This window comes from Stomoxys calcitrans, chromosome 3 (assembly GCF_963082655.1).
Source record: "Stomoxys calcitrans chromosome 3, idStoCalc2.1, whole genome shotgun sequence".
NCBI lineage: Eukaryota > Metazoa > Arthropoda > Insecta > Diptera > Muscidae > Stomoxys > Stomoxys calcitrans.
The window spans coordinates 104,144,696-104,288,874 of NC_081554.1; the positions used below are offsets into that span (position 1 = coordinate 104,144,696).

The following is a 144,179-nucleotide window of genomic DNA, read 5'->3' on the forward strand; positions in this document are numbered from 1 at the left end:
ACGAAGCAGACGGAGGTGAGAACGAAGTGACTACCAATAAAAGTGCAGTGCCATTTATCAGGTGACAACAACAACAAAACGCGTAAAAAAAAGTTAAGAAAAATAATCTTACCCTTTGGTCAACATTTTTTTTATTGTTGATGCTTCCCGTTTACTAAATAGCAACACAGTATTCCAATCTGTGGAATTGCAAATTATTCGACAGCAATGTGAGTTATTGCTAGGGCAGGAAAGTAAACGAAAGAAGTGAAATTAACTGAACTGAACTTAATTTCCTGCCCTGGACATATAAGGAAGAAAGAAAACTTGAGTGGAAAGAATTGAACTTTATTGAATGTTGAAGAAAAAGTATATATAATACCTAGTAGATATAACAAAAAAAATCAAAAATCAAAACCCATAAACACTTACAACAATAAATGAACAAAATTGAGCAAAGAAAATTGAACAAACAAAATTGGACCAACTATCCCGGCACTGTCACTGTAGCTCATATCCTCTGCTCCAGCGTAGGATTCTTCAAAAGACACTTGCAACCCGCAGTATCCCAGGTGATTGCTTACGACCCAATACGTTACACAGGACACAAACCTTGGACGGACTAATATATATGAAAAAATATAGAAGAGAAAGACATTATATATATATTTTTTTCAATTTGGTAAAGGTAGGCATTTGCTTTGTTGTATCAGACTTATGGTTGGGTTGAAAAGAGGGCGCAGATATTGATATGCCCCATGCCACTATGGACACACACCTAAGCCAGTAAACGGCTTGTTGTGCGCTCTAAACACTAAAAAGTAACCTCGAAAAAAAAGTTAGGAATTTCGTGCTACTTACAAAATCCTTATTTGTTTTCCATAAGTTGGTTCATGTCTGATATTGTGTCTCCACCTAAATACCGGTATCTGGTGGACGCGAAAGCCCGGCAATGACAATGGAAATGCTCTCATGTCTCATCATCTTCCCCGCATGCCCTACACATGCTATCAATTGCCGCACCGATTTTACATAAGTAAGCTCGTAGTCTTTTGTGTCCAGTTAATGACCTCCTTCTTGCTTGCTTTCAGTAAAGCCTCGTCCTCTCACGATCTGGAACCCCATAGGATTTTCGCCGTCCTACGGACTTCAAGGTTCGACTTCAAGGTTCATCTCAGGTATCCGATCAGAAACCTCTCCCCTTCCTTTCAGGTTTCCTATCGTCGCCTCGATTATACCGCGATGATATGAGCTGCTCCCATCCTCAATCCATTCTCCCAACGCCTTAAGTCTCATAGCCGCAGTGGCTACCTCACACTTAATCTGTATGTCAATGGGTCGGATATCTAGAATAGACTCCAGTGCCCTAGTGGGCGTTGTCCTCATCGCTCCGCCTATGGTATTGTCCTTATGTTGCACCTTTTCTCCATAGCAGTCCACCTAACTACTGAGGCGTAAGTAAGTATTGGTCTTATCACGCTCCTGTAGAGCCAGTAGACTATCCTACGATCCAGGCCCTATTTCGATCCTACGGCCCGTCTACATAGTGCCCAACATCTGTGAGCCTTCTCAGTACGCTCCTGAATGTGACACTTCCAATTCAGTTTCCTGTTCAAGATCACACCTAAGTATTTGACCTTGTCAGATATCGAAATCGTCTTATTGAGGAAACGTGGTGCGTTAAATTCGTCCACCTTCGTCTTCCTCGTGAACAGGCATATTTCAGTCTTCTCTGGGTTAACATTGAGACCTCTGGGTATAGCCCAGTCATATGCCATATGCAAGATCCTTTCGGTCATTTTGCATAGCTCGTTCGGATCCTTACCCCTTAGAAGTATTATAACATCGTCTGCGTAGCAGACGGGTTCACATCCCTCCTCAATCAGCATCCGTAATAAGTCATTTATGGTGGTCACCCATAGGAGTGGCGATTAAATGCCCCCCTGTGGCGTGCCCTGTGCCACTTTTTCCCTTATATTTATGCCATGGGAAACACAATTTATCCACCGGTTCCTTAGCATATGGTTTATTCAGTCTCTAAGAACCGGGTCCATCCGGTACTGGTATAAGGATTGGATCAGTGTGTCGCTCCGCACATTGCTAAAAGCCTCCTCGATGTCAATGCATACCGCCCGTGTGTACGTTTTGGCATCAAAGAATTTTTCTATTTTATGCACAACCTCGTGCAGGGCAGTCTCCACCGACCTTCCCTTGACATAGGCATCCTGTTTGTATTTGAGCAGTTCGCTGGATATCATACTCTTTATCATGGTGTCCACAATGGTTTTGAGTAGAAAGACGTCAGGCTTATGGGTCTATAGGCTTTTGGTGTCGCATAACTTGCCATGCCGTGCTTGGGTATTAACACCACCCGTGCCTCCAGCCAGGTTTTCGGAGTATATGCAAGTCCTAGGCTGGCTGTGAAAATATTGGCCAGATGGGGCGCCAGATAGTCTGCCTCTTTCTGTAGTAACGCCGGAAATATTCCAACAGGTTCGGGTGACTTAAATGGTTTGAAGCTTCTTAAGGGTCCCTTCACTAACAATTCCGTTCCGTGAGTCCCGTCGTATCGTGTGGAAAATGGGTTTTCATCAAAAGGCTCAACATGTCCTCCGTTGTCTCTGCTCTCACTCCCATATCGTCTTAAAAAGTTTCAGTTTGAACATGGGTTTTTGAGAGAAACTTTTATATCTTGGTGGCGTCATTAACGCTATCAACCTGTTCGCAGAAAGGATTCCAGGAGGCACGTTTTGCCGCTCTGGAAATCTTATTGTATTCCTTGAGCCGTGTGGAATACACATCCCAATAAACTTCCGCTTTTTTACGATGTGCTCTGTTAAAAAGTCTGCGGACCTCTTTCCCAATATTGCGAATCTCCCCGGTCATCCAGGGTTTTTCTTGGGCTGATTTCCTTTCCCGAAGAGGACAACTGACAAGATATGGTCCGGTTTGGACCGCAATTAAATTACATATATGTTGGAGACCTGTGTAAAATGTCAGCCAATTCGAATAAGAATTGCACCCTTTGGGGGCTCAAGAAGTAAAATAGAGAGATCAATTTATATGGGAGCTGTATCGGGTTATAGACCGATTCAGACCATAATAAACACGTATGTTGATGGTCATAAGAGAATCCGTCGTACAAAATATCAGGCAAATCGGATAATAATTGCGACCTCTAGAAGCTCAAGAAGTCAAGATCCCAGATCGGTTTCTATGGCAGCTATATCAGGTTATGAACCGATTTGAACCTTATTTGACACAGTTGTTAAAAGTAAGAATAAAATACGTCTTGCAAAATTTTCGGCCAAATCGGATAAGAATTGAGCCCTCTAGACTCTCAAGAAGTCAAGTCCCCAGATCTGTTTATATGGCAGCTATATCAGGTTATGGACCGATTTGAATCATACTTGGCAAAGTTGTTGGATATCACAACAAAACACGTAGTGCAAAATTTTCATCCCAATAGGATAAGAATTGCGCACTCTAGAGGGTCAAGAAGTCAAGACCCAAGATCGGTTTATATGGCAGCTATATCAGGTTATGAACCGATTTGAACCATACTTGGCACAGTTGTTGGATATCATAACAAAACACGTCGTGCAAAATTTTCATCCCAATAAGATAAGAATTGCGCACTCTAGAGGCTCAAGAAGTGAAGACCCAAGATCGGTTTATATGGCAGCTATATCAAAACATGGACCGATATGGCCCATTTACAATACCAACCGACCTACACTAATAAGAAGTATTTGTGCAAAATTTCAAGCGGCTAGCTTTACTCCTTCGGAAATTAGCGTGCTTTCGACAGACAGACGGACGGACATGGCTAGATCGACATAAAATGTCGCGACGATCAAGAATATATATACCTTATGGGGTCTCAGACGAATATTTCGAGTAGTTACAAACAGAATGACGAAATTAGTATACCCCCCATCCTATGGTGGAGGGTATAACAAGATTAGAAAAAGAAAACGCGTTTATTATTTTTTTTTAACGTGTACATACTTGTAACATTACGATCTTTGGACGGACATAGACGGACAGACAGAGAGTAAGCGTCCAAGTGGGACAAGATACCATTGGCGGTAAATTCCTTGGCAGAAGAGAAGCCCGGGTGCAATCGGCTTTACCCTACAGATGTTCAAGTTGTTAAATGCCTTTCGTTTTGTAATATTTTATTAAATTTTCTAGGATTTAAAATTTTTATTAGTAGTCAATGAATTTGTTTTTTTATTAGGGAAGAAGATTTAGGTTAGAAGAATTTGTTTTATTATTAGAAGGGATTTAGAAATAACTCTGAGAAATTCATTTTGTTTAACTGAATTTTTTGATTTGTTTCACATATTCCTTAAGAATGAGTCCATCGTATAGGAAATAAATGAAAACGGTCTTGTTTATAACGTTTAATGAAGATGATGTCTTTGATTAAGATCATGTGGATCTTACAATAGAAGGGGATAAGATGAAGAGGTAGGTACGGGGCAACAGATTGGAAAGTTGCTATGGTGGAGCTCTTGCTGCAGAGGGAGGGCTATTCCTCGCCATAAGACCATATTCCTTAAGAATGAGTCCATCGTATAGGAAATAAATAAAAACGGTCTTGTTTATAACGTTTAATGAAGATGATGTCTTTGATTAAGATCATGTGGATCTTACAATAGAAGGGGATAAGATGAAAAGGAAGGTACGGGGCAACAGATTGGAAAGTTGCTATGGTGGAGCTCTTGCTGCAGAGGGAGGGCTATTCCTCGCCATAAGACCAGGCGATAAGGCATTCCAACAAGTAGGTGTGGTGCTTCCTCTTTTTCAGTTAGACATTAGATATTTTGCTTCTTTTTCGGGCCAAACATACCTTTTTTTCAGATAAGCCTGGCAGGTAAAACTTGCCAGCACAGTGGCAAGTGGTCAGAAAATACATGGAAATCATTGGACCAGGACAGGACAGATTCTTCAGAGAATGGAACATCAAACGCGTAAAAGATGTGGAGTAACTTGTCAAAGGCATCCAAAACTGTTAGACAATTATAATTGGTGTTTTCAAAATATATAGAAATTTATTTAACCTTATTTTTTTGTTGTGGAGGCAGTAGGTGGGGAATGTATCATAAAATTAAAAAAAATGCTGGGGTCTAAAAAATTAAACATACATTTTAGTTTTTTCTGACATTGCTATTAAATTAAAACATACCTGAATCACAAAAAGACAGAATCGATAATTTATTGAACACCAAAGAATCATAAATTAGCAGGAGGGCGCTTCATGGCAAAATAAATGGTGGCTTGAAAAAGATTAAAAACGAAAACACATTATTGATTAAAAAAATTTAGCAAAAATTATTACTAAAAATTTCTACTCCCACTGGGAGTACATGGGTTTTTAAATTAATAAAATAGTCCGCTACTTTACAAAAACTCAAATAAAAAAACAATTGAAATTCATAGGTTTGCTATTCACGTTTTTACACTTTTTAAAATTTTAAATATTAATTTAACACTTTGAACGTGCGCCCCTGACAAACTCAGAATTTGTTATGATCAACAGTCGAAACAATTTTTTTGTTCTTGCGAAGAAGCGAAGCTATCCCAGGAAAAGGGGCAAAAAACAAATAAAAGCATGATAAGTTCGGCCGTGCCGAATCTTGGGAACCCACCACCATGGATTCTGATAAAAATTTATACAAAATATATCTAGTTGAAGGGCATTATTTTAATCCACATGCCAAACCAGCAAAAATTAAAGCTACTAGGAACCGAATAAGGATGATCCGGAGACCGGTTTACATGGGAGCTATATCAGATTAAAGACCGATTTAAACCGCTCTTTGCATAGTTCTTGGAAATCATAACAGAACACAACATGCAAAATTTCAGCCAAATCGGATAAAAATTGCGGCTTCCAGGGGCTCAAGAAGTCAAATCGGGAGATCGGTTTATATGGGAGCTATATCGACTGGGGGCCAGATTAGATCGGCTCAGAACGACGAGAGGATCAAGAGTATATATAATTTATGGGACTTAGACGAATATTTCGAAGTGTTACAAACGGAATGACTAGATTAGTATACCCCCATCCTATGGTGGTGGGTAAAAAAATAGTATACACATTATATTAGGGAGGGTTACAATTTTAAAATTAAATTCGTCGCCAGAAATAATGGCATTTAAAGAATCATATATGACGTTGCTATTATAGAGACGAGAAAATAATTATGGTAGACCTACTCTATTGTTCAGATAGAATGCTTAAGCAGAGTTGTGGAATGTAACGGCCAATCCAGTTATATTTTGCTTTAGCAGCTGTGTTTGTAAATATTATAATTGTGGTAATTGAATTTACAAAAGCACACAATTTTGTTTCATTACCGGTGTTTGAAGAATCGTGTTCGTGCATTTAATGACTGCCATAATTGCGTTTAAAATAAAATATTTTTTATTTCACTTATCCTGTTGTAAATATAATTACTACAGTATTTATATAAATGAACACATGCTTTTAATATTTTAATTATCGCTTTTTTAAATATAATAACCACGATAATATCATTTACATCCGCGCTTATAATAGGGTTATTAGAAATATTTATTAGAATTTTTTCCACAAAATTGTAGAAAGCGACGACGACTATACTTGTGACCCACTGCTGTCTATATTCGCACAGCACCTTGCAACATATTCAGTGTGACTATACTCCCATAGTGATGTAAGACGAGAACAAGATTGGAAATGTACCCACTCCATGCACCGGTTACACCTCACCGACACCGACCGATGATGGAGGCGGTTCTGGCAAACCAAACAGAACCAAGGTCCGGGGTTCTTTTCAATCCCGGCACGGACCAGAAGGCGGAGGCATTTCGGTGTGTGCCTCTCCCATTACGAAAAAGGACGAACACACACTGAGGTGGCAGCCCTTCCCGATGAAGGATTCCATCGGGTCAATCCGGTGCGTACAACCGGCTGCCATGGGATTAGTGATGTGCATTAGCATCACTTCCTATAATGAGGCTCTTTTTCCCTTCAGAAAAACTTTCAACCAGCAACTTAAGGCTTGCAGGCGGCATCTTTGAATCGTGTGATATATATAGGGAAGCCAGAAACTAATGAGACTTATTTATTTTCATACTGGCTAGTACTGAATCTTCAGTGCTTATCGCCGGAAGAAGAAAAACCTTTAGACTACACTTTGTCGGAATACAGGCTCTGTGTCTCTCATTTCCCGTAACGTGGAGTAGGTTAGTTGTAGTTTCCGAGAATTCTTAATCCACGAACCATTCCTCGACATACCCATGGCTCCTGAATAAGAACCACATCCAATTCCCCTGCCATCAGGAGAACCTTTAGTGCCGCCGAAGCGTCCTTACAATGGTGGAGATTTATCTGCAGAAACCGGACCATAGTCAGGATTCAGAATTTTCACCACTGTTGTGTTAGCTTCGTCTTCTGATTCCGCTAGGGGTTTATTCTCACAAGATTCGTTAGATCTTGTCATAACGGGCTTACGTACGCATCCAGGAGCAAGTGAGAAAGCAGCGGAACCACTCTTCCTCAGGTCACTGGACACTTGCAGAGTGTATAGGATTCCTCCTTAGATGCTTCACTTGCTGCTACTGTGGAAGTACTTTTTAAGTCCCGTCCTTCCCCACTGGAGCACACCTTCCTATGTATGCATTCCAATTCTTCTCCCTTGTGGACAACTGCTATCACCGAACTGCCCATAGCGACATCATCAAAAGTTCTTGGAACCATCTCACTTTTGTTCGCTCTAGTTCTTTTAGGCATAGGATACCCTCCGGGTAACCGCAGGTTTTTGGCTGACTGCGTTGCAGTTTCCAAATTTAGACGTGTAGTCTTTAGGGTAGCCTGTGCAGCAAATCCCCGATCATAATTTTGAGAGTCTCGCTCCCTATTATTGGGAGTCTTAGAATTAGATGCGAACGATGAGCCTTCTATTATTCCATTCTCTTAAAGAGCATGTTGGTTTGCCGGGGAAGGCCTAGGCAAATTATAGGCATGCGAAGAAAGAATAGGTTAGGCCTTGTCCTTAAGACTCGATCCAGGTGTCTTCGTCAAAAGCCCCTGCTGACCTGTCTGTCGACTAATGGAGCCTGGAGCTAGAGCTCCACCAGTCGAGATTTCAGTAGGAGACAACATTCTATGGCCTCTTACCACCATCGCAGCTGTTGGGTCTTTGGAGTCTATTCTGAGCCTACTCCCGGGCGCTAGATCTGTCTTTCCACTGGAAAGAGACGCAGCTTATTAACCGCCTAATGGATACCACTATCGTAGCTATCCTTGAATGACTTAAATGTTCTTTCAAAAGTAATGACCTATTACGAGTTACAGAAAAATTATTGCAGAGTGAAATAACAAAACGTCCGCTATATTTAACGGTTCAAACAAGAATCTTGGAATAATTATGTTAATCGAAGGCTTATCTTTACATTATTTATGATGAAGGAATCCTTGAGGAGCTTCAAATCAATTTAGTCAACCGGACCTGATGGAATATTTCCGGCGTAACTGCAGAAGGTGGCAGATTATCTCGCGCCCCACATGGTCAATATTTTCACAGAGTGCCTGAGACTTGTATATATTCCGAAAACCCGGGAGGAACCAAAGGCAAATCCAGCAAGGATTGTTATGAACCCGTCTGCTATTCATACGATATTATTACACTTCTAAGGGGCAAAGAGCCAACCCAGCTATGCAGAAGGGCCGAAAGGATCTTGTAGACAGTACATGAATGGGCTAGACCAGGGGTCTGAATGTTAACCCAGAGAAAACTGAAATCTGCCTGTTCACAAGGAAGACGGAGCTGGGCCAATGTGATGCATCACATTTCCTCAATAGAACAATTTCGATATCTGACAAGGTCAAATACTTAGGTGTGATCTTGGACAGAAAACTGAATTGGTAGTATGACCTTCAGGGGCGTACCGAGAAGGCTCATAGATGTTGGGCACTAGTAGTCGAGCCGTAAGTTCGAAATGGGGCCTGGGAGAGTTCACTGGCTCTACAGGAGCGTGATTAGGCCAATATTTACTTACGCTTCAGTAGTTTGGTGGACTCCGGTGGAGAAAAAGTGCAACATAAGGATAATACAACAGGTTCAGAGAACATGTTGTCTTGGCATAGGCGGAGCGATGAGGACAACGCTCACTAGGGCACTGGAGACTATTCTAGATAACTGACCCATAGACATACAGATTAAGTGCGAGGCAGCCACTTCGTCTACCACTTCGGTTCCACTTGTACGGAACGTGTTCGCATTATATTCGTCAACATTTTTTTATAGTGCATTTTGACAGTTTTGGCATAGGCATTTTCACATCGCAAATGCCTATTAAATTATTGCGAAATCCGACGGACTCTTTTCTTTCCCAGAACACTAACAAAAGTCAAACAACATTACACAACAAAGGCAATATTATGGAAGCAGATTTTATTCGGCCCATTTCGTGAGCATTTAATTACTTTTGCAATTGAAATTGTGCGAAATTTATCCTGTTGCAGCGGCATGTCGCTACTATTTTGCTCATAGAACTCAGTACCACTTGTACGGAATGTGTTCGCATTATCTTTACCATTTTTTTGTAGTGCGTATTGATAGTTGTTCGCATGACATAATTACCAGGTAGTGTAACGTAAACAACTAAGTAAAATTTGTTCTCACGAAGTGCACTATCTGTCAACGAGTTTTGGTTGTGTGTGTGTGTTTATTATAGTTAAGCACCATACCACACAAACAATGAAAAATGGTGCGAACTAGTCACATACACAAAATCGGAGTTGCCGTAATTACTGATTTTGACAGACAGTGCAACTGCCACTACCTGTTAATGAATATTGACAGATAGCGCACTTCTTGAGAAAATTTGTACTCAGCCGTTTACGGTACACTACATGGTAATTATGTAATGCTAGGCTTTAGCGGGCACTAAATCGAAACGCTTAAACATTTTTAATTACCCTGCAAACATTTTCTATTCCAGGAGTCACTCAAACATGTAGGCGTTAAGTTTCAACGCCGGGATAACTGTCTTTTCGTTGCAAAAGTTACTTCAGTCGGGAGAAACTGTTCCCCGCCTCGTTAGTTAAGAGACACTTCATAAAGTATCTTTGTAGTGACTCAAGGAAGGAACCACAATCGATCCTACCAAGAGTTCCGTAAAAGAGACGCCAAGTATTAAAAAAAGACGATTCAAAAAATTAACTTCTTCTTTTTATTTATTTTTTTCAATGATTAGGAATATAAACAAATGAATAATATATTTTTTTATTTTCTTCCTTCTGGTAAATCTTGTTGTGCAAGGAACGCAACTCTTTCAATATTTCAATATTTGTGCAATCAGCTGGCTCTGAAAATTAATTGAAAATATGTTACAAGGTCAAATTAAGAAGTTGTCAAAAATGTTACCTTGTTCTACATTTTCAAATTGTATATATTCAATTGGTTCATTCTCTTCTTGCAACCCAAAGACATTATTTAAAGAAAATAATATTTAGTTAGAGACAGATTTTGTAAAATTCACAATACAAATTAATAAAAAATTACCACTACTGCTCTCTATTATGTTATAAATGGAAAAAGCAACAACAGCGTTTCCTTTTAACTATTATTGCTTTAAACGACATTGTATAATTTCTGCTTAGGTTTAAATTAACTGTTTCTTTTGTTTTACTTAAATTAATTATTAAAAAGCTTTAACACTTATCTCAACACAAATTTTTGAACCAATTACTTTGACTATTCTTTGGACAATGCGACGTGCGCTGCAAGCAAAACAAACGACCACATAAGTAAGAAAAAATTATGCGAAAAACAGTTAGAAATAAAAAAAAAACCATCTCCTGAATGCCTGTTGAGAAGATAAAATGCGATTGTTCGTGTATTTGGTTTTTGTAAAACACAAACAATCGTTTTTTATCAGATCGGATGAGTCTAAGTCGACACTACATGGCGATTGCCGATGAATGGCACTTCAAAATGTTGGCAGAGTACATTGTTGATCTAAATATTGACCGACTAGTTCTTCAAATTTCCCTTAATAGTTCTTTCGGCGGTCTGACACATTTGTTTTTTTTTTTTATTCATTGTCAATTAATTAATAAGCGTGGTATCGTGTAAAAAAATGTCCGCTTTTTTACGAATAAATTAGTATTGATACATTTTATTTAGATTTCCGATGTTTTTAAATTAATAAAAGAAGAATTTCAGGCTATGAGAAGAATTATTTATTATTTTTGTAGATCCCTCTTTGTGTTTTTCGTTTTTTTTTTTGTTGGCAGAGTTGCCTTAGTTTAGATACGATTTCTGTTAAAGCCTAGTACTAACATTGACTTTTCGCACGAACAACTATCAACACGCACTTTAAACAAAATGGTGACGAAGATAATTCGAACACATTCCGTACGAGTGGTACCGAGTTCTATGAGCAAAATAGTAGCGACATGTCGCTTTATCAGGATAAAATTCGCACAATTTTAATTGCAAATGTAATTAAATGCTCATGAAATGCACCGAATTAAGGGTGGTACAATGTTCGTTTTTAACGAAATTTTTTTATGATTACTTTTTTTAGACAATAGATGTTGAAGCAAAAGAACTTGCTATTTTCATTCAAGAGGATATTCCCTCATTACTTACGAAGAAATTTTCACAAAAGTGTTATGCTATCATTGAGATTTGTTTAGTGTTTGCAAAAAGTAACCGCGAAAAACACCGTTTTTACCGGTGAAAAACGAACATAGTACCAGCCAATAGAGAATAACATAATCGTTAGTGCATAAATTACAGTATTGCGGTATTGGTCAGCTTAAGGGGAGATCAAGAGAGGACTTATCGCGAAGTTACCAGATTGGGTATTTTCAAAACACATGCACGTAAGCAGCTGATAAATTGTTTAATGCCGTATTATTTTTTATATGTAAATGGCAACATTTTGGCTAAAGAAACCCAACAAAATCAAATGTAGTAGCCTTGTCAAACCACCAAAAGAACGATTTTCGGAAATTTTTCCACAAAAAAGAACAAAGTACCAGCCTTAAAACGTAACAACTGGTGTCAGAAGTGAAATTACGAAATAAACTTCTAAAATTAAATTCGACGATGTAGGTGTGGAAGACCTGAAGCAGGAACTGAGTAAAATGGAGTTAGCAACCACCGGTAACAAGGCTTAATTACAAAAACGAAGAAGAAGAAATTGAGCGCCATAAAATTGACATCAACGAATATGAAGATGATCTCGATATATCGATAAGAGGTGATTCTAGCGGCGAGGAAGTTTCAAAAGGAGCTGTAATGGTGTGATTTATGCAGCAATGCTAGCCGACATTAGCAAAATGAGCAAAACAAAAAAAATAATGCAAGACAATTCTAGAATGATAGAAGACAATTCTAAGAAAATGACGAAAAAAATTCCAGAATTCTAGCTGAATAATTGGACGCAGAATTCTTAGAAGACTCCATAATTCTGAAGGGGAAACTCCAAGAAATCTCTCAATTTATGGACAGAAGAGTGGAAAACGTCCGGACAGAAGAGTGGAAAAGCAAAGGCCAAATGAAGGAAATGGATAAGAAAATCTTTAATCATGACGAGAAGCTTATGGATATCGTTCAGAAACTTTTGATACTAGAAATCAGCCGGTTACTTCAATGGCGACAGGCGTAACTTGACGTTGGATACGGGCGTAACAAAATCTCTCATTAGGGCAAATTTGGTTAAATTGAGTCAGATTGCGTAAGGCAACGGGCGAGCCCGCAACTGCCATAGGCCAGGTTGTTTTGAAGCTGGCAATCACCGGTATATCCATAAACTTTCAGTTTATATTGACCGATATTGTAGACGAAGTTATAATTGGTGTTGGTTTTATTATTGCCTTTGGTCTTATCCTATATATGAATCATCGTGTGATGTGTGTTATCACGAGAATATACATATTGTATAAGGCGTCTAACTGTGAACCAAATAGAGATAATACCTCCAACTGGCAGGTAGAGATAGCAGAGAAAGACAAAGAGAACGTTATGCCATTCGGTCCCCGCTACGACCCGGCTAACTTTGAGAAACTAATGGATCGTGTATTGAAGGGACTTCACTGGAAGTCGTGCTTGATATACTTGGATAGTCATGAGAAAAACCTTCGACGAGCATCTTAAGAACTAGAAGTATGTTCTCCAGCAACTATCAGCTGCAGGCGTGAGACTTATTTCGAAAAAATACAACTTTTTCCAGCGTGAAGAAAAATATCTTGGGCATTGTATTACGGCGGAGGGTATATCACGGATGACGACAAAGTCCAAACTTTCTTGGTCTCTATACAGACGATACGTTTCAAATTTCGACATCAAAGCTTCCAGCTTATATAAACTGACACAGAAAGGCAAAAAGTTTCAATGGAGCGATGCTCAAGAAGAATCATTTCAGAAACTGAAAGAACTACTATGTACAGCCAATCTTTTGGAATATCCTGTTCCTGGCGAGAAATTTGTTCTGGACACGGACGTTAGTTCATATGGTATTGGGGATGTGTTGTCACAAGAAGTGAACTGTAACTAAAAGGTCATCGGATACTACAGCCGCACGTTGCCTAAACCTGAAAGGAATTATTGCGTAAAGAGAAGAGAGTTGCTGGCAATTGTAGAAGCCATAAAATACTACCACAAGTATCTATAATGCCAGCACTTTCTGCTAAGGACTGACCATTCAGCTCAATGGTTGCTCCAGTTCAAGAATCCGGAAGCTCAACTGGCTCGTTCGATAAAGCGTGTTCAAAGCTACGATTTCAGCATTGAGCATCGTGGATGTTCGACTACTGAAGATAGAGTCTGGGTAGTAATTGGCAGTAGAACAGCGAAAAGATCCCATCCTAAAACCAACCAACCTGAAAGGAATTGCACCGAAAAGGCCTCTCCTGAAATAATATTGGGCTCAATGGGACAGTCTGTTTTTCATGAATGGGTGCCTGTACCGGAAATGGGAAAGCGAAGATGGAAAGTCCAGCCGAAATCTAATTATTGTACCAGATTCCAAAATCAAGGATGTAGAAGCAGAGTTCCACGATGGCCCAAGTGGAGGATAGCTTGGAATAACAAAGGGAGCCAAAAAGGTGAAACAACGATGCTACTGGGTAGGATTCTAAAAATCCATTACTGAATGGGTAGCTAGTTGCGAAAGGAAAAGTCCAGGTCACATGCAACAATAGAATGGCTGGTACTATGTTCGTTTTTCACCGTTGAAAACCCATTTTTTTCGTGATTACTTTTTTGAAAAACTGCAAAATTAGCAATGATAAAATAACAATTTTATTAAAATTTTCCATAAGTAATGGGGGAAAGTCCTACTGAATGAAATCAGTAAGTTGTTTTGCTTTAAAATCTACTATATAAAAAAAAGTAATCGGCGAAAAAATAATATAGTGCCAACCTTAACTCGGGGGCTCTGTTTGAAAGGATAGCAATGTATGTGGCTGGACCATTCCCAATTAGCAATTATCAGGAAACCGTTGTCCTCGTGGTCATTAACTATTTTAGAAAAGGCCAGAGGCTTATGCCATTCCGAATCAAGAAGCAAAGACAATTGCCAATGTTTTCAGCAAAAATTGGATATGTCGCATTGTGCTCAGGGCAGAAATGTTTGACTCATATGGAATCAAGAAAACCAAAACAACGCCTCTACATCCTACAATCCGACGGCATGATGGAAAGGTTCAATCGCACCCTGAAAGAACATATGCGGAAAGTGCTCAATAAGAGCCAGAAAGACTGGGATATGCACATACCGAAGTTTTTGCTGTAATATAGAACTGCAGTACACGATTTATTTGGAAGCGAATTAATATTGACTGGAGATTAGATTTTCGGTGGCAAGTAAGACAGTTTTAAAGCGAGAAGATGTTCAGGCCACCCTTCGTGAAGTTCACGATTCAGTTCGCCATCGAATAAAAATGGTCAGCAATCGGATGAAGGCAAGATACGACTGTGCGGCCAATACTAAGGCTGCCAAGAAGCCCAGCTGTTACTACTGTTTAACCCGCTGCGAAAGAAGGGATTATGTCCGAAATTGCAAACAAATTGGGAAGGCCCATATAAAGTTAAAAAAATATATAACGTCGTATATCGATTTCGGAAGGACGGATGTCCAAATTCTAAAATGAAAGTGGTGCATCTAGAGCGGTTGGCCTCATATGAAACACGAACTGTGCCTATTCGGGATGAACCGGCTTCAGCGGGAGATAGTGTTACAATTGCGATGAATATTCAAAATTCTTATTTTTAGAAAAATAATTATTTTTAGGGTTTTCTGAATTTTTTTATGCTACATTTTAATCAAGGGGCACAATGTCGTATTCATCCGAATGCACGCTAACTTGCATTCATCATTCTCCTCGTCTGATATTGCAAAATCACTCGTAACTATTGCATGGATATTCGCCCATTTCGCTCTTCAAATCAAAATTCATTATTAGTTTATCTCACTGCCTTCTTTCGCATTAAGCTCTATCCAATTTTCGTACCCTGGTAATAACCGTCTTTTCAGGAGGCCGCAATGGAATATGCTTGCCAACCTGAACTCAATTTCTATAACTGTTGTATGATGTGTTACCATCATTACGAGTGGTAAATCACCGTTGAAATTCTACTTCATGCCAAAGTTTCTACGCACGTACAATTTTTAAGGTCTGTCATTTCGCATTTGGAGCAAGAACAAATAAAAAAATAATTGGATATACATAAACGAAATATGTAATCTATGTGGAAAACATAAAAGCATTAAAATATTTGATATGGTTTCTAAAACATGCTTTTTTTGGGTCATCTGCTTGTAAGGCTACATCCATTTGAATTGTATGTACATATATTTATATATGTCCATTAAAAAGTGTATATCTACAGAAATTTGCAGGTGGAATGAGAAACTAAGGAAATATGGTTAATTTCGCTGAAATGATTCGATTAAGGCGATTGAAGAACGGCGAACAATCAGCATTATCCTCAATTCTGTGCACTTGGGAAAATTACTATTCGCCATAAGAAATTAAAGGCAGTAACATGTATGTATAAGATATTCGAACAGAAAATTTACTTTAAGACAGAACCCTTGCAGCTGAATAATCAAATACATCTAAATGTATTCAACAAATAGAAAATTAAGCTTTTATCACCACTTGTTTTGGAAGGCAATAATAAATGGGATCTAGGCTTATTTTCCAATAGTCGAATCCATTTATTATTAATACCAATGTATTTAGTGATTTTTGAATATTTTTCCAATTTAAATAGAAATTGTAGCAATTTGAAACATTTTGTTGTGAAAAGAAAGTAAGCCAAATAGTTGTACTATCAGAAGGAAAAATTAAATTATACCTGACTTTTCCTAAACCACATTTCGTATGATTGTGCGACCTTAATATCATGTTATGGTCAAAGCAAAACGATTTTAATTTGGTCAGACCTATGCTGTAAATATGAAATAAACTCTTCGCCTTAGTTTTTAAGTGACCAATAACCATAATGTCCCGCCGCGATCGGTTCTATAGACTGGAACGGGCTTATATCCACATCCAATTGTGGTAAATGCACCATTATAAACCTACAGCAGCTATATCGACATTTTCTCCGATATGGACCCAATTCGCCACAAATCACTTCAAGTTTCAACCCAATATCTTAGTTTTTAAAGACTAGCGTAATTTCAGCAGCCGTACGGAAGGACATGGGTACACGATCTTAGATATTTACGACGACCAAGAATATTCATTAGACTGGCTCACGTACTTTGTTTTTGATCCCAATAAGCATAAAACCCGCAATATTTGCTGTGTTTTATTTTAGTACTGGAGAGATAATCCGTGAAGCCCAAAAATAAAACGCAAAATGTTTCCAGTGCATGTCTGTTAGTTTGCCATGAAGTGGTAACGCCATTTGCCAACCTGCCAAACCAAAAAAAAAGAAAAAATTGCAAATATTTGTAAAATTAATGACTAAAATCAAATAAAATTATTAAGTACGCGCAACTGTATAAATATTGGTTTTAATTTTTTTCCCATTCACAATAGACGGAAAGCATATCATGGCAATCCAGACAACAGATGTTCTGAACTGGTAATTTATCCAGAACTTTTATGTCCTGGATAGATGTCATTTTCATACAAATTGCACTGCAATAAACCGTACTAAAATAAAACCCAGTTATTATCGCGATCGGTTACCGATAGCCCGTTGACATGACGTCCAAATTGGACGTAGTGATTTCTAGGAAATATTGAATAGATGAAGAATTGAATATTTTCGGTCCTAGCTCAAAATTGGCAAATAAAGGAAACTTTTATGCATTATTTATGAAATAACCACATATTGTACCCTACACCAATACTGTGACTGTGAAAGTAAAAATATAGAGGACTGTTCCGATAACCGCAGTCGAGAGAATTTAGCGAATTCAACTTTAACATAATGTTTCTGTGATCGGAAATCCCAAAACTTTTCCGGATTCAAATCGGTCAGCCTCTGCGAAGTGAGAATAAGTGCACTAATCTAATTATACTTATGAAATCTTTTTTAAAATTGTTACATTCAATGCGTTGTTGCACATCTAAGGTGTTAGGTTAGGTTAGGGTTAGATTAAAAAGAAGGTGCAGATATTAAACCACCCCATGCCGCTATGGACATACACCTAAATCAGTAATCGGCTTGTTGTGCGCTTGTAAAACTATAAAGTAACCTCTAAAAAGAAAATTTTAAGTTAGGAATTCCTTGCTACTTACAAAATCCTTAATTCTATTCAATACCACTCCCCTAAGTTGGTTCATGTCTGGTATTGTGTCCCCACCTAAATGCCGGTATCTATTAGACACGAGAGCCGGGCAATGACAAAATAAATTCTACAACGTCTCATCATCTTCCCCGCATACCCTACACATGCTATCACTTGTCGCACCGATTTTACATAAGTGAGCTCGTAGTCCTATGTGTACCTTTATGATAGCAATACTGACTGACCTCCTTCTTACTTCCTTTCAGTAATAGCCTCGTCTTCTCACGATCTCGATCCCTCCGTAGTATTTTCGCTATCCTACCGATCGTTTCGCTGTTCCACAATGTTGCATGCGCATTCGTCGCCCACTCCCTTAACACGGATTGCGTCGACCCGAAAGGCTTCGCGTTAACCAAGTTTATTGACGGCAGTCCTCCGGCCTTCACCGACAAATCGTCTGCCCTTTCATGCCCCTAACTCTGTTATGGCCCGGCACCCAAACGATGTGGATTTTGCAATCCTCACAGAAGGCGATAATCTCCTTCTTACACTGCAAGACTATTCATGACCTTACCGTCCTGGTAATTATTGCCCTTATGACAATTTTACTGTCGGTAAAAATGTTCACACTCGACGTCCTCGCGTTAGCACCAAACCTCTTCACGCATTCAGTGATCACCCGGATCTCCGCCTGCAGGACCGTTGTTGTTGTAGCAGTTTATTGTGTTCTATCTTTCGTCTGCTTGATTCTGTTGAGTGTCAAGACCCAGGAACTCCGCGACTAAGATGGGGTGCGTCCACAGGGATCTGGGTCTGAGTCGAGTGGGTCTGACCGAGCAGTTAAACAGGTGACGTGTATCGTGCGGTCCCTGGTTACAATCAGTACATACATCTTGAACGTCGGCATCAATCCTAGTTCTGTGGGAATTGAGGCGGCTGCATCTGCCGGAACGTAATTGAGCCAGAACTACTCTGGTTTACCGGGGGAGGTCGATTTCTTTGGGTGCAATGGGTGGCGGTCGTTCTCCAAGGACTACATTCACCCTGTAGCCAATTAACGCGTCTGCTACCGTGTCTGCATGAATGTTGTTCAGACCCGCTTGATATGCCGCTTGATCTAGAGGTTCTCTCTTGTAGCGCTGAACCTCGCGCTCTAGATCATGTAGATCTACCTTAAGACTTCTGGGCGGTGGGTATCTATCCACAAGACGATGATTTGGATGATTTCTGCGATAATAGCCCAAAAGGTATTGCTTAGACAGCATGTAGTTATGTCTTCGCACTGGTAGGATCTTTGTCTCCTGATGGAGGTGGTCCACATGAGAACTGAGTAGACAGGCCGTCGCAGTTTGGAGGACGGCATTCTGACAGATCTGAATATTATTCCACTGCGTGTCACAAAGTTGACGTGACCACACTGGCGCTGCATAACTTACCACAGACCGGCCAATTGCTTTGTACGTGGTCAACAAGGTTTCTTTGTCTGCACCCCAAGTGCTGCCAGCAAGTGACTTGAGGATCTTGTTTCTACTTTTGACTTTATAGCAAATTGCTGTGGCATGTGGGGAGAATATGTAAGAGCTTTCAAATATGACGCCAAGTATTTTGGGACATTTGATGGTCGGAATCATTTCTCCATCGACCATCACAGTCAGGTCAGTATTCACCTCACGCGTATTTGTAGTGAACAATGTATTGTAGCTGAAGATTTGGTGGCAGATATCTTCAGATTTCTTGCAGCGAAAATGAGGCAAGTTCGTTGAGGAAGACGTTCAATCTATCGCAGATGTCAACAACGGGTGGGGGGCCGGATGCCATGATCGTACAATGGTACGATCTCTATGCTGTCTGGAGGAGTATAGGTAGAGGTTCAACAGTGCCGAAGATATCACCCCACCTTGGGGAATTGCCTGTTTCACTCTACGGTGCTTCGACTTCTTATCACTAAATTCCACAAATGACTGGCGACCACACAGATAATTCACGTCAGGCCTGGCTGGAGGGACTTGTTGGCGATGTCCTCAAATAATTTGGCATGGCTGACCGTGTCGAATGCCTTCGATAGGTCCAGTGCCACGAGGACCGTCCTATCACATGGCATGGGTTGATTGAAGCCACGGCAAATGTGTGCGGTGATGGCATGCAAAGCTGTTGTTGTGCTGTGCAGTCTCCGAAATGCATGTTGATGCTCGGCGAATGGAAATTCTCCTACGAGGCTCGGGAGGAGTAATGCCTCAAGCGTCTTTGCCACTGGTAAGAGAAGGGAGATCGGTCTGTACGACTCCCCCAAACTCGGGTCTTTTCCAGGCTTCAGTAGCGGGATCACTCTGCCCATTTTCCAGACATCGGGAACTATAAGAGTGTTCAATGACAGGTTAAGGACAGTGGTAAGGTACTCAACTCCAGGTGCATCCAGATTCTTCAGCAGCACTGTAGAGATTCCGTCGGGGCCCAACGCCTTGGAAGATTTGGCGCCACGGATGACATTCGTAACTTTGCCCACGGTAAATTGTAATGGCTGTTCATCGGCTCGGAGACCAAGAATACGGCGAATAGCTCTCCTCCTTGCCCTGGAAGTTGATTGAAGCGGCGATTGGTATACTCTCTGAAGCCAGTCCAAACGGCCTTCTTATAATTGATGAACGTCCGGCGCTCAGAGGTTATGAAGTCGGGTGGTCGGTCGATGGTGAGAATTATGGGGAGGTGGTCGGACCCCAAAGAGATGACGGCTTGTCAGAATACGTCACTCAGGAGATCAGGGGATGCAATTGAGATGTCTGGCGAGCTGCTGCACCTCCTCGTAATCCTAGTGGGGGCATCCTCATTCACCGTGCAAAACGTGGAGCTATCTATCTGCTCTGCCAAAGCTATGCCACGCTGGTCGTTACCTAGGGGAGAATGCCATGACGTGTGATGTGCATTAAAATCCCCCAGAACCAGACGACTATGGCCAGATAGCAACCCACATATGTCGGGTTTGTAAGCCTGGCCATTAATCGGGACACAGCTACCAACCAGCGGTATATACACGTTGTATATCTCTATCTCGGCAGTACCAGACCTGACTGCTACCCCCATACATTCCATGTATGGGTCATTAGCGTCAAGCGCAGGCGAGATAGGTCTATACTGCACGGAATGGTGTATAACGAAGGCCAATCCCCCACCTCCATTCCTTGAGCGATCCTTACGTAGCACATTGTAACCGTGACAACTGTGCAAGCTGCAGGTGTTGGTCAGCTTTGTCTCCTGGATCGCTGCGACCGATATGCTCTTCCGACTCATAAAATCTACGATCTCATCAATCTTGCCACGCAGTCCGTTGCAGTTTAACTGCAAGAACGATACACTTCCCGGCACTGGCCTGGCAATAGTAGGGCTAGGGTGCTGTCGTTGCATAAATTGCCGTACGGGAGAGGTCGGGGGGGGTCACATAGTCCGACGACGAGGACGCCGAAGGCGACGACAGCGACGCTTGTGACCCACTGCTGGCTATGTTTGCACAGCACCTAGCTATTGAACTAAACTTTGTTATCATTCACTTGTTAAATTTCATTACTATACTTTTGAATTTGTATTTTATGTAATAGAAAATTACATTTTGTTTTATGTCATTACGTTAATAAATTTTGAATCGAACAAACGATTTGTCGGCCACATATAATTTTCTCAAAGGTTATGGGCCTTTGTGAAAATAAAAAAAAGGATTGCAATAAAGAAACAATAAGGACTAAATAAAGGAATTCAATAAGGATACGCTAAAGAATTCGCTAAGGAAAGAAAAAAAAAAAAAAAAAAAATAAAATCTAAAATGTCGGATGCAAAACCTAAATTTGCGAAGCTAAGCAATGAAAATTATGCTAACTGGAAATTCAAGATGGAATTGCTATTGCGTAAGAATAATTTGTGGAAGCGTGTCATTGAAGGATCTCGTCCTCCGCCGAAAATTGGACAGAACAATGAAATTACCAATAAGTCGGAAATCGAAGAATGGGACATAAAGGATGATGAAGCCCGAGGAACGATTGGATTGCTTGTAATGGACGACCAGTTGGGACACATCCGAAATGCAAAGACCGCTAAAGACACCTGGAACGCACTCAAAGAATATCATGAGAAAAACACACTTACAAATAAGGTATACTTGATGAGGTCCATATGTAGTTTAAAACTTCAAGAAGGAGGTGATGCAGTTGCTCACATAAATGCAATGAACGATTTATTTACGAAACTACGGGATGTTGGCGAAGAAAGTTTGTCAGATAAGTGGAGTGCTGCTATGCTTTTAAGTAGCTTACCCGAAGGATATGACACTCTTATTACATCCCTTGAATCCCGCAAGGAAGAAGAGATAACATTCGCTTTAGTGCAACAAAGAGTTATTGCAGAATACGAAAGACGGCATCACGCAACCAATGAGGGAAGTGATTCAGTTTTGAAAGCAGTGACCGGTAATAGTAGTGTATGCTATTTCTGTAAAAAGTCAGGACATCAAAAGAAGACCTGCATCAAGTATAAAAACTGGAAAAGTAAGCAAAATCCCGGAAAGAATGCTAATAAAGTCAATTCGGTTGAAGGAAAGGTAAACAAGTCATCAAAGAGCGAAGATTTTTTGTTCAATTTTTGCAAGAATAAGAAGTTTTCTTGGCTTGTCGATTCCGGTGCTACACGACATACAGTAAGTGAAAGAAATTTTTTCAAGAAATTTAATGAAAGCTACAAAAGCTCGATTGAACTGGCAAATGGACAGACTGTGGCTATTGAAGGCATTGGTTCAGGTGAGATTGTTGTATGCAATGAATTTGGTGACCAACATACATTGAAGTTGAATGAAGTATTGTATGCTCCGTGTTTGGTTGGTAACATTCTCTCAGTCAGACAGCTAACAAAATCAGGATATAACGTATCATTTAAAGACAGCAATTGTTACATAAACTTTGGTAACAAAAATATCGGAATGGCAGATATTGACAGTGGAATGTATATTTTACGGCAACCAGTTTTTGTTAATGCGGTATTGCAACATAATGAAAATTGCATTCACCAATGGCATCGGAAGCTAGGACATCGTGATCCTGAAGCGATTCGGAAAATGTGCAAAGAAAACATGGTTCAAAATTTGAAAATAGTTGACTGCGGAATAAAGGAAATTTGCGAATCTTGCGTTAAGGGTAAAATGACTCGAATGTCATTTCCAAAGCAGTCAATGACAAAATCTACAGCTCCTTTAGAATTAATCCATAGTGACGTATGTGGGCCAATGCAAACAACTACACCGTCTGGAAAAAGGTTCATGGTAACATTTATAGACGATTTCTCAGGTTTTACCATAATAAGATTGTTATCGCAAAAATCTGAGGTGTTACAGACATTTAAGGATTTTGTTACATTGTGCCGCACTAAATTCGGACACATTCCAAAGAAAATTCGATCCGATAGGGGTGGAGAGTACACGGGAAAAGCATTTGAGGATTTTCTAAAGTTTGAAGGCATTGAAAGCCAATTGACTGCTCCGCATTCTCCACAACAAAATGGAAAAGCGGAAAGAAAGAACAGAACTTTGATTGAAATGGCAAGATGTATGTTAATAGATGCAAATTTACCGCACATGTTTTGGGGAGAAGCAGTTTCAACCGCCAATTTCATACAGAATAGAGTTTTAACCAGAACGACCAATTCTACTCCATACGAGTTGTGGTTTGGAGTCAAACCAAGTCTAGAGAAATTTCACATTTTTGGTTCAAGATGTTTGGTACACATTCCATCTGAAAAAAGACGTAAGCTAGATGACAAAGCACATGAAATGTTGTTTCTGGGTTATGATGAGAAGTCTAAGGCTTTTCGCTGCTACAATCAGGATACTAAGAAAGTCTGTATTAGTCGTGATGTGATATTCACAGATGTTATAAAGAATAAAGATGATGATGTCTCAATTTCATTAAATCCGAGAGATAATGGATTATTGATTGAGGAGGAGATACCAGAAGAAAACGTAACAGAAGAAATTGATGCACAAGAAAATGATACAGATGAAAATGCAATCAATATTCCAACTGAGGACAGCAGCTCAATACAAGATGTAAATATTTCTGACCAGCAAAATGAGATTAGAACTTCAAACAGATCTACTAAAGGCATTGCGGCAAGGAGACTCATTGATGAAATATGGACAGCAAATGAGATTAAAGAGCCGAAATCATATGAAGAAGCTATTAGCAGTGCAGAAAGTGTACAGTGGATGGAAGCTATGCAAGACGAGTTAGAATCTCTTCAATCAAATCAGACTTGGAACCTCGTTTCACTTCCAGAAGGAAGAACAGCAATTGGAAGTAAATGGGTATTTAAAGTGAAACGCGATGCTAATGGTCAAATAAATAGATTCAAGGCACGACTAGTCGCTCAAGGGTTTTCACAGAAATTCGGTGTCGATTATGACGAAGTTTTTGCACCTGTTGCGACACATACCTCGTTTCGAATCCTGCTGTCAATTGCTGGTAAGGAAAAAATGACTGTTAATCATTTTGATGTGAAGACTGCATTTTTAAATGGAAAGCTCTCTGAAACCATTTATATGAAACAACCTCCAGGGTTTCAAGAGGACAATGAGCAGGTTTGTTTGCTAAAGAAAAGTATTTATGGACTGAAACAGGCTGCTAGGTCTTGGAATATGGTTCTACATGAAGCTCTTGAAAAATTGGGATTTAAACAATGCGTAAATGATGTATGTTTCTACCGGGGAAATATATGTGGAACGTTGAGCTATATTCTTGTATATGTCGACGATATCATTGTGGCATGTCGCACATCAAAACAAATTATGTATGTCGAAAATGCGTTGTCTAAGAATTTCACTATCACAAACTTGGGTGAAATTAAACATTATCTGGGAATTGAAATTTCTAAAGATGTTAAAGGAAACTTTCAGCTATGTCAGTCATCGTACATAGAAAGAATTGTAAATGAATATGGTATGCAGAATTCAAAGCCTGTAAGAACGCCAATGGATGTTAGTTACGGGAAAGCAGAAGGATCAAAATTTCTTGAGTCAAATACAAAGTATCGGAAAATCATTGGACACTTTTTATACATATCAACAAATACAAGACCGGATATTTCAGCTTCTGTAAGTATCTTGGCTCAAAAGGTTTCTAAACCAACAATGGAAGATTGGTCTCAGTGTAAAAGAGTTTTGAAGTATCTTAAGTCTACATCAGAAATAAAGTTAAAATTAAGCAACGAAGAAAATGAACAAAGTCTCGTTGGATATGCTGATGCAAATTGGGCAGAAGAAAGAACTGAAAGAAAATCCAATAGCGGAAGAATTTTTCTTTATAATGGAGGTACAATTGGATGGTCTTGTCAGAAACAAACACTTGTAGCATCTTCAACATGCGAGGCTGAGTACATTTCTTTATCAGAAGCGGCTAAAGAAGCAAAGTGGTTAAGGCAATTGTTGGAAGAAATACATCATCCTACCAACGAACCAACTGTAATTTACAATGACAATCAAAGCTGTTTACGTCTGGTAAATGACGACAAGTTTTCTTTTCGTACTAAGCATATGGATACAAAATATAAATTAACAAAAGACTTAGTAAAGAAAGGAATAATAACATGCATATATTGTCCAACGGAGGAGATGGTAGCTGATATATTAACCAAACCACTAACAGCATCTAAACATATTGCTCTCTGCGAAAAATGTAATTTAAAGTGAATGAGGAGGAGTATTGAACTAAACTTTGTTATCATTCACTTGTTAAATTTCATTACTATACTTTTGAATTTGTATTTTATGTAATAGAAAATTACATTTTGTTTTATGTCATTACGTTAATAAATTTTGAATCGAACAAACGATTTGTCGGCCACATATAATTTTTCAATACTAGCGACATAACCAGTATGACTATACTCCCGTAGCGAAGTTAGGCCAGAGCAAGAACGCAAATGTACCCACTCCAAGCACCGGTTACACCTCACCGACGCCGACCGATGATGAAGGCGGTTCTGGCAAACCGAACAGAACCAGGGTCCGGGGTTCTTTTCAATCCCGGCACGGACCAGAAGCGTACGGAGAAGGCACTCCGGGATGTGCCTCTCCCATGACGAAAAAAGACGAACACGTACACTGAGGCGGCATCCCTTGCCGATGTGGATTCCATCGGGTCAATCCGGTGCGTACAACCGGCTACCATGGGATTGGCCTGCAGGACCGTATTATGGTCAGGTAGTCTTAAACAGATCTCAGTCTCTGAGTTCTCAATGTAGAATCCAGGCCCACTCTGTCCTCTAGCTTTGATCCATCTTGGTATAATTACGCTCCTATTGAACCAGTGGACTATCCTCGGATTCAGGCCCCATTTCAAGCCCGTCTACATAGTACCCAACATCTTTGAGCCTTCTCAGTACGCTCCTGAATGTGACACTTCCAATTAAGTTTCCTGTCCAAGATCACACGTAAGTATTTGACCTTGTCAGATATCGAAATCGTTCTATTGAAGAAACGTGGTGGGTAAATTGGTCCACCTTCGTATTCCTCGTTAACAGGTATATTTCAGTCTTCTCTGAGTTGACATTGAGACCTCTGGGTCTAGCCCAGTCATATGCAATAGGCAAGATCCTTTCAGCCATTCTGCATAGCTCGTTCGTATTCTTACCCCTTAGAAGTGTTATAACATCGTCTGCGTAGCAGACGTGTTCAAATCCCCTTCTCAGTCAGCATCCGTAATGGGTAATTTATGGTGGTCACCCATAGGAGTGGCGATTAAATGCCCTGTGGCGTGCCTTGTGCCACTCTCTCCCTTATATTTATGCCATGGGACACACAATTTATTCACCTGTTCCTTAGCATATGGTTTATCCAGTCTCTAAGGTACTGGTCTAAGGATTGGATCAGTGTGTCGGTCCGCACATTGTTAAAAGCCCCCATGCATACCGCTAAGGTGTACGTTTTGGCATCGAAGGATTCTTCTATTTAATGTCGTGCAGGGCAGTCTCCATTGACCTTCCCTTGACATAGGCATCCTGTTTGTATTTGAGCAGTTCGTTGTATGGCTTACTCTTTATAACAATACGTTCCATGGTTTTGAGTAGAAAGGACGTAAGGTTTGTGGGTCTGTAGGCCTTTGATGTCGCATAACTTGCCTTGCCGGGCTTGGGTATAAACACCACTCTTGCCTCCTGCCAGGTTTTCGGAGTATATGCAATTCCTAGGCAGGCTGTGAAAATATTGGCCTGGTGGGACGCCAGATAGTCTGCCTCTTTCTGTAGTATCGCCGGAAATATTCCATCAAGTCCGAGTGACCTGAAGCACGTCAAGGGTTCCTTCACCATAAATTCCGTAATTATAAACCTTCGTTCAACGTCATTATTCCAAGATTCCCGTGTCTCCGTGAGTTCTGTCGTATCCTGTGGAAAATGGGTTTTCATCAAAAGCCTCCGTTGTCCCTGCTCTCACTCCCATGTCGTCTACTAAAGTTTCAGTTTGGACATGGGTTTTTGAGAGAAACTTTTTTATCTTGTTGGCGTCATTAACGCTATCGACCTGTTCGAAGAAAAGATTCCAGGAGGCACGTTTTGCCGCTCTGGCAATCTTATTGTATTCCTTGAGCCGTGTGTAATTCACATTCGAATATAGCTCAGCCTTTTAACGACGTGCTCTTTTAAAAAATCTGCGGACCTCTTTCCTAATATGGTGAAAAACCACGGTCATCCAGGGTTTTTCTTGGGCGGATTTCCTTTCCCGAAGAGGACAACTATCTCCGAAGGACCCCACCAGTGCAGTCGTTGTCCATTTCGTCAATGTCTTCTATGCTTGGACAATCTAAATTATCTTGCCCAAGTCTTCTTCTGAGTAGCCTTCCGAATTTTGTCCAGTTGGCTTTCAACTTATTCCGGAAGCTTATCGGATTCGGCGCTGGCCGTATTCTATTCTAATCCTAATGTAGCGATGGTCAGAGAAAGAGTGTTCCATGATTTCCGAACATATCGTCACATCTTATACCTCCTAATCATTTTAACAAATGTAGCGGGTTTACCAATATAAAGTGTTATAAGGTTGTTAGTATTCAAGAACTCTGCCAGGGCTTGGCCCCGCTAATAAGTGTTGGTACTACCCCACGGAATTTGGTGAGAGTTCGCATGGAACCCTATCAGAATCTCGTTTCCTGTCTGCCGGATAGTCGAGGTGGAAGTTCTGAATCCTGACTATGATCCAGTTTCTACAAATAAATCTCCATTATTGTAAGGCCGCTTCGGCGGCACTAAAGGTCCTCCTGATGGCAGGGGGATTTGACGTGGTTCAAATACAGGAACCATGGGTGTGTGGAGGAATGGTTCGTGGACTTACAATTCCGGGATTTAAACTTCTCAAGGAACGGGAAATGGGAGACACAGAGTCTGTATTCTCGCAAAAGAGTAGCTGTTTTGAGCCTGTAATCTTTTTTACAGGCTATTGTTGCAAAAAAATAAAAAAGCGACTATTTAAAGTTTTAATGTGCAAAAGCTCCGATATGAACTTCACTTTATTCGACTGCTTCTTTTCTACGAATGATTTAAAAATTCAATGTATGCAAAAATGATCTCGAAAGTAACAGAATGCATTTACCAAAAAAAAAGGTTTATGTACAAAAAGATTTATTTTAAACATACATACAATAGAATTGACCAGTCTATGTAACTACAAATAGACTGGCAAGTGCTTAGATGTATGAGGGAGTATGTATGTTTATTAGTTGTGTGTATAATTGCACTGCTTGCAGGTACCAAAATATGCACTCGCTTTAAACAACAAAAAACCTGAGTGCAGCGCAAGTGCAAGTGCATTTGTGCAATACAGGGCCGGACTTGCGGTTAACATCCTCCCCCCGTTGAAGTACTTGGGGCTTCAACAGAAAAATCAATAGGAAGCAAGGCTAGGTTTGTTACTGCTCGCTTAAAGATGCCACAGCTAGTTCGTATGTTCACCACTCGAGCGACTTCATCTTGACCTTTAATAATTTCAATAACTCGTCCCAATTGCCATTTAAGTGGAGGTAAATTGTCGTCTTTAATGAGCACCAAACTTCCTAAGGAAATGTCTACGCCTTTTGCTTGCCATTTTGTTCGCTCTTGCAAGAGAGAAAGGTAGGAGCTGCTCCATTTTCGCCAGAAAATTTGTTGCAATTCAGAGACCCTTTGCCAGCTATTGAGACGACCGAAGTTGACCCATGTCATATTTGGTTCTGGGATAGAGATTAATGGACCGCCTACTAAAAAATGTCCAGGTGTTAATACATCCAAGTCATCCGGATCTTCTGAAAGAGGACACAATGGGCGAGAATTTAAGACTGCTGATATTTGGCACACTAAAGTCCTCAGTTCATCAAATGTTAATGTGTTGAGTCCAACAACTCTGTAAAAATGAAATTTTGCTGACTTTACAGCTGCTTCCCAGAGCCCTCCGAAGTGAGGCGATCTGGGTGGAATAAATTTCCATTCAATACCATCATCGAGGCACTGTTCATGGACTGCGTTTAAATGTGACTGCCTCAAAAACATTTCTTTCAGTTCATTGAGTTCATTTTTGGCACCGACAAAATTTGTTGCATTATCCGACCATATTGTTCTTGGCTTGCCTCTGATGGAAACAAATCGTCGAAGAGCACATAAAAATGAAGGCGTTGATAGGTCTTGTGCGACCTCAAGATGTGTTGCCTTCGTCGAAAAACAGGTGAAGATGCAAACGTAGCATTTTACTGGCGGGCGACTCTTGACTTCTGATTTGTAGTAGAATGGTCCACAAAAATCCACACCAGTTGTGTGAAAAGCTCTATTCGGTCTAACTCTATCAGAGGGTAAATTGCCCATAACGTGTTGCATTAGCTTTGGCCTCATTCTAAAGCATCTAACACATTTGGATATTATAGAGCTCACCAGTTTCCGTCCACCGATGGGCCAAAATTGCTGCCGAATGGCTGCCAATAAACATTGCGCGCCAGCATGCAGCAATTTGAAATGAAAATGCATCACTATAGATCTTGTAATTGGATGGTTTTTAGGTAATATAATGGGGTGACGTGCATCAAACTCCAAATTTGAGTTTTGAAGGCGCCCTCCAACTCGAATCAACCCATTATCGTCAACCATAGGCATCAAAGATGATAATTTGCTGTATGAAGGAATGGCTTTGTTTGCTTTCAATGTTCTATACTCCTCCGAGAAGCAAACTTGTTGAATATTTTTGATTAAAAGGGTTGTCCCAGTTTTGATGTCATCTGGGGTTAACGCTTCAGAAGAACCTCTCAATTTAAAAAATAGAAATTTAGCAATGTACGCAAATATTCGTTGCATTTTTGGAAATGAGTTGTGATACTTACACTGTATCGACAAATCGGTTAATGTAGTTGTAAGTAATACATTCCTTCTCCGCTCTGGCAAGTCCTTCAAGTATTCTGTACTACCAGGCCAGGCTGCAGATTCGCTCAAAAGGAAATCCGGTCCACTATTCCACAACGGTGATTTGAGCAGCTCTTCAGGGGTTGCGCCTCTTGATAAAATGTCAGCTGGATTGAGCTTCGTTGGAACATAGCGCCAATACATTGTTGTTTCGAGTGACTGAATTCGAGAAACTCTATTCGAGACAAAAATATTGAAGTTTGATGGTAGTTCTCGAAGCCAGGATAATACTACCATTGAATCGGACCAACAAAATACATTGCAGCGAAAAGAAAAAGTTTTAACAACATTATCCACGAGTTCGGATAAAAGACATGCCGCTGAGAGTTCAAGTTTTGGAATTGTCAACGTTTTTATAGGTGAAACTCTAGATTTGGAGCATAATAAAGAAGATCTTACAATGCCATCTATTTCCGACCGTACATACACGCATGCGCCGTAAGCAGCTAAACTGGCATCACAAAAGCCATGAATCTGGGTAGAGGCGGAGATTACCGAAACGTAGCGTGGAAATGTAAATCGATGAACTGAATCGAATTTGCTAATATAATCGATCCACGATGAGTGTAACATTTGAGGCAAACTTTCATCCCAATCCAAATTTTGCTTCCAAAGATGCTGCATGAAGATTTTTGCCTTGGTGATAACTGGTCCAATCAAGCCTAAAGGATCATAAAGCCGGGCAATAGATGACAATATGGTGCGCTTGGTTACCACCTTCCAATCATTGATGGGGTTGAACGAAAAAATAAAATTATCACTTTTGGGATCCCAAATCAGCCCAAGAGTTTTTGTGATGTCTGTACCATCATGAAATTTCAGAAACTGTTCACAATCTGAAACTGGAACACCTTCAAGAACAGCTGGCTCATTTGAACACCATTTACGAATCAAAAAATTGCCTCGTTTGAGTAACGCCGACACTTGTTGTCTTATGGCCAAAGCTTCTTCAACAGAATTGCCCCCAGAAATCATATCGTCAACATAAAAATCTCGCCGAACAATCTTAGCGCCAATAGGAAAACAATTCTCTTCATCGATGGAGAGTTGGTGCATTGCGCGTATGGCTAAGAACGCTGCTGGTTTTGTACCATACGTAACAGTGTTTAATTTGTAGACCTTTACTTCCTTCATTTCACTTTCTCGCCAGAGGATACACTGAAGATAGTCATCAGGATGGGATACACGTACGCACCTGTACATCTTACAAATATCCCCACTCAGCGCCACCTTGAAAAATCTGTATCTGACTAGTGTATTAAACAATTTCGGTTGTATGCTAGGCCCAGCGTATAGAATATCGTTTAATGACATTCCTGATGTGGTTTTGGCCGAACCATCGAAGACAACTCTTAGCTTCGTCGAAGTACTGTCCAACTTATGGACACAATGATGAGGCAAGAAATATTTGGCTTCAGGTACCTGGGGCGATATTAACGACATATGATTTAAATCAGCATACTCACGAATAAAGGCAGTGTATTGGGCTTTTATTTCCGGATGGCGCCTGAATTTCCTTTCTAAACCATACAGACGCTGTAGTGCTTGTTGGTAAGAGCCTCCTAGGGATGAAACATCTTTGCCTTCGACTTTAGGCAATCGAACTGAATATTCACCTGTAGGTAGCCGGACGAAATTGTTGACGAAATGGGTTTCACAATACGTGTCCTCTTCAATAATGGGCTTAAAGTTGGTTTCAATTTCCCAAAATCCTTTAATAATTGTTGAAAGTTGTGCTTCTTCTTCCTTCAAATCGGTATAAATAACGGCAAGCGAACAAGATTGCCGTGAGCGAAAACTTCCTCCAGCAACTACCCATCCTAGTAAGGTTTTTTGCAAGACTGGTAAGTTGGCGGCAATCTTAATTTGCCCAACTGACATCAAATCGAAGAATAGTTCAGCACCAATCAAGATATCTATGCGATCAGGCTTATCAAATGATGGATCTGCAAGCTGAATATTTTTGGGAATATTCCAATTCGAAGTTTCCAAATTTATGCCGGGTTGATAGTCTGTGATTGTGGGTACAACCATGGCAGCGAATGTTGTAGAAAACTCGCCAATTCTAGATTTTACTACCAGATCAACAGATTTGTTTACATCAACACTTCCATCCCCAATGCCAGAAATGGTGGCTGAAACCCGATTGCAGTCTAAGCTAAGACGCTTGACAAGGCGATTGGCAATCAAGTTAAGTTGCGACGCAGAGTCCAAAATCGCTCGGCATGGAATGAATTCACCAAACCTATTTTTGGCAAGGATGATGGCAGTCGCAAGCAAAACGCTACCACTTGAAGATGAGGACGGCCCAGATGAGATGCCGGTGGATGACGTCAGCACCGCTTGAGTGCTCGATGGTTCCACAGGTTGCGATGATGTTGAAGGATGTGGCGTAGATGGTTGCTCCATATGCAACATAGTATGGTGTTTTGATGAACATTGCCGACAGCAGCCTGAGAAACATGTTTTCAAGGAATGCCCCTTACGGAGACAATTCAGACATAATTTGAGCCTTTTTGCTTCTTTGAACCGAAGAGAGGGAGAGAGGTTAGAAAACTGTGGACAATTTACAATAAAATGGTCCACTGAGTCACAAAAAACACAGGATGGCGATTTGGCTCCTGCAGCCACATGCACATGACGATTCTTGGGGTTTTGTTTCTTGGTGTTCTGGTGTGTTGAATCCATGTTTGTGACAGAGTGCTCCAAATTTTCGAGCATACGACACCTTTGGTCTAAAAATGATGACATGGAACTCCAACTGGGCAATTCATTTGCCACCAAGCTCTCTTCCCACTTAATCTGTGCGGCCATGTCCATTTTTGATGTTGCCAAATATATTAAAAGACCATCCGCTATTTGGCCTTTGGAGGTAATGGTCATCATAGCACGTAAATGCGAATTCATTTTGTCACTAAGATGTCTAAGGCCTACAGCAGAACCATTTTCGACAGGTTTCAGGGAAAATAATTCTTTAATGTGACTCTGAAAATGTAATAATTTATTATCGAATCTATTTTTCAATAATTTTACCGCTTCCGCATAGTTTTTCTCGGTCAGCTCCAATGAAGAAACAGTGTCTAGAGCGATACCAGTAAGGCTAGAACGAAGATGATGAAACTTCTCTAAAACACTGAGATCCGTGCTGCTGTCGACAACCGTGGTAAACAAGGAGAAAAAGTTCGGCCAATCTGCATAACCTCCACTGAATTTGGGCAACTGAATTTCTGGAAGCCTAGTTTTTCGCATGGCCGATGAATTTTCACCAAGCGAACCACCATCAATAGAAAATTGACGCATCGTTGAAGACCTAAGGTTTGATTCTGACCTTTGAATAACATTCAATCGCCTGGTCAATTTAGCCTTCGCATCCAAGTATAGAGTTGTGAACCTCAGGCGCCCATTATATTCTTGTTCGACGGTTAATATTTCCTCCAATGCTGATTGAGCGTCTTCAAATGATGCGTTTATTTGGTCCACAAAGTCGAGACGGACGGACAAATCGGCCAAATCATATTGGGCCAGCTGCTCGCTTGTTAGGCTTTTGATTAATGTCTCCAACTGCTTCTCCATCGCTGATATTTTAGTTCGGAACGGCAAAACATTTTCAGCAACTTCCCCATTAATGGTATCGGTACCTTGATCAGTTACAGGCATTTTTCACTGTTCCACTTTCCAAACGATATATTTTTAAACGATAAAGTACTATCCGAATTGATATTTTTTTTTTATATTAAATTTTTGTGATTACAACACTTAATCACGTCGGGGTCACCAATGTTTTGAGCCTGTAATCTTTTTTACAGGCTATTGTTGCAAAAAAATAAAAAAGCGACTATTTAAAGTTTTAATGTGCAAAAGCTCCGATATGAACTTCACTTTATTCGACTGCTTCTTTTCTACGAATGATTTAAAAATTCAATGTATGCAAAAATGATCTCGAAAGTAACAGAATGCATTTACCAAAAAAAAAAGGTTTATGTACAAAAAGATTTATTTTAAACATACATACAATAGAATTGACCAGTCTATGTAACTACAAATAGACTGGCAAGTGCTTAGATGTATGAGGGAGTATGTATGTTTATTAGTTGTGTGTATAATTGCACTGCTTGCAGGTACCAAAATATGCACTCGCTTTAAACAACAAAAAACCTGAGTGCAGCGCAAGTGCAAGTGCATTTATGCAATACAGGGCCGGACTTGCGGTTAACAAGTAGCAGTATTCTTGCAAAGAGTAGTCGCTGGTTGAAGCCACTTCTGTAGGGAAGAAAAGCGTCATTGTAGGAAGTGACGCTAATGAACATCACCAGACATGGGAAAGTTCGGATGTCAACGAAAGGGATGAGCTGCTTATTGAATATATTATAAGTTACAATCTGGCGATTTGTAATAAAGGGGATAAACCGACCTTTATTACCAGAAACAGGCAGGAGGTACTAGATATTACCTTTGTATCGGAAGATATAAGTGGAAGAATATGTGACTGGGAAGTGTTGGATGACAACAGCTTCTCTGATCATCGTTACATTAGTCTAAGTTGGGGATTTAGACAGCGTGTCATGCATTGGGTATATATTGCAGTTGTCAGACCTATAATGCGATATGGTGTTGTGGTCTGGTGGGCGGGGCTCGGCTAAACAGAAGAAAGGCGGATTGTGATACATTTCGGCACAAATTCTGCACGTCTATCCCTTCTAGAGTAGAAAAGGAAGTGGAAACTACGGAGGATAAAGACATAGTGGTCAAGCGGATCACGAGCTCTGAATGACTCGCTTGTATCAGCATACCCTAGTGCGAAGCCATCGTGGACCCCAGAGCTGGTTGGTCTAAGGAAGGATTGCAGAAAACTCTTCAACAGAGCAAAAGCTACAAGAGCACCACACGATTGGGACATCTATAAGGATGAGCTAAGAAAATATAAGGGCGAGCTTAGAAATGCTCAGAACAAATTCTGCGTAGAATTATGCAGCTCTGAGGCGAAGGCGAACGATTTTCATCCTATAAGTCTGTCATCCTATATGCTGAAAACTCTGAAGAGTTTGATAAAAACATATCTTAGGGCAAAGATACCTGGAGATCGCCTGTCGCGGCAATAGCATGCATATAGTAAAGGAAAATCCACTGAAACAGCCCTTCACGATCTAATCGGCTACATAGAGGGTTCTCTCGCTGTCAAGGAATATACAATGGTAGCATTTCTTGACATTGAAGGTGCTTTTAAAGATGTAAAACCGACGTCAATCATGAAGGAGTTGGAGTTTCTAGGCAACAACTCTACCGTAAGAAAGTTTATTAATAACTTACTTATTAAAAAAAAAAAACTTGGGATCTGTGGATCTAAAAAGATGGGTTAGATGGGTCTAAACTTGAATCGGACTGCACTTATTGATATGTGAGAAGTTTGCCCCTGTTCTTTAGTGGAATGTTCATGGGCAAAATTTGTAATTACACACGAGAATACATGACGATTAGAGCGATTAAGAAGGGTCTTATGAATACAGAAAGTGACAGCTTATATGACATGTCCGATCGTGCAATAGGAGCAAAAATAAACATATCGACCAAAATTGGGATTCCCCGAAATAATTAACGAGTACAACCAAAAAAGCACTTCGACCGATTTTTTCTTTGAAACTACTACAGACATTAAATGTATATAATCGATTTTTTTTAATAGGCACTAATTACAAAGATTAGAAATAAACGAATAAACTAAGAGAAGAAAGAGTTTCAAGAGAAACTGTGTATGATCAACGAATATGGTTTAGCTTGTTTTCAATCGATGTGTTAACAAAACACTTTTTAACTTTAAGCTCGCTTAGCTTCTTTTGCTTTGCTAGATTAGCTTCTTTTGCTAAGCTTCTTTTTGTTAATTCACATGAAAACGTCGGATTTCGAATACTTTTTCGTGGTTGCAATTTTGAGAGAGGGAAAATTAATCTATAGGAAACCTATTTTCTGTGAAAACTACTGAGACTAAATCGAATTTATTGGGAACAATCTTTTTGAGTACGTAAATTAAAACGACGTTAACCGAGACGACGTAATCGAGTTATTTCTGTAGTAAGAGGAACCTCAAATGATCAAACCAAAAAACAGAAGACATGGCACGGAAGAACTGTCGGAAATTGTTTCCTTTTAGGAAAAACCTTTGCGGCCACAACCATCATGGCCCCTATTATGCTCCCTATTTGTGCAACGTTTCGGCACAATAATACTATTTATAAGGATTTTTCCATGATTTCAACAGATGGATGGAAATTCGGGTATTTGTTAATTGTAAAATATGTTTAAAAAAAGGTTTACTGTTTAAAATTGGTTTAAAGCTGATACCACACTTGTTTTTCACAGATGAAAACACATGTTTTTAGCGGTAACTTTTTTTAACACTAAAAAAAAAAATCTCATGATAATTTTTACGAACATTTTTTCATAAGTAATGAGGGAATGCCCTACTGAATGAAAACAGTTAATTTTTCTGAACGTTAAGTTGTTGTTGTAGTAGCCATCAACGTTTTCAGAGGCATATGAGTTTGTATATGCCAGGGAATTGACGCACAATGCAGCAAGAGAGGTCAACACTCTAATCAAGACCAAAAGGAATGTCAACGCAAAGGCTGCACATTCCCCACCCACTAATGTTAAATGATTCGGTTGTCGTGGCGATATCTGCGACGTGAATGTCGTTTTCAAAATTCGAAGTGTATTGCCTGCGGAAAGGTAGGCCATAAAGCGAAAAAAACGAAAAATTCGTGGATGAGATACGAGTAGAGAACAAGGAAAAAAAAGTGGCGACTGCGAGAGACGCATGGAATGGAAGAATGGTGTGCACATGGAACTGGAAACGATTGAAATTGTGTTTGGTGCATGACGATTTATACACATAATATGGCCGTGAGTGTATATTGTACTTTACTCATGAAGTAAATTTCAAGAATTAATTTGCGAATCGAATAATAGTTTTTGGAGTGTGGAAATGTTTTTGAGCTTGGTAAGATAAATGTCATAAGTAAAAGCGGTACTAGTTGCGGCTCAGAGGTAGAAACTGCAAAATGTTTTGGAGAAATTTCAAGACGTGCTTGGTAAAAAAGCTGGCAAGTTGGTAGATCCCCCTGTAAGGGCGGCAATGAAAAGGAGAGCCAGACCAATATTCGCAAGACCACGAGAGAGAAATATGCTAGAGAGATATATTTGAAGATTGCGGCGGGATTTTATGAAAAAGTTGATGTTCTTTTTGGGAGAGGCTTCATACTACAGTTCATTTATTTCGGATCTGGCATCCCGCGAAAGGTAATTTATGAATATTGCTAAGTCAAACCAATTTTCGTTGAATCCGAAGGCCATCATCCGCCTTCAATGATATCAGGCGTATTCTAGGGTCACCGCAAAATTTTAATGCCGTATGACACGCGGCGGCCATTGTTGTTGCCGACTGCTGCCAGTATACAGGACTTGGCGCGGTGTTATCTCACCGCCTTGGAAATGGCGAAGAGCGGCCAGTGGCGTATCAATCAGAAGAAGGCCGATTGGGCTGGCTTCAGAGAGTACACCAATCGCCGCTTTAGTGAACTGAATGTGGTAGTTGCCGATAGGAAATTCTGAGGCAACATCAACGCTCAAGTCGGTCGAATACCCCATGCGGTGCAATTTCCCGGCGCAAGCAGTGGTAGTCGTAGACGAGCGTTATGGGGTTCATTGTACCGTCCCCGCTAACGCCAGAATCAGCGAGCTGAAGCTGGAAATTAACAGGGTAGTCAATGAACATAAGCGGAATTTGTGGCTGAAACATTTGGAGCAATGTAATTTTGGCACCGGTGTAGATAAGCTGTGGTCTACTGTTAAGTCACTCTCGAACCCCGGTAGACGGAATGACAGGACCTCAGTCACTTTTGTCGAAATAACCGTGACTGATCCGAAGAGATGCGCCAGGTTGTTCAAGCGTCAATTTATTGTCCATCCCGAGAGAGACAGGGCAAGTAGGAGAGCCATTCGCCGTTTCCGTGGTCTCCGAGCCGATGGACAGCCCACAATTACACAATTTACCGTGGGCGAAGTTACGAATGTCCTCCGTGGCGCCAAATCATCTAAGGCGTTAGGCCCCGACGGAATCTCTACATTGATGTTGAAGAATCTGGATTCACCTGGAGTTGAGTACCTTACTACTGTCCTCAACCTGTCTTTGAACACTCTTATAGTACCCGATGTCTGGAAAATGGGCAAAGTGATCTCGCTACTGAAGTCTGGAAAGGACCCGAGGTTGGGGGAGTCGTACACCAGTAGCAAAGATGCTTGAGGCATTACTCCTCCCGAGCCTCGTAGGAGAATTTCCATTCGCCGACCATCAACATGGATTTCGAAACCTGCATAGTAGCACAACAACAGCTTTGCATGCCATCACCGCACACATTTGCCGTGGCTTCAATCAGCCCAGGCCATGTGGTAGGACGGTCCTCGTGGCACTGGACCTATCGAAGTCATTCGACACGGTCAACCATGATAAACTATTTGAAACGATGGGTCGCAAATTATTTGTGTGGTCGCCAGTCATTTGTGGAATTTAGGGATAAGAAGTCGAAGCACCGTAGAGTGAAACAGGGAGTTCCCCAAGGTGGGGTGATATCTCCGGCACTGTACAACTTCTACCTATCCTCCATTCCACCCCCTCCAGACAGCATAGAGATCGTACCATATGCGGACGATTGTACGATCATGGCATCAGGCCCAAACCCATTGTTGACAACTGCGATAGGTTGAACGTCTACCTCAACGAGCTGTGCAGTCTCCGAAATCCGTGTTGATGCTCGGCGAATGGAAATTCTTCTACGAGGCTCGGGAGGAGTAATGCCTCAAGCGTCTTAACCACTGGTGAGAGAAGGGAGATCGGTCTGTACGACTCCCCCAAACTCGGGTCTTTACCAGGCTTCAGTAGCGAGATCACTCTGTCCATTTTCCAGACATTGGGAACTATAAGAGTGTTCATAGTGGATAGATACCCACCGCCCAGAAGCCTTAAGGTAGATCTACACGATCTAGAGCGTGAGGTCCAGCACTACAAGAGAGAACCTCTAGAACAAGGGGCATATCAAGCGGGTCTGAACAACATTCATGCAGACACGGTAGCAGACGCGTTAATTGGCTACCGGGTGAATGTAGTCCTTGGAGAACGACCGCCACCTATTGCACCCGAAGAAATCCACCTCCCCAGGCAAACCAGAGTGGTTCTGGCTCAATTACGTTCCGGCAGATGCAGCCGCCTCAATTCCCACAGAGCTAGGATTGATGCCGACGTGCAAGATGTATGTCCCGATTGTAACCAGGGACCGCACGATACACGTCACCTGTTTAACTGCCCGGCCAGACCCACTCGACTCAGACCCAGATCCCTGTGGACGCACCCATCCTAGTCGCGGAGTTCCTGGGTCTTGACACTCAACAGAATCAAGCAGACGAAAGATAGTACACAATAAACTGCTACAACAACAACAACAACTAGCAGTTGAGTAAAATGTTCTTTCCATATCCTCATCATGTTATCTGGTCAGTTACCAGATATCCTTTTATTCTGCAGGAGGATGTGCCTGCACCAAAGCCATCGGTTTAATATTTAATTCTTTCTCCTGTACATCTCAAATCGCTCACATCCACGTCTTTCCATTTCCTTTTTCTTTCTGCGGAATAGAGGTTTCTCCTTTTATCCCGATACCTCTCCTTCATCTGGCGCGTTGCTACTGATTGCAGGGTTGCTCTGTATGCCGCATTTTTGGCTTCAGCGGCATCTCGACACTCTTGGTCGTACCATGGGTTTCTTGGAGGAGGCTTCCGGTACCCAAGTACAGATTTCGCGCCATTTTTAATGGAGTGGGTAATGGCTTGCCACTGCGCCATTTTATCATCTGAATAAGGAGTGCTTTCATCAAGCAGTTGGGTCAGTCGAGTGAAGTATGCCGTTGTCATCTGTTGTGTTTGCAGCTTTCAATGTCCAGCTTCCGTGCATTGTCAGATCGTTCTTTCCTCGACATGCTCAAACGGGTTCGAACCTATGCTGCAATAAGGTAATGCTCCTGATCTATATTAGCTCCACGGATCGATCGTACATCTAACAGGCTGGATGAATGCATTCCATTAATCACAACGTGATCAATTTGGTTCCTCGTGTTTTGATCGGGTGACAGCCATTTGTGAATATTTTTATGTTGAAATCTGGTGTTAATAACTACCATGTTTTTTGCCGCGGCGAAATCTATCAGCCTCAACTAATTTTCGGAAGTTATCTCGAGGAGGCTTGAGTTTCCGACTGTTCCGTCGGGCATGGGCACAATTAAGGCTGATGTTGAATGAATTCTTAAATCCCGAATTCCGTGACTTTCTCCAGATGCATTACTCGCACATTAACATCATATAAGTCAGCTCTAAATTCGAACAATTTCATTTCCAGCTCACTTAAATGCTATTTTCCGTTTCTTCTAACATGTTTTTAAACTGCTCCCTAAGGCGATCAGTGAGTTTGTTAAATCGATCATCCAGCATTTGTATTTCTCGAAAAGGGAATCCGGCAGAATCCGACAGACTTGGCGTCTTTAAAGGAGCGTGGAATGAGGCTTTCCCGATCTCTTTTGGGTGTTCGAGAACTTTGAGCAACTGTATCATTTTTAACGAGGAGATTCATTTGCGTAACATCAGATTCTTGTTGTTCGATCATTTTGATTTGTAACGTATTTATGAATGTTAGTAACAGTGTATTTATAATGAAAGTAACAGCGAATTTTTAATATGTGAGTGAAGATAAATTCCGAATTTAACTAGTGGAGACACAAACCACTGACTTAACAGTCCTCTGTTACTGATATTAGCAGAGCACTGTTAAGGAACTTTGTAGGCAATTAATTAATAAAAAAAAAGGATTTGTTCATAAAAAGGAAATTTCAAAACACAAAAAACCAAAAAAGATCTAGAAAATAATAAGGTGATCCAACGTTAAAGTTTAGTTCCCTCAATAACCGCAAGACGTACTAACAAGATAAAGAAGATTGTAAAATTGATTGATCCACTGTGCACAAATGGAAAATAGTAAGGCGATGAGACCGGTCTCAAATGAGAGCTAGGGAAGCCTAGTTTCTTATACATATGTACACATTTTCCAAATAATCGTCTAACTACGAATTTTTCAAAAAAACTTGAAAAAAATCGCTACAAGACCTCAAAAATCTATTTTGCGTGAACCACTGTGCAAAAATGGAAAAAGTTGATATTTCGAAACCGGTCTCAAACGACAGCTTATGAAGTCTAGTTTCTAATCCAAAAGGGCCTATATTACAAATAATCGTCTAACTATCGAATTTTTCAAAAAAACTTGAAAAAAATCGCTACAAGACCTCAAAAATCTATTTTGCGTCAACCGCTGTGCAAAAATGGAAAAAGTTGATACTTTAAACCCGGTCTTAAACGACAGCTTATGAAGTCTAGTTTCTAATCCAAAAGGGCCTATATTCCAAATAATCGTCTAACTATCGAATTTTTCAAAAAAACTTGAATAAATCGCTACAAGACCTCAAAAATCTATTTTGTGTGAACCACTGTGCAAAAATGGAAAAGTTGATACTTTGAAACCGGTCTCAAACGACCGCTTATGAAGTCTAGTTTCTAATCCAAAAGGGCCTATATTCCAAATAATCGTCTAACTATCGAATTTTTCAAAAAAACTTGAAAAAAATCTCTACAAGACCTCAAAAATCTATTTTGTGTGAACCACTGTGCAAACATGGAAAAAGTTGATACTTTAAAACCGGTCTCAAAATACAGCTTATGAAGTCTAGTTTCTAATCCAAAAGGGCCTATATTCCAAATAATCGTCTAACTATCGAATTTTTCAAAAAAAACTTGAAAAAATTCGCTACAAGACTTGAAAATCAATTTTGCGTCAACCAATGTGCAAAAATGGAAAAAGTTGATACTTTGAAACCGGTCTCAAACGACAGCTTATGAAGTCTAGTTTCTAATCCAAAAGGGCCTATATTCCAAATAATCGTCTAACTATCGAATTTTTCAAAAAAAACTTGAAAAAATTTGCTAGAAGACTTGAAAAATCTATTTTGCGTCAACCACTGTGCAAAAATGGAAAAAGTTGATACTTTGAAACCGGTCTCAAACGACAGCTTATGAAGTCTTGTTTCTAATCCAAAAGAGCCTATATTCCAAATAATCGTCTAACTATCGAATTTTTCAAAAAAAAACTTGAAAAAAATCGCTACAAGACCTCAAAAATCTATTTTGCGTCAACCACTGTGCAAAAATGGAAAAAGTTGATACTTTGAAACCGGTCTCAAACGACAGCTTATGAAGTCTTGTTTCTAATCCAAAAGGGCCTATATTCCAAATAATCGTCTAACTATCGAATTTTTCAAAAAAACTTGAAAAAAATCGCTACAAGACCTCAAAAATCTATTTTGTGTGAACCACTGTGCAAAAATGGAAAAAGTTGATACTTTGAAACCGGTCTCAAACGACAGCTTATGAAGTCTAGTTTCTAATCCAAAAGGGCTTATATTCCAAATAATCGTCTAACTATCGAATTTTTCAAAAAAACTTGAAAAAATCGCTACAAGACCTCAAAAATCCATTTTGCGTCAACCACTGTGCAAAAATGGAAAAAGTTGATATTTCGAAACCGGTCTCAAACGACAGCTTATGAAGTCTAGTTTCTAATCCAAAATGGCCTATATTCCAAATAATCGTCTAACTATCGAATTTTTCAAAAAAAACTTGAAAAAATTTGCTAGAAGACTTGAAAAATCTATTTTGCGTCAACCACTGTGCAAAAATGGAAAAAGTTGATACTTTGAAACCGGTCTCAAACGACAGCTTATGAAGTCTTGTTTCTAATCCAAAAGAGCCTATATTCCAAATAATCGTCTAACTATCGAATTTTTCAAAAAAAAACTTGAAAAAATTCGCTACAAGACCTCAAAAATCTATTTTGCGTCAACCGCTGTGCAAAAATGGAAAAAGTTGATACTTTAAACCCGGTCTTAAACGACAGCTTATGAAGTCTAGTTTCTAATCCAAAAGAGCCTATATTCCAAATAATCGTCTAACTATCGAATTTTTCAAAAAAACTTGAAAAAATTCGCTACAAGACTTGAAAAATCTATTTTGCGTCAACCACTGTGCAAAAATGGAAAAAGTTGATACTTTGAAACCGGTCTCAAACGACAGCTTATGAAGTCTTGTTTCTAATCCAAAAGAGCCTATATTCCAAATAATCGTCTAACTATCGAATTTTTCAAAAAAACTTGAAAAAATCGCTACAAGACCTCAAAAATCTATTTTGCGTCAACCACTGTGCAAAAATGGAAAAAGTTGATACTTTGAAACCGGTCTCAAACGACAGCTTATGAAGTCTAGTTTCTAATCCAAAAGAGCCTATATTCCAAATAATCGTCTAACTATCGAATTTTCAAAAAAAAAAAAAACTTAAAAAAAAATCGCTACAAGACTTTTCAGAATTTGTATGTATAGCAAGATTTTTAACTTTTTTGCAAATTACAACTGTTCGCTTTGTTGATCAAACACGGATTAGAAATTGAAAAGGGTAATCGAAACCGAAATGTAATTTTAAAGATAGGAAAAAATACCATTCAATGCCAGGTAGAATCCAATAAGATCAAAATGTTTGCAAAATTTGAGTCAAGTCGCGTACACAGGTAAAAACTTTACTAACATACCACCTCATTAAAAAATGCAGGCAGGGAAATTTCACGATAAAAAGTATTAAACCTGCTGATTTAAAAACTCAATACACGTGTTTGGAATCCTTGGTCAAATTTCTTACGCAGGTACTCAGCTTAACTAACATACCTTTTGGTTCAAAAAATGTAAAAGGATTCAAAACCTTTCATTGCTTTTGAAAACCCAGGCTAGGAAAATTTATATTAAAAAGGTAAAAACCAATTAAATATTTATGATGTAAAAATTCAATGCATTGAAAAAACCTACATGAATGGTCATAATAGTTCGCATAAATATATTAAGGTAAATTGGGGTATTCCAAAAAGTTGTAAATTGTCTTTTCTAAAATAACAAAAAAAAAAACATACAGCTCAGAAACTCAAAAGGAGGTTAGGTTGAAAAGATGGTGCGTATATTAATCCACAAATGTATAATAATTAATTCAATTCAAGTTTTTTTTTGAAAAATTCGATAGTTAGACGATTATTTGGAATATAGGCCCTTTTGGATTAGAAACTAGACTTCATAAGCTGTCGTTTGAGACCGGTTTTAAAGTATAAACTTTTTCCGTTTTTGCACAGTGGTTCACACAAAATAGATTTTTGAGGTCCTGTAGCGAATTCTTTCAAGTTTTTTTGAAAAATTCGATAGTTAGACGATTATTTGGAATATAGGCCCTTTTGGATTAGAAACTAGACTTCATAAGCTGTCGTTTGAGACCGGTTTCAAAGTATCAACTTTTTCCATTTTTGCACAGTGGTTCACACAAAATAGATTTTTGAGGTCTTGTAGCGAATTCTTTCAAGTTTTTTTTTTAAAAAATTCGATAGTTAGACGATTATTTGGAATATAGGCCCTTTTGGATTAGAAACTAGACTTCATAAGCTGTCGTTTGAGATCGGTTTCAAAGTATCAACTTTTTCCATTTTTGCACAGTGGTTCACACAAAATAGATTTTTGAGGTCTTGTAGCGAATTTTTCAAGTTTTTTTGAAAAATTCGATAGTTAGACGATTATTTGGAATATAGGCTCTTTTGGATTAGAAGCTAGACTTCATAAGCTGTCGTTTGAGACCGGTTTCAAAGTATCAACTTTTTCCATTTTTGCACAGTGGTTGACGCAAAATAGATTTTTCAAGTCTTGTAGCGAATTCTTTCAAGTTTTTTTTTTTAAAAAATTCGATAGTTAGACGATTATTTGGAATATAGGCCCTTTTGGATTAGAAACTAGACTTCATAAGCTGTCGTTTGAGATCGGTTTCAAAGTATCAACTTTTTCCATTTTTGCACAGTGGTTCACACAAAATAGATTTTTGAGGTCTTGTAGCGAATTTTTCAAGTTTTTTTGAAAAATTCGATAGTTAGACGATTATTTGGAATATAGGCTCTTTTGGATTAGAAGCTAGACTTCATAAGCTGTCGTTTGAGACCGGTTTCAAAGTATCAACTTTTTCCATTTTTGCACAGTGGTTGACGCAAAATAGATTTTTCAAGTCTTGTAGCGAATTTTTTCAAGTTTTTTTTTGAAAAATTCGATAGTTAGACGATTATTTGGAATATAGGCCCTTTTGGATTAGAAACTAGACTTCATAAGCTGTCGTTTGAGACCGGTTTCAAAGTATCAACTTTTTCCATTTTTGCACAGTGGTTGACGCAAAATAGATTTTTCAAGTTTTGTAGCGAATTTTTTCAAGTTTTTCTCAAAAATTCGATAGTTAGACGATTATTTGGAATATAGGCCCTTTTGGATTAGAAACTAGACTTCATAAGCTGTCGTTTGAGACCGGTTTCGAAATATCAACTTTTTCCATTTTTGCACAGTGGTTCACGCAAAATAGATTTTTGAGGTCTTGTAGCGATTTTTTTCAAGTTTTTTTGAAAAATTCGATAGTTAGACGATTATTTGGAAAATGTGTACATATGTATAAGAAACTAGGCTTCCCTAGCTCTCATTTGAGACCGGTCTCATCGCCTTACTATTTTTTATTTGTGCACAGTGGATCAATCAATTTTACAATCTTCTTTATCTTGTTAGTACGCCTTGCGGTTATTGAGGGAACTAAAATTTAATGTTGGATCACCTTATTATTTTCTAGATCTTTTTTTGGTTTTTGTGTTTTGAAATTTCCTTTTTATGAACAAATACTTTTTTTTTTATTAATTAATTGCCTACAAAGTTCCTTAACAGTGCTCTGCTAATGGCAGTAACAGAAGACTGTTAAGTCAGTGGTTTGTGTCTCCACTAGTTAAATTCGGAATTTATCTTCACTCACATTTTTTAATTCACATATTGTCATTGTTACTCTTATTAGCTCTCACTTAGTTTATATGCCCACATAATGCTTTTGAATTTGTTATTGTTTTTCTAAATTAAGATTTCTTTGTGGCCGCATACACAAATTTATAATATTTAATTTACAAAATGTTGCAGCACAAAACTTTCACTAAACTTTTATGTGTATGTATGTGTGAGTGTGTTGTATAAAATAAGTGCCTGGTTATTTTTTAGTTAAGAAGTGTTTAAACCAGTGTTATGTTCTTACGAGATGGTCGATCAATATAAAGCCGATGTTTAAAACATAACAATCAATTTATTAATTTAAACAATACTTTAAATGATATTAATGAAAAATAAAAGGTAATTAAGCAATTATGATGAAATTGTCTTTAAGACATGTGTATTGGTTGACGGTTACAACTTGACTCAGCGTGTGTGCAGAAATGAACAATACTCGTTCATTAGCTTGATCGTAGCTGTAGCGGTGATATTAGATGTTTGGTAAATTTCTGGATACTTTGAAAATGCATCAACTATTATGAGGTAGTAGTGTCCCTTCACTGGACCTGCGTAGTCGATATGGACTCTTTCCAAAGGTCTAATCATCAATGGCCATGAAGACAAGTCCGTCTTTACTGGATTTTTAACAATTAGCTGGCAATTTTGACATCTTTTTACATAGGCCTCAATATCTTTGTCTATATTCGGCCAGTAGACGTAACTCCTTGCGAGCGTCTTGCATTTTTCAATCGCAAAGTGTCCACGATGAAGTTGTTTCAAGATTTTCTTCCTGTAGATTCGTGGAATAACTACTCTGGCGTTGAAAAGCAAACATTCGTCCACATATGAAAGTGAATCCTTCCTTTTGAAGAATGGTACCACCTGAGGTTCAACTTCACTTTGCTTTTCTAGCCATCCATTTGCCATATATGATAAAATTTGCTGAAAAATTTCATCTGTTTTTGTCGCTCTCGAAATCATGTTTTGAGTGACAGGAAGTGATGATAATGATCGTTTAAATTATGTTGAATGTCCTTTTCAAAACTTATGGATGCAATTATTAAATCATCCGCGGGTTTTTCGTGCGAGTTTATTTATCTTGAAAGCACATCCTATGTGTTCGTATACTTGATATCGAAATCGTATCCTAGTAGAACTAGCGCCCACCTTACCTCAGATATGTTTTCCGAAGCTTGGAGCTGCTGGACTGCTCTGATCTTTTCTGGATCTGGACGTATACCGCTTTTATCAATTATCTGTCCCAAGTACTTGATCTGGTTCTTGAAAAACTGACATTTTTCAAATTTTAGACGAAATCCGAACTCCTTGATATGTTCCAGTAATGTGTTTAAGCTGTGCTTTTGTCGAGCAATATTTGAACTGGCAATCATTATATCATCGATATATGCTTTAACTCCATCTATGCACAGACTTGATCCATAATACGTTGAAATGCTCCTGGTGCACATTTTACACCTGGAGTCAACCTGTTGAACTTGAATAGTCCCTTGTGGGTGTTTACGGTTAGTAACTCCTTACTCTCATCATCAATCTCTGCTTGGAGATAAGCGTCTGATAAGTCCAAATGTGTGAAAATTGAACAATTACGACATTCCGATAAAATATCCTCTGGTGTAGGCAGTGGATACTGGTTTAATTCTATAGCGTTGTTTAGACCGGTTGAATAGTCTCCACAAATCCTGACTTTTCTATTTCGTTTACTAACTACTATAGGAGCTGCCCACTTTGATGTGTCCACTGGAGTAATTATACCTGCATTTTCCAGACGTTGTAGTTCCATTTCAATTTCACTGCGTGCCGCATATGGAACTGGACGTTTGGGTATAAAAACCTCTTTTGCATTTTGGAAGTTGGAAGCCCAATGAGCTGTTGTCAAACACTTCCTTGAATGTCGTTTTTAAATTTGAAATTTCATCATTGAAATTTATTTGACACCATGCTGAAATTGGTATATGCCACAAATTAAATTTCTCAATCCAGTCTATGCCAAGGATATCCAGGTTTTCTGTATTTGAAATATAGCAGTCCACAATCTTGGATATTTCGCCTATTGTGACTTCCGTTGAAAATGTTGCCAATAATTTGATTTTATTAGCATTTGCATCATTTGCCGTGTCTGTCGTTGTGAATGCTTCTGGCTCTTCGATAAATTTCCACGTTGAGATTGAAATAATCGTTATGTCAGAGGCCGTGTCCACCTGTAACTTTACTTGTTTTGCATTCATACTCACTGTGACGTATTTTCTTAATTTCTTGAATTGAACTTGATTTACAGCAAACACTGATTTTGCACTGAATCTTGTTTTGTTGTTGTTGCTGCTGTTGGAATTTTGATGCTTTGTTTTGTTAGTCGTTGAGTTTGAATCATGACTGGCTTTGCAAAAACCATCTTTGTGTCCAATCAGTTGACATGTTGGTAATTTTTTATTGAAGTATGGACAATGTTTAGCATAATGCAAATCTCCACAATACCAACAAGAAGTTTTCGGTACTTTCTGTTTGTGCTTACCTTAATTCTGTTACACTGTTTCGGTTTCTCTTCGATTAACGCTGTATCACTTCAAATCCAATATACTTTGTTTCTCATCGACCAGCTTTTCCAATTTGACCATTTCATTGCTGTCGTTGAGGTGTCTTAACAAACGGATTCTGATTTCACCGTCATCGGATGATTTAAGACCAAGTATAAAAATTAAGCACTTGAACTGATCTGCGTTTAGTTCATCTAATTTAAAAAGTTCACATTGAAGATTAACTCGACTTGCGTACTCCTTGAAATCTTCGTTTTCCATCTTCAATATTTGAAGACACTTGCAACGTTGACTTACTTGTGATTCGGTTCTGCCAAACAGTTTGGAAAGATGCTTGAGTGTGTCTTCCAAAGAAAGTTCATGGGGTTGTCTTGGTAAAACAATATTTGTAAAACGTTTATGAATGTGATTAGACATTTTCCTCCATAAGAGACCAACTTTGCCTGCATCGTCCAGAGGACTGGCTTCTCTTTCAAAGATGTGTCTGTAACGATTGTACCAAGAATCGAATAATAAACCACTATCAGGCTCATAGTTAAATTCCATCATGGAGTTAGCTAAAGATTCCATGAGTTAAGCTTTTGCCACTGGTGACTCCTTAATTGGAATTGATGACGTGACTGTGTTCGCATCTGTGTTTTGGTTTGCAATGAGTTGTGTGAGTTTAACTAACAAATCCTGAAAGTAATTTCACAATATTTGCATCTTCCGACATTTCTAGACTGTTCTAGTGTCTGCTTGTGTTTGCAATGCTGCAAATATGTATGTTGACTTGCCACAGTTGTTATGGTGTGAGTGTGTGTTGGTGGTTGATGAAATACCTGTCACCAAATTGTTTTGGGTAGGTTGCTGATAATTTGCAATTTTTCCTGATGAAAATCCACTGAAATTTGTTTACCACAACTGCCGCTGTGTATGTGCTGATCAATTTGTAATTCCTCTGTTGACAATTCCCGTCACCACAATTGTTATTGTGCGTGCGATTGTATGCTTGCACCTTCCTGTTGTTTTTTTTTTTGGAAAATTCCTCATCAAATTCTCGTCGCCACAATTGTTATTGTGGTTGCAGTGGTTCTTTCAACAAATCCTCGTCGCCACCACAATTGTTATGTTCTTACGAGAGAACATAACAATACTTTAAATGATATTAATGAAAAATAAAAAGTAATTAAGCAAGTATGATGAAATTGTCTTTAAGAGATGTGTATTGGTTGACGGTTACAACTTGACTCAGCGTGTGTGCAGAAATACAAAAACTGTTGAGCCAGCTGCGCTGCCATGAAGTTGCCAGAATATTAAAGGGTGATTTTTTTGAGGTTAGGATTTTCATGCATTAGTATTTGACAGATCACGTGGGATTTCAGACATGGTGTCAAAGAGAAAGATGCTCAGTATGCTTTGACATTTCATCATGAATAGACTTACTAACGAGCAACGCTTGCAAATCATTGAATTTTATTACCAAAATCAGTGTTCGGTTCGAAATGTGTTCATTCACCGTAACGTTGCGTCCAACAGCATCTTTGAAAAAATACGGTCCAATGATTCCGCAGCTCTGCCCGATTGGCCAGTGCACCGTGGAAGCCTGAGGGTGGTGTGGCCAATGTTACCCTGGAGTGCACCCCAAAGATGGCAAATAAGACTTGCGGGGAGCGAGCCTATATTAAGTAGTTCATATTAAGAGCACGTATGCAGGGATTACCGCATCAAGAGAGAGGTGTGCCGTCGTTGCGGATTGGGTTGACATATGGCTTTGGCAAGTTCCAACCCCGTTCGCTATAGGAATTGTGAGTTCAAGGGGTTGCTGGTGAATAACTTATAATATTGTAAGTTTAGCGCCGACTTGGAGCCCTATCGTAGGTATATGGATACGGCGCTGCTACTTGCGAGTAGCAATCCGCTCATCCTAAGTCTAGACGCCAATGCAACTTCTCATATGTGGTTCTCGGAAATGGCCAGGCATTCGTTTGGTCATGGGAATAACCAGCGTGGGCAGTTGCTCAGCGATTGGTTGGTTTTGTATGACGTCGTCGTGTTGAACATGTCGAGCGGGAAGTATGCCTTTGATGGGCCTTCAGGCATTAGTGACATTGAAGTTACGCTAAAAATGAGGTGGTATTTACTGCTTTCCAGAATTGGTGGAGCGTTAAGGACGAATGGGGCACAAGGGACAATCCCATGGCAGCCGGTTGTATGTACAGGATTGACCCGATGAATTCCTTCATCGGCAAGGGCTGCCGCCTCAGTGTACCACACACTGCTACTACAACAACAACAACAACAACCAAATTGAGATTATGGTTCCAGGAGTTGACGGACTCGGGTTACTACATTGTGGTATAGGTGGCATCCCTGATGTAATTCAAAGAACTGATGGCTGGAAGAAAATAAATTTGACAAAAAATCCAGAAAAAGTATTTACGACTATAGTGTGAATTGAAGGAGCGCAAACAGAAAAATATATGATGTGGAAATATAAAGGAACTTGCAAAGCACTTCGCATTGCGAAAAGCTGCCGAAAATGGAGTTTTGTGGAAATTGGATAACTTCAAACCTCATCTCTTCCTGTGGATCAGTAATTCGAGATATTATATGATAATTTGTATATTGAATAAAAAATTTTGCTCGGTCCTATAAACAAAATTGTATTATTAATAAACGATTTTCAAATTTGCATTCAGGACAATATTTTTTCTTTTTATTAAAAAATACCTTTTTGGTATTACAAGCGGAGAAGGTATTTATGGTAAAACTATATATTGTAGTTTTAATTGGTCAATAAATCTTAAAGCTCATCATATCAGATCATAAGATGTAGATTACGTAAAAATCCAATGAGGCCAATGAGGTTTCAAGCCAAATTCATTAAAAGAGCAATATCTACATGTAGATAGAATATTAGCAGAGTTATTGGATGTACGTAGTTCACTTAATAGTTACGCTCTCGTAAACATACCGTAAATGTAGGAAAACGAGTCAGCTGTTTTGTTTACACATGCAAACGCAAGGCGGATTTAAAAAGGTGGTATCACGCAAACAGCCGGCCAGGTTCAAACCTGGCCGGCTGTTTGCGTGATGACTAAGATGACAGATTTTTGTTTGCAGTCTCTTTGTTGTTATCTTCTTTCTCGCATATTCTCTGCTCATGTACGCACACGTATACACACACACACACACACACAAATTTCTTTGTGTGTGTTGGCAAAACGTTGATCAGCTTGATGACAACATGGCGGATTGCACAATATGATTTGTGGTTGTTGTACAAATGAGACCACCTTTAATTCTTTCGCCATTATGCAAACGATTCCTGAACGTCTGTCGACCATAACCGGAAAGTAGAATTCAATAAAAACAAAATCTTACGTTTCGTTATCGTGTCAGGGGATAAAGTTTGAACAAATTTCATTTGTTTAGTCCACTGTAAAAAGCTCAGTTCACTCGGCGCCCAATCTGGTCTAAAAGGAAAGGGAAAAGTGCAAAATATGTATGAAGCGATCCTCTTGTCACCCGCCTTCTGAACACACTATTTCCGAAGTCCGCGTTGATAATGCTACCATTTAGTATGTAGTATGTCGTCCGACGTGGCGACGACTATTGACTCTATATCCACAATGTTAAGTATCCCTTCAATATTTGGGAAGAACGCTATCGCCCATTCTTTCAGATGGAGAGACGTCTCGACTTCTCGTACCGTCTCCTCCGTTCTGCCCTTGAGGGATGCATGTTGTGCGCTTAAGATTCCCATGAATTTCTCCGGCGCCAGTCCCTTCCTCACATCCATGTCTTTATTGTAAGGTTAGGTTATTATTTTGTTTCAAATGTCAAATGCTACGTTTTGTAATAAGCATAAAGGCCTGGTTATGCTCTCGTAAATGTAGAACAAATGTATCGTAAATGTATAGAGGTAATTATGCTTGTTACAAAACGTAGCATTTGATATTTCAAACAAAACAATTTTTTTAACAAAAAAGAATTGAAGGTGAGATTCTGACGTCGGAGAACTTTCGGCATAACTCAAGTGCAGGTCGGATAAAATGGCCCTCCATGTAGTGATGCGAGATGTTGAGACGTTTCTCTAACTGGCCTTCTTGAATATTGAGAGGGCATTTAACAACGAGGAGATGGGTCGATAGTCTTTGCTCTGAGCCGCACGGGAAGACAGAATAGGGCCAAGGTTCCCTTCTGGACACTATGGATGCAGTGGGCAGACTGAGAAGTGTTCCAGGAGAAAGGGACTGGATTGGGGGCTATACTAGAACATACGCAACATTTCAGCATTCCTCGCCAAGCTCCAAAAGTGAGCAAGCTCGTTCCGGTCCATAGGACCGATCGCCGCGGATATGCTACGGTCATTGGTTATTTAAAGACGCCGATAGATAGCCTTGTCATATCGGATATCACAGGCACTCAGTATTTAAATATCCGCAACCTATGGACACGCCCGGCAGGTCTCAGCTGAGCTTCGTATAATGATATGAACACGAAACAAATTGGAGCTCAGAGTTGCATTGATGTGCCGCGTTGAAATCAGTATGTGCATATGGCGGCCCTCAAGGCCATGGGTTCTAGTACAGTGAAGTGCGTGGCTGAGTGGGTAGAATCCCTAAATAAAACCCAGATCGACGACATAGTGCTAACATGGATTATCGGATACAACAGCGCCGTATTGGCGCTTACCCCTCTCTTCTTGTAATTTCTTGTTATCACAAAATTCTCATTTTTTCATTTAGTTTTCACAACAGGTCAGACTGGCCACCTTTTCATGGTGGCTACCCATTCAACCTTGATTATAAACAATAAATTGTAATAAATTCCACAGAGAAATCATAGAATAGGAGAATAGCAGTTTTCTATACATAAATTTTTGGTTTTGAAATTTCTTCAAATTTCAAATTTTATCAGCTGACATGAAAACGGAACGAACATTTTTTTACTGAATTCTACTTTCCGGTTACGGTTGACAGATCTTTTTCAGGTGTCATCTCTTTGGAGTGTATAACAAAGAAATTATTTTTACACTGAAAAAATTCGTAATTAATACGAAATAGAGCAATTCGTATATATTTATTATCTTGAAGTAATGATCCACATAAAGGGAAGAATTTAGGAAGTGTTTCTGTTGGTCAATATTAAGATTCCTATTTATGTATTTTTAATGTACATAAATTCATAACTTAGTTTTTACCACGTTCTCTATTTGCAGTTGCGTTTCGCATATATTATTCGTCCGCTTATATACAGCGGTCAAAAAAAGTATTCATCATTCAATGTTTTTTTTTTTAATAAGTCTACAAAAGACAATTGGAATAAAAAAAATATTAAACTAATGATGCAGTAGTGATTGTGTGATATATATGTACACAATTTCATTGTTTTTAAAGAAAAAAATAGTATTTATTGGAACAAAAAGAGCCATTTTACAGCTGAACACAAAAAATTAAACAAAAAAAGTATTCATCATTGCAAAAAAACAAAAAAATAAATAACATAATTTAAAAAAATTAATACTTTGTTATTCGACCACCGCGTCTTATAACTTCTTTTAAACGGTTTGACATCGATTGGACTAATTTGGCGGTTATATTTTGGTCTATATTAGTCCATTCCTCCATTATCACCTGTTGCATTTGACTCTTGCTCGAAAAATTGCGCGTTCTCAATTTGCGTTCGAGATGTTCCCAAAGATGTTCAATTGGGTTCAAGTCGGGACTTTGAGGAGGAGTTTTAATGACTTTGGGGCAGTTATACAGCATCCACATCTTGGTATTTAAAGCAGAATGTTTGGGGTCATTATCTTCATAATATTGAAAGTTATTACCAAGCCCAAGTTTTACAGCACTATCTTTTAAATTCCTCTTTAAAATGTCAATGTAATACTTATGATCCATTACTCCATTATGATCCATTACTCCATTACTCCGCTCCTGAAGCCGCCATACACCCCCAAACCATTAAACCACCTCCACCATGTTTTACAGTAGCAACTGTGTTTCGTTCTTCAAGCTCTGTATTTGGTTTTCTGTACACTATGACCTTTCCATCGCACCCAAAAAGATTAAACTTGCTCTCGTCTGCAAAAATGACTGTTTTCCAAAATGATTCGGGCTGTTTTACATACATTTTTGCGAAGTTTAGCCTTTTCACTCGGTTTATTTTATTTATAAAGGGCTTCTTACGTGCAGTTCTTCCTCTGTAACTATGCCTTTTGAGTGTATTTCGAATTGTTTGTGTAGTAACTTCCTTCCCTAAATATTCCATAGTGTTTTTACGAAGAATGGTCGCATTTGTCTTCGGAGTTTTCTGAACTTGCCGCACTAGCCAACGCACATCTCCAACTGAAAGTGCTTTTGGTCGACCAGATCTTGGTTTATTGTCAACAGTTTTCGTTTCTGTCCACTTTCTGATGATGGATTGTATAGTAGATCGTGGTCTATTTAATATTTCACTGATAGTTTTTTGAGTTAAACCATTCCTGTGGTGTTTTATTATCAAAACTTTTACCTCATCAGAAACCTCGTTTTGCTTACGACCCATTTTGACAAAAACTATATTTTCAATGAAATTAAATATTTGCTGTCAAGGGCAAAGCCTCCTTTACTAAATAAAACAGAAAAGGGGGATTCCCAAATAATATTTGAATTTGACTTTGATGATAGCACATCAATGATGAATACTTTTTTTGTTCTGTTTTTGGTGTTATTATATAAAATTGCATTTTTTGCGCTAATTAAATTTATTTTTTGAATTTATTTTAAAACATATTACGAAAAATAAACTATTGCATAAAACTGCATTATTTGTTTACTTTAAATTTTCTTCAATTACCCAAAATAAGTGAATTTATTATCAATTTTGCTAATGATGAATACTTTTTTTGACCGCTGTATATACTCTCGGTTTTTGTGATTGATACTCTTCCGATTCACACTCTTAATATAACTTATTTAAAAATTATAGATTTTTATGAAGCGGTAAAACATACTTTCAAGATGTTTTTTGCCATATTTATTTTTGTCTAGCCATGCTTACAGTTGTTTTCCCTTGAAGGCACAAAATGAAAATATGATGTGTGGGAGAGAAGCAAAAAACATATATTCCGACCTGTTGCACATCTATTCCCATTACATGTGTGTGAAAGAGTACACAATACCATCTTCTTTTTTGTAGAAACTGATACATGTCTACCGTTTATGATATTGAATAAATTTAATTCGCGCAATTAAAAATTGGTTAAACATAAGTCTTTTAACCAATCACATGTCATGATTCAATGTCAAAAATTATCAAAGCAATAAATCACTTCGTTAAACGTTTTTTTATAAATCAATACCAAGTTTAATTGGTCAATATTTTTCATGTGTATATGTATCATTTTTATACCCACCACTATAGGATAGGGGGGTACATACGTTTCGCATAAAGTATATATATTCTTGATCCACGTAAAATTCTAAGATGATTTTACGATATCCATTTGCCTGTCCATCTACCTACACACTGGTATTCATAAAACTTAAAGTAGTTTTGAAATATTTTAAAATTTTAAAACTGTTAAAGAATTCACAAACTTAACGTAGTTTTGAATAGGTTTATTTAGGCAAATTTAGAACTGTCAAATACACCTATTTTAGGGCTTCATAAACTTTTGTGAATACTGCCGACATACTCTATAAATATAGTCAGGCTAGGTTAGGTTGAAAAGGCAATGATATTTACCAGCCCAGCCAATATGGACATACAACTTAACCAGTAATGAGCTTGAAGAATTCCGTGCTACTTACAAGGGCCTAGTTGTTTTCCATACCACGCCCCGACGTAGGGTAATTCCCACCTATGTGCTGGTGTCTGACGCGGAAGCCGGGCAATGACATAGGAAATGCTCCAACGTCTCACCATCCTAAATGATGCGGACCGTGCTATCCTCAGGGAAGGCGTTAATCTCCTTCTAACACTCCATGACTGTTCGTGACCTTACCGTCCTGGTTGTTATTGCCCTGATGGTCAGTTTACTGTCCGTAAAGTTGTTCACACTCGAAGTCCTCGCATGAACGCATTCCGTGATCGCCCGGATCTCCGCCTGCAGGACCGTATTTTCGTTAGGCAGTCGAACACAGATCTCAGCTCTTGGGTTCTCAATGTAAACCCCCTTGTCCACTCTGTCCTTTAGCATCTGTATAGCATGAACTTACAGATGGCAATACTGGAGTTTCAAGACTGTGCCGCTGGCAGAAGGGCCGCGAACTGAAGTGTTTGTTTGTTTGTTTTCAGTTTCACATACAACAAGATTTTAAATCTTATAATTATAGTATGTGACTTTAAGATTAACAATAAGATTGTTACAATAGTTGATTTAATAATAAAATTTGTGTTGATAATAATAGCATTTAACAAAAAAAATAGATAAGATAATTAAACAAGTAACCAAATTAATAAATAAGTTTCCTGTCATAAGTAGACAATTTTTAACATAAATACAAGGTAACAAAATTATTGGAAATAATCATATAAACCTTTCTTAAAAGCATTGCGTTGCCAATGAATTGAATATGAGGAGGCAGAGAGTTCCAAAGACGAATAGCATTGTAGAACAATTGCCATTCAGATATAAGGAGACGATAGCGAATGGGTACTATTATAATTCTTCGGCTAGATCTACCGATTTTAAGTTCGGCGTGAAGATTTTCAGGTGTTCTGTTGTACACTAACTTATGTATCATTAAAAGTGTTCTTGTAAAAGTAAATCGCAGAATGTGATACCATGCAAATTTTTTGTAAAAGTTGAAACACTTGTATATCTCTTTAGACCATAGACATATCTTATTATAGCGTTATATGTCATTTCCAACTGATTTCTGCTTCTCGAGTCACATTGGTTAAACAACTCACAGCCATATAGGAGTATAGGTACAAGATATGATTACGCTAAAAGCGATCTGATGCTCTGTAGTGTGTATAAATGTGTTTTATAGAGTGTTCTTAGCATTCCTAAGATTTTGCCTGTCGCTGATATGATATGGTCCTTTCATGTTAGTGTTTGATTAAAAATCACACCAAGATTTTTTGCTTTATATACCTGTTTGATTGCGTTATTTCCAATTTGCACAGGGTATTCGCACACCACTTCCTGGCAGCGGTTTGAAAAAATAATGAACTTTGATTTGTTTGGATTTATGTGCAGTTTGTTTTCCATAGCCCACATGTTGATATTTCTTAAGTCGGTGTTTAGCTTCTCTATTCCATGACATAGTTCTGCCTTTGAGCAATTCAGATCGATTTGTACATCGTCTGCATAGATTTGGATATTTGAATGTGTCAGTTTGGTTGGCAGTTCATTTATAAGCATACAAAATAGAAGCAGGCCCAAAATGGACCCTTGAGGAACTCTCTGCATTATATGCAGTTTGTTTTCCATAGCCCACATGTTGATATTTCTTAAGTCGGTGTTTAGCTTCTCTATTCCATGACATAGTTCTGTCTTTGAGCAATTCATATAGATTTGTACATCGTCTGCATAGATTTGGATATTTGAATGTGTCAGTCTGGTTAGCAGTTCATTTATATACATACAAAATAAATAATTATACAGCTGTGCTTTGATCGAAAACCAGACTGTCTATTTGAAAGAAGTTTTGGTTCATTTAAATATTCATATATCTGATGATGAATAACTCTTTCAAAAGCTTTTGACAGGAAATGTAGGATTCATATGGGTCGATATTCGTTTGCAGTTTTGGGGATTGGAATGACTTTAGCATATTTCTAGCTTCTTGGATATTGATTCGTTGTCAAAATTGTATTAAAAATATGTGTTACGAATGGCAGTATAAATTTTATTATAATTTTGATATATTTTGGGTTTATGGTGTCAAATCCTACAGCATCAGATTTTATAGACAGGCAACATTTTGCTACATCACTGGCGTGTTCGCATGAGAATTCAAATAAAAAGTACATTGGAAATACATTCGATATGGGCAGCATTGGACTATCTATGTTGGTGATGGTAGATGATGAGCTTTGGGCATTTAAGTTATGTGGCGCTTTTATGAAAGCTTCATTAACTATATCAGGATCCCCAAATTTTATTAGTGATGTTTTTTCACCGATTCCTATTTCCTGTAGAAGTTTTCCACTGCTTTTTTGTATTTGTAGCATTTTGAAATTTGTTGGCATAGTAGATTCTTTTGCTTCTCTGTATCGCCTTGTTGACCTCAGGCCTCAGTGATCGGAACTAAGGCATCTTAAATATTTTCCATCTTTTGAATGCAATATCTCTTTTGTTTATTAATTCTTTTATAGCTGGGTTAAACCAAGAATTATATTTTCGACTTCTTGCACAAAACTCTCTTGTAACACATTTTCTTAAAATTATAATATTTCGTTGGTTCTTCTTCTTGTGGTGGTTCAGCATTATACGCTAAGAAAATAAGTTCGTGTTTTGAGAAGCATGGTGTGCAAAGTTGATGATAGATCAAAACTTTGTCCATATTTGACTATTAGTGTTTGCAGTGAAATGCGTTGGGGTGCTTGTATTCACGGATTGCATACCCATTGCGTTTAAAGAGTCTATAAGTGTAAATTCTCGGAAAAGATTCGAATTCAGATCACCACCAAGTACAATTTCATCATAATTCACGGACATATTATGTAAGTGCTTTGGTCTATAAATACATCCAAGAAGCAACTTATGTAAATTTGCAATTGCTTCCACAAATATTGACTCTACTTTCTCATTCGTGTCTGGTTTTCGAACAACCTTACACGGGATGTTGTTCCTAACATAGATAGCGACTCCACGTCCTAAGGAACATTTTTCGTTTCGAAAGTTTCGGACACATGTCGACTCTGTAATGACCCTCATCAAACAGATTCTGTCTCTTTCCCACGTTTTCTTACCTATTGTCTCGGCCATGCTCAGGGCATTGGAGGATGTTCTTGCTAAAAGAGACAAACCTTAGCCAATTAAAAAAACAAATAAGTTGTAGGTAGCTATTAAAAAAAGAGTTAATGATGATCATTTTATATAACCGAAATGTAGTTAGGTACGGATGAAGAAATTAAGTCGGAATTTTTTCTTCCTCAATAGCCTTGTCCCGCCCTACCTTGCCGACTATCATTTAAATCTGTCAGCCCACATAATCTATGACCAGACTATTTCATTTTCGCGGAAATTATTTAAAACTGCTTAGCAATTCATATCTACTAATTCAAGTTTAATTAAACAAATATATCACATACATTAGTGACCAAAAAAAAAAATAATAAAATGGTGGGAAAAATATGTTTTCTAACAAAATTCTTATAAGTGGTATATGTAAGTATATGATAAGTTATAAGTATATATAATTAATTAATGTTAAAAATTTTAGATAGTAAAAGTGAAATTAATTGTATGTTAACATTTGTCTCAGTGTAGTATTGTACAAAAATATAGGCTCTTGTAAATATTGATGAGGGGTCAAAAACCTTTTCTTGAAATATATAGATGTGATGTATAACAAAACGATGTGTATGTAATAACATTAATGGGTTAAATCAATTTATAAGATGCAAAAAAAAATTTTACCTTTGAGAGTGATAAAAATATTCTCAAAGGCCTTTGGTCGATGCTGCAATGTTGATGATTTTGGCTTAAAAGTAATTTTATATCAATCAGCTTAGATTTTTGCACAGCTCAAAATTCGAAAACGTCATTTAATCTCAAAAATCTAGGGTTTTCCCAATGCGTTGAATTGGTGGTTTCCATTTATACAGGGATATATTGCAATTATACCTTAACTTGAATGAAAGTCCTTAGAAACGATGCATGTCACTTATAATAAAAACAGCATCCGTTATGCAATTTTTGCATATTGTGTCAAATAATTAGTGGTAACACTAATAATTTGGGATTTTCTTCCACAGCCAATGAGTCCTTGTATGTCTTTTTCAAATCGATGGTTTTTTCACGATAAATAATCCATTCACAGCTATGAAGAAAAACACCAATCCGAAACGATTGAGTCACACGAAAACAAAATCAAAAAAGTTGTAGCCAATTTCCAATCTATTTTCTTTTTCTTTTTTTAATAAATAAAATTTTCCGACAATTCGCTCTGCCGTACTAGAAAATTTTCTTAGAATGAAATGTTTTCAAAAGCAACTACACAAACAGCCAAAAACAAATAAAATATTTGAAATAATGTGAACTACCAAAAAATTACAGTATTTCCTGGCACAGTGGAATACTAACCATTATACAGAAACAAGACTTGTGAGACCTCACAACTCCTGACGTTTCAAATATATATCGAAATTCGTCAATTTTTGCTCCATTTGTTGTGGGTTTCACATAAATTAAATCTCGGTATGAATATGTGGATGCAATCATATTTTGTTTTAATTTGTATTGGGTGATCTGATGAAAAGCCAAAATGTCGTTGGAGTAAGGGACTATTGGCGTTTCTTTAAAACTGCGACAACGCCCTGAGGAAATTATTTTTTAAATAAGGGCAAGCATTTGAATGACAATTGTGGTATCCTTTAGTTGCTTATTTTTACACATTTTAGCAATGACAATATTAACAAAAATAATGTATTTATAAATAATAGTAAAAATATTTGTTTCAGTATAAAGTATGAACAGATTGTGGTTGAGAGATTGATCGAAAAAAATTCTGCAAGTTAGAAAGGCTTTCGATTAATAAAGGTTCTCCATTTGTTGTGGGTTTCACATAAATTAAATCTCGGTATGATTATGTGGATGCAATCATATTTTGTTTTAATTTGTATTGGGTGATCTGATGAAAAGCCAATATGTTGCAGGAATAAGGGACTTTTGGCGTTTCTTTTAAATTGCGACAACGCCCTGAGGAAATTATTTTTTAAATAAGGTGTAAGCATTTGAATAACAATTGTAGTATCCTTTAGTTGCTTATTTTTACTTTGCATTCGTAAATGCCTTTATACTGAGGAGTAGGTATATTTAAAGCGTTGCAGATACTATCGAACACAGTGTACAAATTCTCGGATTAATTATAAGGGATGCCGTTAACACGCAGATCGCATGAATTCGGTCTCTAACACAAATTTTTTCACATAGCGTTTTTATTGCTTCTACAACTTGCATTTGACAATCTTGCATGCTTACCAGCTTGGCCGCAAATTCGTCGACTCTCTTGTTGATATTTGAGAAAACTCTCCTCGCTTTCTTTCAACATGGTTTTTATTAGTTGCAGACGTTCTATGCATGTTGGTAAAGCGGAAGTTAATAACTTTGGTGTTTTTGGCGTACTGTCCAACATACGTTGATCCTCTTTCCCCCTTTTGACTGATGCCGTTAGTTTCTCCATGATTTCACCGTGTATCTTGTGGTTTGTTGCATTAATTACAGATCGTACTTGGTTGTGGTTCTCATTCTCGCCCTGATTTGACATTTTTATTTTGATCTTAATTTTGTTGAGAAGAGATGCTTGATTGAGTGTGTATTTGTTGTAAGGTTGGTTTTTTAGAAAATAAACAATGCTTTGTTTAAAAATGCCGGCTATGTCGTACAAATATTTTTTTTTTTATTTTACCACGGAAAACAGATGTATCCAGAAAACATTGATCTTTAGTATTACACGATGGACAAAGTTTTATACCGTTGCCAATATGTAGTGATAAATTTTAGGATAAACTGATAATATGAAATTAAAAAACAGAGCAAATAAAAAGACGTCTTTCTCTCTTAATGTACAGTGTGTTTTCTCAGGTATCCGACCTGAAATCTCCCCTATCTTTCCAAGTTTCCTATCCGTCTTCTCGATTATTCTGCGATACTAGAAAATGTTTATGTTTTATTTATTAATCACTTGGATATAAACAATATGAATTAAGTGTTTTAATAGTGCAAAACGTAACATAAAAATTATATTGAGTTGAAACTTTGCACAAACTTTTTTCCTGCATAGGCAGGTCAATTTTGAAAATGGACTTTATATTCTTATAGCCCCGATCTGCCAATTTAGGGTCTTAGACCCATAACAACGGCACTTATTACCCGATTTGTCTGAAATTTGGCACAAGGATTTCTGTTAAGACATCGAATATCCGTACTGAATATGGTTTAAAGCGGCCTATAACTTAACACATCCCTCATATAGACCGATCCCCCGATTTAAGGTCTTAGACCCATAAAAACCGCACTTATTACACGATATGAGGGAATTAAGGCACAATGAAGTTCCCGTGTCGAAAATTGTCTTCATCAAATCTGTCCATATCTTAATATAGCCCCCATATGGACCGATCTTTTGACCAGGACAGTGATGGGTGCACTAACATAGTTGAAAATACTACATTGTATTTGTATGAGTGACAGTACAACCAGAACGATCAATTAAGTGCAGTAGCTGTGTAGAATAACAACAATGCGTCAACCGATGTGTGCTTGTGTTCGTTTTTTCCATGTTCGCAGGCACAGCAAACTTTGTGTTGGTGACCATGTATGATTAAGGATCATAGGGCTAGTGCTGACTTTATTGGCATCGAAAATCCTGTTAAATTATTGCGAAATCCGATGGACTTTATTCTTTGCCAGGACGCAAACAAAAGTCAAACACACAATAGAGACAATATCATTGAAACAGAGTTGACTGATGCTAAGATAAATCGATACAGGTAAGTGCAGTTGCCCAACAACAAAAAGTCGAATACACTATCTGTGAAAATTAGTGCTTTGCGCATGCTACTATATAACTAGTTCGAGCCGCTTTTCGTTGTGTGCACACACACAACTGAATATTATGGAAACTCGTTTTCAGATAGTGCACTTCGCGAGAAAAAAAATTTACTCAGCAATTATTTGAATTGAAATTTGTATTGGCGCATGTCGCTACTATTTTCCTAATAGAACTCAGTACCACTCAAGACATACATATTAATCCAGGTAGCAGTATGCACTTAAGGAGAGGTCATGCGAACAGCTGAGTAAAGTTTATATTTTTGTTTTACTTTTGCAATAAATCTAAATGTCAAATGCTTGATAGCACAGATGTGATTTTTTCTAAGATCTTTAAACGATGTTTTATTTGATCCGACATTCCACACATAAGCAACAAAACAGTGTTGTAGTGATGAAAATACAACTTTAAAACCCATTGAGGTTAGGTTAGGTTGAAAAGACGGTGCACATATAAATCTCCCCAATGCCACTATGGACATACACCTAAGCCAGTAATCGTATAAAGTAACCACTAAAAAGACAAATTTTAAGTTAGGAATTCCGTGCTTAATCCTCAAGTGTTTTCAATACCACTTCCCTAAATTGGTCCATGCCTGGTATTGTGTCTCCACCTAAGTGCCGGTATCTGTTAGACGCGAAAGCCGGGTTATGACAAAGGAATTGCCCAATGTCTCACCATCTTCCCCGCATGCCCTACACTTGCTTTCACTTGCCGCACCGATTTTATATAAGTGAGTTCGTAGTCCTATGTGTCCCGTTATGATACTAATAGCTATATTGACCTCCTTCTTACTTCCTTTCAGTAATAGTCTTGTCTTCTCACGATCTGGATCTCCCCATAAGATTTTCGCCGTCCTACCGACCGTCCCATGCTGTTCCACAATGTTGCATGCGCATTCGTCGCCCGCTACCTTAACTGGCCCGGCACCCAAACAATGCAGATTTTGCCATCCTCAGAGAGGGCGTTGATCTCCTTAGACAGCAAGACTGTTCGCGACCTTACCCTCCTTGCTATTATTGCACTTATGGCAATTTTACTGTCTGTAAAAATGTTCACACTCGACGTTCTTGCGTTAGCACCACACCACTTCACGCATTCCGTAATCGCCCGGATCTCCGCCTGCAGGACCGTATTATGGACAGGCACTCTAAAACAGATCGCAGTCCCTGGGTTCTCAATGAAGACCCTTAGGCCCACTTTGTTCCCTAGCACATTCGTGTAACATGATCTTCCAGATGGTAATACTAGGTTCCGTCAATCTAAGACTGTGCCGATGGCATCAGTGCCTCGCACTCGACTTTAAGGTTCATCTCAGGGATCCGATCGGAAACCTCTTCCCTTCCTTCCAGGTTTCCTATCGTCGCCTCGATTATACCTCGATGGTATGAGCTGCTCCAATTCCATTCTCCCATCGCCTTAAGTCTTTCTCACACTTAATCTGCATGTCAATTGGTCGGATATCTAGAATAGTCTCCAGTGCCCTAGTGGGCTTGGTCCTCATCGCTTTGCCTATGCCAAGACAACATGTTCTCTGAACCCGTTGTGTGGTCCTTGTGTTGCACTTTTTCTCCATAGCAGTCCACCAAACTAATTAGGCGTAAGTAAGTATTGTCTAATCACGCTCCTGTAGAGCCAGTGGACTATCCTCGGATTTAGGCCCCATTTCGAGCCTACGGCCTTACATAGTGCCCAATATCTTTGAGCCTTTTCAGTACGCTCCTAAATGTGACATTTCCAATTAAGTTTCCTATCGAAGATCACTCCTAAGTATTTGAACTTGTCAGATATCGAAATCGTTTTATTGAATAAACGTGGTGCGTCAAATTGGCCCACCTTCGTCTTCCTCGTGAACAGGCATATTTCAGTCTTTTCTGGGTTAACATTGAGACTTCTGGGTCTAGCCCAATCATGTGCCATATGCAAGAACCTTTCGGCCCTACTGCATAGCTGGTTCGGATCCTAGCCCTTAAGAAGTATTATAATATCGTCTGCATAGTAGACGGGTTTAAATCTCTACTCAGTCAGCATCCGTAATAGGTCATTTATGGTGGTCACCCATAGGAGTGGCGATAAAATGCTCCCCTGTGGCGTGCCTTGTGCCACTTTCTCCCTTATATTTATGCCATGGGACACACAATTTGTCCACCTGTTCCTTAGCATATGGTTTATCCAGTCAATAAGAACCGGGTCCTCCCGGTTCTGGTTTAAGGATTGGATCAGTGTGTCGGTCCGCAAATTGTTAAAAGCCGCCTCGATGTCAATGCATACCGCCAGGGTGTACGTTTTGGCATCGAAGAATTCTTCTATTTTATGCACAATTTCGTGCAGTGCAGTGTTTGTATTTCAGCAGCTCGCTGAATGTCCTAGTCTTTATCATGGTGTCCACAATACGTTCCATGGTTTTGAGTAGAAAGGGTCTGTAGGCCTTTCATGTCGCATAACTTGCCTTGCCGGGCTTGGATATAAACACCACCCGTGCCTCCTGCTAGGTTTTCGGAGTATATGCAAGTCCTAGGCACGCTGTGAAAATATTGGCCAGGTGGGGCGAGATAGTCTTTCTCTTTTTGTTGTACCGCCGGAAATATTCCATTAGGTCCGGGTGACTTGATTATTTTGAAGCTTCTCAAGGATTCCTTCACCATAAATTCCGTAATTATAAAGATTCGATCAACGTCATTATTCTTAGATTCCGGTGTCGCCGTGAATTCGTTATCCTGATGACATTTTCGTCAATGTCTTCTATTCTTGGATAATCTAAATTATCTTGCCCAAGTCTTCTTCAGTGTAGCCTTCCGAATTTTGTCCAGATGGTTTTCAACTTATTCCGGAAGCTTATCGGATTCGGCGCTGGCCCTATTCTATTCTAATCCTAATATGGCGATCATCAGAGAAAGAGTGTTCCATGGGGACCCTCCAATTCTGAAACTCATCGATTAGATTTCCGAACATATTGTCACATCTAATACCTCCTTCCTAATCCTATTAACAAAGTCATATAAAGTGTCATAAGGTCGTTAGTATTCAAGAACTCTGCCAGGGCTTGGCCCCGCTTAATGTGGTTAGAGTTCGCATCGCACCCTATCAGTACCTCGTTTCCTGTCTGTTTTGCTCTCCTAGCTAGCCGTTGCAGCTCCGACGTGTGTGGCGGTTTCAGAGTGTCAAAAGGCACATAAACTGAAGCCAGAAATGCTCCAAAGTCTGCCTGTCTCACCACTGTTGCATCCAACGTTGACAACTATGGGGAAAATATATAAATTAAACTTATATGATAAATAACAAAGGTCCTTGGTCGAGTACAAGTGTTAGCATAGAATAATTGGTAGTTGATATGGTTCAGTACAGAAACTTTATTTCAGGTCGTCCATGGCTCCTGAATAAGGGCAATATGACTCTTACCCTGCTCCCTGTGGAAGACCTCCCACTTCAATGCGACCAAACCTTGGTTTTGCTTGCCCAAGAATCCCAACATGCGTTCCGTCGCAAATTTACTGGCCCATCCCTTTATGAAGACCGTTGCTTTTGTGAGCTGGGGAATATCCATCTTTCTCACCAGGTCGAGCTTTGCGCCCTCTCAGGGAGCGTGGATACCTCTGACGAGCTGTTTGACGGTATCAATACATTCCGCCGACGCAAAACGCAGCGTAAGGATGTCCCCTCTATACTCACAGCTCATCACAGAGTTCCACACATGTTCGAAAATCCGTCAGTTAACCAGATCCTCCACTTGATCTGGTGGAATCCTACCGGATGCACAGCCGATATTGATGACTGCATAAGTCAGCTCATCTCTGTTGTGCTTTCTTGCCACTCTGGCGTAAGAGGGCGGCTTTTTACCATTATTAGCGACCATCTTCCCTTTCCGTGATGGCTGTGGTCTCAGTTTAGAAGTCACAGTCCTCTATGAAGACTCAGGTTCCGACTTTGTCTACCTCCCAAGGGCCCTGTTTGGAGTCTCGGAATGGATGGCTTTGTTTTCCTACAGTACTTGAAGGCGAGGAGCTTTTTCTTCTTCAGCATTTTAGCAGTGTTATTCTCTTGAAGATCTGATTCTTTTTCCAACTTCCGTAGAAATGCCTGGAATGTTAGTTTCATCCCCTGCAGCACCTGGCACTTTCGCCAGATTGCTCTGCCCGTACTACTCCTCTGTCTCCTTCGTCGCGCACCGGATCGCTTTCTCGGTCTGCTTGTATTATTTTATTCGCGCTATTGGCAAAGATTTTTAATACCATTTGGGATCAATTCAATACCAGACAAAGGAGGCTATTAAGAATTGACGGAGTCACATTTGTATTTTTGTCATCGCGCCAGAAGTGCTTTGTACTTAAAATATTGACGCCATTATAAAATATATGTTATACAAATAAATAAAATGTTTTAATACAATTTGAGTGCGTAAAAACCTGTGCAAATACTCGAAAGAGGTGAAAATAGAAATAGTTCAAAGCACAGCTTTATCACAACACATTAAATAGACGGGACACAACATTGACTTTAAAGCTGTCAGAATTCTTAACAGAGAGAGAAAGAGGAATGAATAAGAAGTATACTCTTTAAAGTTTACGTATACAACAGAGGATAGAGACGTCGATGACCACGAAAGAGGACAAAGATAATACAAAGCTACAGTATTCCGTTGCAATAGTTTAGAGGATAAACATAGTTCTATAATATTAGTTTTTAATTTTTCGCTGTAATATTTTAAATTTTTTTATTATAGATGTGTCGTGATGTCCAGTAATAAATTAAGAGAATAATGCAAATTTAAACATATGTAAGTAAAACTATAAAAGTAACAAAACAACAAGATATTTTAAATGCGTCTCATGTTAATAGATTTCACGAAATAAACTCTTGAAAAGATCGGAAAAAAGCCGACGAAACACCGAGAAAAGTATGGAATTAAATTGTTTTATTTGCATTTTGAAACATATTGACCCTAACAACCCGCAAGAATCACGTAAGAGTTTATAGAACAACAGTAGTCACTAACAAAAATAATAGAACTTATTTTCAATAGTTTTTTTGGTTCATTATGGGGTGGAATAATCCACGGTCTAGTGCAAAAACCAATAACAGATTGGTATTAAAACCAATACCAGTTCGGTAATAAGGCTGTTAAGCGTGGTACTATATTCGCTTTTAGCGAAATTTTTTCATAATTACTTTTTTTAGATAATAGATTTTGAAGCAAAAAAACTTGCTGATTTCATTCAGTAGGACATTCCCTCATTGCTTACGAGTATCATAAGCACTTAGTATTTGTGCAAGAGCCGGTGCCGCCCGGCCTCTCACTGAGACTCTCCGTTCGATACCGATGATTGTCCGCTACTGCCATTGAGGCTAATCCGTATGGAGCATTCCACTTTCCGCAACCTGTGGACGAGCTCGGTAACTCGCAGATAAGCTTCTCTTGACAGAAATGGACACCACACAGATCGGACCTCAATATTCCAGCCTGTGTGGTGCTCACAGCCATATCGTGCCGCCATTATATATAATCGTCCTCGATATTTGGCATTTCCTTCACTTTTTCGTATAGTCTCATATCTTTCTTCTTAAATTAGCAGGGTGCGCGTAATCGCCTTGTGGACACCTTCGGTCAGAACATAGTAGATCAGGTCATTTTATTTATTTAGGATTTTATCTATTCTGGACCTATTGTTATACCCACCACCATAGAATAGGGGTATACTAATCTAGTCATTCGTTTGTAACACCTTGAAATATTCTTCTAAGACCTATAAATATATATATTCTTGATCGTCTTGTCGTTCTAAATCGATTTAGCCATGTCCGTCTTTCGAAATCACGATAGAGGTCGAACGCGTAAAGCTAGTCGCTTGAAATTTTACACAGATACTTAATATCGATGTAGATCGTTGGGGATTGCAAATGGGCCATATCGGTTCAGATTTAGATATAGCTCCCATATAAACCGATCTCCAGATTTTACTTCTTGAGTCCCTGGAAAGTCCTAATTTTTGTCCGATTTGGCTGACATTTTGCATGTAGTGCTCTGTTATTAGTTCCAACAACTGTGCTTGGTGCGGTTAAAATCGGTCCATTACCTGATATAGCTCCCACATTAACCGATCTCCTGATTTGACTTCTTGAACCTTAACAAGCCGCAAATTTTGTCCGTTTAGGCTGAAATTGAGCATGAAGTGTTCTGTTATGACTTTCAACAACTGTGCCAAGTACGGTCACAATCGGTCTATAACCTTCTATATCTCCAATATTTACCGGACCCTCGATTATCTTTGTACGGTTCCTAGAAGCTTTAATTTTTGTTGGTTTGACAGAAGTTTGGTATGTAGAATAAATTATGCCCTTCAACTAAATTTATTTTGTATACATTTTCCCAAAGATTCGGCCCGGCCGGGACCATTTCTTTAAGTTCGTGTAACGAGACAGATTCGAAAATCGGCTCGTTTTGTGATAATCTTAAACGTGTGATTCCATGTAACACGTTTTGTGATTACCTTAAACGTGTGCTTCCATGTAACCCGGCTTCTGAATCAAGCCTTTGGAAAGACTGACCTAAATCGAGATTTCCATTAAATTAAATTAAAATATTATTCTTTCCAGTATAACCTAATTCGATCTTTTCCAGGTTTTTTTGCCTATTAGGGCGAAGATCATTTAAATTTTACGATTTTCGTTTGCTTCTCTTTCGAGACGAGCTCAATGATCGGATATTTTTTGCAATGGAAAAGGAAAGCTAGAGACACCATACACACCAACCACGATGGGATACGTTTCGTCATTTTGTTAGAATAACTTATCGGCCATATTAGGTGTGAAGGCTTCAAGGGTCATACGTTGATATTTTGTACTTATATCGTATTTATTGCGAAAACGCCTCTATGATATAAATACCACATTACCCATGCTCGACAACCCTGTCCGCCAGGTGTAATGGTAGAGCTAGTTTGAAGCTTGGGTTTCGCATAGAAAATAAATATACTAGTGGTCTGTAATCTGATCTTACTAAAAATGTTCTTCCGTAGACTTAGGGTCTAGGGATGTCCAAACAAACGGGACATTCTTCTTGCTTAATCTAGTTAAGTGACGAGAGACTTACGAAAAAGTTTTAATGCAACGAAACGTTTAACGCTATCAGCATCAACAAAAACGTAACTTCATGCATAAAAAATTAAAATTTTTCAAAATTTAATTTCAAATTGTAGCGTCTGCATAACTGAAAAACATCTTTCAAAATTTTGAACATATGTAAAAACAGAAAATGCAAGAGTTATCATGCGGTAAAAAGAATTTGGTGCTATGATATGAACCATTCCTGGTTGAAAATAATTTTTTGTTCGGGATTTTTCTTCTTTTTCAATTTGGTGCAATCCAGTCATAAGATCAAGACATGAGAGTTATTTCGCTCTATCGAGTTGGTCAAGAATTTCACCTATTCTTGACAGTGGGCACTTGTCCGCTATCAACTTCTTATTTACTTGGCTATACATACATAGTCTATTACTATTAGCAATGCTGCCAGGTCTTTTTGTGAAATACCGTCAAAATTGGGAAAAAATCTTCAAACTTTGGATACCCACCACCTCGGGGATATATGTAAACCACCTTTTGTCATAATCTGGTGAAAAATGCATAATTGATGCCCCCATAGCAGCTTTATCGAAATATGGTCCGATTTGGACCAAATTCGACACGGATATTGAGAGGTCTAATAAGTACAAGTCATTGTTCAATTTTGTAGAACAAAATATGCCCCCATAGCAGCTTTATCGAAATATGGTCCGATTTGGACCAAATTCGACACGGATATTGAGAGGTCTAATAAGTACAAGTCATTGTTCAATTTTGTAGAACAAAATATTGGTCAAATATAGACCGATTTGAACCATATACCACACGGATGTGAAAAGCCTAACATAAGTTACTGTGTCAAATTTGAGCGAAATCGAATTAAAAAAGTGCCTTTTATGGGGCCAAAACATTAAAGCGATAGATCGGTCTATATGGCAGCTATATCCAAATCTGAATCGATCTGGGTCAAACTGAAGAAGGGTGTCGAAGGGCCTAACGCAACTCACTGTCCCAAATTTCGGAGAAAGCGGACAATAAATGCGCCTTTTATGGGCCAAAAGCTTTATATCGAGAGACCGTTCTATATGGCATCTATATCCAAATCTGGACCGATCTGAGCTAAATTTAAGAAGAATGTTGAAGGGCCTAACACAACTCACTCCCAAATTTCGGCGAAATTGGGAAATAAATGTGCCTTCTATGGGCCTAAGACCTGGACCGATCTTGGCCAAATTGAAGAAGATAGTCGACGTAACACAACTCACTGTCTCAAATTTCAGCAAAACCGTGTAATAAATGTGGCTTTTATGGGCCTAAGACCCTAAATCGACGGATCGGTCTATATGGGGGCTATATCAAGATATTGTCTGATATAGCCCATCTTCGAACTTAACCTGCTTATGGACAAAAACAGAATCTGTGCAAGATTTCAGCTTAATATCTCTAATGACTTTAAAGGCTGTAGCGTGATTTCAACAGACCGACGGACGGACATGGCTAGATCTCTTAGATTTTTACGCTGAACAAGAATATAAATACTTTATAGGATGGGAAATGGATATTTCGATGCGTTGCAAACGGAATGACAAAATGAATATACCCCCATCCTTTGGTGGTGGGTATAAAAACGTCATAAAATCGTCACACCTAAAATTTTTCTTTTTCATATGGATTTCCCAATTATCATTGGGTAAAAGACCTCTGTTAAGTAAAAAGTTTAAATAAAGTTGGTTTTGGATTTTATTTAGTATTACTTTCAATCAAACCACAAATATATGAAAATTTATTATTCAGAGACCAAATTTCAATTAAATTTTTCTTAAACGTAAAATCTTCTCTAGAGACAAAATTGTTCTTACATTTTATGAATTAAATGCAAAATTTCAATGAAATCTTTAATAAAAAATTTAAAAAATTACTGCAAAGACAAAATTTAATTGAAATTTGCAAACGCAAATTTGCCTATAAACATTCCATTAAGGAACAGGGGCAAAATTCTCACATATCAATGAGTGCTGTCCGATTCAAGTTTTTTTAAGCTCAATGATATGGGCCTCCTTTTTATAGCCGAGTCCGAACGGTACCTTCCAAATGTCGCCAGCATTAGGAGGGGTTAACCCCTGCTGAAAATTTTCGTGATGTTCTCGTCAGGATTCAAACCCAAGCGTTCAACGTCATAGGCGGACGAGCGAACCTCTGCGCTACGGTGGCCTCAATTTTTACTAGAGGCAAACTTTCAGAATTGTACGCTACAGAAACTCTATACATTAAATTTTATTGAAACCTCGATTTTTTTTTCACAGAACTTATTCTATTAATATAAAGGATGAATTCAGGACTGACAAAGAAAAAATAATTATACATCTTAAAAAGAGGTGAATTTTTGGCAAAAAACCGAGATATGTAGTACTACATTTAGCAAAAACGTAACACTGTTTTCCAATATCAACCTGATTACCTTGACCCATTACATACAAATGGGTAGAAAATATCGAAGAATAAAGCTATCTTAAAACATTCTAGCTCGAGTTAGGAATTGGCGTAAAGTAGATGAATGAAACTTGTTAAAAAAACTTTTTTTTTGTCATATAAGGTCACGTTTTGGAAAACAATTGGTTAATCGAATGTCGACAAGTTTTATTATCCAAAAAAATCGAACATAATTATTTTCAAAATTCTTGTAGTGAGGTTTCTGGAAACCGTTTAAGTGTATTGTTGCAGTTGATGGGCTTTATATTAAAAAAAATAAATTTATGGCGATAAGCCTACTACTTTTGACAGAAGGAGCGATTTTATGTCAAATTCATTAAAATTAATTTTTCTTCGGTAAATGGTCATAAAATATGATTAAAATGATTTGTTTGTTGTAAAAACATAGTGGCTTATAAAATAAAAAGAATTATTTTTAAATATTTTTCAAAAATGTTTTGCCCTAAATTTATTTGGTCTTGAAATAATTCATACAATCGGTTAATGTCCGGCCGCAGACCATAGGGTAATCTGTTTCTACCACAATTAGAAAAAATCTCCTTTTTTAAAAGTTAGGCAGAAAATGGGTTTTTTGGTTACCCTATGGTCTGCAGCCGGACAATACCCGATGATAAAAATTTATATAAAAAATGTCTACTTTAATATAAATGCCCTAAATAATGAATTTATGAGATTCATCAAAATCGTACAAGGGAATCGAGGGTCAGGCGTTAATGGACTAATAATCATGTGAACTTTAAAGTAAAAAAAATCGTCAAAACGTGAAGGAATTTAAAGCAAAAATCGTAAAGCGACAAATAAATGACTCCACTATCTTATGCCTGATTAACTTCAATACTTGTTTATCTATTTTCCGCTTATGTGACTTTGTCCAGTAATTTTTTTATATATGTTGGGGTTTCGTCACTCAGTCTAAATTTTTGTTTGTAGAAAATATTTTTAGTGATAGGTTCACTTTCAATACGGAAAATATCGCTGAATTCAGCACAGAGATTTGTAAGTCCTTTTTGGAAACGATGAAGAAATTTTAGTTTTGCTAATTCCTCTTTTGTCCTTTGTTTTTTCTTGTCAACCTACTGCAACGATATCAAAGCTATCTAAAGATTTAAATTTGATGGCTTGGTTGTTTCTCGTAGTATCATCTTTATTGGTACTGATAATTCTTCGCTTTCTACTAATGTACCGGTTATAAATATGCCTGGTTGAATTTCTTGATTTGACACTAATACCAATTTTCACTGGTTACTAAACGTGTTTGTCTGACTTCAGATCAAGCAAAAAATAAGAGTTTTTTCTTTATTCATATGTATCAATGAAATTTGTATACTACTATGGAAATTAGTAGATATTAAAGCAAAACTGTCATTTACATTTTTAAAATCTAATAAACAATTATATTTTCTCATAAAAACCATACCAAGTATTCCATCACATTGCATGCGAAAATTTTGCGGAACGATTTTTATGAGGCACAATAAAATTGTTTAGTTTTAGAATTACCTTTAGTGGTCCTAGAGATTTTATGATCCCTTTCCCGATGCCCGATAAGTTGGTCGTATTAAATTTAACCACGTTTTACTGATATTTCAGCACCAGTATCGAAAATTTTGTGTCTCTAAAAAATTACTAAAAGTAAGGTTAAAATGATATAGCTATTCCTGGTCGCTCAAGAGGGTTTGTCCGTTTCCCGAATGTGCCCCATGCACGTTTCGGTTATTACTTCTTAGGCTATTATTACCGTTATAGCGATTGCTACCTCGATTATGAGACTGGTTTGCGGACTTTTATCGTTCAAATATCTTCGCCTACCTCTATATTGTCCTCGATTTTCTTTCTGTTATTGCCACGATTCTGACCTTTTCCCCTCTGGCTGTAGTGTAATACAGTATTGCTATTTGTAGTTGCATCGGTGCAACTGTTGACGAATTTGCTAATGGCGTCATTTATTGTATTGAATGTGCCTGCCTCCATTATAACTCTCTCTTTTTTTGGAAGAAAATTTCGTCATGGCCTTAAAAGCATGTTGTGTACTATTTTTTGTTGTAAAATTGTTCGTCAAACCATCTGAGATATATTCTAATTCGAGTGATTTCGTTAGTTCCTTTTTCTCTTTGGTGTAATCATTGGCAGTCTTGGCACCTTGATTCAGGTTCATCAGTTTTTAACGTAGCTTTTTTGGAATCTAATGTAGTTTTCACCAGCGAAACTGATGCTGCTTCATGAGTATCCTGTATGGGACATGAAGCGTCCGTGAAGGTCCTAAGATTTTCCACTCTACCATCAAAATCTGGAATCAGACTCGAAGCAGTCCTTAAAAAATCTGTCACTTTGGTTGAAATACTTCCTTATTGCCTACTTGCTCTACGGTGTGTTTAGGTGTATGTAGGTGTATGTCTTTCTAAGGTTTCCTTTACTTTTGTTTCTATGTCTATTTTTTCGGTTATGCGTAAGGGTAAGTGCAATTCTATTTCTTTCCTTTTTGCAACCTGCAACCTAACGTTAAAAAAATGCTTCTGCTGCACTTTGATGTAACTTGCAACCTTCAGTCTGTCATCATGTTTTCCGATCAGACAGTAACCTGTCATGACGGACACAATGACTAATACGTCTGTTCTAGATTAGGTCACATTATTTTAGAATGCTAACAGTAGTGCAGTACTTTTTACCAAAAAGCGGCATGGTGTAATCCACACTGCCTGGAACATCGGACATTGTTTCAAGGATAACACAGTGTCCGTAACCGCCACATGACTAAAGAGATAGCTCCCCATACCACAACGCCATATAGCATTATATGTCTGACATCTGCAGTATATACCCAGTACATGACACGCAGTTTAAAACTCAAACTTTTGCCAATGGCTCTCTTGCAGGCTTATAGGGTAAGAGTTAGTTGCCTTTCTTGCCCTTTCCAAAATGTTGGATTTGAAGTTCATTTTCCTCTTCTGCAAAACATTCAGTTATTTTGCGCTTTCAGTAAATGGAACATTCTTTCCTCCCAAGGAGGCAGGTGCCACTGTTGAGCTTGTATCTCCAGCTGAAAAGAACTACTTTTGTCTTGCACTGGTTTAAGCCTAGACAACCTTCGGTAGACCACTTTCCTGTGCCACGTATAGCTTTTTGAAATATTTCTCTAAGAGTGCTGGGAAACTTACCCATAAGCGCAATAGCCACTTCATCAGCATACGCAACCACTTTAAACCTTTTTCTTCAGAGACAATAGTATATTGTTAATGTCTATGTTCCAAAGTAGAGGATGCAGTATACCTCCTTGAGGTGTTCCCTACTGACCCATCCTTTTAGATCTACAGATCCCAAGCCTGCCGTAATGCATTTTATTGATGCCTAGAAACTCCAGCTCCTTCATGATTGACGTCGGTTTAACATTTTAGAAAATATCAAGAAATTGTATATTCCTTGACAGCGAGAAAACCCTCTATGAAGCCGACTAGGTCGTGAAGGGCTGTTTCATATGCATACTGTTGCCCATATGCATGCTGTTGCCGATGCAGACGATCTCCAGGGATCTTTGCCCTAAGATATGTTTCTATCAATATCTCAAGAGTATTCATCAAGTAATGGGACTCTTTTTCTCTTCAGAAGCAGCTTCAATAAGTAACTTAAGGCTTGAAGGCGGCCAGACAGTAATGGAACTTATTAATTTCCAGGCTGGCTACTACTGAATCTTCAGTGCTTAGCGTCAGAAGAAGAAACTCATTTTGACTACTCATTGTAGGAATACACGCTCTGTGACTCCCAGTTTAGTTTAAATCCTGGAATTCTTAGTCTACGAACTATTCCTTTACACATCCATGGTTCCTGGACAAGGACTTTACGCAGCTAAGAAAAGATTGGAACCACTCTTCTTTAGGACACCAGTCCCTTGCGGTGTGAACAATTCTTCCATAGACGCATCATTAACTACTGATGTCGAAAATATTTTGAGTTCTGTCCCTCCCCGTTGGCGCACACCTTGAACTCAATCCAGCCGGATGACCCACCCAAACAGGGCTTGTCAGGTCCCGTCTCGACACTTTTCTTTCCTGTTCCGATCATGGTGGCGGAACTTCCAGTGGTCGATAATTCCTCAGTGGTCGATAATTCCTCAGACAAGTTTTCAGCAACAATTGCTGAGCCATCATCAGATTTGCCAGACCTATAGACTTAAAGCTTCAACTTGTTTAATCCCTAGGACACAACTCCATCAGACTTGTTGAGTTTAGTACGAATACTGCATGTCTCCTGTCCCAATCTGCCTCGTCGGCGGTTGAAAGATTGGGATTACTGTCCCTTAGTCTCCCAAGTATGGATTCAGGATCCGAGAGAATCCTTGGTATCCGAACATGTGCCATTGGTCGAGAAGGAATATCTTCCTTCTTGACTAAGTCCAGTGCTGCACCTGGCCAGATCTTGTCAATCTTTGTTTGGACGCAAAGATACATCTCAATTGAGCGTTGATCCCCGTAGGCAATTCGTTTGTATCGGCCCCAATATCAACCTGTATAGTCGCAGACTCGATGAGGCCCAGCTAATTCCGCAAGGACATGCAGGAGTATGCAGATGAATATAAGATGTAGGTAAATATAAGATGCAGGTAAATGTAAGATGTAGATGGGAGAAAAAATAACTAAAGTATTATATGTACAGTCATCGGCATAAGTATTTTGATAAACAAATATTCAAACAGTTTAGCTTGCAGAAATTGTTTAAAATAAAATTAAAATTTTTTAATATTACTAGGTAAGGTTGAAAAGAGGGTGCTGATATTAATACGTCCCAGCCACTATGGTTATACATCTAAGCCAGTAATCGGCTTGTTGTGCGCTCTAAATACTAAATCCTAACCCCTTAATTGTTTTCATACCACGCCCTAAGTTGGTTCATTTCAAGGCCCTAGATTGTCCGGGCTTGAGGTCTACAATATCTCATTGGTTTCGGAGATATTCGACTTTAGTTTTTTTGTGCAATCTGCTTCGTATTTTGCAATATGCGAAGGCATTTGTGGTTCGATTTTCATTTTTATGCGTGATTTGAATTCGTGACAAAATGTACAACCTTACACGCGACAAGTGGCCACATCTGATTATTCAGTTAAAAGTTAATGTGTGTGAAAATATATTGTATTAGAAAATTTACCACAGAGCGGCACCTACATGTCAGATACAAAACCATCATACAGAAATTCTAATACAATAATGCCAAAATCCTAACACAAATTATGTATTTGAATTTTTGTCTAATACAAAAATGACAAATATGATATTCTAATACAAACATTATTAAATCGTAATACAAATAAAGATACATCAAATTAAATGTTTCGCCAATATTTGGCTAGTTTTCCCTATGCTCTAGTTTTCAAACAAAATGGCCCACTGTGGCCAACTGGGAAATAGTGCCCTGAAGCTTACAGGAAATATCAAGTAGGCCCAGGTTTTGTAGAATATAAAAAATTTGGCGCCAAAATTTGGCCAGTTTCAAATACATTATTGTATTAGAATTTCTGTATTATGATTTTATATGTAGGTGGCGCTCTGTGATAAGTTTTCTTATATAATAATATATTATAAAATATCAACTTAAATGGGAGCTATATATACTTCAAAATAGGCAATTTTTTATTAAAAAATTTGAAACCCCTCGAGTTAAAAATTTCCAAAGCCCAGATCCCCCAAATGGGCACATATCATCCCCTAACCGTCAAAAAGATGTAAGTGGCAAAATCAAAACTTTAAAGAAGAAAGTTTTAATTTAATGTCTTGGATTGAAATATGATTTTACATATCTTCCGATTTAGGGTATGAAGTAGAGCTGGCAAAATATCGATGGCACTATCGATATTTTATTTTTTGACTGAATATCGATTGATATTTTTCCGGTGGATACTATCGGAAAATTAAATTTTTTTTGCAAAATTAAACAAAAATAAACTATGCGACACTTAATATATTTTTTAAGATACATTGAGCCTATAGAGGTCGCAATTTTCATCCGATTATGTTAACATTTTATACAATGATTTCTCTCATGACTTCCAACTGATTTTATTAATAATGCTTTTATTTGGTCTGTGAATTGATATTGCTTCTATATAAATCGATCTCCTGACTTTTAGTTCTCTTTTTTGCTTGAAATATAGGAGATGGGAAACTCTATCGATATTTATTATTAAAACTGTCGAATGTTGCGAATATCGATTATTATCCGATTCCTCTGAATTTTGGACCAGTGAATAGTATAAAGCCTCGTGACATCCAGAAGGAATATTGTCCAGATAAGACAATATTTGGATATAGCTGCCGTATAGCTCGGTCTCCTAATATAAGGTCTTGAGCCCATAATAGGCGCTTTTGTTATCCGATTTCGGTGAGATTTTGAACAGAGATTTGTGTTAGGGTCATCAACACACATTCTAAATATGATCCAGATCGGACAATTTTTTAATATAACTGCCGATCTGCGATTAAAAGTAGAATAAATGGGCCCAAATTGTTCTTAATACCCGATATCAACGATATTTTAAATTGTGAGTTGTTTTTGACACCTCAAACCCCATTGCCCGATTTAGTCTAGATCGGAACGTAATATGATATAGATGTAGAAATATATAAAGATTTCTCGAATACAATTCTTGCATTATAAATATTGCTTTTTTATCGAATTAAAGCCTGGCCGATCTAAACGTGCTTTTAGTTACTTATAATCGGAAATTTGGAGAGCACTGAAGTGACCAAAACTGGGCCGCTCCGCTCCCTTCGACCCAAATATATCAAATAGTAATATTCAGTAATATCCTCCCAAAGTCGTTTAATTTAAATCTTAAATTTTCCAATCGACCCTTATATCCGTCTTGGGAAGTTTCTTTGGGTAACCTCATATTTGGATATGACCTTCGTACTTTACTTCCAAACGCTTTTTAATTGCGTCCGATATTGTCCCAGATGACCAATATGGGTTTATTGATGGCCTCTGTACTTCCAATGACTTTAAATTTGAGTCCAATTGTCCCGGTCGGCCAATATTTCCCTTTGGCGGTTTGCTCGTGGGTGCGTCGCCTTTCAGCTACTTAGCCCTACTTTTAAACAACCGATTCTCACTCAACTTCCAAATATAAAACGTTTCATTTTGATACTTAAAATTTTTTTGCAATTTTTGCTTAATTTGTTTGAGGTACTTGTGTCTGGCGAAAATAATGTAAGTTCCATTCGCTGTCACAGAATTTATCTACCAAAATTACAAATGCACTTACATTAAAATTGTTTTTGTTGTAAAGTCATAAGGGTTTGGATTATCGACACAAAATTTTAACAGAAGGTGGAAACAAGCGTCACCTATCGATACCTCTTAAAAACTAAAAATCCCAAAATTTGGCATTTTTCTCCATATGTTCCCTAAACCCATGTAAAAATGTTTTTTCCACCTAACAATATTTGTAGCCTCCACAGCAAATTTACTAAAAAAATGCCAATTTTGAAACCACCTCTGCTCGAAAGGGGTATCAAAATGTTCGGTGGCATAAATATTTTGACACTTAATTTTAATATAAGAATAAATAAAATATAATTAATTAAATGATCAAATTAATAGCAAATAGAGGTTAGAAGAAAGGGCGTGACTTCCGGCGTTTATTAAAACAAATTGAGATATTTTATCGTAAAGCTTCAATTTCCGTCAAAAAATTACAGCGTTGTTGCTTGAATTAAACCAGTAACATTTCTAGATCTGGACTTGGTAGCGATCAATGTAATGTATTTGGCATAATCTACTGGAAAAAATTTGGTCCTTTATGGCATAGAGCCATAAAATAAAATACTCTATCACAGGAGGGAAGTGAAATTTCGTTAAAAAAATTTATATATATTTTATCCTAATCAAATGTTCCATTCGTTTGGAACAAGTTCTCCCGCCCATTCTATGTACCTTATTCTTAAGGCACCAGGGGTCATTGTAATTCGCGGTTCCAAATTCCATCGATTTTCAGTTAACGTGAATTTTTGTGGTCAAATACCATAAATCGAGTGAACGGTCTAACGAATCGAATACGATTCACTGTATCAATATTTAACGAAATCGGAGCAAAAATATTACTTTTATAAGCTTAAAAAGTCTTATCAGGTGTTTGGTCTATATGAGGAGGCATTTCCTAACTTATAGGATAATTGGTAGGTTTAGGTCGGTTTTGGCAGGTTTTTGTAGATATTTTGGTAGGAAATAATTTTCTTGAACGGCAACACTGCCTTACCCATATTACTATTGTTCGCCTTAGTTCTTTTGGGCATGGGATGCTCCCCAGGTGACCGCAGCTTTTGGTTCTTACATCGAATCCTCGAGCCCAATTAAGCGAGTCTCTTTTTTCCGTGAGAGCCTTAGGATCATACGCACATAGCTTCTCAATAAACGTGAGAGCGATGTGCCTCTTATTATTCCAACCTCTTCAAGAGCGTATTGGTTTGCCAAAAAAGGCCCATGGCCTAGGCAAATTATAGGCACGCGAAGATAAAATAGGTTCGGTTATATCCTTAAGACTCAAACCGGACGTCTTCGTCAAAAGCCCCTGATGACCCGACCAGTCATCTGTCAGCTAAAGGAGCCTGACGCAACCGCTCCAACAGTGGAGGTCTCGGTAGCAGCCTGGATTGGAGTCCATTCTAAGCCTACTTTGGGGCTCTGGATCTGCCTTTCCACTGTAAACAGGCGCAGATCATCAACCGTCCAATGGATAACACCATCGTAGCTATCCTAAAGTGACTTAAAAATTTCTCCGAAAATAACCACCTATTACAAGATTCAGAAAATGCTTGTGGAGCGAAATAAAGATACGTCCACAAAATGTTTTAATAATACGAAATTAAAGAAATGAGGTTAATGTAGTTTGCTAATTAGTTCGTTATTATCCTAGAGCGAACTACGCCTTCAGCATGCACCTAGTGCTGCTTGAGCACATAGTTTTGTATAATTATTTTTTTTGTGTATTATATATAGAGGAGCTTATTAAACTTGTGGTTAAGGTACTGCTGTCCATAGTTTGGGTGGCCATAAATTATTTGTTCCGCTTTTCTGTCGTCGCTGGAGCCGGATACTCGTACCTTCGTCTTCCTAAGGCCCTTCTTGCTCAAATCGGCTTTCTTGCTAACGCGCGCAATAACGGCGTCAATGGTAGCAAGGCAACAGTAACATTGGTGCTTCTTGCTCAAATCAGTTTTCTTCTAACCTTCGCAATAATGGTTACAATGGTAGCACAGCAACAGTAATATAAGCCCATAAATGGGAGACGTTTTATTTACCAAAGAGTACAATTACCATAAATGTGTTAGCAGAGCATTTAAATGCAGTTTGAAATTAACGGACGGTGTATAAAAATAAACGAAAAGATGAACACAAATTGTTCGCAAATGTGCGGAAAAATAAACCCCACTTTATGGTGCGTGTCTATCGTGTAAAATCTTTATTATTTTTCTTATAATTTGTAGCCAACTTTTAGAAGCAAGTCTTTTTTGCTTTTTTTTTTTTTTAATCTGCTTTTGTTGTTGAAAGCTTATGATTCTGTTAAAATAAACAATTTTACTTTGTTTGGAGCGACTTCACAATTTATATTTGACGTTTCGTTTGACACTTCTCCTTTACTCTTACAGTCGGTTCTCTAATGTGTTTTAGTTTTTCACTCGTTGTTCTTGTAATGCCGTTTGTTTGTAATTTCTGCTTTGCGTTTTTTTATACAAAAATAATTTGCAAATGTTTGTAACACAAAACACTTTCTGTTACTCAAATATAATTATTATTGAACACAGGGTGTACAGGGTTTATAACCAAAGTATGGAGTGTTTTCTCAGGAACTCAAAAAAGATTATCGAGATTAATATCAATCATATCAACAAAATCCATCTGGTTGCCGATTCTCTCAAAATCTATGTTCTCACTATCATCATCTAAAATTCAAAGCTCACCTTTGGTTATTTGCTCGGCTTCCTTTATTAACATTAATTATGGGTACAGAAAGCCCATCGTCGTAAGAACTAATCCCAAGTTCTGGAATTATTGACCAAAATTTGTTTACCGTAGAATTTAGATACACAATCATACCTTCAGTCTTTCTCCCGATGGATTTACAGAAACATATCCTACATGATTCGGTGGTAAAACAATGTTTTTTAACCCAAAAACTCGTTTTTAATTGAGGTAAATCTGGAGTTTCGATTCGGCTTTGTTCATTTTCGTCTAGCACGAATATTGCTCAAAAATCTTCAACCTTGTGAACTCTCTTGTAGCAAACAATGTGCTCTTGCTCGGCTGTCCATAATCATCCACAATGTACACACTATATCAGCCAAACCTTTGGGTGAAATCATACCTCCACCTACGCCTTTGATGACCTCATCACTCGAAACAGGATGACTTTCAAGACAACATTTTGTTACTGTAGATGGTTTCATCATTATACATTGGCTTCCAAAATCGACATAAATCATCACTAGATGTCCATTTACATATTATCGCTCGACTCTTCCTCTTATTCTCACCCCTGGCTGCACACCCATTGTTCGATAAAAATTTCGAATATCCGCTAACAAAGAATTCGGCTCAATATGCGACTTAATGTGGGTATTAACTCCAGTATAAAAAATCTGTTAAAAATTTGTCACTTGCAGTACGAAGTTCTGCACTAAGTGTTAAAGGCGTGGACGAAAAGTTTTTTAACATGATAAAAAAGGAATTTTCGTTCATCATCTTTTAAATAAATAACAACTGTTAGCAAATATAGCTCATCCACTTTTATTTTTTGTGAAAACACTACGCAAACAACACAATTTACCAAAATAATGCTGGTGGTAAAACATAATGGGAGAGTTGACTATTGTAAAAAAATAACTTGTTTGAGGATTTCTACAATAAGGGAAAAAATGTTTTGTGGAAACTTTCCATAGTGAACGATCTTAATACCTAACTGTATAAAATATGCATCTCTTTCATAATTTCCAATTTCGATTCGGCAAAAAACATTTTTAGATCTTCCCACATTCATCGTTTCTTGAAGTACTATTCACTTCATGTTTGCTTGTCGGTAATGCTGCATCAATGACCACATATCTGTCACACTAGCAATTCCAATGGAAGTCCCACGAAACGCTCTCTCAAAATGAGCTCTTGTCGTCAATTGCAAAGAAAGAACCCAATTAGATGCACCATCAATTAGATTCGGACGCAATAGTTCCAATCGGAATGAATCAGACCAATTATGCAAATCGCCTATTCCTTTAATTGACTCAATCCATTTTATTGGGTTGCCCTCTGACCATTTGCAACTAAACTTCTTGATTGTGTTTTGTAAACCGGGCACAAAACTACAAACAATGTGTTAATTCCTTTAATTGTTTTTGACATTTAAATCCGATTTTTTGTGTATCATGGCAAGTGGTAGATAAAGAAAGCCTTCGTTGAACATACTTTTAATTGTACGAATTAAATTGTTATTTAATAATACAAATTGTGAGTATCTATCTCTGCGTTCTGTTCTGTCCTCTTTCACACATATGTAATGCGAAGGGGTGCGAATGAGCCAAATATATGTCTAGTTTCTACCATAGACAGACACATGGTGTCGTGGGTAGACAACAAATTAAAAAAAAATGAAGTGTGGTTTTTATTTATCTTTCAATAAAATAAAATAGTTTATTAAATAATGATTGTTAAGTAAAAACAATATATTTTGAAAAGTGAAATAAGTACATTCCAAACGAAACAAATTTGAGGACATGGAAGAAGGTAGACGAGCTATTTATAAATATAGTTTCATTTTAATATGTTATTATTCCTTTAGACACTATATTGGCTTGCAAAACGGAAGATAATAAATGCAGTATTTCTTTATGTGGATCTAGATTTCGTGGTGTTGTGCGCAAAATTCTAAGGCCATAACTGAATGAGCGTCGTGATGAAAAATGCAACTTTGCAAACAAATTTTCAAATAAATTGATTTATTTAGTTAATAACTGTTTTAATTGGATTTTTGAGCTTGTCTTACATCCAAATTACAAAATCGTTAATCAATAATACAAATTCGTTTATGGGTCGGATTTCAGCGAATTTTTTAACTGAATGTACAAATTTCTTAATTGAGCCATGTTTTTCATTTTTTCTGTGTACATTTGGGAGCCTTTATCAATTGGCATTCTATTATCAATGCTGCATTCTGTTCCAGTAGTTGTGAAATCGTGTTGTTCGAAACAGCACCTTCCATTCGATTTTCATTATTCATCGTGATTCCAACTATTTATCGAATTTGACTCTCGGTATATGATGCTTTTATGGTTGTATCCAACTCGTTCTCAAAAAAAAAAACGTTTCCTTGTCCGAATTGCAATTTTCTCAAGTTTCTCTCTACTCGATACTTCTTTTATTTTTCACGGCGTTGCTTGCTTATGCAAAACTTTTGAGACGGCCGTTAAAAATGCGCTTGGTTCACAAGCACAACAAATAGCAACAACTCCAACACAAGCGACGGCAACAACACACCACACCTAAATTATATTCCTCTGATGAAATCCTCAATAACCCTCTTTATGACCTGTTCCAGACAATACCTTGCAATTTGTCCTCTCCAGAATTCTCAATTCCACCCGTGAAACTCTTGTCACTAATTTATTCCTTTTCGGTAGATTTATCTCATTCCTGGTTTGTTAGAGACATGTTAGAGACACTCGTCTTACTCTTGTCAGAATGATTTTTTTCAGGGCGTTTATATTCAAAGTGTTATTAAATATAGAATTATAATTAATTTCTTTGCTTCAGCTGCTCAAATACTACTTTAAAAACTACATGGTTGTAAATAAAATCACATTAGCTAAATATACTTCAAGGTATATAAAATTATCGATATCTAACATACCCGTGTTGTTATATGGTTCCGAGACGTGGGTACTTGTGAAACCAAATGAGGCAAGGCTTGGTGTGTTTGATAGAAAGATTATTCATAAAATTTATGGACCAGTTTGCATTGATGGAGAGTATCGGCATTGTATGAACCAGGAACTATATGAGCTGTATGACTGCTGTGTTTTATTTACCAGTCTAGCGGATTCGCTAGCTTATGGAAAAATAAAACACGCTTTCCGCTAAATGCACTTTAACGTTGGCATCATTGACACACATTAATTATAATCAAATATCAACAAAACAAACAAAATAAGTTATTTTCGTTTTAAATAAATGTTTTTTGGTGTTCATAAATGTGATTTTATTAAAATCGCAAGCAATTTTTGCATTCCAGAACATTTAATCAATGAATAAATATATTGCGTTCTTTCTATTTTAGTTTTGTCATTGAGATTGAAAGATAACACCATATGTTTCAATAAACGGCGATAGTAAGCGGCGATAAGATTAGCCGCTTAGCTAATCGGGGACAGCATTTTTAAAAGCGACAAAATCTACTTAGTGGCCTTATAAAACACCCCTGACGATAGTTAAAACGTATCAAGATACAACAACTGTTGCGTTCGCTAGGTAATGTTGTCAGAATGAATAAAGAAGCTCCAGAGAAGAAGTCTTTTGAAGGCGATCACTGTGGTATAAACAAACCGGGATGACAAAAAATCCGATGGAATGATATAGTGGTGAAACAAACAATTTGGTGAAAGATATATCGAAACTTGGTGTCAGCGATGTTAGAAGGAGCGCAAAAGATCGCTATTCTAATTTTTGCTAATGGAACAAATGTTCTGTAATAGCCAGTTAAAGAAAGTAACGTAAAGGTGTGTTTACACTGTTCATTAAATCCAAGTTTTCCGCGAACGTCAGCTGAATTTATAAAGGAAAAACGAGTTTTATAAGGAGTGTAAACGTATTTTATCCAAAGCACAGATGTTTTATTTTATAACGTGTGCCGCGCGACTCTTTAGAAAGGCTCTATAAGCAATTAGAAATAAACGAAGAAAATTAAAAGAAGAGAACATTTTAGGAACTCTTACGAAATAAACAAAAGAAACCGTAAAATTTCCAATTGCATTTAGATGACTTTATTTACTAAACAATTGCTTTTTAAAGGTGCCATCACACTATATGTGCTTGTCTTATTACATGCCTCTTTTGCTATTCATCCTGTATGTCAAAATTAATTGTCAATTTACAAACGACTCATCATTTTTGCTACCATACTTGTACTTGTTATTTTCGTATGACATAACCTAAAAATGTGAGCAAGAGCTGATTTTTTGAGAAAAAGCAGGTTAGATCATAACATTGTGAAAACAATTAAATTTTCTGCATAATTTTGTTAGAAGGAATAGAACACACCCCAATCGGAAAAATAACGTGCTATTTTGAGAATTGATTTTCATATGTTAGTTTCATTCGTATCACACTATGTGTGCAACTTTAACAAATGCAAAATTTGACTGTCATAAGACGAGCACAAATAGTGTAATAGTACCTTAAGCAAGTTAGGGGTGATTTTTAAAGTTCTGTTCGCGTACTTTTCCGCCAGGAGAATAATACTATGTTGAAACCAACGCTGTTTTGAGCAAACGACTCTTTTTCTCTTTATAATGCTCTGAAAACGACTCGTTTTTCCTTTACAATTTATAAGGCAAAACGACTCGTTTGCCACAAAAACTAGCCCAAACAAACTCAGCACCGAATAATGTCAAAAAGTTAAAGTTGAATTATATCAAAAAAATGTATAAAATCAACAAAATTTTAACAATAGTGCATCATAATATTTTTGTTGCAGAGTGGAAAAATGAAATTTGTAAAACATCTCAACTGGTGTGAACGGTTGAGAACCAATGAAACAAAACAAGTCAGTTTAGACATAGCATAAGAGCCATTTAAAAGTACGCGAACAACTTCCAGTAAACATTACCAGAACAACAGCTGATTTTTGTTTTGATTAGTTTCTTATTTGATTGGCATATTTAAAGGAAAACAATGGTTTAAAAATATAAAGTGCTGGCGACATATGCGAGGTATTTTCCTTAAATAATCCGCCGCATAAACTTCTTGGAGGCCACCGTAGCGCAGAGGTTAGCATGTTTGCCTATGATGCTGAACGCCTGGGTTCGAATCCTGGCGAGACCTTCAGAAAAAATTTTCAGCGCTGGTTTTCCCCTCCGAATGCTGGCAACATTTGTGAGGCACTATGCCATTAAAAATATAAAGTGCTGGCGACATATGCGAGGTATTTTCCTTAAATAATCCGCCGTATAAACTTCTTGGAGGCCACCGTAGCGCAGAGGTTAGCATGTTCGCCTATGAAGCCAAACGCCGGGTTCGAATCCTGGCGAGACCTTCAGAAAAAAATTTTTGCGCTGGTTTTCCCCTCCGAATGCTGGCAACATTTGTGAGGCACTATGCCATGTAAAACTTCTCTCCAAAGATATGTCGCACTGCGGCACACCGTTCGGACTCGGCTATAAAAAGGAGGCCTCTTATCATTGAGCTTAAACCTGAATCGGACTGCACTCATTGATATGTGAGAAGTTTGCCCTTGTTCCTTAGTGGAATGTTAATGGAGAAATTTGCATTTGCATAAACTTCTTAAGTGGACAGAACCTCAGTCACTTTTGGCGGCATAATTGTAACTGGATCGAAGAGATACGCCGGAGGGTTACAGGGCTAGAAGAGGAGCCATTCGTCGTATCCTACATAACACACTGCTACAGCAACAACAATACAGAAGCCTTAAGTTGAGTCTACAGGAGAAAACCTCTAGATCAAGCGACATATGATGCGTGTCTATACAACATTCATACGGAATCTTTTCGATCCATTTTGAACCTCTCTTCGTTTCGGCGAAACCGTCTGTAAAGAGTGTTATAAACGAAATAATTTATATATGTACGGTGTTTGTTACCACTGACACCAATCTTAGCATTTGCGTACAATACCATGAACTCTAGATACGCATGTGTTATTTTCCATCCTCAGCGACTAAGTCAATATAATCTATATATGGATAACAAAATATTAAAAAATGATAATATTAATAATATGTATTTATAAATACCATGATTACATTGTACAATGTCCTCCAATTTGTTGCGTTTCGCATTTATCCATTTTATTGGTTCACTTACATAATTTTTCTGCATTCCACTAATTCAGAGCAAAATTTTTCACAACAAATTTGTTTAACTTTTAATTACAACAAAATAAAATTACATTTTATGTAGAGATAAAAAACATACTTCCAATTTTTTTAAATTTTTTTGTCAGGGCACGCCACTTTGTGTCTGTATGTGATAGAAACTAGACTTATATTTGACTCATTCGCACTTCTTTCGCAACATATGTGTGAAAGGGAAAGAAGATTTTTATAAGTCAAAGATGTTTAATCACTCAAATTTAGGTCTATATTTTTTCTGTGTAAGTGATACTAAAGGAGGTGCCTTATCATTGAGAAAAAATAACAAAAAAATTGGAAGCGTGGACTTCTTTTCAACATAAAATGACCAAGATTATATTGTGTTCTCTTTTACACATATATAAGGCGAAAGGATTATTTTCCTTTGAACATTAAGAAAAAATAGAAATATTTTTCATGTTTTAAGCGCAATTTAATTCAATGAAATAAAAGTTTTTTATTAGTAAAAATATCAATTATTTACTAAAACACTAAAACCGATATTTAAAAGAAATGACAAATTTCAAATGAATGGTTTATCATAAATCCAAATTGTAAAAATTTTAATCAATAATACAATTTCCTTATAGGTCCGATTTCAGCAATTTTTTTAATTGAATGTACAAATTTCTTAATTGAACATAGGTTTTCACTTTTTCTGCGTAGAATCGGGCAGCACTCATTGATATGCAAGAAGTCCTCTTCCTGTTACACATTTGGCAGCATTTACGCCACAGGAAAATAAATAAATCCATAAGTCGCTTTTCGGTAGCACTATGTTCAACAGCCTCGACCTCGTGAGCAAGATGGACATACCACAGCTCACAAAGGCGATGGTCTTCATCAAGGATGTAGGCGGCGAAATCGAAACGGAACGTATGATGGAAGTCTTAAACAAGCAAAACCAAGAGTTGGACGTGGAGAAATGGGAGGTTTTCCACTGGGAGGAGAAGGAGGAAGGAACTCATCTTGTGGTGGGCATTTATTAAGTCTCCGTGACAAGTTTGGCTAAGATATAGGGCATGACATACTACGGGGCCATGACCGTCTTTTTTAAGATTGGGAAGACAAGGATAGGCAAATATGCTCAAATGCTCAGCCATCAGGCTGTGTGGGAAGACAATGAGATCATAACCTACTCCCAAGATGCCCATTTACTCAAGATTTGGAAGACTAGTATAGGCAAAGATCCTAATATTCAAACATCGGGCAGCGCAGTGACGGGAAACATAGGGCAGCCTAAAGAACAGGGAGCAGATGATGAGCTGGATGTGTATTACACACGGCTCAAGGAATATAATAAAATTACCAGAGCGGCAAAACGTGCCTCCTGGAAACTTTTCGGCGACCAAGTCGTTAGATGAAAAATTTTCTCTCAAAAATCCATGTCCAAACTGAAAGGTTATTAGACGACATGGGAGTGAGAGCAGGCACAACGGAGGACATATTGAGGCTTTTGATGAAAACCCATATTCCACAGGATACGACGGGACTCACGTAGACAGCGGAATCTTGCAATAATGAGGTTGATCGAAGGTTTATCATAACGGAATTTATGGGCAAGGAAGCCTTTCAGAGCTTCAGTCACCCGGACCTGATGGAATATATCCGGCGTTACTACAAAAGGAGGCCGACTATCTGGCACCTAATCTGGCCACTATTTTTACAGCGTGCCTAGGACTTACATATACTCCGAAAGCCTGGCAGGAGGCAAGGTTGGTGTTTATACCCCAGCTCGACAAGACAAGTTATACGACACAAAAGGCCTACAGACCCATAAGCCTTACGTCCTTTTTACTCAACTATGGAACGCATTGTGGATACCATGATAAAGAGTAGGACATCCAGCGATCTCCTTAAATACAAACAGCATGCCTATGTCAAGGGAAGGTCGGTGGAGACAGGCCTTCACGAGGTTAGACCAGTACCGGGTGGACCGGGTCCTTAGAAACTGGATAAACCATATGCTTAGGAACAGGTGTATAAATTGCGGGTCCTATGACATAAATATAAGGGAGAAAGTGGCACAAGGCACGCCATAGGAGGGCATTTTATCGACACTCCTTTGGCTGACCACCATAAATAACCTATTACGATTGCTGACTGAGGAGGGATTTGAACCCGTGTGCTATGCAGTCGATATTATAATACTTCTTAAGGGCTAGGATCCGAACCAGCTATGCAGTAGGGCCGAAAGGGTCTTCCATATGGCATATGACTGGGCTAGACCCAGAAGTCTCAATGTTAACCCAAAAAAGACTGAAATATGCCTGTTCACGAGGAAGACGAAGGTGGGCCAATTTGACGCACCACGTTTATTCAATAAAACGATATCGATATCTGAAAAGTTCAAATACTTAGGAGTAATCTTGGACAGGAAAATTAATTGGAAGTGGGTACTGGTGACTATTCTAGATATCCGAACCATTGACATACAGATTAAATGTGAGGCAGCCACTGCGGCTAAGAGACTTAAGGCGATGGGAGAAGGGATTGAGGATGGGAGCAGTTCATACCATCGCGGTATAATCGAGGCAACGATTGGAAACCTGGAAAGAATAGGAGAGATTTCCGATCGGATACCTGAGACAACACTTGAGGTCGAGAGCAAGTCACCGCTGCCGGCGGCACAGTCTTGGATTGACTGAATCCTTGCATTGCCAAGGATTGGGGGTCTACGTTGAGAACCCAGGGACTAAGATTTGTTTTAGACTGCCTGACCATAATACGGTCTTACAGGCGGAGTTCCGGGCGATCACGGAATGCGTGACGTGGTGTGGGATTAATGCGTGGACGTCGAGTGTGAACATCTTCACCGACAGTAAAATGGCCATAAGAGCAATAATAGCCAGGAGGGTAAGATCACGAACAGTCGTGCAGTGTAAGAAGGAGATTATCGCCTTCTCTGAGGATGGCAAAATCCGCATCGTTTGGGTGCCGGGTAAGTAAGGTGGAATGAATGGGCAGTGAGGTTACTTTTTAGTTTTTAAGACCACACAACAAGCCTATTATTGGCTTAGGTGTATGTCCATAGTGGCATGGGATCGATTATTATCTACACCATCTTTTCAAACTAACCTATGTCCAACAGCCGTCCCAACCGTCTACAAGTCTTAGCTCCACAAACGTACGTCTTTAGATAAAGCAGCGTATCTGGCAGACCACCACAGCATTCATGACGACGAAGTAGAAGCAAACCTCTATATTAATCACTAAATTAGTTCTACCCAAGAACGATCCGGTATATGCAGCCACCTAAATTCCTTTTTGCAAGAGAAAATACCAATGTCCACCAGACTAATCTGGAAGCGTCTCATTTTAGCCAACGATTGTGAGACGAACACGACCATATGTAATAACAATACAGAAATATCGTGAAAAGCTGAAGGCCATAATTGTGCACTATTAAAATAGAAAAAATTAAACAAAAGCAACACTAAAAATTGTTGTAAACTTTTTTAACATACTTTATAACTCTTTCTTGCTTATTTTTCCATTTTATATTCTTTTTTCCAAGTAAATAGTAGTCAAATGTTAATTTAAAATAAAACAGCTGAAGCAAAACAAATTTTTCGTCTCCCCATTCAATCAGAATAGGAGGATTTTATTCGAGGGAGAAATTAATTCCCTGGGAGTTTTCAGAATTGGATTGAATACTCAAAAACAGAAATTTTGTATCCTTTTTTAGGGTGGGATATCTAGGCGGGCCGCGCCACCTCCAAAGCCAACTAAATAAATTCATAAGTCAGAATGTTTAGGGAAAATTTTCACAAATTTTATCGTCTCATTCTCCCTTTCATTTCGATTTAGAATACCTACATTTTTTTTCCTGAGAGTCATTTCTCTTTTTCGAAGTTTGTTTAGAACAGATACCAAATTAAAGCCCCTTTTTGCCATAATCCACAAATATGTCCAGTTTAAGGGGTATGTAGGATGGGGCGGCAACCCACGCACTTAGCCCTAAAAAAAATCAGTATCGAGATAGAGCTATACAACGTGTATATACCGCCGGTTGGTAGCTGTGTCCTAATTAATGGCCAAACTTATAAACTCGACATAAGAGGGTTATTACTATCTGGCCATAATCGTATAGTTCTACGGGACTTTAATGCGCATCACACGTCATGGCATTCTTCCCTAGGTAACGACCAGCATGGCATATTTTTGGCAGAGCAGATTGAAAGCTCCATGTTTTGCACCGTGAATGAGGATGCCCCCACTAGAATTACAATGAGGTGCATGAGCTCGCCAGACATCTCCAATGCATCCCCTGATCTCCTGAGTAACGTATCCTGACAAGCCGTCATCTCTTTGGGGTCAGACTGTTAAGCCACTCTCGAAACCCGGTAGACGGGATGACAGGACCTCAGTCACTTTTGGCGAAATAACCATGACTGATCGGAAGACATGCGCCAGGTTGTTCAACCGTCAATTTGTTGTGTATCCCGAGAGAGACAGGGCAAGGAGGAAAGCCATTCGCCGTATTCGTGGTCTCCGAGCCGATGAACAGCCATCACAATTCACCGTGGGCGAAGTTACGAATGTCATCCGTGGCGCCAAATCATTTAAGGCGTTGGTTCCCGACGGAATCCCTACATTGATGTTGAAGAATCTGGATTCACCTGGAGTTGAGTACTTTACCACTGTCCTCAACCTGTCTTCGAATACTCTTATAGTTCCCGATGTCTGGAAAATGGGCAGAGTGACCCCACTACTGAAGCCTGGAAAGGACCCGAGTTTGGGGGAGTCGTACAGAACGATCTACCATCTCTCACCAGTGGCAAAGACGCTTGAGGCATTATTCCTCCCGAGCCTCATAGGAGAATTACCATGCGCCGAGCATCAACATGGATTTCGAAGACAGCACAGCACAACAATAGCTTTGCATGGCATCACCGCACACATTTGCCGTGGCTTCAATCAGCCCAGGCCATGTGATAGGACGGTCTCGTGGCACTGGACCTATCGAAGGCATTCGACATGGTCACCCATTCCAAATTATTCGAGGACATCGCCAACACGTCTCTCCAGCCAGGCTTTAAACGCTGGGTCGCGAATTATGTGTGTGGTCGCCAGTCACAATTAAGGGATAGGAAGTCGAAGCACCGTAGAGTGAAACAGGGAGTACCCCAAGGTGGTGTGATATCTCCGGCACTGTTTAAAATCTACCTATCCTCCATTCCACCTCCTCCAGACGGCATAGAGATTGTATCATATGCGGAGGATTGTACGATCATAGCCTCAGGCCCCCACCCATTGATGACATCTGCGATAGGTTGAACGTCTACCTCAACGAACTTGCCTTATATTTCGCTGCAAGAAATCTGAAGATATCTGCCACCAAATCTTCAGCTACAATACATTGTTCACTACAAATACGCGTGAGATGAATACTGAACTGACCATCAAGTGTCCCAATATACTTGGCGCCACATTTGACAGCTCATACACATTCTCCCCACTTGCCACAGCAATGTACGATAAAGTCAAAAGTAGAAACAAGGTCCTCAAGTCACTTGCTGGCAGCACTTGGGGTGCAGACAAAGACACCTTGTTGACCACGTACAAAGCAATTGGCCGGTCTGTGGTAAATTATGCAGGGCCAGTGTGGACTCGTCAACTTTGTGACACGAAGTGGAATAATATTCAGATCTGTCAGAATGCCGTCCTCCAAACTGCGACGGCCTGTCTACTCAGTTCTTATGTGGACCACCTCCATCAGGAAACAAAGATCCTACCAGTGCGAAGACATAACTACATGCTGTCTAAGCAATACCTTTTGGACTGTTATCGCAGAGACCATCCAAATCATCATCTTGTGGATAGATATCCACCGCCCAGAAGCCTTAAGGTATATCTACATGATCTAGAGCGTGAGGTTCAGCGCTACAAGAGAGAACCTTTAGATCAAGCGGCATATCAAGCAGGTCTAAACACATTCATTCAGACACGGTAGCAGATGCGGTAATGTAGTCCTTGGAGAACAACCGCCTCCCATTGCTCCTGAAGAAATTGATCTCCCCCGGCAAACCAGAGTAATTCTGGCTCAATTACGTTCCGGCAGATGCGGCCGCCTCAACTCATACAGAGCAAGGATTGATGCCGACGTGCAAGATGTGTGTCCCGATTGTAACCAGGGACCGCACGATACACGTCACCAGTTTAACTTCCCGGCCAGACCCACTCGACTCAGACCCAGATCCCTGTGGACGCACCCCATCTTAGTAGCAGAGTTCGTGGGTCTTGACACTCAACAGAATCAAGCAGACGAAAGATAGAACACATTTAATCTACTACGGTCGGTCCCCCCGACGCTTAGACCCAAAAGACGATTTATTTGAATCCTTTATTGTCGCGATCTACATGCACTGCTGTATGACAGGACTTGATCCAGATACTTGAATCCTTATATCAACATTAGATTCAAACTCTACTGACATAGACCTTTCTTTTAATTGACATATTATCCCGTTCAAATTACACGTCCTATTGAATTGAATTTAGTTGGTGGGCCGGTCCCAGACTCTGTCCGAAATGTGTATACCAGATTCGTAGTCAACTCCCAAAGATCTTTCATTTGAAACCCATTTTGTGACATTGGACATTCATCCCCGTTTTGGGTTTTTTGGGGGCTGGGTAGGCCCCGTAGGCAAATTGGACCATATTCTTATAGCAGATGTGTACTTGACTTCCAAACATCTTTCATTTGATACCGATATTGTCCCAATCGGTACATATGTCCTGTTGAGGGGGTAAAGGGTGTGCGGTGGCGGCTCAGATACTAAGAAATAAATTTTATATCAGCATTTTTGGGGGTTGGGGAGGCCCCTCAGACACCAAGGTATACATTTTTATTATAGATTGGTACTCTACTTTTAAATATCTGGTGTTTTTGGAGGTGGAGTCCAATTTTCGAGGGATTCAATGGTAGCCGATTGTATGTACTGGATTGATCCGATGGAGTCCTTCATCGGCAAGGCCTCAGTGTACAACACTTTGCTACACTCGACTCCGACCCAGATCCCTCTGATCGCACCCCGCCTTAGTCGCAGAGTTCCTGGATCTGCATCAGAGAACTGCAACTGATGGGTTTTTAGTACTCCGGTGCTTCTCACAAAATGCCGGTGGCGGTTAATAACATCTCAAACACTATGCGCTCTTTACCTTAAATGCAATTGCAACAACAACACACACTACTAAATAGTATTAGTGGTGATGAGTTGCGATATTCAACCGGTCAACAACGCATGAAAGCACGGTGTTAAAAAAAAGAGTTTCGCCGAATACGAAGACCAATAAGGATTATGTGAGGCACAGATTGGGTGTTAGTGTAAAGTATACAAAAAACGAAGCAAGACGAAGTGTTTAATGTATACTACAGACGTCAATTTGTTTTACAACTTGTTGCAGTTAGTGGATGTGAACACACGTCATTTACATATTCCAAATTTGCCTATAAACATTCTATTTTTTTAAGCTCAGTGATAAGGTACCTCCTTTTCAAAGGAGGTACCTTTGAATTAATTGCAGAAAGTACTTTTTATGTATTGAAATAAAAAATTTCAGTTTTTTTTGAGATTGTTAAAATTGATACACGAAGTTTGGAAAATATTCTTTCAATAAAAATTGCAGCAGTCCGTACAATTTGGTGACCCCGAAATTAAGAATTTGCAACATTTTAAAATGGTAACAGAAAACATGCGAAAATCTCGGTTTATCCATGCAAAAATCCCCACAAATTATTACTTTATGCTGCAAACGGAACTGAAATCAAAACCTTTGGCTCAATTAACCTTCCATTCGATTTAGGTTTACCCAGGACTTTCTCTTGGAGCTTTATACTAGTTAATGTTGCTAGCCCTATAATAGGATCTGATTTCCATCGTCACTTTCATCTTTTGCCAGATCTCAATTCCCGCAAACTGGATGATGGTAATACACTGCTCGCAAGTGGAACGTTATGTTAAAAAGGCTCTTAAGGTATAAAAATGGTCTCTGGAGGTACAAGATATCATCAGCTTCTTCGAGAATATCCTAAAATAATAATACATAACGAAATTTGTTCTTCACATTGTAAGCCATATGTGACCGGTTTCCTGTAGAAGTAAACGCTTAGACCCTGAAAAGCTTAAAGCAGCTAAAGAGTATATGATGAATAAGAGAATCATACAACCTTCCAGAAGCAACTGGGCAAACCCTCTGCACATGGTTAAAAAGTCTAATAGCGAATGGAGATCATGTGGAGATTACAGAGCACTCAACACCATTACGATTCTAGATAAGTATCCCGTGCCTTATTTAACCGACTTTCAAATGCATCTAGACGGCTCGACAATATTTTCAAAATTGGATTTAATGCAAGCGTTCTACCAAATCCTTGTCAATCCAGACTATATTCTGAAAACGTCAGTTATTGTAACTCCTTTGGCTTTTTCGAGTTCTTGAGAATGCCATTTGGATTATGCAATGCTGCCCAGACTTTCTTGCTTGCATTTTGTTTTTGTGTACATATATGACGTTTGTTTTTTCAAAAGCTGAGGAAGAGCATTTGGACCACTTGATAATTTTATTTGAACGTATCAAGAAATTCGAAAATTTAATGTGTATTTGGACAAGCTGAAATAGATTTTCTTGGTCAAAATGTCACTTTAGATAGCATTAAACCTATAGCAGATAAAGTAGAAGTCATTAAGTCATTTCCATTGCCCAAAGCAATCAATGAACTCACATCCCACTCCAAATGCTTCATTATTGCTTAAAGTGGATGCTATACCATGCGATAGGAATCATGACGACCACTTGGATTTTTCTCTAAAAAACTAACGCCTACACAAATGATATATAGCTCATCATTCAGGCTATTTATTTAAGTCAAGAAAATTCATCATTTTAACAGACCATAACCCTCTTACATTCGCCTTTCAGGAAAAAGCAGGAGAAATCTTCTCCTGGGAAGAGAAACCATTTGGATTTTATAGCACAATTTTCTACTGACAAGGCATATCCCTGATTCTCAATACAGTCACTGGATTATGAAAAAATTTCGAAGAATCAGGACGAAGACCCAGAACTAAAAGAAATTAACCGCGATAAAATAATTTCAGTAAATATTCCAAACACGGATATTATAATATAATGCCATATATCAGCCGGCGTTTCTCTACCAATTCTCCCAAACAAATAAATTTTATTGGACAAAGATATTAATGAATAGACCGATGTAGTTGGAATGTCAACATTGGCCAGAGGCGATTCCTTTGCAAGATATTAAAACTGAAACCGTTTTCAATTCTTAATGCCTTTACCACTGATAAAGGAAGCCAATTTACTTCCCCTATGTTTAAAGAAATACCAAGTAAATTTTTCAAGTTTTTTTTGCCTGTTAGGGCGAGATCATTAAATTTTACAATTTTTGTTTGTTTCTCTTTCGAGACGAGCTGAATGATCGAAGATGCAAATGGAAAAGGAAAGCCAAAGGTAGCAACACACACCAACCACTATGGGACGCGTTTCGTCTTTGGTTAGAAGACTTTTCAACCATATTAAGTGTGATGGCTTCAAGGGCCGTGCGTTGATATGTTGTATTTAAATCGTATTTAATTGCGAAAACGCATCTATGATACAATTACCACATTAACCAAGCTCGACAACCCTGCTTATTAGCTGTTCTTTTTCCAATGCATTTATTTTTGTGTAATGGCAGACATTCTGTCTGTGGTAAATTACACTTTCTTCCGTAACACACATGAAAAAAAATTTTTGTGTTTGTTTGTTTGTTTCGTATAAACGGCTGAACCGATTATCTTGAAATTTTTACAGATTATGTAGGTTGATTTGGAAGGAAACATAGGCTATGTAATTTTTTTTATATCGGAAGGGGGGCGTACCCTCCCCCTTACACCAGAAGTACTACCCAAAAATAAAAGTGGAGCGATCGGGACAATATGGGATTCAAATGAAAGGTATTCAAGAGTAGAGTATGAATTTCATAATAAACGTTGGGTCCAAGTATCTGGGGGCCGCCCAGCCCTTAAACCCCTTAAAATAGGTTTATTTGACGATCATGACAATATGGGACTCAAATGAAAGGTATTCGGGAGTAGAGTACGAATATGGTCAGGAAGAAGAAATATGCTTTATAATTTGTTGATATCGGAAGGGCGCGGACCTTCCTCGTTACCCCAAAAATACCACCGAACATCACAAAGATATCAATATGGATATCAAATGAAAGGTATTGAAGAGTAGAATACGAATATGGTATTAAAAATTGGGTCCAGGAAGTCGCCCTAACCCCAAAATGTCTAAAAACAGACAAATTGGTGGTCCATATCAATATGGGGCTTAAATGAAAGGTATTCGTGATTAGATTACGAATCTGCCGTACAATAGAAGTGTAGGGAGTCACCCCACCCTCCAAATGGGTATATGAAAAAGGAAAAAAAAAAAAGGAAACATAGGCTATATAATTTCTAGATATCGGATGATGGCTGACTCTCCCTCTTACACCAAAAACGCCAACCAAAACCAAAAGAGGACTGATGGGCACAATATGGGTATCAAATGAAAGGTATTGGAGACTAGAAAATGAAAATTATATTAAATTTTGGGTCCAAGTATCCAGTGGGCCGCCCCAACCCAAAAACTCCTCTAAACAGAAATATTCGACGTTCCTATCAATATGGGACTCAAATGAAAAGCATCCGGCAGTAGATTACAAATATGGTCTAAGTAATGGGAGGTCGCCTCACCCCCAAATGGACATATCAGACGACCATGGCTATATAAGATTCAAATGAAAGATATTTGGGAGTAGATTAAAAATATGACATTAAAATTTGCGTTCAAGTCAAGGTGGCTCTTCCTCCTTAAAATACGTCAAATAGATTAATTGACCCATTATAGCAATATGGGACTCAAATGAAAGGTATTTGGAAGTAGAAAACGAATTTGATATCCAATTTTGGGGGTACGCCCTAAATCACCCTTAAACTGAATTTTATTTCCGACTATATCAATATGGAGCTCAAATCAACGGTATTTGGGAGTAAAGATCGAATTTGATATCTATTTTCAGAGCAAAATGCCGGTGGCCTCCCCAGCCCAAAAAAGCATGGTTTATATTGTTTGGGACAGGTGCCGCGGGGACAGCCCAAAACCTGCCAAATGGATATATGAACCAATCACTACAATATAGAGCCATGTGTTTGGGAGCCGCCCCACCCCAAAATACCTCCCTATTATATAAAAACTATTTGGGGTGGATATTTATTGATTTTCGGGAAATTGATATTTATTTTCGGGACAAGGACCCTGGGGTCCACCCCACCTTCAAACACAACTTATTTACCCATCATGACATTGTAGGACTCATACGAAAGTAGAGCACGAATCTTATATTTACTTTGATGACCAAGTGACCACCCCCAAAATACCCCCTAAATCCGAAATATTTACCAATACTGTAATATGGGGCTCAAAAGGAAGATATGGGGTTTGTTGTTATTTCTATTTGGAATAGAAAGCAAAATAAAACCCTTTTTTAAAAAGTTTAAGAAAAATGTGGTTGCTATTAATGCATTGGGCAGGCTACAGATATCGCGATTTCGAAGCTAACCAAACTCCATCATCCGTCGCTTTGCCACAAAAAGATTACATGCTTCCACCACTCACTAGAATCAGTGAGCTTTACAATGGTAGAATCATACGTTCTTGAGACGAAACTCTCTTCAAGCGAAGTAAGAAAGGTAAACCACCAACCGCCAATATCTCTAACTCAAAAATAACATCTAGCCAAAAAACTGTTACCTAGCAATCTTCGTTTGCCAAAGAGTAGCCTTATAATGTGTGTATACACTTTTATCGGCGTGCTTCCCGTTCATTCATCTGTTTCTGCGCTATTTATTTTGGTTTTTTCATTTTGTTGTTGTATTTATTTGCCCAGCTGAAACCAATGTAGGGTTTTGGTTTTTGGGCAGGTTAACGAAGATGTTCTTTTTGATTTAGAGGTATTGACGGTTGGTGGTTTAACTTTCTTACTGCACTCGAACAGAGGTGCCCTGATATGATCCAATGTTCGTCTCAAGAAAGCATGGTTTTACCATTGCACAGCTCAACGAAACGTCGGAGAGCAAATATAATTGTGTATCGTTGGGGAAACAATTGTTTTGGAGTGCAGTGTAGTGATCACAGTAGTAGCGTCGATGATATAACTTGTGAATAACAAAAAGAAAGAAACGTCGATTCAAAAGACTATTGTAAGCAATTTTTAATAAAGAAAACGTCGTTTGGTTTTTGATGTAAAGTTTGTGACGATTTTTTAATGTGAATGTACTGCCTGGTTCACAAACTTTGTATCGCTGAAGGTGAGCGATTTTTGTTCGCCCAATTCCAGCTGATTTCACAAAGAGAAAAGACATGTTGTGAGTGAGTGACTCGACTCACTTGAGTAAACAAAGTTAGTGAACCAGGTAGTTAGTCTTTTGTTAAACAATTGTAATAATTACAAGTGGATATGTTAAATTTGGTTTGTGTCGTATTTTTCTTTTTGTTATAGAGCCCACAACCAGACCAAATCATCAATATACTGGCCTCCGAGATCCGCTGACGGGTGCCAGCGTTTTTTTGTTTCATTGTTCAAATTGTGACGTCAAGCCCGCTACTGTATTCCAAGCTGTATATTGGGTTCTAAGCTTGCTAAAGTGCTAAAAAACTAAAGTGCCTGTGAAAAAAAAACCCAAGTAATTACAGCCACAAAGATAATAAATTTTAAAGAAATGCTTACCAGGCAGGCTGTTTCCAACCAAAATTTGGTCATCTAGGCAATGTAAGATTGTGGCCTCGAGGCAGCTTCTTAAAGCTATAAACAAAAACAAATAGATATTAGAATATTAACAAACAAACAATAATTCGAAAAGAAAAAAAAATTAGGTTGAGGTATGTGTTAGTGTTGTTAATCTTAAGAGTTTCAGCCGTGTTCGCAAAAAGTTATGAGGGTTTCATAAACTACTTATAGGCATTTGTACCAAAAGCCGTATTTACAAACCATTGATAACCTATTAAGGGTTTAAAAAAGCCTTGTTCAGTGAGCATAAGTTATAGTAGGCTCTGATGAAAAAACAACAGATTTTAATCGAAATATATATATTATATTGGGTTGCCCAAAAAGTAATTGCGGATTTTTTAAAAGAATGTAAATGCATTTTTAATAGAACTTAGAATAAACTTTAATCAAATATACTTTTTTACACTTTTTTTCTAAAGCAAGCTTAAAGTAACAGCTGATAACTGACAGAAGAAAGAATGCAATTACAGAGTCACAAGCTGTGAAAAAATTTGTCAACGCCGAATATATGAAAAATCCGCAATTACTTTTTGGGCAACCCAATATTAAAAATTCATTTAATTAGTTAAAGACATTATATAAGCCAATATGAGCTGCTCTAAAGTTACGCTGGTTATAATTCATAGCAATTTGAGAGGTTCCGCTGACTATTTGTGCAATTTTTGTGATTTTGTAATAAAATAGCCGGACTCACTTTTAGTATTGCAAACTAAATAAAACAAACCCAACATCTGACCCTGCACCGGTTTATAAAAACAAAGAATATTTTTATTTTTAAAATTGCATGTTAATTATATCCCAGTTGCTTCCGACAAGAACAAATGCATTTGTTATTAATCAATTGCAGATTTTTTTAATATTTGTTAAACAAATAAGTTAATAAGATAAAGATAATATCTTCCCCGCATGTCCCGTTATGATATCAAAAGCTGTACTGACCTCCTTCTTACTCCCTTTCAGTAATAGCCTCGTCATCTCCAAAGTATTTTCGCCGTCCTACCCACCGTTTTGCTGTTCCACAGGGTTGCATGCGCATTCGTCGCCCACGCCCTAACTCGGAATGCGTCGCCCTGAAAGGCTTACGACTAACCAAGTTTATTGACGGCATTTCTCTGGCCTTCACTGCCAAATCTTTTGCTTCCTAGTTACTCCGTTATGGCCCGACACCCAAACGTTGCGGATCGCGTCATCCTCAGAGAAGGCGTTAATCTTCTTCTTCAAACACTAGTCATGATCTTACCGTCCTGGTGTCTTATGGCCTGTTTACTGTCCGTAAAGATATTCATACACGACGTCCATGCGTTAGCCACCACGTTACGCATTCCGTGATCGCCTGCAGGACCGTATTAAGTCAGGCAGTCTAAAGCAGATCTCAGTCCCTGGCTTCTCAATGCAGACCAACAGGCACACTCCACCTCAAGTGTTGTCTCTGGTGTCCAATCGGAAATCTCTCCTATTCTTTCCAGGCTTCCAATCGTTGCCTCGATTATACCGCGTTGGTATGAACTGCTTCCATCCTCAATTCATTTTCCTATCGCCTTAAGTCTCATTACCACATTGGCTGCCTCACACTTAATCTGTATGTCAATTGGTCAGATATCTAGAATAGTCTGCAGTGCCCTAGTGGGTGTGGTCCTCATCGCTCCGCCTATCCCAAGACAACATATTCACGTATCCCTACGTCGCTTTTTTTCTCCTTTGCAGTTCACCAAACTACTGAGGCGTAAGTAAGCATCGATCTTATCACGCTCCTGTACAGCAGGTGGACTATCCTCGAATTCAGCCCCCATTTCGATCCTACGGCCCGTCTTCATAGTGCCCAACATCTGTAAGCCTTCTCAGTAGGCTCCTGAATGTGACACTTCCAATTAAGTTTCCTATCCAAGATCACACCCAAGTATTTGACATTGTCAGTGTTAAATTGAATTTGTTTATTGAACAGAACTATAAAATAGTATTACATATTTGACAAATTGTTTTATATTACAAAGGCATACTAATGTAAATTGTAATATAATAAAGTGTTTAGCATAAGGTGTATTTCATTCAATTCTGAACCTGAATGAAATATTTAGTTTGAAACTATATTTTATTCTACATGGCTTATAACAAATTAATCTATGCCAAATTTTTCATTAAAATATTCCAATTTTTGTGGTGCAACTGGATTTGTGAAAACATCAGCAAGAATTTCTTTTGTTGAAATATACTTCAAGGAAATTTCGCGATTGTCAATTTTCTCTTTGATAAATTTGGCTTTGATGTCCACATGCTTTGCCTTGATGAATATTTATTGTTTGCAGCCACTTGTATAGCGCCTTTATTATCGCAGTACAAAATCATGTTGACATTACAATTTGAATTAAATTCTCGTTCGAGACGTTTTAGCCAAACTGACTCTAGTATTGCTTGTGATAGCCATAAACTCTGCTTCAGTAAAAGTTTTTTGTCTTAATTTCATCTTCGCTCCGAGATATTCTCATGCCAATCACATTTGAAACGTCTCCCACATCTTTCATTTTAAAATTATTTGAAAGAACGATTTTGACTGACTTAATTTCGTTTACGTCATTGGAAAATATAAGAACATCATCTACGAACATCGCAATATAAATTTTCTTGTCTTCTGATACCTTCGTGTAAGCGCATTGATCAATATCCCCTCGCACAAAACCCATATCAATTAGAACTTTATTTATGGTTTCATTCCATACTCTCCCAGATTGTTTTAAACAGTAAATTGAATTGAGCTTGCAAACTTTCTTAGCACCATCACTGAAACTGGTTGTTCCACATATATGGTTTCCTTTAAAAAACCGTTTAAGTAAGCGCTCACTGCATCCATATGGTGAATCATCATATCATGCTTGACTGCCAATGCCGTCAAATATCTTATCGATTCATAGCGTACAACAGGAGAGAATGTTTCCATTTAGTCTATTCCTTCAGTCTGCGTAAAACCTTTCGCAACTTCCATTCCATTGCAACGGATTTCCATCACAGCCATTCTTCGTCTTAAAAAGCCATTTTGATTTGACTGCTTTAGATCCTATTGGCAGATCAACCAAATTCTATGTATTATTAACTACCAGAGAATTAATTTCTTCGTTTTTTTAAAAACCAACGTTAATCTCAATATCTCCTACGGATTCCGCAACAAGTTCACCCTTATCCGCAACAATTACTTTTTTATTAACAGCATCACGGATGTTATACATATGGCTCTTCTCATTTGTCATGTGGTTACTTGCTCCATTATCGACATACCAGAAGTTTGCAGATTCCGAAATTGAAAATTAATTTTTTGCTTTTGCACATGCGCTGACAACGTTACTACAGACAAACAAAACATCTGAGCGCCCACGCTTCTTGGTAACCGCATTGTTGTTTGACTTCGATTTGCTAGGACAATTTCTTGAAATGTGCCCATTTCCATTGCAATTGACACCTTTTGACTGCAATGCTGATTCCTTCTCTGAAGCTCTAGTGGGAATGATACGTCATTTCCAGCCATAGTCTCAAAAAACGCAAAATTATTTGTATGAAGAAAAAAAATTTATCTATTTTTTCAGAATTTTATTTTCCAGGTGACATAAGGCCCATAACCTGTTAAATTGAATTCGTTTATTGAACTAAATTCTAAAATAGTATTAATATTTGACAAAGATTTTTATATTACAAAGGCATACTAATGTAAATTGTTGTTGTTGTAGCAGTTTATTGTGTTCTATCTTTCGTCTGCTTGATTCTGTTGAGTGTCAAGACCCACGAACTCTGCGACTAAGATGAGGTGCGTTCAGTTAAACAGGTGACATGTATCGTGCGGTCCCTGGTTATGTCTTCGCACTGGTAGGATCTTTGTCTACCGATGGAGGTGCTCCACATGAGAACTTAGGAGACAGCCCGTCGCAGTTCGGACAGATCTGAATATTATTCCACTGCGTGTCACAAAGTTGACGGGACTACATTGGCGCTGCATAACTTACCACAGATCGACCAATTGTTTGTACGTGGTCAACAAGGTGTCTTTGTCTGCACCCCAAGTGCTGCCAGCAAGTGACTTGAGGATCTTGTTTCTACTTTTGACTATAGCAAATTGCTGTGGCATGTGGGGAGAACATGTAAGAGCTTTCAAATGTGACGCCAAGTATTTTGGGACACTTGATGGTCGGAATTATTTCTCCATCGACCATCACAGTCAGCTCAGTATTCACCTCACGCGTATTTGTAGTGAACAATGTATTGGGTTGCCCAAAAAGTAATTGCGGATATTTTAAAAGAAATTAAATGCATTTTTAATAAAACTTAAAATGAACTTTAATCAAATATACTTTTTTTACACTTTTTTTCTAAAGCAAGCTAAAAGTAACAGCTGATAACTGACAGAAGAAAGAATGCAATTACAGAGTCACAAGCTGTGAAAAAATTTGTCAACGCCAAATGCGCCATTACTTTTTGGGCAACCCAATAGCTGAAGTTTTGGTGGCAGATATCTTCAGATTTCTTGCAGCGAAAAAGAGGCAAGTTCGTTGAGGAAGACGTTCAATCTATCGCAGATGTCAACAACGGGTGGGGGCCTGATGCCATGATCGTACAATCGTCCGCATATGGTACGATCTCTATGCTGTCTAGAGGGGGTAGAATGGAGGATAGGTAGAGGTTGAACAGTGCCGGAGATATCACCCCACCTTGGGGAATTCCCTGTTTCACTCTACGGTGCTTCGACTTCTTATTACTAAATTCCACAAATGACTGGCGACCACACAGATAATTCGCGTCCCAGCGTTTCAAGCCTGGCTGGAGAGACGTGTTGGCGATGTCCTCAAATAATTTGGCATGGCTGACCGTGTCGAATGCCTTCGATAGGTCCAGTGCCACGAGGACCGTCCTATCACATGGCCTGGGCTAATTGAAGCCACGGCAAATGTGTGCGGTGATGGCATGCAAAGCTGTTGTTGTGCTACGCAGTCTTGGAAAGCCATGTTGATGCTTGGCGAATGGAAATTCTCCAACGAGCAATAATAATAATGCCTCAAGCGTCTTTGCCACTGGTGAGAGAAGGGAGATCGGTCTGTACGAGTTCCCCAAACTCCGGTCCTTTCCAGGCTTCAGTAGCGGGATCACTCTGCCCATTTTCCCAGACATCGGGAACTGTAATATAGTAAAGCAAAGTATTTAGCATAAGAAATATTTCATTCGAATCTCAATATTGATATTGGTGAGCCAAATTGGCCCACACTCGTCTTCATCGGCAAATCCCATGAGTGGCGTAAATATATATTATATATATATATATATATATATATATATATATATATATATATATATATATATATACATATATATATATATATATATATATATATATATATATATATATATATATATATATATATATATATATATATATATATATATATATATATATATATATATATATATATATATATATATATATATATATATATATATACATATATATATATATATATATATATATATATATATAATCGCCCTATAAACGACACAGTTGCCTCTTTAGCCAACAATAGGAACAACCCTGCAGCACCCGTGCCCATGACAGATACACGTCGTTCGGTGCCAAGTAGAACATCAACTTCCTCCCACTTATAGAAGTGACAGTGCCCTAGACCATTCTCAGAATCAGGTGCCTTCCAATAATAGAGCCCATGGATGTAATAGATGTTTCCAAATAGAGCACTTTGGTCTTAATTTTAACGGCAAAACATGTAGTTTATCCGTGGCCGACTTTGTCTATGTAATTGAATACTTCAAGAAGCACTACTAGTTGACTTTGGAGGAACGAGCTTGCTCACCTACAGGAACTTGACGAGGATCACCACCTTCACATGAAAATGAGGCTACAACAACAACTACAACAAAAATTGTAATTTAACCTATTTTAACCTTTAATGTGGAATTACATTTATATTATTCTTACAAAACATGTCTACGATTTGCTGTAAACGTTTTCGTGTTCTCTAATTTCTCTCAAGAGTGCAGCAAAAGAAAATGTCAGAAATCTATTGGTTGCATTCAGTGTTGCCGTTTTTGGTGTGTTTCTACCAAAATTGGTAGGTTTTTATTGTCTTGGTAGGTTTTTCCAACATACATATAAATACCAAGTTAATTACCGAAAAAATCTCTCCTTGTTGTTTCTATGTATTCGTTAAGAATGCAGAAAAAAACTCATGGAAGTCGAGGAGCTAAATATTATTACAAGGGGTCTCACTGATTAAAATTTCCGGAAAAAGGGCGTAAGTTCTAATATTGACTATAACTAGTGTAAAGGGATCTCATCTAAATTTCAATAATTGTCGATAGGAAATGCGGTTTTTGTGCGTTGAAATCCTTTAGTCGGAAAACAGGGATATGTGGCAGCTGCATACAAATATGACCAAATCTAGTCGATATTCAGGGTCCATGCAACTCACTGTAACGGCGAAAATTGGTGGTAAGTGTTTCTGGGCTCAAACGCATAAATTGGGGGACCGCTTTGTCCAAACTCGGCACGGTTGTTCATTGAAATGAGGTCAAGAATACGACTTTATGAACTCAAGAATTCTTATCGGGAGATCAGTTTAAAGGGTACTATATTAAGATAGAGGTCATTTTTGAACCTGAGGCTGTAGAGTTATTTTATCAAACAGACGGACGGGCGTATTTAGATCCTATATGAATAACGACGATCTAGTACTTTGTAGCGTTGAAATTGTAATTATAATGTAATTTGATGTGTGTCTAAGTGGGATGGCAAAATGGCCAACTGTTCGGTTTTGGGTAAAAACACATTCTATAGCACATTTTTGGCTTGCACAACATTTGGTAGATGTTGATCAGGTTTGGTAGGATTTTTCTTAAATTTTGGTAGGAAATAATTTTCTTGAGTGGCAACACTGGTTGCAGTTCGTAGCCATTTTTCTGTGAGAGCTATAAGATAACCATAGTCTATGGCTAACACGTTCTCCTACATTTATGACACGTTTACGAGAACAAATTCAGGCCTTTACGTGATACCAAAAATGTAATTGAATTTTCGTCTCGACAACCATAATACCATTTGTGAAAATTTCAAAATTCGACTATTTACATACATATATGCGCACAATGATCTTTGTTTTGCACGAATTTTTTTATTTTATAATATAAAATTTAATTTTAATTTAGAAAACTTTTTTTCACAGACTTTCTATAACATTCTATTGGATTAATTACATCGCTATTGAATCAACGTTTGACATGTGGTATGACATGAACTACGGTCATGAAAGGGAAACGAGCACCAACATGCATCCATATTTTGAAGATATTGGTGTTTGTACCAATCCGATGGCAACGTCAACGACAAATACACCGACATTATATAAGAACCACACAAGTCTTCACGACAGTATGGGTACGTTCTCTACAACAAATATACCGTATACTAAGTATTATAATAATGACATAGCGCGCTGCCGCTCAAGTAGCAGGGCTACAGATTATAGTGACACAAATATTTATTATGATCATTATCTTATGGAGCCACGCCCACATACATCAATGCAATTGCAATCAACTGCGGGTTATGACGAATATGGATCAAACGGTACCAATAAAATGCCGCCTTATAATGAAAGGCTATCAAATGTAACAACAATGGCATATGAACAAAAACTGCAAGATTTGCAGAAACGACGCCAATCAATAATTCTGGCAATGACAACGGCATCTGTCATTGCAAGCGGTGAAACACGTATACCGCAGCATCTCTTAAAAAAGTCAGAATCGTCAACAAAAGCTGTTGGTACTGGTACGCTAACAAATGATACAGTATATTTTCCAGCAACGAAGCATTCCAACTTGCAAGATATCTCTTCTTACGCGCACACAAATGATACTTACTTTTTTAATAGTAATGCCGATTTAAACAATGATCATAAATGTCGTTCCTATACTTCTGCAAAAATTAATATAGATGGTCTACCTACTACACCAATGGCTGCTCCTACAACACATTTGCTGTCTTCATCATCACCAATTGTATCATCCGAAAATATAAAATATATAAATAACATATCAACACCAGGAACATCCACATTGCAAACAAATATATCATCTTATGGAATACCAAAACTTTCAAAAAAATTACCCGATACGCCACTAACCAGTAATAGAGCAAAGAGTAAGCAATTACCGCAGTCGCCTACAACATTCCAAAAAGCGCCAACGATTGATCTTATATCAAGTTCACAAAAAGTAATAGATTCTAAGACGGATCCATTTATTATCAATAGCTCAATTTCCACAAATTTATCAATTAATCGGGATGATGCCTCAACATCATTATATTTGAACAAAGTTTCTTCAATAAACTGCACAGCGCTTTCAAGTTATAATATTTCAGATGATAATATTGAGAGTCATAGTAAGCGCCTTGTGTTTAACACCAATTTTAGGGGAAATTACGATAATAATTTTAATCAAAACAACAATTTTTATGACAATGATATAGGCATCAGTTGTGACAAATTATCCGAAAACTCGAAGGTTACATATGAAACTATAAATGTAGAAGAAGGGTATTGTGATGAATTTGTTGAGGATACCGCAATAATGTCTTCATCCCCGTCCATATATCATCGTAAGAAACAACTAGAAAATGTCACATCATCAGCTATTTCATCGGACACTTGTATTTTGCGAGAAACATCGTATGAACTCGATGCAAATTATAAAAAAAACGTTGCCTTAGACACATCCGGCAATGCATTACAATTTATTGAATCAACACCATCGATAGATCTGGATAACAAATTTAATTTAAGTACTACTCTATCTGATGAAATATTGACTGAATCTTCGACAATACCTAGTTCCAGCAACAAAGATCCAAATGATTTAAAACCTATAAGTAATGACATCAGCAGTAAACACACTGACGTTTTCCATTCCGATCCCAGACATTCATATCATAACACAGACCCTATAACATATTCAACTTTATCGTCGAGCGTAATGTTTCCAGATTTATCTTCAACTACAATGATGACAACAAACATTTTAGAAGATGTAAACGTTACTTATAATAAAACATTTCTCGATGATGTAACTTATAATGCCACAAGTCGAAGTAGTTTGAAACACTCACAGAATAATAGTCTTAGTAATAGCGATGTTGACCTTGCTCCAATTAAGTGTTCGTCCACATCCATTGCAAGCCTTTCAACGACTACTGTATCATCCCCTTTACAACGCAACGCCACAACTACATCAACATGCTTAAATAACATAAGCACAAATGTTAATGACTATAAAGACAAACCTTGGGAAGCTGCGTCTATTTTAAAGTTGTATAGTGACAAATTCGAGGATTATCTTCTGAATTCAATCGAAACAAAAAGTTCAACAGAATCTGCGACATCTTATATAGATACCTCAAAGTCATTTTTTGCGGACTCCACATTGTCACTTCCTTTAATCCAACAAGAAAGCACAACATTTCTAAACAATACGGATGACTCTGAACAACACGCTTCAAATCAGCCAGACAAAACAATTGAAACATCACAATTATTTTCTAAGGAAATAATCCCAAGGACAGATAACGACAACTTAGTGAATTCCCTCGCAACTCCAAATGTATCATTAGATACGACAGCACAGGAAATGAAGGACTTACCTGCCTACATAACCGATTTCCTGTTCACATCTTCGTTAAGTGATACAAATGCTTATTTTAATACCTACAAAATATCAGATACTGTTTTGCCCGCGATGGAATTTAGTAGTACCGAAAAAACTACCAATTTATATGAGGGGGGTGGTTACCTAAGCACATTTCCTGATGATACAAGCTCGTTATGCAGCTTAAACGATGGGACGTCTGCGAAAAATACCGAAAAAATATTAACGGAAATGCTAAAGCCAGACATCGACTTCTCATCTAAAATCGAAAATGTACAGGATGATTTAGAAGAAGAAGATAACAAATATAGTTCACTTAAACTCGATATCTCGACTTACACATCAGACTCCGATTTACCAACAGTTAACTTTGATGACACATTTTATAATAGCTTCAATGTTGATCTCACTTCATTGATATCGGACAACTCCAATATTACAACGGTTAGCTCCACAGCAACGACGTCTAGTGTAAGTGATGTGCATGCTATTCATAAAACAACTGTGTCCATTTCACCTTTAGATTCTGCCTTTGGTGATGAAGATGCTAAAACATCTTTAAATAACTATAGTGAGTGCTCATTGAGTGGTTATTATAAACCACCCAACACAAGTAATGCTACAGAGTCCGCAACTGCTAAAGCTTCAAGCCTTTTTGGTGGATTTTCCCAAAGCTTAAAGGGTGGTTTAGATGGAGTTTTGGATTCAACAAATAGCACTGATTCTGAACATTCCACATTTTCTAAAAAGAGTTTCGGGTTTGGTTTGGCTTCCAAGTTGGTGCCAAATGTTGGTAGTTTACTAGCAGCTGCTACAAAATCCACATCCGCACCTGTAACATCATCATCGCAGTCTATAAACAGCCTCACAAATACATCATCTGAGTCAGTTACCAATGAAGTCTCATATAAGTTATTACAAGGTGAAGAAATAAATAATATAGATGTACATACTGCGGATATTTTGGATTTAGGAAATGCATCGCGAGGAGAAGAAATGTACAACAACAATAATACCAATGTCTGTATAGAGAACAATAATTACAATAAAGATAGCTCTGAACTTTATGTCTCCTCAGCTATCAGCACAAATATAGAACAGGACACAATGACCGTAGACGATATTAGTTATACATCACAACATGTAGAATATTGCCAAGTAACTAATAGTATTGATTATACAAAGGATGATGTGAACACTAAACCTGATATGACCGTAATGACAACTGCAGATAATGTATGCAGTGGAATATCTGCATATACCGAAAATAATCATTACACGGAAATGAATGATTACAACGAGTATGATTATGTGACGGCGCCCGAAAATTTAATCAATGAACCAAAATATGTTATAAGCTCGACTACAAGATCAGATGTTTCAGCTGTGACAAATAGTACGGCCACATCAACAAGTATTAAAAGTTCGATATTGCCATCTCTATCCAGCATAACATCCAACGTATCTAAACCTACACCAGCAACAAAAAGTGGCGCTAGTGGGGGAATGTTTGGTTCATTTTTTGGAAAAGCTGCTGTGGCAATGCAAACTGCTACCCAAGTTCTTAACCAAGGGGCTTCGATTGCAAGCACAAAAGTGCAAAAAAATCTGCAGTCTAATGCACCATTGCAGGAGTCTAATATAAAAGATGAGTCCAAAATCTCAAAACAGCAAAATCATATATATTCATCTTCTACAGCAACATATTCATCTACTATATCAGTTTTTGCCAATGATAATAGTAGTTTTCCAATTCAAAACGAGGATATAGTTAAGTCACAATCACTCGGAAATGTGGATGATTCCGACGAAAGCCACTATAGTACAAATGGTAATCAAATCCAGTTTAATCAACATGTTAAACTATTGCCGACTGTGCCAACAGCTGGATCAACTGGCAAAAAACTGCCCATCATCAATGGTAAATCGGGAATATTAATGAAGCAGCCTGCAGAGATTTACGATGATAATGAAGACGTTATCCGTAGCAAATCTCTTCAGTTAAAACGGACACCGAGTTACGATATCGATAATGGACAGGATAACTATTACTTGGATGTCCAGCACACAGCACAATCGACGGCAATACCAACGACTACGAATGCATATTTTGAACACGCAAATGGTGGTTATGATTACCATGATGATTATTTTGAGGCAGATGATGAATATAAATGTATCGAAATCTCGAAAAACAGCATCGAAAATTCCAAGAATTCACAACACAATCGAATACAACTGGGCTATGTGGATGAGGAGTCGGAATATCACTCCAATGAAAATAGTGAAGAGTACATTGACGACATATGCCACAGTGACGGCAGTGGCAATTATGAAGAAAGTTCAAATGGCAGTCTTAAGAGTAGCGAAATGACTGTAAAAACAACCATTACAAGCAACCAAAACCCAAAGGATGTGGATAGTGTACCCAGCAATCATATATATGGTCATCATGTGAAGAAACAGGATAGCGTTATATTAGAAGAAGATGAGGAGGATGAAATTTCATCAATTGGTTTGCACGATACTGTGGGCTCCCCATCAAAATCATTAAGTCGTAAATCTAGTAACGTTGTTATGAACGATGACGAGTTTCCAACGAATGATATGCAAGCAACGTCTAGTCAAACTTGCAAAAAGAAATTAATGCGTGGTGAGACGGAGGAAGTTGTGAGCGGACATATGCAAATTTCTAAGAGAAAACCGGAAATAACTGCAATTAAACGATGGCATTGGGCTTATAATAAAATTATAATGCAATTAAATAACGGAGGAGGTACTGGTTCGGTCGGATTAAGAGTTAATGGTCACCCGGGAGATAATCCATTTTATAGCAATATTGATAGTATGCCCGATATAAGGCCTCGCCGAAAATCCATTCCTCTTGTTTCCGAAATAACTATGGCGGCTATAAAGCGTAATGCTGGACTTACTTCGGCAGTACCTAGAGCCACTCTTAATGACGAAGAATTGAAAATGCATGTATACAAAAAATCTCTGCAAGCTTTAATTTATCCAATTTCCTCAACTACTCCACATAACTTCGTACTATGGACGGCTACATCTCCAACCTATTGCTACGAGTGTGAAGGGCTTCTGTGGGGCATAGCTCGACAGGGTGTCCGATGCACAGAATGCGGTGTTAAATGTCACGAAAAATGCAAAGATCTATTAAACGCAGACTGTTTGCAAAGAGCCGCAGAAAAAAGCTCTAAACATGGTGCTGAAGATAAAGCGCACTCTATAATAACTGCCATGAAGGAACGCATGAAACAGCGAGAAGAAGAAAAGCCAGAAATATTTGAACTAATTCGAGCAGTTTTTAACATAGAAGAGAAAAGTCACACTGGTCATATGAAAGCGATGAAGCAAAGCGTTTTAGATGGTACCAGCAAATGGTCTGCCAAAATAGCCATAACAGTGATATGTGCTCAAGGCTTAATAGCGAAGGATAAAAGCGGTACTAGTGATCCATATGTGACGGTTCAAGTTAGTAAAGTAAAAAAACGTACACGAACAATGCCACAAGAATTAAATCCAGTTTGGAATGAAAAGTTCCACTTTGAATGTCACAATTCATCTGACCGTATAAAGGTTCGTGTTTGGGATGAAGACAACGATCTTAAATCTAAACTCAGACAAAAACTTACTCGTGAATCCGATGATTTCCTTGGTCAAACAATAATAGAAGTCCGTACACTGTCAGGTGAAATGGATGTGTGGTATAATTTAGAAAAACGCACTGATAAATCCGCAGTTTCCGGAGCTATTCGTTTGCACATATCAGTTGAAATAAAAGGCGAGGAAAAGGTTGCTCCTTATCACGTTCAGTACACATGCTTACACGAAAATCTTTTTCACTATCTTTGTGAGGAAAACAGTGGCATGGTCAAATTGCCGCAACAAAAGGGAGATGATGCTTGGAAATTGTATTTTGATGAAATTCCCGAAGAAATTGTCGATGAATTTGCTATGCGTTATGGCATAGAGAATATTTATCAAGCTATGACACACTTTCATTGTCTATCAGCAAAATATTTGTGCCCTGGAGTTCCAGCAGTCATGAGCACGCTTTTAGCCAATATTAATGCGTATTACGCTCACACCACCGCATCGTCCGCAGTGTCTGCAAGCGATCGTTTTGCCGCAAGCAATTTTGGAAAAGAAAAATTTGTTAAACTTCTTGATCAATTACACAACTCACTACGAATCGATCTTTCCATGTATCGCAATAATTTTCCAGCATCTAGTCAGGAAAAACTAATGGATTTAAAGTCAACCGTCGATTTACTAACCAGTATTACATTCTTTCGTATGAAAGTTCAAGAACTTTCGAGTCCACCGAGAGCTAGCACCGTCGTTAAAGATTGCGTTAAAGCTTGTCTTAGATCCACTTATCAATTTCTTTTTGAAAACTGCTACGAACTGTATAATAGGGAATTTCAGGTGGATCCAAACGAGGCCAAGCGCGAATCTGACGACCATGGACCAAAATTGGATAGTGTCGATTTTTGGCATAAACTAATAGCATTAATAGTCTCAGTTATTGACGAAGATAAAAATAGCTATGGAACAGTTCTAAATCAATTCCCACAAGAGTTAAATATTGGGCAACTTTCAGCGGCTACGATGTGGAGTTTGTTTGCCGTTGATATGAAATATGCTCTCGAGGAGCACGAACAACATCGATTATGTAAATCATCTTCCTACATGAACTTGCATTTTCGGGTTAAATGGTTGTATAGTAATTATGTGAAAGAAGTTCCACCTCATAGAGGAGCTGTTCCGGAGTATCCAGCGTGGTTTGAACCATTTGTTATGCAGTGGCTCAATGAAAATGATGATGTTTCCTTGGAATACCTTCATGGTGCATTTAATCGGGATAAAAAGGACGGATTTCAACGAAGCAGCGAACATTCTCTTTTTTCAAATTCGGTAGTAGATGTATTCACACAACTAACTCAATGCTTCGATGTTGTTAGCAAGCTCGAGTGTCCTGATCCTGAAATATGGAAACGTTACATGAGACGCTTTGCTAAAACTATCGTAAAAGTGTTAATTTCTTATGCTGATATTGTTAAAAAAGAATTTCCAGAACACACGAAAGACGAACGCGTCGCTTGCATTCTAATGAACAATATTCAACAGCTTCGCGTTCAGTTGGAAAAAATGTTTGAATCAATGGGTGGAGACAAACTTGAGGAAGATGCTGCTAACATTCTAAAAGAATTGCAACAGAATTTGAACTCTGCCCTCGATGATTTAGCCTCACAATTTGCCATTAGCCTTGAACCTCGCATCACACAGTCGTTACGAGAACTTGGCGATTTATTAATTGCTGTTAAGGGCAATTCTGTTGCAGGCGAAAAAATCAACAGTAATGTTGTTGCTCTGGAGGCTGACGAAGTTTTGCGACCTTTAATGGACCTTTTAGATGGTTCTTTAACATTATATGCTCAGTCTTGCGAAAAAACTGTTTTAAAACGACTTCTAAAAGAACTGTGGAAAATCGTAATGCGTACTTTAGAAAAAACAATTGTTTTACCGCCAATGACAGATAAAACTATGATGTTCAAGCATCTTACAGATAATGCCAAAAATTTAGCCTCGAATGCGAAAATAGAAGATATGGGACGCCTATTTAAGTCGCATATGGCAGGTAAACAAGATGTAAAAAGTGCTTTGAGTGGAGTAATGGACATTTCAAAAGAAGTTGAAAAAAATTTGTCGCCCAAACAATGTGCAGTTCTTGACGTGGCCTTAGATACAATAAAACAATATTTCCATGCTGGGGGAAATGGGTTGAAGAAAACTTTTCTTGAAAAATCTCCGGAACTACAAAGTTTACGCTATGCGTTAAGCCTTTACACACAAATGACGGACACATTAATTAAAACATTTATTTCTTGCCAAATACTAGATCCCGATCCGGATATGCAAGAAGAAAGTGTTGGCGAAATATCAGTACAAATTGACTTGTACTCCCACCCAGGCACTGGTGAATATAAAGTTAATGTAAAAGTTGTCGCTGCAAATGATCTTAAATGGCAGATACCATCGGGAATGTTTCGCCCATTTGTCGAAATAAATTTGATTGGTCCGAACTTACAAGATAAAAAGCGAAAGTTTGCGACTAAATCCAAATCAAATAACTGGTCGCCGAAATACAACGAATCATTTAATTTTACTATTGGTACAGAGGAACAACTAGATTTTTTTGAATTACATATTTGTGTCAAAGATTACTGCTTTGCAAGAGATGATCGCTTGGTGGGCGTTGCTGTTATACCCCTTAAAGATATATTGGAGAAAGGTTCGCTTTCTTGTTGGCTACCGCTACAAAGACGCATTCATATGGACGAAACTGGATGGACCATTTTACGTATTTTGTCCCAACGCAATAACGATGAAGTCGCCAAAGAGTTTGTTAAACTTAAATCTGAAATCAGACAAGAGCCAACGGTGGGCACTTAAAATTAAATAATGCAAAAATATATGTTTAAAAATACTAGCAAACATACGGGAAATATCGTTTAACCTTTCACTTATATTTGTTAATTGTAAGAAACTTATTTACAAAAATCCTTAAATTCAAAAAGTTCACCTTAATTGATATTGTTTAAGCTCTCTTAATAATATAGCCCATTAAATTAATACATTGTATATATGATCAGTAACAAAACATCTTATTTATTTTATATATCTGATAAGGGTTTGCCGTATTAATAGTTAAAATAAATCACCGTTTTCATTATTTAATGCGAGTAACTTTTTAATAACTTTTGGTTGAAACTGCTTGGACAATAGTATTGTGGGTCCAAAAGCATATAGCAAAGTCTGCATACCTAGGAACAGGTATGCACACTGCCAAAGGTATACAGCGAATTGCCAGGACCATATTCAGGTTGGTATGTGGCACGATTCAAACTTCTAGTTTTTGGGGACCAAAGCTCAGTCAACATGTACAGTTGCGCTATGTTGTTATGTTTTGGTATTCAATATGTTTTATTCTACTGGACAAAGTTTACTAGTACCAAAGTTGCCTGTGAATAGAGCGCTTATGGGTCCATGATAAGCAGATGCTTTAATTACTACAATATTTTTTCTACAGCTAACTTGAGTGCATGTACATCATTAGTTTTTAGTAATAGGGATTTGCAATAAGGTATTGGAAATTTGCCGTTACAAACTAGGTAGATTCATAGAGATTTAAATAATATAGTTCGAGCTGTACTAGCCGCCCGTGCAATACACCTGCCAAAGATAACGACTCAAATAATTAGTTTTTCAAACTTATTTAAGCTAGTTTTAATAATAAAAATATAGAATTTATATTCATATTCAAGTGAAGGTAACGATCATCGTCAAGCTCCTGTGTCAGCAAGCTCGTTCCGGTTCAAAGGACCGATCGCCAGAAAAACAAGGTGGCCTTTAGTTATTTATAGGAGCCAATAACTCGCCTTGTCATACCGAGCATCATTATTTGTGCAAGAGCCGGTGCCGCCCGGCCTCTCACTGAGACTCTCCGATCGAGACGGCTGACTGCTGTTGCAGCTTCTCCGTATGGAGCATTCTACTATCCGCTACCTGTGGACGCGCCCGGTAGCACGCAGCTATACTTTTCGTGACAGAAATGAAGACCACACAGATCGGACCTTAATGTTCCAACCTGTGTGATGCTAACAGCTATTCAGTGCCGGAGATAATTGTAATTCAGACAATTTTCCATCTTTACACATATTGCTCGCGATTTTGATTGTGATTAACTCGGATTGAAATAACACCACAAAGTAAGAGTAAATATCGATAGGAGAGTATATATCGATACCTAAACTTATGTCAATGGATGAAGGCTGGTCAAAATGTGTACCAGCTTAGATGAAATTCTTGAACATTTTCAGTATACAACTAGGTATACGAACGCTGGGTGCGGTAGTGGAAATACAATCTTCGACCTTCAGAGTTGGTAATAATGTCACAATAAGGCATCTAGCCTCACATTTTCCACCTTTACACACAATTTTAACCAGCGCGCTGCAGCGCCGAGGGTGCTCGTGTGGCATACAGTGATGTTTCTGAGAGAGTCTGAGTGAAACAATATCCATCGTAATGAGCAAGAAGTTAGCAATTGGCGCAGTAGGCGTTTCTACGTATAATCTCTCCAACAATCAATCTCGCGAAGTTCCTCATTAGCAAGGGCTGCCGCCTCAGTGTACAAACACGGCTACAACAACAATACTTCAGAGGAAAATACAAATAGGAAAAAAATATTTTATTTTTTGATGCTTGATTTGGAAATATTTAGAAACCTTCCAAGTGTTTATGCCGGTTACGCGTATCTAATTATGGCAAGCAATGTTCAGAGCTCTTTGAATTTTTACGTTTCGGAACCGGCTTCCTTCGAAAAATGTTGGTTAAAGGGTTTGATACTAGTTTCCAAAGACCCCCATAAATGACAATCCCGATGTAATACAATACCGGTTAAAATTATGATGAGCATACCCGAAAAATTGTAATAAAGGAATAAACCGACCTTTATTACCAGGCACAGGCAGAAGGTACTAGATGTTAATTTTATATCGGAGGATATAAGCGGAAGGATATGCGACTTGGAAGTGTTGGTTGGCTACAGCTTCTTTGATCAACGTTATATTCATTTCAGCCTTGGGAGGATGCTGCAGAATTGATTCCGCGGCTGAACAGGAGAAAGGCTGATTGGGATAAATTTTGGTACACATTCTGCACGACTAACCCTTCTAGGCCTGAAAAGGAAGTGGAATCTACGGAGGACATAGAAATAATGGTCAATCGGATCACGAAACCCCTTTCGGGGTAGCTCTCCAAAGGATGATAAGGCGCCAAGTTTCGACGCCTTTAAGTCACCAGGCCCTGATGATATATTAACGGTTGAATTACAAGCTATGTCTGACAGACTGTCTCCTTGACTTAGAAACATATACTCTGCCTGTATCAGCATGTCGTATATACCTGTGGAACGGCTGGACATAAAGCTCATTTTCATTCCGAAAGTAGTCTGTCATCCTTTATAGTGATGTCTGTCATCCTTTATCCTGAAGACAACAGCATACATATAGTAAGGGCAAGTTCACTGAAACAGCCCTTCACGACCTAATAGGCTACATAGAGGTTTCTCTCGATGTCAAGGACATCTGCGGTGGTAGTACTAGGCCGTAGCATGTGGTCTGCTAGTGACAGCTCGACTGGTGAAGCGGCTGCGCCAGGATCTACTAGTCGACTGATATCTGGTCAGCAGGCGCTTTTGACGAAGACTTCTGGTTCGAGTCTTAAGGACAAGGCCGAACCTATATTATCTTCGCATGCCTATAGTTTGCCGCATTAAGAGGTTGGAAAAATAAGAGGCGCATAGTTCTCAGCTTTATTAAGAGGCTTGGTGCGAATGATCCTAAAACTCTCATCGAAAAGGAGAGAGGCTACCATAATTGGGCTCGGAGGTTCACTGCACAGGCTACTCCAGAGGCTATACGTCTACATTTGGAGACGGCACCGCAGTCAGCCAAAAGGCTGCGGTCACCTGGATGGCATCCCATGCTCAAGATAACTAAGGCGAACAATAGTAATACGGGTCTAAGAACCTTTGCTAATGTCGCTAGAGACAGCTGCATACCTGGGAACAAATGGAGTGGGATAGTCAATGGACTGTCATCTGTATACTCTGATTTCCTTGCGGAATTTCCGGGGGCCGATACAAACTAATTGCTTTAAGGGATCAACACTCAATTGAAATGTATCGTTGCGCCCTAAGAAAGATTTACGATATCTGCCAGGCGCAGCACTGGATTTAGTCAAAAAGGAAGATATTCCTTCTCAACCAATGGCACACGCTGGGATACTCCGGTTGTCTCGCAGACCTCAAATTCAGGGATTCAAAAAGTTGAGAATGATGGTGTATAGAAGCGGTGGGGTTGTGAAATCAGAAGACTACTCAGCAGTTGTTGCTGACCACTTGTCTGAGGAACTATCTACAAGTGGCACGTTTTCCCTCGTACCGAGACACTAATTAGTGTAAAAAATGATATCGCGTGAGATTGTTTTCAACTTCCTTGAGTGCAGATTTAGTGACTCGCACGATAGAAAATGTTTGCAGGGTGGAGGCTAAGTAAACATACATTCACTTGTGTGGGGTTTTTTGAGTTAGCGTCCAAAACAACAACAAAAAATCTATTTTTAAATTTGTAGCAATAACAGTTGATTATGAGAAACTAATTAGCGAAACATGTATGACAGAATTCCGATAGTAATGTATTTTGTTGTTTTAAATCATGAAATCTCTACAAACTATCGTACAAAGGGACCTAAAAAGTGACTATTCTGGAAGGGAGTGAGAAAGTCACTTTCAAATGTTTGGAGGGAACAGACACGTCATCATTACACATACATTTGTAGTATGTGGATAGCGGTGCCACATCACATATGTGTAATGATCGTGCAATGTTTATACGTTTTAATGAACATAAGGAGACAATAGCATTAGCTTGAGAGAAACACATCACCTAGACTGGTATAAGAGACGTTGTTATTCACAACAGTGGATTTGAACTCTTGCTTGAAAATGTGTTGTATTCCGCAGAACTACAAGCTAATTTTGTTTCAATTTATAGCTGAAAATGAACATCAGAAATTATTCGCTATGAACAACTCAGCGTTGTGGCATAACTGGTACGCTCATCTGAATTTGAAAGCTTTGTTGACATTATCGAATAAAAATATGGTAAATGGTATGGTGTTGCCAAAGAATTCTGATGTCACTTGTAAGACTTGCATGATGAGCAAAGTTCATTTGCCCCCATTTTCAAGTTCATCAGAAATTAAATCAGGCGAAATTTTGGATTTAATTCACACAGACGTTTGTGGGCCCTTTAGAACTAATTCTGCTTGGTAAAGTTTATTGGCGATAGGAGCAAAATTATGTTTGTATATTTCATCAAGTCAAAAAACGAAGTCTTCGCAAAGTTTAAAGTATTCAAAGCGATGGTCGAAAGATCCACCAATCGAAAAGTGAAGACCCTTAGATCTGACAAGGGCACGGATTATATAAATGGTGAATTCAATGAATATTTAGAAAAGGAAGACAAATGCAGACAATTGACCGTACTATACACACCTCAGCAGAATGGCTTAGCTGAACGTGCCAACCGGACACTCATAGAAATGGCGAGATGGATGATGGTGCATTCAGGTCCGAATCAAAATTTGTGGGCGGAAGCCGTAAACACAGCCGTTTATGTTTTGAATCGCTGTCCAACAAAATTAGTAAAGGACAAAACACCTTATGAAATGTGCCATTGCATAAAACCCGATGTTCGAAACTTAAGAGTTTTTGGTTCTAATGTTGTGGCTTTGAACAAAAAAAAGACATCAAAATTTGAGGCTAAAGGAAAACAATGTATGATGGTAGGTTACTCTTCTACATCGAAGGCGTATCTACTTTTCGACAAGGAAAACATCCGAACATCGATATTTTTCAACGAAAATTCATTTGAGCACGAAGATGCAACAATTTGAAGCCCGAGCGCTATTTTACATTATGTATTGACGAAAGTGTGCCGGAACAAAATGGGGATGGAATCGCCGTGGAAAAACGAGGTAATTGTAACGAATCGAAACGAAACTGCGATACAGCCGACGATATTTCCGACACCGAAGATTTTATGGGCTTCAACTTGAATGATGTAGATGATATACAGGGTGGCTGATGAAAGCCGCTACCAAAAAAAAATGTAATAACTTTTTTTCTATTTAATAATAATAATTTAATAATTAATTTAATTAATTAATTAATTAATTTAATTAATAATAATTTAATAATTAATTTAATAATTTAATTTAACATGAATAAAAGAAAAATGTATTCCATACACCGAAAAAAAATGTAGCAATATTCATCATTGTAGCAATATTCATCAGCCACCCTGTATAAGGTACGCAGGCCTTATAGCTAGATACTCGAGAATACGTTTGTTATTGGCCATTGCTGTTCGAGAGAAAATTCATCTTTATCAGGTTGGCGTAAGTATTGCCTATTTAAATAGTAGTTTGTGTGATGTGATATATATGCAACAGCCAGAACAGTTTAAAGACCAGAAGCATGCAAATAAGGTTCTGAAATTGGTAAAAGCCATGTATGGATTAAAGCAGAGTGGAAAAGAATGGAATCTGAAATGTGATATGGATTTCTTTAATAAATAAAATTTAATTTGTTTAAAAGGAATTTAAATATGGGTTATTAATTGTTTTTAGAATGATCTTAAGTCGAATGTGTGATATGTCTCAAAATTTGGGAAGGAAAGGTAAGCGATTGTTGATGGAAATAGTTTGGGGGTCATCGCAATGTACAGGGTGGCTGATGAATATTGCTACAATGATGAATATTGCTACATTTTTTTTTCGGTGTATGGAATACATTTTTCTTTTATTCATGTTAAATTAAATTATTAAATTAATTATTAAATTATTATTAATTAAATTAATTAATTAATTAATTAAATTAATTATTAAATTATTATTATTAAATAGAAAAAAAGTTATTACATTTTTTTTTGGTAGCGGCTTTCATCAGCCACCCTGTATGCTGGGTGGTCTATGGATGGTGAGGGTGCGTATCTGGATTGTAGATCTATCCCAGCTTGATATTTTCAGGTGGTGGTGTCGATTTGATGTTGGTAATTGCAATAATCTAGTAAAGTCACAGTTGATTTTTTATACCCACCACAGTAGGGGTATATTCATTTATTTGCAACACATTGAAATATCAATTTCCGACCCTACAACGTATATATATTTCGGATCGACAGAAAATTCTAAGACGATTTAACGATGTGCGTGTGTCTGTCCGTCTGCCCGTCTATCCGTCCGTCTGGTATTGTGGCTGTGTTGTTATAGAGTGACTACAGCCTTTAAAAATTGAGATATTGAGCTGAAATTTGGCACAGATACGTCTTTCTGATGCAAGCTGGTTAAGCTCTTGAACGGGGCAAATCGGGCCATATTTGGATATAGCTGCTTTATAGACCGATTTTCCGATAAAGGGTCTAATGCCCATAAAAACTTTATTTTTCATCCGATTTTGCTGAAATTTGAAACTGAGTAGTTGAAGGCTTTCCGACAACTGGCCCAAATATGGTTCAGATTGGACTATATTTAAGGACTATCCCGATAAAAGGTCTGAAGACCGTAAAAGCTTTATTTAATAGCCGATATCGCTGAAATTTGCAACTGTGGGTTATTTTAAGCATCCCGACATCTGACCTAAATATGGATTAGAGCGGTCCATATTTAGATATAGCTGCCATATAGACCGATCTCCCGATAAAGGGTCTGAAGCCCAAAAAAAGCTTTATTTATTATCCGATTTCGCTGAAATTTCAAATTGTGTGTTATTTTAAATATGGTTCAGATCGGACTATACTTAGATATAGCTATCATATAGACAGATCTGGCCATAAAGGGTCTGAAGCCCATAAAAGCATTATTTATTTCCCGATTTCGCTAAAATTTGAAACAGTGAGTTTTTCTGAGCCTCACGATATCCGACCTTAAAATGGTTCAGATCGGTTTATAATTGAATATATCTGACAAAAAGACAAATATTTTGTTTTACATAATTGAATAGTGGCATATATATTAGACCACTCAATATCCGTGGCGAATTTGAGTGCTTAACTTTTCCAATTTTCACTGGATTGTGACGAAATGGGGTTTACATATATTCCCGAGGTGGTGGGTATCCAAAGTTCGGCCCGGCCGAACTTAATGCCTTTTTTTCTTGTTTGTATTGTTAGAGCCCCGTGGTTATGGGTACCGAACTTACCGAGGTCAGAGTTAGTTGGGGCAAGACCACATAAATGGAAACTAAGGAGGCTCGTAACTAAATATTCATTTATTTTGTATTCATTCTTTTCTTTATTTTAAAAAAATTGTCAAGAAGAACATTAAAATCTTTAAAAATATTTTCAGACATCTCATTTTATAAGTTTTTAATGCAATATAAATCAGAAATTCAATTCTTAAATCCATAAAAAGATATCGATCGAATCATTTGTGTTTGAAAAATTACAAAGGAAATCATCGGTTGTGACTACAGAAATGTATTTGTTGTTGTAGTTCATTTTTTATACATGTACTTTTCGTTAGTTTTTAACTGTTAAAAAAAAAACAACGAAAAAACACATAAGAGCATATGTGTAATCGATTTGTTTGTTTTGTTTTCCAATATTTTTGTTTTGCTTATTTAACATTCATTTGATTTGGTTTTATTTTCCCTTCATTAATTCAATCCACTTAATAATAATGTCGGTAAAGGAGACTGAAAAGAAGTACATTATATAGTTAATTTAACATAAGTGTAGCAGAAGAGGCCACCGTAGGGCAAAAGTGACGAAGAAAATACGAACACATTCCGTAGAAGTGTTACTGAGTTCTATAAGCTAAATAGTAGCGACATGTCACTGCGCCAATACAAATTTCACTTCAATTAATTGCAAATATAATTAAATGCTCACAAAATTTTAACGAATCAACTCTGTTTTAACGATGTTGATTTGTTGTTGTTATGCTGTTCGACTTTTGTTTGTGTTCTGGCAAAGAATAGTCTGTCGGATAACAATTTAATAGGCATTTTCGTTGCGAATAAAGTGAGCACTAGGCTTTAGTTAGCATACATTGCAATATTCTCGTTTATGTTGAGAACAGATTATATTGCTGTTACATAGTTAACATAAAAGAGAAACACCTATTGGCACCTCAAAAAAATCACCCTTTAATAATGTAATCACTTTGTGCGTACTAACAAAAAGTTTTCCAAAATATTTAAATCTAAAATGACTGTTGGTATGTACATATAAATATTGTCTAGTTCTGGAATAACCGCTCAATGAATTGCAGTCTCTTGCATTGTTGGATGTAAGCTGAAATTGCTCCATCTGCTGATCGACACTTCGATAGGAAAAGACATATTGGAAAGACAAACTGATTTATTTTTTGTCACCAAATGTTGGATAGATGTTATATTGTTTTTTACACTATGGATTAATTTAAACCATGTTTACACAAGAGCGGGGAGGACCAACAGGTTAGCACAAGCAGGGGGTGTCACGTTAGCACGGATACGAAAACGATCATGATGGGTTCGTGCAATAAGGTCGGCATCGGATAAGCGGTGGTGCTCGCAAATCTTCAGAATACAGGTCGCTGCCAGCCCCAGCACTGAAATCACGTTTAAATTTAAAAAAAATAGCAGTTACAGAAACATCTACAATCAATCATGGGAATGCATCAACAGAAATAATGGAACTGACAATCCCTTGAACTCAGAACTCTCTCAGAGACATCGAAACTTTACCAAGTCCAGAATGGGATGTCAAACTACAACCTAGCCATTCTTGGTTTAAGTAAAGTACGATACTATGGATCTTCCAGGTGGCTACCACTTAATTTTTTCAGACAATAAAATCCACCGAATAAATGGGGTCGGTCTTTTTCTGTCGCCGAAAGCAAAGCGAGCTCTTCAATCATATAATGTTATATCTGAACGCATCATGAATAAATGGGGTCCGTTTTTTACTGTCGCCGAAAGCAAAGCGAGCATCATATAACAATAATCACAATCAATCATGGGAATGCAAAGACTTAGCGATACCAGGAATTATAATGGCGACAGATTGGTTGATTGCTGCGCAAGAAACAGGCTCTTTATTGGAGGTACAAAATTTCCCCAAAAAAATGTACTTGGGAATCACCAGATGGAAATACCCATAATCATATTAACAACGTACTTATCAGCAAACTCTTTCTGAGTTCGCTGATGGAAGTGAAACGACGAGGAGCCGACATTGATAGTGACCACATGCTCTTAGTAGCCACTCTATGGGTACGCTCAGACGTCGTCAAAAGGACACAAACAAAAAGCGCAAAGTTCAACCTCTTAAACCAAAAAGACCCCGAAACAGCTTTTGAATAATTATAACACCCATACAGCGTGTACGGAGACGGCCACCTCTATCATAGGCATTGCTCGACGATCCCAAAAACTATGGATAAGCAACGAAACTATAGAGGAAAGAAAACACCGGAAACATCAACGCCACGCTCTGCTACGCGCCTCCGCTTTGCTGGTCAAGCGCCTAATTCGTAGAGATAAGCAAATATATTTTAATATGCTGGCAGAGCAAGTCGGAAATGCAGCTTATATTGGAAACATGATTGGTGTATATGAGTCAGTAAACCAAATGTGCGGCAACAATATAAGGCCAACGGCAATAATAAAATATGAGGAGGGTTCGGAACTATACCCGAACAGCAATTAGAGCACTAGCCAATCCCATGGCAGCCGGTTGTACGTACCGGATTGACCCGATGGAATCTTCATCGGCAAGGGCTGCCGCCTCAGTGTACGTGTTCGTCTTTTTTCGTCATGGGAGAGGCACATCCCGGAGTGCCTTCTCCGTATGCTTTTGGTCCGTGCCGGGATTGAAAAGAACCCCGGACCCTGGTTCTGTTCCGTTTGCCAGAACCGCCTTCATCATCGGTCAGTGTCGGTGAGGTGTAACAGGTGCTTGGAGTGGGTACATTTCCGTTCTTGCTCTGGCCTAACTTCGCTACGGGAGTATAGTCATACTGGCTATGTCGCTAGGTGCTGTGCGAACATAGCCAGCAGTGGGTCACAAGCGTCGCCGTCGTCGCCTTCGGCGTCCTCGTCGTCGGACTATGTGACCCCCCCGACCTCTCCCGTATGGCAATTTATGCAAAGACAGCACCCTAGCCCTACTATTGCCAGGCCAGTGTCGGGAAATGTATCGTTCCTGCAGTTAAACTGCAATGGACTGCGAGGCAAGATTGATGAGATTGTGGATTTTATGAGTCGGAAGAGCATATCGGTCGCAGCGATCCAGGAGACAAAGCTGACTAACATCTGCAGCTTGCACAGTTGTCACGGCTACAATGTGCTACGTAAGGATCGCTCAAGGAATGGAGGTGGGGGATTGGCCTTCGTTATACACCATTCCGTGCAGTATAGACCTATCTCGCCTGCGCTTGACGCTAGTGACCCATACATGGAATGTATGGGGGTAGCAGTCAAGTCTGGTACTGCCGAGATAGAGATATACAACGTGTATATACCGCCGGTTGGCAGCTGTGTCCCGATTAATGGCCAGGCCTACAGCCCCGACATAAGTGGGTTGCTATCTGGCCATAGTAGTCTGGTTCTGGGGGATTTCAATGCACATCACTCGTCATGGCATTCTCCCCTAGGCAACGACCAACGTGGCATAGCTTTGGCAGAGCAGATAGATAGCTCCACGTTTTGCACGGTGAATGAGGATGCCCCCACTAGGATTACGAGGAGGTGCAGCAGCTCGCCAGACATCTCAATCGCATCCCCTGATCTCCTGAGTGACGTATCCTGGCAAGCCGTCATCTCTTTGGGGTCAGACCACCTCCCCATAATCCTCACCATCGACCGACCACCCGACTTCATAACCTCTGAGCGCCGAACGTTCATCAACTACAAGAAGGCCAATTGGACTGGCTTCAGAGAGTATACCAATCGCCGCTTCAATGAACTGCCACCCCCCTCTGATGTGCTTGTGGCCGAGAGGAAATTCCGAGACATCATCAACGCAGCAGCCGCTCGCTTTATACCAGCCGGTAGAATACCGCAAGTGCGACCCAATTTCCCGGCGCAAGCAGTGGTACTCGCAGACGAGCGTGATGGGATTCGTGCTATGGACCCCGCTAACCCCAGAATCAGCGAGCTGAATCTGGAAATAAACAGGGTAGTCAACGAACATAAGCGGAATTTGTGGCTGGAACACTTGGATCAATGTAACTTAGGCACCGGTGCAGGCAAATTGTGGGCCACTGTTAAGTCTCTCTCGAACCCCGGTAGACGGGACGACAGGACCTCAGTCACTTTTGGCGAGTTAACCGTGACTGATCCGAAGAGATGCGCCAGGTTGTTCAACCGTCAATTTATTGTGCATCCCGAGAGAGACAGGGCAAGGAGGAGAGCCATTCGCCGTATTCGTGGTCTCCGAGCCGATGAACAGCCATCACAATTTACCGTGGGCGAAGTTACGAATGTCATCCGTGGCGCCAAATCTTCCAAGGCCCCGACGGAATCTCTACATTGATGCTGAAGAATCTGGATTTACCTGGAGTTGAGTACCTTACCACTGTCCTTAACCTGTCATTGAACACTCTTATAGTTCCCGATGTCTGGAAAATGGGCAGAGTGATCCCGCTACTGAAGCCTGGTAAAGACCCGAGTTTGGGGGAGTCGTACAGACCGATCTCCCTTCTCTCGCCAGTGGCTAAGACGCTTGAGGCATTACTCCTCCCGAGCCTCGTAGGAGAATTTCCATTCGCCGAGCATCAACACGGATTTCGGAGACTGCACAGCACAACAACAGCTTTGCATGCCATCACCACACACATTTGCCGTGGCTTCAATCAACCCAGGCCATGTGATAGGACGGTCCTCGTGGCATTGGACCTATCGAAGGCATTCGACACGGTCAGCCATGCCAAATTATTTGAGGACATCGCCAACACGTCCCTCCAGCCAGGCCTTAAACGTTGGGTCGCGAATTATCTGTGTGGCCGCCAGTCATTTGTGGAATTTAGGGATAAGAAGTCAAAACACCGTAGAGTGAAACAGGGAGTTCCCCAAGGCGGGGTGATATCTCCGGCTCTGTTTAACCTCTACCTATCCTCCATCCCACCTCCTCCAGACGGCATAAAGATCGTATCATATGCGGACGACTGTACGATCTTGGCATCAGGCCCCCCACCCATTGATGACATCTGCGATAGGTTGAACGTCTACCTCAACGAGCTTGCCTCATATTTCGCTGCAAGAAATCTGAAGATATCCGCCACCAAATCTTCAGCCACACTGTTCACTACAAATACGCGTGAGGTGAATTCTGAGCTGACTGTGATGGTCGATGGAGAATTGATTCCGACCATCAAGTGTCCCAAAATACTTGGCGTCACATTTGACAGCTCCTACACTTTCTCCCCACATGCCACAGCAATCTGCAATAAAGTCAAAAGTAGAAACAAGGTCCTCAAGTCACTCGCTGGCAGCACTTGGGGTGCAGACAAAGAAACCTTGTTGACCACGTACAAAGCAATTGGCCGGTCCGTGGTAAGTTATGCAGCGCCAGTGTGGTCACGTCAGCTTTGTGACACGCAGTGGAATAATATTCAGATCTGTCAGAATGCCGCCCTCCGAACTGCGACGGGCTGCCTCCTTAGTTCTCATGTGGACCACCTCCACCAGGAGACAAAGATCCTACCAGTGCGAAGACATAACTACATGCTGTCTAAGCAATACCTTTTGGGCTGTTATCGCAGAAATCATCCAAATCATCATCTTGTGGATAGATACCCACCGCCCAGAAGCCTTAAGGTAGATCTACATGATCTAGAGCGTGAGGTCCAGCGCTACAAGAGAGAACCTCTAGATCAAGCGGCATATCAAGCGGGTCTGAACAACATTCATGCAGACACGGTAGCAGACGCGTTAACTGGCTACCGGGTGAATGTAGTCCTTGGAGAACGACCGCCACCCATTGCACCCGAAGAAATCGACCTCCCCCGGCAAACCAGAGTGATTCTGGCTCAATTACGTTCCGGCAGATGCAGCCGCCTCAATTCCCACAGAGCTAGGATTGATGCCGACGTGCAAGATGTATGTCCCGACTGTAACCAGGGACCGCACGATACACGTCACCTGTTTAACTGCCCGGCCAGACCCACTCGACTCAGGCCCAGATCCCTGTGGACGCACCCCATCTTAGTCGCGGAGTTCCTGGGTCTTGACACTCAACAGAATCAAGCAGACGAAAGATAGTACACAATAAACTGCTACAACAACAACAACAACAGCAATTAGAGCAATGGCGCGGTTTCTTCAGCTTCTTCAACCGTCTTGATCGCCCTATGTGCCGAAACCCAGGCAGGGATATATCTGCGGCTCCACCTACCTGCGAAGAAATTGAGGCCGTTTTGGTCTCCCTCAAAAACGGCAAGTCAGCCGGCCCGGATTATATACCTGCACCCAGAGAAATCATTGGTTGGAAGAACAAAAGATAATGTCAAAACTATTTCAATTGTTGGAACCACAGTTTGTTCATAGTTCAGTAGCTATCTTAACCACGATACAATAAATAGGGCAAAAAAATATGCTACTTAGCGATATGTCAGTTCCATCAATCATTTCCAACAACGTTTTATTTTCTGCAGTACCACCAAAGAGTTATCACAGCACTCTTATCGTAGTTTTGCTTATTACCCTACCTGTAACTGTGCTAACTGCCATTCCGGAGTTCTACTAACCCCTTACCGGTAGTTGTGCTAACTATCCTACCGGCAGTTAGTACTACATATAAAATCTTCAGATGCCATTGAAGAATTCGGATACCGAGGTTCAAGTCCCCCGGCCGGCCAATTTTTTTGTTATTATTTCTTTAAACTTATTTAAGAAAATTCGACATACAAAATATATATTTCCTATTAAACATTTTATTAAAAAATTAAATTGTAATTTAATTGAGAATCTCATTACTATAAGGTAATGCTTATTGCCTATATCATCATTAAGAAAATGACATAATGAGTTCAATATCCCCTCGACCACCGACAAAACTAAAAGAATTAATTTTAAGGCGTAAAAAGTCAAGAGAGAAAACCCAGAGGGAGAGCACCAGCAAGCAGAAAAGAACGAATAAGCGCAGGGCACCCGAAAGACGACACACGCTTAAAGCAATTTTTATTTCTGGTTGTCACAACAGCAAAGTTGCGGTTGACAAAAAAATTGGTTGAGGCGTTTTCGTCCATTGTGATACCACAGGAACAAAAGAAGAAATATGCCTTATAGTTCCTACCGTTGAACCATCCAGATCGCTCTAAAAAGCCCAACAACTTGTGATCAGACAGACAGGTTAAATCAGACAGGTTCTCAAAGAAATGAGAACCTAAAGTGGAAATCTTTCTGACTGCAAGTGCGGGACACACACAAAGAAGGAGTTTTATAGTCTCTTCTTCGATGTCCTCACAGCTTCCGCAAAAGCCTTCAGTATGTAAACATGTTTTCCTGTCATGACGGACACAATTCCTGAAACGTCTGTTCTAGCCAACGACTGAAACGCAGTAGACCTCTTCAAGTCTAGATGAGGCCACATAGTTTTGGAATGCACACAGCCACTTCTTTAGGACCATCTATCATTCGATGCCCTTCGTGCCTGGTCCTAAAAACATAGCTTACATGTCACTAGAGGCATGGCCACAGATTCCAGTTTCCCTGGAATGTGTAAGGTAGTTCCTAGTCTCGCAAGCACGTCCGCTTTACAATTCGCTGGGATTTCTCTGTGGCCCGGCACGCATAGGACCAGTTCTAGAAGTACACTCCAAGCCCATCTAGTTGTCTAGTTTGGAACCACCATATAGAAGTCTATGTAACTTGTATTACCAGGGATATCGTAGCTCCAAGTGGTCTTATCAGGAATAGTAGTACTTTTTATCAAAAATCGGCTCAGGCAGGTCGTAATCCAAACTGCCTGGAACATCGGACATTGTATCAAGGATAACACAGTGTCCTTACCCGCCACATGACCAAAAAGAAAGCTCCCTTAACCTCACGGTGTTGGTCGCAGCAATTTGTTTAAATTCTGATGCCTTTAAGAAACTGTAGGCAAAATAATCTCATACCCTGTCTGTTACAAGGTTAAGCTCAATGCTAAGGGACATCCATTTTATTGGCAAGTCCAAATGGCTGGCCGCAAAGCGACACCACTTAGTAGTACTAGGAGGGAAATACTGTGGCGTTATTAATATAAAAAATATTTGTAATTTTTTCTACTTCCCCACAAATCCGTTGATTGTTCCGCTTGTTTTGGGCGAAATTTTAAAGACAAAAACATTTTAAAATCATTTTGCTGGTTCGAGATTCGAACTCGGGGCCTTCGTATAGTAAATCTTCTGATGTACGCTCTGTGCCACCCCTGCAAACATTTTCTATCGTGCGAGTCACTAAATCTGCACTCAATCTCAGGCGATATCATTTTTTACTCTAATTAGTGTCTCGGTACGGAAGAAAACGTGCCACTTGGCGATATATACCCATGAGTGACTAATTAGGGACTAAAAAAAATTTTAAATTCGATTATCAACGTCATTATTAAAAAAAAATTTGCTTATGTTTTTTTTCTACTTTTTAGAGTGAAGCTTATTTTTATCTCTCTAATTTATTTCTTTTTCAAATCGAGATTAATAGTCTAAGTTTTTATTTGCAATGATTCTCCCTGACTGGGATTTAAACAGCCAACTTTACGATTGTGAGGCGTATACTATCCCTCTGTGCTACACGCCTTTCTTCATAACAGAAGGCTAAGTAAATATGCATTCTCTTGTGTGGGGTTTTTTTTGAGTTAGCATCCAAAACAACAACCAAAAATCAGTATTTAAATTTGTAACAATAACAATTGATTATGAGAAACTAATTAGCGAAACATGAATGATAGAATTCCGATAGTAATGCATTTTGTTGTTTTAAATCATAAAATCTCTACAAACTATCATACAAAAGAGGCTAAAAAGTGACAATTCTGGGAGGGAGTGAAAAAGTCACTTCCAAATGTTTGGAGGGACAAAACTAATAAAACCACCCGCATGTGTTAGAATTTTGTGTCTATCTCTCCAAACATTTTCTATCGTGCGAGTCACTAAATCTGCACTCAAGGAAGTTGAAAACAATCTCAGGCGATATCATTTTTTACTCTAATTAGTGTCTCGGTACGGGAGAAAACGTGCCACTTGGCGATACATACCCATGAGTGACTAAATAGGGACTAAAAAAAGTGTAAAATTCGATTATGAACGTCATTTATAAAAATAAATTTTTATTTGCCAAATGTTTTTTTACCTTTTAGAGTGAGGCTAATTTTTATTTCTCTTTCTAATTTATTTCTTTTCCAAATCAAGATTAATAATCGAAGATTTTATTTGCAATGATTTTCCCTGACTGGGATTTGAACAGCCAACCTTACGATTGTGAGGCGTATGCTATCCCTCTGTGCTACCGGCCTTTCTTTCACTTTCTTTCACTTTAGGGGTGACCATCCACTTTAGAGTGACCATCATCGACAAACATGTATGAGTTTAAGTAATTATGTTTTAGCAACTTTCAAGTAGATAATTTGCTTAGACATAAGTACTTATTTTTGAACATTGGTATGCTTGTGTGAAAGGACTTTTCTCCTAGAACATCGCCATGTACAAGTAACTAGAAACGATGTCTAAAAATAAGTAGTTAGTAGTTTTTGAATTAGCTTACCTTTCTGGTTATTTGGTAATTAGGGCTTTTGCTGGGTGTCGTCCTCAGCGCGGCTGTGATGCACAAACAAGCCATCCTTGGATACGGCAGAGGATTTGAAGTTAAATTTCCTGTCCAGCAAAACACCCAGGTATTTTGCGCTTTCTGTAAATGGAACAGGAGACAGGTTCCACTGTTGTGTCTACTGCTGAAAAGAACTACTTCTGTCGTGCCCGGATTTATACCTAGACCACTTTCGGTAGCCAACTTTGCGGTTGCACGTAGAGCTTTCTGAAGTATATCTCTTAGAGTGCTGGCAAACTTTCTCCTAACCGTAATTGCATCGACACTTAATTGTGTAATAATTATTTAAAAAAAATTAAAATTCACTAAGAACAACTCGTTTGTTCTTGTCACAAGCAGCTGGGATATAAAAAGCAATTTTAAATATAAAAATATTCTTTCTTTTTATATACCGGTGCAGGGTCGCATGGTGGGTTTATTTTATTTAGTTTACATCACTAAAAGTGAGCCCAGCTAATATATTACAAAATCACAAAATTTGCATAAATAGCCATCGGAACATCTCAAATTGTATTGATTTATAACCAACGTAACTTTAGAATTACTTCTATTGGCTTATTTAACGCTACAGCCATCACGGAAGTGGAAGATGGTCGCTGAGAAATGTAAGGATCCGCCATCTTACGCCAGAGTGGCAAGGAAGCACAACAGATATGAGATGACTTATGCATTCATCGATATCGGCTGTACATCCGATAAGATTCCACCAAATCGTCGGTCCCAGATAAGGCATTTGGCAAACGAACGGGTTATCGAACATGTGTTGAACTCTGAAGGGGGTGCACCCATACGAATTATGAGCTGCGAGTATAGAGGGGTCATCTTAACGCTGGGCTTTGCGTCAGCGGAAGGTAATGATACCGCCAAAAATCTCGCTGGAAGTATCCACACTCCCTGGGGCGCAAAGCTCGACCTTGTGAGAGAGATGGACAACCCACAGCTCACAAAAGCGACGATCTTCATCAAGGATGTGGGCGGCAAAATCGCGACGGAACGCATTATAGAAGTCTTAAGCAAGTAAAACCAAGATTTGATCGTGGAGAAATGACAGGTTTTCAACAGGGGGAGAAGGAGGAAGGAATTCCCCTTGTGGTGGGCATTGATGAAGTCTCCTTGACAAGTTTGGCTAAGAATAAAGGCATGGCATACTTCGAGGCCATGACCGTCTTTTTCAAGATTGAGAAGAAGAGGATAGGATTGAGCCATCAGGCGGTACAGTGGCGGGACACTCAATAGCGCCTAACGGACAGGGGGCCGACGACGAGACAATGACCGACTCTCCCAATATTGAGAAGACTAGTATAAGCAAAAACGCTAATACTAATATCAGTCAGTGTGGGGGTGAAATACTCAACACAGCCTAACTAACAGGGACCCGACGACGACATCAACGACTTTCTCGAAATTAGGAAGCCTAGGATGGATAAAGATCCTAATGTTGAAACATCAGGCAGTGCAGTGACTGTGCAGTGATTCAATGCCGCCTAACGCACAGGCAACCGACGATGAGACCATAACCTACTCCCAAAAAGCCCATTTATTCAAGATTTGGAAGACTAGAATAGGCACAGATCCTTATATTGGAACATCAGGCAGTGCATGGATGGTAGACTCAATACAGCCTAACAAACAGGTACTCGATGATGGAACTATTACCGACTTTCTCAAGATTCGGAAGACTAATATTAAACTATCAGGCAGTGCAGTGACGGAAAACTCAATGCAGCCTAAAGAACAGGGAGCAGACGATCAGACCATCGAATCTAATGGAGAACCAATCCCATCTAATGGAGGACCAATGATTGATGTCAGTCAAATAAACCTCCACCGGAGCGAAGCAGCTACTCAAGTTATGTTAGCGAAAATCAGCAAGCGCAAGATTCATATTGTCTTAATTCAAGGGCCATAGACAACACGGAGCAAAGTTTCTGGACTGAACCATATTTTGAACCAATTATTCTATACCATCATTGGCACTTGGGTGAGAGCCTATGTTATTTGTCATAAAAATTTAAATTATGTATTTTCCCCAGAGTTGTCAACGTCGGAAGCAACAGTGATGAAACATTACTCATCTGCCTTTCGTCATTACTTTATCTGCCTTTCGACTCTCCGACACCGCCACCTACATCGGAGCAACGGTTGGTGAGGAAAGCAAAACAGACAGGAAATGAGGTACTAATAGGGTGTGATGCGACCTCTCGCCGCATCTTGTGGGGTAGTTCCAACATTAATTAGCGGTGCCAAGCCCTGGCAGAATTCTTCAATACTACATTAGGTTTAGAATACCATTGCTACATTAGGTTTAGAATACCAGACTACAACAGAGCATGTCGTAAAAAAGTAGAAGTTTACTGAAATGTGTACTACACACGGCTCAAGGTATACAATAAGATTGCCAGAGCGGCAAAACTTGTCTCCTGGAAGCTTTTCTGTGAACACGTCGATAGCGTTAATGACGACGCCAAGATGAAAAAGTTTTTCTCAAAAACCCATGTCCAAACTGAAAGGTTAGTAGACGACATGGGAGTGAGAGCAGAGACAACGCAGGACATGATGAGGCTTTTGATGAAATCGCATTTTCCACAGGATACGACGGCCCAGGGAGTCACCGGAATTTTGGAATAATGAGGTTGATCGAAGGCTTATCATAACAGAATTTATTATCAAGGAAGCCTTGAGGAAGCCTACGTTACTACAAATGGAAGCCGACTATCAGGCGCCCCACATTACCAAAATTTTCGCAGCGTGCCCAGGACTTGCATATACTTCGAACGCCTATCAGAAGGCATAGGTGGTATTTATACCCAAGCCCGGCAAGGAAAGTTATGCTACACTAAATGCCTACGGGCCTATAAGCCTTATGTCCTTTCTGCTCAAAATCATGGAACTCATTGTAGATACCATGTTAAAGAGTAAGAAAGCCATCGAACTTCCCAAATACAAACAGCCTAAGCCAAGGGAAGGTCGGTGAAGACTGCCCTGCACGAGGTTGTGGATAAAATCGAAGAATCCCAAAATGTCATGACGGCTTGCATTGACATCGAGGGGGCGTTTAACGATGTGCGGACAAACAAATTGATCCAATTCTTAGACCAGTACCGGGTGGTCCGGGCCCTTAGAGACTGTATAAACCATATGCTAAGGAACCGGTGGATAAATTGAGGTTCCCATGACATAAACATTAGGGAGAAAGTGGCACAGGGCACGCCACAGGGACCATTTTATCGCCACTCCTTTGGGTGCTGACTGAGGAGGGACTTGAGCCTGTCTGCTATGCAGACGATGTCATAGTAATTATTTGGGGTAAGGATTCAAACCAGCTATGCAGAAGGGCCGAAATGGTCTTGCATATGTCATATGACTGGGCTAGACCCATGGGTCTCAATGTTAACTCAGAGAAGACTCAAATATGATAAGCCTTCACGAGGAAGATGAGGTGGGCCAATTTGAATCACCACGTTTCCTCAATGACACGATTTCAATATCTGAAAAGGTCAAATACTTAGGAGTGATCTTGGATAGAACACTTAATTGGAAATGTCACATTCAGTAGCGTACTGAGAAGGCTCACAGATGTTGGGCACTATATAGACGGGCCATAAGCTCGAAATGGGGCCTGAATCCAAGGATAGTCCACTGGCTCTAAAGAAGCGTGATTATACCAATACTTATTTACGCCTCAGTAATTTAGTGGACTGCTATGGAGAAAAGGTGCAACATATCGACCATGGAATGGTCGTGGGCCATAATTCGTGAAGTGGTGTGATGCTAATGCGAGGACGTCGAGCGTGAACATCCTTACGGACAGTAGAATGGCCATAAAGGCGATAACAAACCGGCAGGTAATATCACGAACAGTCTTGGAGTGTAAGAAAGAGATTAACGCACTTTCTCAGGATGGCATAATCCGCATCGTTTAGGTGCCGGGCCATAGCGGAGTAAGGGAAAATGGAAGGGAAAACGATTTGGCAGTGAAGACCAGTGAACTGCCGGTTAACCAGAAGCCTTTCGAGTCGACGCAGTCCGATTTAAGGATGTGAGCGGCAAACGCATGTAACTCTGTGGAACAGCGAAACAATCTGTAAGACGTTTGCACGTTTGCACAAAATATTTTTCGCTACTGGAATAATATTTTTCAAACAGTTTATCATGAGTTGAGAATTTTCCGTGGGACGTGATTCTTTCGTGAGTCGCGCGTGAATAACATTTTTGTCACGAGGGTGTGCGTGAACATGAGTCGGCAAAAAAGTCATGCGTGAGTAATATTTTTGTCTCTTGAACGTGTGTAAACAATCACTCACGCGCACATCTGTACTATTGATATCTACATCCATTGTTTTCATTTCTTTCTTCTCTAACGAGTGCTTGTAATAAGTACATATACAGGCCTGTTCCGATAACCACAATCGAATTTTAAAAATTCAATTTATGTTCCTTTGTTCGGAAATTGTTTTTTCGGTGGTTTGACAAGGTTACCACATTCGGGTTTTTGGGGTTCTTTGGCCAAAATGTTGCCATTTACATATAAAAATTCATATGGCACCAACCAATTTATTATGGACCACACTCAAACTCATATACATATATTTTTGAAATTCGAAATTAATAAATAATGAAACACAAAACTATTTAAAAAGAAACGAATTCTGCTTTTATTTATAAAAATAATAAGATATTGTAGTATTTTTGTTGGCATAAGTTAAATAAAAAGAACTTTTCAAAATCTTTTCAAATATGTTCCCTTGTTCGGAAATTGTTCTTTCGGTGGTTTGACCACATTTGATTTTTTTGGGTTTCTTTGGCCAAAATGTTGCCATTTACATATAAAAATTCATATGCACCAACCAATTTATTAGCTGCTTACGTGCATGTTTACATACAAATGTAAGCGTATGGACCACACTCAAACTCATATATATTTTTGCAATTGTAACCAAACCCACCCCTTCGAAATTAATAAATAATGAAACACAAAACTATTTAAAAAGAAACGAATTCTGCTTTTATTTGTAAAAATAATTAGATATTGTAGTATTTTTGTTGGCATAAGTTAAATAAAAAGAACTTTTCAAAATCCTTTGCCAGCATCTTCCACTTGTATAAAAATAATGTTGTTGTAATAGCAAGACCAAAAACACAACACTTTCACAATCGTTATTACTTCGTACAACAGTTTGTTATGACAGACACATTTATTTTTTATTTATTTTAGAAGTATATTTATTTATATTTTTATATTAATATACAAATAGTTTCTTATTTATGCATCCACAAACAATAATTTTTTTCCACCCCTAGTAAGTACATGTAAACAAGATCACTAACACTAAAAAAAAAAACACTTAGTTAAAAGTGGCGATATCGTTAATTTTACATAAGAAAACAACTTGTTGCGCAGCAAGTGTGATTGTGCTCTTCTTGGGCGTCGAGAAATGTAAATTTCCACTGGATGAAAAAAAACAAGTTATAGCGACACTTTTCATCAATAATTTCCTCTTATTTTTTGTATAGAGTTTCGCCGCGTAAACCGAATATAGTATTAACCTGAAAGCGCAGTATGCACTTCTGGTGAAGTTATCGTAATCATAAAGACCGAAAAAGAATGAGTGCGTTAAGCTTTGTTTTTCAACGTCGCGTTGACCAAATCCAACTCTGCACACAAATTCCACCAAAGCAACGCTGAAAAATTAAATAATTTTCTACTTTGACACTAGCACCAATGAGTGCTCGTCCAACACACTTGACGTATAAAAACCGAGTTTAATTCTGTGCTGCAAGACGTAAAGTAGTGTTTTTAGTCGTCAAAGTTAATAATTGTTTTTTACATTTGTTTGAATGGTTGCATTTTTCAACGTGACGCTCCTTATTCTGTTTAGGCCTTAAGAAATGCATTGGGATATCCTAAATTAAATTTTCGTTAACGGTACCGTTACCAAAAATTTCGTACGCAGCTCAACATGGGGGGCATAATAAACATTTGTGAATTGTATCTTCAAAAACAATTAATTACAACAAATATGTACTTTACTAACCAAAAAATTATTAAAACTCAGCCAAAATAATAAATCGATGTTGTATTAAAGAAATTACAAAACATAATTGAAAAAATTGATCTCCCCGGACAAACCAGAGAAGATTTGGCTCAATTACTATACGGCAGATGAAGCCGTCTCAACTCCTGCAGAGCAAGGATTGATGATGTATATCCCGATTGTGACCAGGGACCACACGACACACATCCTGCTGCCCAGCCAGAACCAGATCCCTATGAACGCACCCCGTCTTAGGGTGGATCTAGACACTCACACACTGCTTCAACAACAGAGAATCGTTGTTGACCATGTTCAAAGCAATTGGCTGGGAAGTGGTGGTAATGCAGCGTGGTTTCCTCTGTAGTTATATGAAACGGAGTGGTATAATAGTATTCAGATCTGGCAGAATGGCGCTTCCGAACTGCGACGAGCTGTCTCCACAATTTTCACGTGGACCACCTCCATCAGGAGACAAAGATCCTAACCGTGCTCTCAATGACCTCCTTTACATTTTCTAAATAGGTATTATTTCGTTTCCCGTGAAGAAAGCTTTCCGGAGTCGTAGCTTACAATATGTGTATCTTTCTTTCTTTTTTTTTTTTTTTTGATGCTGTAAATGCGATTTTTTATTTTTTTGTAAGAGCTGCTTGCTTTGAAGAAAAACAAAATAAGTACCGACACCTATAAGCTTGACGTTTGCTGTAAAATTTTGAGAGCACAATGTATCTGTTGTTTCAATCCTCTTTGCAAGTGTGTTTTTGTTTGTCATTGAAATATTTTTGATATATTTTGCCTACAATTTACTTTTTTTTTTTTGCGTTATATATGTCGGAACGTATTGTATTTGGTCTTCTTTCGAATTCCGTTTGAAATATTCAACCAGAGCAGACAAATAAATAAAAATTTAATTTTTTGGATTTTGAATTTCGGAAATAAATTTGAACCTACTTGGCATTGAAGCTTGCAATCCTACCGAGAATATACCCCCTGATAAAAATAGTCAACCATTGGAAAACTTTTGCATTAAGCCTGCTTTAGTGGACATGGACACGGAAATGGCTCTCAAAGTTCTAGATTTTTGGAGCAAGGCAAAACTCCATCGACGTTTGCATCATCATCCTCTAAAAGTAACAATGGATATCTTGCTAATCTGGTAACGAATTATGAAAAATTGTCTTAAATTGACATTAATAAATTGTCAGATACGAACACAACACTTGTCAATACGTCTTTGCCATCCATCGTTGAGAGGAATATGGATCACATGATTTTACCCCTACTGACGAAGAACGTTTTTTTTTTGGTGATACAAACTTGCGTAAGATAGACTTAATCAATGCTGTTATAAGCGCTTTAAAAAATTCATCTGCCCAAATTCAAGCATCATCCTATAGATTTGCAATACTAGAAGATTTAGATATTAAATATAACAAAAAGTTTCATAATAAAACTCTACACCGCAGTGTCTTGAGGAAGGGTGGTTTCACCGCCTTCTCACCTGGCCCTGGATGCGTACGGAAGCTCATCATGACACTTTCTAACGAATCTTGTGAGGATGAACTTCCGGTGGAATTAGAAGACTATGCTAACACAACAGTGGTGGAAGTTCTGAATCCTGACTATGGTCCGATTTCTACAAATAAATCTCCACCATTGTAGGCCCGGTTCGGCGACGCTAAAGGTCCTCCTGATGGCCGGGGGATTTGATGTGGTTCTACCCAGGAATCATGGGTGTATGGAGGAATGGTTCGTGCATTAATAATTCCGGGATTTCAACTTCTCAAGGGTACGGGGAATGGAAGACACAGAGCCTGCATTATTGCAAAGGGTAGTCTAAACATTTTTCTTCTTCCGTCGCTCTCAGGTTTATTGAGAGGCTTGGTGCAAATGATGCAAGACTCTCATTAATAGGGAGAGAGACTCTCTAGATTGGGCTCGTGGATTCGCTGCACAGACTACCCCAAAAGACTACACGTCAAAATTCGGAAACTGCGCCGCAGTCAGCCAAAAGGCTGCGGGCAACCCATGCCTTAAAGAACTAGGGCAAACAACAGTAATATAGGTCCAAGAACCTTTGATAATGTCGCTAGGGACAGTTTGGTGATGACATTTGTCGACAAGGGAGAAGAACGGAGCTGCATACCTAGGAATAATTGAAGTGGGATAATCAATGGACTGTCATCAGTTTACTCCGATGTTCTTGCGGAATTTCCTGGGTCTCCTCCACTATTTGCCTTGAGGGAACAACGCTCAATTGAAATGTATAGTTGTGCGCAATAAATGATTGGTGAGATCTGGTGCAGCACTAGATTTAGTCCAGAAGTAAGATATTCCTCCTCGATCGATGGCGCATGCTTGGATACCAAGGATTCCCTCAGACCTTGAATCGATACTTGGAAGACTAAGGGAATATTGTCCCAATCTTTCAACCACCGACTGGAAGATTGATAGATTGGATGAGGCTGATGGTGACCGGAGACATGCAGTATTCGTACTAAACTTCGGCTGTCACGCAGACCTCCACAAGTCTGATGGAGTTGTATCCTACGGGTTCAAAAAGTTGAAACTGAAGGTCTATTGAAGCGGTGGGGTTGGGGAATAGGAGACAACTCAGCGGTTGTTGCCGATCACTTGCTTGAGGAACTATCGACCACATCGCTAAAGACTGGCGGATTGCAGGAGACGGAAAATCCCCTGCCACAATCCATACAGGAGGAGAAGGCATCGAAACGGGACCCGACAAGTCCTGTGTGGGTGGCTCATCCGGTTGGACTGGGCTCAAGGTGTGCGCCAGCGGGGAAGCACGGAACTCAAAAAGTACTTCGCCAGCAGCAGCTAGTGAACCATCTAGAGAGGAATCGTCCACACCGCAAGTTTCCAATGTTCTGAGGAAGAGTGATTCCACAGCTTTCTCACCTGCCTCTGGATGCGTACGGAAATTCATCATGACAAGATTTAACGAATCTTGTGAGGTTGAACTCCTGACGGAATCAGAAGACGAGGTTAGCACAACAGTGGTGGAAGTTCTGAATCCTGACTATGGTTCTGTTTCTACAGATAAATCT

General features: G+C 38.7%; 3 protein-coding genes and 1 long non-coding RNA gene across 10 annotated transcripts; 1 reads left to right on the forward strand and 3 right to left on the reverse strand.

The window, feature by feature from the left end:
- Nucleotides 1-4,583: 4,583 nt before the first annotated feature.
- Nucleotides 4,584-5,504, reverse strand: LOC106094642 (uncharacterized). Of its 5 annotated transcripts, none has more exons than XR_009397711.1 (3): nucleotides 5,441-5,504; nucleotides 5,174-5,264; nucleotides 4,584-5,114 (listed from the first exon to the last, which is right to left on the reverse strand). It is a non-coding gene; the product is annotated as an uncharacterized LOC106094642 (long non-coding RNA). The 5 variants fall into 5 exon arrangements; XR_009397710.1 differs by having other exon boundaries at nucleotides 5,393-5,498; XR_009397709.1 differs by having other exon boundaries at nucleotides 5,388-5,498.
- Nucleotides 5,505-15,627: 10,123 nt separating this feature from the next.
- Nucleotides 15,628-118,398, forward strand: LOC106092744 (uncharacterized). Of its 3 annotated transcripts, XM_059364978.1 has the most exons (4): nucleotides 15,628-15,833; nucleotides 15,892-16,039; nucleotides 68,163-68,216; nucleotides 109,158-118,398. In XM_059364978.1, the coding sequence occupies exon 4, from the start codon at nucleotides 109,213-109,215 to the stop codon at nucleotides 118,111-118,113; it is 8,901 nt and encodes a 2,966-aa protein (XP_059220961.1). In that variant the 5' UTR covers nucleotides 15,628-15,833; nucleotides 15,892-16,039; nucleotides 68,163-68,216; nucleotides 109,158-109,212; the 3' UTR covers nucleotides 118,114-118,398. The 3 variants fall into 3 exon arrangements, with proteins under 3 accessions (XP_059220961.1, XP_059220960.1, XP_059220962.1); XM_059364977.1 differs by lacking the exon at nucleotides 68,163-68,216; XM_059364979.1 differs by lacking the exon at nucleotides 68,163-68,216 and having other exon boundaries at nucleotides 15,628-15,810; nucleotides 15,882-16,039.
- LOC131996081 (uncharacterized) lies at nucleotides 28,597-33,837 on the reverse strand. The gene is made up of 7 exons (XM_059365529.1): nucleotides 33,214-33,837; nucleotides 32,775-33,165; nucleotides 30,580-32,633; nucleotides 30,102-30,339; nucleotides 29,855-30,023; nucleotides 29,229-29,362; nucleotides 28,597-29,039 (listed from the first exon to the last, which is right to left on the reverse strand). Exons 1-7 carry the CDS (start codon nucleotides 33,835-33,837, stop codon nucleotides 28,597-28,599), a joined length of 4,053 nt encoding a protein of 1,350 aa, XP_059221512.1.
- Nucleotides 47,606-49,307, reverse strand: LOC131996082 (uncharacterized protein K02A2.6-like). The gene is made up of 3 exons (XM_059365530.1): nucleotides 48,782-49,307; nucleotides 48,166-48,595; nucleotides 47,606-48,089 (listed from the first exon to the last, which is right to left on the reverse strand). The coding sequence occupies exons 1-3, from the start codon at nucleotides 49,305-49,307 to the stop codon at nucleotides 47,606-47,608; spliced, it is 1,440 nt and encodes a 479-aa protein (XP_059221513.1).
- Nucleotides 118,399-144,179: the final 25,781 nt, after the last annotated feature.

Excerpts from the sequence above, each read along its gene's own strand:
- LOC131996081 (XM_059365529.1), bottom strand. The coding sequence starts at position 33,837 with ATGCCTGTAACTGATCAAGGTACCGATACCATTAATGGGGAAGTTGCT. Across the intron at positions 30,340-30,579 it reads GGTCGGAAATAGATGGCATT|TCACTCGAAACAACAATGTA; the intron begins GTAAGATCTTCT and ends TCTCGAATTCAG. Across the intron at positions 29,040-29,228 it reads TGAACAGTGCCTCGATGATG|AAGATCCGGATGACTTGGAT; the intron begins GTATTGAATGGA and ends GTCCTCTTTCAG.
- LOC131996082 (XM_059365530.1), bottom strand. The coding sequence starts at position 49,307 with ATGGAATCTTTAGCTAACTCCATGATGGAATTTAACTATGAGCCTGAT. Across the intron at positions 48,596-48,781 it reads GCTGGTCGATGAGAAACAAA|ATGGTTTTTGCAAAGCCAGT; the intron begins GTATATTGGATT and ends TTGGACACAAAG. Across the intron at positions 48,090-48,165 it reads TGGATTGAGAAATTTAATTT|GAAGTGTTTGACAACAGCTC; the intron begins GTGGCATATACC and ends ACGACATTCAAG.
- LOC106092744 (XM_059364978.1), top strand. The coding sequence starts at position 109,213 with ATGTGGTATGACATGAACTACGGTCATGAAAGGGAAACGAGCACCAAC.